The 144,179-nt window shown below is 45.2% G+C and overlaps 3 protein-coding genes across 5 annotated transcripts; 1 reads left to right on the top strand and 2 right to left on the bottom strand.

Annotated features, from left to right (window-relative positions):
- Window positions 1-4,064: 4,064 nt before the first annotated feature.
- Window positions 4,065-6,237, bottom strand: PTF1A (pancreas associated transcription factor 1a). Its single transcript, XM_048511498.1, has 2 exons — window positions 5,536-6,237; window positions 4,065-4,585 (listed from the first exon to the last, which is right to left on the bottom strand). Exons 1-2 carry the CDS (start codon window positions 6,152-6,154, stop codon window positions 4,383-4,385), a joined length of 822 nt encoding a protein of 273 aa, XP_048367455.1. The 5' UTR covers window positions 6,155-6,237; the 3' UTR covers window positions 4,065-4,382.
- A 26,985-nt stretch (window positions 6,238-33,222) lies between these two features.
- On the top strand, window positions 33,223-36,303 carry LOC125440682 (uncharacterized protein C17orf98-like). The gene is made up of 2 exons (XM_048510557.1): window positions 33,223-33,589; window positions 36,109-36,303. Exons 1-2 carry the CDS (start codon window positions 33,341-33,343, stop codon window positions 36,127-36,129), a joined length of 270 nt encoding a protein of 89 aa, XP_048366514.1. The 5' UTR covers window positions 33,223-33,340; the 3' UTR covers window positions 36,130-36,303.
- A 26,717-nt stretch (window positions 36,304-63,020) lies between these two features.
- ARMC3 (armadillo repeat containing 3) lies at window positions 63,021-136,923 on the bottom strand. 3 transcript variants are annotated; one of them, XM_048510297.1, is made up of 20 exons: window positions 136,824-136,923; window positions 127,616-127,664; window positions 112,614-112,731; window positions 112,006-112,131; window positions 109,396-109,464; window positions 108,952-109,127; window positions 106,787-106,981; window positions 105,550-105,733; window positions 97,766-97,918; window positions 97,527-97,632; window positions 81,723-81,972; window positions 80,478-80,614; window positions 77,916-78,084; window positions 76,273-76,373; window positions 74,377-74,397; window positions 73,509-73,598; window positions 69,489-69,566; window positions 65,670-65,885; window positions 64,975-65,137; window positions 63,021-63,454 (listed from the first exon to the last, which is right to left on the bottom strand). In XM_048510297.1, exons 2-20 carry the CDS (start codon window positions 127,661-127,663, stop codon window positions 63,245-63,247), a joined length of 2,610 nt encoding a protein of 869 aa, XP_048366254.1. In that variant the 5' UTR covers window position 127,664; window positions 136,824-136,923; the 3' UTR covers window positions 63,021-63,244. The 3 variants fall into 3 exon arrangements, with proteins under 3 accessions (XP_048366254.1, XP_048366255.1, XP_048366256.1); XM_048510298.1 differs by having other exon boundaries at window positions 108,958-109,127; XM_048510299.1 differs by lacking the exon at window positions 74,377-74,397.
- Window positions 136,924-144,179: the final 7,256 nt, after the last annotated feature.

The following is a 144,179-nucleotide window of genomic DNA, read 5'->3' as shown; positions in this document are numbered from 1 at the left end:
GCTCCCCGTCTGGGGGCTGCTTTGGACAGCCTTCAGGGACATGGCAGATCTGGGGGTTTGGGTCAAGGAGACTTCTGGTATTTGCTGAAGCCTGAATTCTTAGCTGGGCTGTTTTCGAAGAGGATGGCCGATGGCTTGAAAGAAAGTGACTTACTGACTTTCCACCAGACTGCCGGAGGGGTGGAGCGGAGGGATGCATAATTCATTTCAGGATAACCCACCAGCCTAAAGGGAGGGAGCCGATCTATGAATATTGTTATTGTTGTTCTGAAGGGGGGGGGAGAAGAGGGGGAAGACCGATTTCAAAGAGTTGAATAGCTGTCAATCATGCAAGCCCACACGCTGGTTCTTCCAGTGCCAAGCAAAATATTACCCACACACCCACATGGGGAAGCGCACACACACGCGCACACACACACACACACACACACACACAGAGAGAGAGAGAGAGAGAGAGAGAGAGAGAGAGAGAGAGAGCTCCCAAAAGTGCTGCTGCAAATTTGGGTGTTTTTTTTTTTCTCCTGTCGCTTTTCACAGCACCGGGGCTCGAAGCTTCCCTTGGACGGACGACCCCTGTTTGGAAGAACTCGAAAGCTCCGAGGTGCCTGTTTATTTCTCGGGGGCGGCGGGGGGGGGACTTCTGCAGCTCGGCTCCGGGGCTGGGGAGTCCCGGCCAAAGAGCCCGTCAGTCTCTTTGAAGGTTGCCTTTTAAAGGGACTTGCCAAGCCAAGACAGGAGAGTGACAAGATAGAGACCCCGGTGTTTCCCATGCCGAGCCCGGCTCTTCCGCTTGATCTGCACCATACTAAAGGACATGAGGAGGCATTGAATGACAAAAACACCCCGCACGCAGGCACGCACGCACGCACGCACACACACACACACACACAAGTGGCACGGCCGCAGAAAAGGTGCCCTCTTACAATGCGTGCAGTGTTTGGCTTGTGCAGTGGCACAGGAACACGTCCGACGGAGGCGGAGGGCTCCCCAGACCCCCCCCTTCAGCCCCCCCCTCAAGCAGAGGGGGACCCTCCCGGCCCCGACGGCCAGCCAGGGCGACCGGGCCGGCGACCATTTGACTTTCTAATGAGCGTAATGCGATTACATGCTGCCTCCCGGGAGCCGACTTTCTGTGTGTAATGAGGTCCTAATGCGGGATCAAATCGAATTAGACTCCGGTTCTTCTTCCCTTTCTCTCTCGCTCCCCCGACAGGAAAGTCTGCAGAGTGGCTGCGAATGGCTCCCATCCCAGTTTTTTTTCTTGCGCGCGGGGGGGGGGGGACTTTTTGAACTCACTCGAGGTTGGGAGGGGGCAACGGAGCCTGGGTAATTGCTACTGGAGGGGGGGGGTCCCCTCTAATTAGGTTAATGCAATTAGCCCGCGGGGGGGGGGCGAGCACCAGATTGCTCCCCGAAAGTACCCCGGGAGTGCGGCGGGCTAATGACCCCTCGGCTCCTGCGGGGGCCGCCCAGTTCCCAGCCGCTGGAGCCCCCCTGGACGGGCCGCTCGGACGGGCGCCGGATCAGAGAAGGCATATGGGCCGTCCTCTCGCCGGACCCGCCCGGTCCCTGGCGTCTGACAAGCGGCGGGTACCACGGGAAAATCCGCACCTGCGGCCTTGGACAGCCGCAGGAGCAGCAACCGCAGCGGCAGCCTCGGGGCAGGCTCTCGGCCACTCCCCCCACCCCCAATCCCCGGGGGGAGGGGTGTGAGTCGAGAAGCCAGCGCCCCCCCATCAGCAAGCCTGCGTTAACCCCTCCGTCGCCAGGGTTAGAAGTGCAAAAGGAAGCTGGTTTGCAGCGCAATCCTAAAGAGAGTGTCGCCCTCCTAAGCCCAAGGAGTTTTGCAGGGGATTTAGAGGGGTGTCCCTCTAGGATTGCACCGCAGATGGCCTCTCTCGTGTTGGCTCCCCAGCCCAAAGGGCACTTCTAATGTCGGCTGGACGGAGGGGTTGCCCCCCTCACTCCAAACAAAGGCCTGGTGGCCCCGCCAGGAAACGATCCATTTCCTCCCAATCATTCTTTTCGGCAGAGTCTCTTGATGTCTGTGTTTTGCCCCCACCCCGCTCCCCAAACCTCCACCCGTGCTTCTGAGAAAAAGAGACTGCTCTTTGTGCAGATGAGCTGGCCTCAGGAGCCACACAAGTCCCTACCAACCCCCCTGGACCCCTCATGTGGCAGCGCAGCTTAGACCAAGGAGAACTTCCCTGCTGTTGGCAGGATTTTGCTCTTGCTTATTTCTTCTGCTCTAGGTCCCCTTCTGCACATGCAGAATAATACACTTTCAATCCACTGTCACAATTGTTTGCAAGTGGATTTTGCTATTCTACACAGTAAAATCCCGCTGCAAAGTGGATTGAAAGTGCATTATTTTGCATGTGCGGAAGGGGCCTAGGACAGCGCAACCCCTCCTGCCATCCTCTCAGCCGCCTTCCAGCTGATTCCCATTTTACGGGTGGAAAACTAAGGCTGAAAGTGAATTGGCCAAATTGTCCTGTGAATCAAGGATTGGAGAGGGGGAATCCCAGGCCTAGTTCCCCCAGCAACCACACCAAGTCGTTTCAAGGTTGTGTGGGGCATGGATTATCATTTGCATTTCAGTACTCACTGTTAGCTATCCTGAAGGATATCTTAAAAGCTATTGTAATGGTCAGATTTTTTTAAATTCAGATTTGGGACTGCAAGGCTACTTTTTGTTACACTGAGCTGACATCAGAGCCAAAGTGACTTAAAAAATATCAACATCCATCACTATAGTAGCAGATTCGGGTTAAGAGGTCTCCCGAATTAAATTAAAGACCAGCATGGAGCCTCTGCATTGTCCATGAGGTCTGAATGTTTGCTTGTTTTGAGCCCCATAAATTCATTGGGGTGATCATGGATCCTCACAGCCATTGTGATTAGGTAGATAGGAATCCAGTAGCACCTTGTAGACCAGGAAGAGCTTCAGGGTATGAGCTTAGAAGGGTCAGCGTAGTGTAGTGGTTAAGAGCAGGTGGAGAACCAGGAGAACCAGGTTTGATTCCCCACTCCTTCACCTGAGTGACAGAGACTTATCTGGTGAACCAGATGCGTTTTCACACTCTTACAGGCCTGCTGGGTGACCTTGGGTTACTCACAGTTCTTTGGAACTCTCTCAGCCCCACCTACCTCACAAGGTGTCTGTTATGGGGAGAGGAAGGGAAAGAAGCTTGTAAGCCACCTTGAGTCTCCTTACAGGAGATAAAGGTGGGATATAAATGCAAACTCTTCTTCTTCTTCTTCTTCTTCTTCTTCTTCTTCTTCTTCTTCTTCTTCTTCTTCTTCTTCTTCTTCTTCTTCTTCAATGGTCAGATAGGAGGTACCAGCTGCATCCCTGAATATCTGGTTGGTCTCCAAGGTACTACTGGGCTTAGATCCAGCTGTTCCACTACAGACCAACACCACCCTTATCTTTTCCTGGAGGGAAGTTGTCTGACATTATGTCTGTTTGCTCTTGACTACCCACAGTACCACCCCACTTGGCCAAAACTGAACATGAAGATACTGAAACTGGTACTTTCAATGGCATCAATGAAATATACTAGTACAAACTCACTGCTATAACCAAGAAAGGAACCTGGATGAAAAGTCCCTTCCCTAATGAATCAAAGCCTGGGCTCAGGGGAAGGTAGTTCAAAGGGAGCAGAATAAAGGGGAAAATTCTGCTACCCGCCTCTCTTCAAACTCTTCTGGAAGGAGACCTTTGGTAGGTAGGGCTGTAATGCACAAAACCTATAAAATAGGGTCACCATTAAAAAAACAACAATGAGGTTCTGCTTGTTAAAAACAGTCACCCCCCCCCCCACCTTCCACCCCCCCACTCAAATGTAGCAGTGAGGCATTTTTTGACAGGAAAGGTAGCAGGCCTGTAAGGTAAAAAAAAATTGGTTGAGGATTTTGCATTTGAACCCTACTGTGAGTCAAGAAATGGTCTCTTAGAGTCTGCGGGCACATCCAGCATTTCCCATTTCTCCACACATGCACTTCTCTAAAGAAATCACTTTTGATGTAATCAGAATTTATTATAACAATATAATTGGCACATTCATCACATGTCAATAAATTATCTTCACAGTTTTTGAGAAAGAGTTCTCTTTTTCCAGCCAAAGATTTGTCCGAATAGTCCGGCAGGAGGAACTCTAATCATTGCATATTTTATAATTAAGATAAATTATATAAATTATACATTCAAAAGGACAGTTCTGTTTCAGAAAATCTAAGCAATAAATAGATAAATAAAACGTTGATTGCCATTAGGAGACCTTTTTGTATTGTAGAGTACCTTTAAAAATAGAAGTCTTTAGGTACAAATATACAGGTGTAAATATTGTTCTATTTACAGGAGAAACAGCATTTCTGTTTCAGGGTAGGAAGTCAAACGGGGGCTCGTTTTCTATGTTGTTAAGGGAAGGCTGTTTGTTTGACTTTCTGGGGTCTTCTGGAGTCCAAACTTTAGCAGTTCTTATAATGTTTTGTTCCTTGAGCTGTTTTTCGTCAGTCCAGGATAGGGAATGTCCAGCCAGAGGAGGAAGTCCGTAATCTGGGTCGTTTGGAGAAGGTGATCCTGAGGGGAAACAGACGGAAGAGAAAGGCAGGCGGTTAGTACGGTCGCCAGGCACAGACATGTTGCACCGCTCGACCCAACCCAACACACTCTTCTCTCTTGGCTGCATCGGCGCCTGCGCTAAGTGCCTGTTGCATGTAGTGTGGGACCCGGTAGCCCCCCTCCCTCTTAGCTATCGGTCTCTATCTAGATCTATCTGCCACCCCCCACCCCCCATCACCAGGGAACCTCATATTTCCAGGTGAGAATGGACGGCTGCACTATCCGGGGCTTGTTGAAAGAGGCTTCACATCCCCGGATAGGAAAGCGCATGCCTTTGGAAACTCTGGCTTTATAGACCGCAGGAGTCTCTCTGGAGCCAGCGCGCCAAACCATATCTATGGCACGACTGCCAGTCCAGTCGCCCAGGGACGCTCAGCAGTGGCAAGGAGCGGCGGAGGTGGAGTCCAGCCAGGCACCTGACCTGACTTCGGTCCCTGCTGCCTTCCTGCGAGCCTTGAGGACGCGCGCGCGCTGGGTTGCCTGGAGAGCCAGCCCCTGCCTTCCCCTCGCTCGCTCGCCAGAGGGGCAGAGTTCGTGCGGGTGTGGAGCAGGCCGGAGGACGCCGGCCGGACCCGAACCCTGCGGCCCTCAGGACTTCTGCAGTTCGATCCCCTGCCATGCTGGACTGGAGAGGTGCTGGGTCCCAGAGGACGCGCAGGGGCGGGAGCCTATTTGGACACCTCTTGATGCGCACAGGAGGAAGGGACGATGCGGGGGAGGGGGAAGCCTTCTCTGCTGTCCCACCCTTCCTGGGGGCCACTGCCACAGGTGGGGGCGCGCCTGGGCTTGGAAAGGCGAGGGTGGCTGGAGCCCGGGACTGGGGCGCTGGCACGGCGCCGAGTCGCCACAGGGCTGCCAGCCTCGCCTTGCCTGCCAAGCGGTGACCTGCGAGGGCTCGGCGCACTTACTGGTGCCGCGGTGGCAGATGATGACCTTCTTGGGCTGGCCGGGGCTGTGGCTGCCGGCGCTGCGCAGGGGCAGGTCGGAGCGGACGAGCTCGCTGAGGAAGTTGATGTAGCCGATGGCGAGGCGCAGCGTGTCCACCTTGGAGAGGCGCTTCTCGTAGGGCAGCGTGGGGATGTGCGAGCGCAGCCCCTCGAAGGCGTCGTTGATGGACTGCATGCGCCGCCGCTCGCGCACGTTGGCCGCCTGGCGCAGCTGCTGCAGCTCGGTCTCCGAGCGCACCCGGCGCCGCCGCCGCGCCGCGCTCAGCGCCTTCCCCGCCGCCCGCCCGCAGCACGGGGAGCCCAGGTCCGACGGCGAGGCGGGCGGCGACCCGAAGGCGCCGGCCGCGCAGCAGAAGGAGCCCTGCGCCGGACCCCCCTGGCCGGGCCCGGCAGCGCGGTAGCAGGCGTGGAAGGGCGCGTCCGGGAAGTCGCCCTCGTCGCCGTCCAGCAGGTCGTCGCCATCCAGCGGGTCGCGGGACGAGTGGTCGCCGAAGAAGTCCTCGTGGTCGAAGTAGGCCGCCGCCGCCGCCGAGAAGGAGTCCAGCCCGGCGGGGAAGTGCTCCAGCAGCACCGCCTCCATGCCGGCCCCGGCCTCGAACTCCTGCGGCGCCGGGACTCGGTCTGGCGGGCGGGCGGGCGGGCGCGCTCTGCACCCCCGGAGGGAGCCTGCGGACGCAGCGGAGCGGCCGACCGGCACGCGAGGGTTCTTATAGGGACAACCACAGGCGCGTGCCATTCACCCACCGCGCCAGCCAATCAGGGAGACCCGGGAGGGGGGTACAGGAGAGGGCGGGGGGGGGGGAACGAGACGGGCAAGGGGGAGGGAGACACACCTAGGCGGTTTCCAAAGGGGGCGGGACCGGAGCCTCCAGAAGCAGGCGGGGCCCCCTCCCTCCCTCCCTCCCCCGGGCTCTCCGCTCGCCTCTCACGGCCTGATTCCGTGGCTTGTCCACTAAGAGCCTTGTTGGCCAGCCACAGGTGCCCGGGCATCCTCGCACAGGGAGGGGAGGGGAGGTGTAGCGGGCTGGGCGTCGAGGGCCCCCGGGGCTCTCTCGGGCGCTATCAGCGATCCCGCTGGGCTAGAAAGTCGGGTCTCCAATGGTCGGGATCAGACCCCCAGGCAGTAGCGGCATCGAAGCCCCCCCCTCTGCTTCGCCGTTGAGGAATGCCTTCTGAGGATGGGCCGCACTCTGCGCTCTCTGCAACTGGGAAAGGGGGCCGCGCGCCTGGCATCCCCAAGGGCGAAAACGCCCCCAGCCCTCTCGGGATCATACATCCTGGTTATCTGAGTCGAATAAATTGCTCCGCATCAGTCGTCCTATCACTGTCACAGCCGGGGGTTGGGTCGGGGAGACCCTGGGGACATGGGTGCATTTGGGGAGGAAGTGGAGAATCCGATCCACTCGGGGGATGGCGATTAGGCGACCGGGCGCAGCAGTTGCGGTAATCTACACTATAGCCCTCGCCCCTCGGCGCAGCGGCGCCGGCGCACGGCTGAATTCCAGTTACCCCCCGCTCGGATCTGGGGTTGCTTTGCGCAGGACTGCGCTGTCCGCGGAGCAACATGAAGGCGCCTCCCTTTGAGCGGGAAGGGCCAGTCAAATCAATGGCGTGTAAGTCCAGAATGAAAGTGGCAGGCAGAGAGAAACCTGATTATGGGAGAAGAGCCTGAGAATGGGGGTTGATTCGATTGTTCTGAACGCAAGAAAGGTGTTCCAAGAAGAGAAGAAGAGCTTGGATTTATATCCCCCCTTTCTCTCCTGTAAGGAGACTCAAAGGGGATTACCATCTCCTTCCCCTCCTCCCCAGAACAAAAACCCTGTGAGGTGGGTGGGGCTGAGAGAGCTCCAAAAAGCTGTGACTAGGTCAAGGTCACCCAGCAGGAACATGGAAACACATCTGATTCACCAGATAAGCCTCCACAGCTCAAGTGGCAGAGCGGGGAATCAAACCGGTTAATTAGAGTGCACCTGCTCTTAACCACTACGCCACTGCAGCTCCTCCAAGACCTCTTGATGATGAACGAAAGGACTGGGCATTTCCCCCGGGGCAATTGCGGAGGGAAGGTTCAGCCCCTGCACCTGGTTTCCACCTTTCCTTCTGGTATTTCACAGGAAATAAGTTTCCTGTGCGTTTTAACTGGAAGAGAGATTTGGGAATTCCACCGTCTAGGTCAGGGGTAGGGAACCTGTGGCTCGAGAGCCGCATGCGGCTCTTCTGCCCTTGCACTGTGGCTCCAGGAGCCGAGCCTCCGGCCCCATCCTTGCCCACCCTGCAGGCAGCAGGGTGGGCGCACCAACTGCCCAAGGTCGGCTGGGCCGCGCTGCGGGCTTCCCCTCTCGCCCGCCCGAGCTGCCGGCTTCATCCTTGCCCGCCCGCACATCCATGCGCTTCAGAATGAGTGGAGTAAAAAGTAAAAAAAAACCCTATATATATAGTGTTATCTTTATTTTAAATGTCAAAAATTATTTGCAGCTCCAAGTGTTTTCTTTTCCCGCGGAAAACGGGTCCAAATGGCTCTTTGGATGTTAAAGGTTCCCTACCCCTGGTCTAGGTGGACAGTTTGGCTGATTCCGCATGGGCCAAAAACAGCAGTGTGAGAATGGTGTGATAATGGTGTAAAAGGGTTTAAAACGGTGTAAAAGGGTTTATACTGTTTTCACACCGTTTTCACACTGCTGTTTTTGGCCCATGCGGGATCAGCCTTTGTCTCCTTCCCTTTTCCTTCTCTCCAGCATCATGCTCAGAAAAGACTGGCCTTTGCACTCCTTGCTTGTTCTCCACGGACACCACAAGGATGTTTTCAACCGCGAGGTTAGCAGATCCCGAGCCCACTGGGCTGCTCTTCGTGGAGTGAAGGCCAAACAGCTCGGCCGACTCTGGGGCGCATCAGCGCTCTCCGGTCAACCCCACGCAGACCCCCGAAGGGTGGGGAAAACACACACCACCCTGGTAGAGAACATGTGAAAAGTTACTAATAGTGCAATGCTATGCAGAATTACTCCAGCCTAAACCCACTGATTTCCGTTGGCTTAGGCTGAAGTAACTCTGCACAGGACTGCACTGTAAGCAACCCGGAGCGCCCAGCATTTGCGTCTGCCTCACACACAGATCGCCACACACACACACACACACATTGCGTTCGCCACACACACAGATCTTTCGGGATCTGATGAGATCTTCTTTCCCCTGATACGTTCCCTGTTTGGTGCAGGGCATGCGTTAGCACTTCTCTGTGCAGTAATCTGCCAATAGGCTTAGGGCTGTCGAAAGCTTTCACGGCCGGAATCACTAGGGTGTTGTGGGTTTTCCGGGTTGTATGGAGGTCTTCTCTGAAGATGCAGGCGAAACGTCAGGAGAAAATGCTACTGGAACACGTCCGTACAACCCGGGAAACCCACAACACCCTAGGATTCTTACTCTGCAGAAGCTATACAGCCTCGCGGTGATTGTAACTGTTCCCTGACACCCACCCCCCAAACTATCTCCTTTAATGCAGACGAGCACTGCCACCCTCTGAAAATACCCCAAATGAGATGAGAGCCAGGGGGGCCTCGGGCGTTCCGAGTATCTTTCCCTCAGCCCATCTGAGCAAATTGTGCCGGCTTTTTGCGCCTGCGCGCCCAGTCAGTTTCCAGTATCTTGGACTGAAGCTTTGCCAGTCTCCCTTATCTTGGGCTGGTCACCTTTAAATCCAAACACAAGTTGCAGGGAGAACTTCGTAGCCGAAGGGAAAGGGTGTGAATTGGCACTGGGACCAACTGCATTGGCAGTCCTCTTAAGACTGGTTTTCCAGTCAAGATCCAGCCCACTGAATTGTCCCCTGCAAAGTGAGGGGAGGTTTTGGCTTTCTCCTGGGGATCTGGGAATTACATTTCAACCACCAAAAACAGAGTGACCCCTGGAAAGTATTTGTCCCCATCTTTCAGTTTCCCACCTGATTAACAATTACCTGCCTGGCAGGGCTGTTGTGAGGACAAAGGAGACAGGGGTACTAAATTGCTCTTTGTGGTCAAAGCGCCAGCTAAATCATTGATCACTCCACCTGAGTGTCAGAGGCTTATCTGGTGAACCAGCTATGTTCCCCACTCCTACATTCCTGCTGGGTGACCTTGGGCTAGTCACAGTTCTTCAGAACTCTCTCAGTCCCACTTACCTCGCAAGGTGTCTGTTGTGAGGAGAGGAAGGGAAAGGAGCTTATAGGCTACCTTGAGTCTCCTTACAGGAGAGAAAGGTGAGGTATAAATCCAAACTCCTCCTTCTTCTTAATTTTTTACACTCTTTATTAATCTTCCCGCAGGAAGCGTTTAAAATGCCAGGCTTGGACGGTGTGGGGCAAAACGTCACTTCTAAGTAACTGCAGCTAGGACTGGGAGCTCAGGGTCACAGTCGGAGGTGACCCCCGCCCCACCTCTTTAGTATGATCGATTATTGCTTTGGAGCCAGGCGCTGGACCGGAGGTGGGGGGAGGAAACAGCGCTTCTCTATCTTAATGCGAAGCAAGACTAGCGCCAGAAGGGTAATGAATGACCAGCCTTCAAAGTCCTTCAGGATCTGCAATGGTGATAACGTGGAAAAGAAGCAGAGTGCTGGTCAGCGAACAAAGGTTTGATTCTTGGGCCACCCTGGCTTGGGATCAAGCCACTCTAAAGGAGAGAGGGAATCAAAAACATGGGGAGGGCGAAAGCGAATGAATCGATTCCTCATTCATCACGGATTAGCCGCTTCCCCTGCAATTGGTGCTTCTTCTGTGTTCGGAGCATTTGGCAGACAATCCAAGAACATCTCCGGAAAGAGGCGATGCCTCAAGAGTATATTCAGCAAGTAAGGGATCGCCTTGTGACTTGTAGCCAGGCTTACTGCCCTGAGCTACCTGTTTTGAAAGAACGTTGCTTGGTTCGTGGAATGCAGCCAACTACATTATATGCATCATTAGTTGGTGTGTGTGTGTGTTAAAAGTTAGAATGTTTCTAGCTCAGTTTCTAGCTCAGTTTCCCATCTATACAAGTGGAGATACAGAGATTTGCCCTGAGGCAGTGAACAATACCAGAAAAATGGTTAGGAGCCCAATCCTAAGCAGTTCCACTCAGCAGTAACTCCCAAATGGAGTTAATTAAATGGGAGGAAAGTGGTTTTAGGATTGAAGAAACGAATAGAGGGGTTAGAAGATTAGGAGACGCTGGAAGATTCTTTGGTTTGTTCAAAATCCTCCACAAGAGTCACAATTTGAAATCAATTTCTCATAAAGGTATGTATAAAATGTGGTGGGAAAACTCGCTCCTGAGCTCTGCCTCATCAGCATCATTGGTGGCCCAAGGTGACTGGCATCATTGACTGCAGCAACCTCCATCTTCTCTCCCTGGCCACTTGACCAGCATGACCAATGGACAAACCAAGGGTAATGAACCAGCAGCTGATATTGTGCCTGGGCGGCATATCTGCCTTCTTGACTGTGAACAAGAACAGGAAAAAAGGTGAATTCCAGGTTATTCCAGGCTAAAATACTCACAATTTTACAGTGGCGTAGCACCAAGGGGACAGGGGGGTGCGAGACGCAGCGGGTGCACACTCCTGCAGGGGCATTCTTGGGTGCGGCCGGGGCGCACCTCGCTCTGCTCCTCGCTCTGCCCCTGCGATTTTAAAAAAATACCCAACTAAACTGGAGGAAAGAATCTGGCTTCATTGTGCTCTGACAACACTTGTAAAAGTGACCTGGACATTCCAGCCAGCTGTTGTGGGTTTTCCGGGCTGTGAGTTCGTAGTCTGGTAGTTTTTGCTCCAAACACATCTCTGGCTGACACCTCCAGGGGTATGTCATGGCGAGATGCATTTTTCCCTTTCTGCGCTGCACTCACCCTGGCTGCGTTTCGCCCGACAGACTCTGAGGCTTCTGCCTCTTGGATGCTCCGAGGAATCAAACACCTGCAAATCTAACTAAAAGTTTTGATTTGATACCCTGTTATGGAAATCTTCGGTTGGAGTTTTGCCAGCTTGGGAAAGGCCAACTGGGCAGAAAGGCTGTTGGGAGGAGCACAAAAGGCCTATTGGTTTTGAATTGACTCAGGTGGAGGAGAAGATCGTGCACTGCTTGACTCAGTTTCCCCTGCAGCTAAAAAATGATCATTCTAGCAACAATAGGATGGCCAAGGGCTGCTGAGAAATCTGTGGGGGCTTTGTCCTCAAAATACACAATATTTCATATTTCAAAAATGTTCCTTGACTGTGGCTGGGACGCACCCAAAACGAACTGATTTCTTCATGTCTGTCTGTCTGCATTTTTGTCTCAAGCTTCCTCTAAAGAAGTGTAGGTCGGTCAGTGTAGGTCGGTCTCCCTTCTCCACTTGACACCCACAATATCCCTGGGAGGCAGGTTAGACTGAGAGGGTTGGGCTGTTCCAAGGTGACCCTGCAGGTTTCATGGAGGAGCAGTGGGGATTTCAAATTTGGTCTCCCTGATAACGATCCAAAACTATAACCACTGTTGATGATTTCCTATTTTTATTTATTCCTACTTTTTAATTTTTTTAAAAAAATAACTCTGTCAGTGCTGCGGGTTCTCTGTAAGTCTCAGATCTCATGCTGCAGTGGTTTCAAGAGTAGAGATCATCCCCCACAGAACCACACTGACCAATAGTAATCCACTAGAAAATGTCCAAGTTGCAGAAATAAACCCCAACAGGAACAGTGTCCTAATAGTTTTTATTAGCATCAACTTGAATGACAGAGTAGACTTTCCAGTTCCACAGAATTCTTCCTCTGGTGTGGTGTTTAAAAGGGGGAGGAGGGAGAGGTCATTGTTGTGCAGGTCAGGGACCAAGCTCTATCTGCTAGGGCAGGGGTAGGGAACCTGTGGCTCGAGAGCCGCATGCGGCTCTTCTGCCCTTGCACTGTGGCTCCAGGAGCCGAGCCTCCGGCCCCATCCTTGCCCACCCTGCAGGCAGCAGGGTGGGCGCACCAACTGCCCACGGTGGGCTGGGCCGCGCTGCGGGCTTCCCCTCTCGCCCGCCCGAGCTGCCGGCTTCATCCTTGCCCGCCCGCACATCCATGCGCTTCAGAATGAGTGGAGTAAAAGGTAAAAAAACCCCTATATATATAGTGTTATCTTTATTTTAAATGTCAAAAAATATTTGCAGCTCCAAGTGTTTTCTTTTCCCGCGGAAAACGGGTCCAAATGGCTCTTTGGATGTTAAAGGTTCCCTACCCCTGTGCTAGGGCCTACCTGATGCAAAAGAAGCATGCTGAAGTTGGATGCTGGGGCACAGAAACAATGTCCATGCTCCATTTAAAAGTAAAACAGCCAGAAATTGTTGGAATTATGTCTGTACTAGAACTCTGGCAGACAGAAGGCAGAAGAAAATGTTTTATATTAGCAGATCTGGAGATACGATATTAGATACAGAAACTAAATGAATTGGATAATATTATCTAGTGATTGAAAGGCATGGTTTGCCCTTCCTCGTCTCATTTTCTGCACTAGAAGATTTCCTACCATGGTGGCTGCATTGGGCATTCTCTTAAGTAAACAAAAACCAAGGCAGACCTGCTTTTTCACTGGTAGCACATCAAAGCAAGAACAATGTAAAATACTGGTAGGATGACCAACAAAAATCACGAAAGCACTGAACCAGATTTCGGGATTCACAGAACTCTTCTTCATACTTGATGTTTAAGGTGGGGAAAGAGAGATTGTTGGTGCAGAGCCTGGTAGAAGCCCTAGGATGAGCCACTCTCCGATCTGCAAACTTTGACCCATGCACCAGCAAAGAACTCTGCACATGCCTTCCTCTACTCTTATTCCAGTGCTCCAGAGCCAGTTTGATGCCAGCGGGATTGGCACAAATGAAGTTTACTTCCATATAAACGATTATCTCAGGTATTATGTAAAGAAGTCCAGGAGGAAGCAAAGCTGTTTGGTGCTTTTGGCAGGCTATAAGGAAACTAGAAAGTCCCCATTAAGGCAGATACTTCCCGACACTGGATTCGAAATCCAAACGGGGAGGGGAACTTGATTGCCTAAAGATAACTGAAGACTGCTTAGAACATAATTTGGTTCAAGTTCAGAGCTGCTGTGCATTCACACAGCCTGTAGAATCTCCTAGAGAAATTTGTGTCATTTGATAAGCATCAAGGAGCAGGATACACACACGTTTAAATAGCAGACCAGGATTTTTTTTATTTCCTGGCCAGTGGCCACTTGTAGCATGTTGGTCTTATGTTAGGTTGGATGCCTTTAGCATTTAGCTCCTTCACAATCTGGGGTCATTTAGGGGTATGGCAGTTTCTCCCTCCTTTTCTGAAAATTTCAAGATGTATGCATAAAATTCAGAGCCAGGCTGCTACATAAAGAAGGTGCCGGTTGGGCTACTGCTGGGTTGTTGCTTACACAGGGTGGCACATTGGCCATGCTGGCAGGGGCTGATGGGTATTGTAGTCCATGAACATCTGGAGTGCCACAGGTTCACCACCACTGGACTAGAACAATGTAGAAAGTGGATGCTTTTTTCTGCCATTCCGACCATCTGCATTCCTCTCGAAGAGGAAGGGCTTTGACCTTTGACCCAATGAGGCCCTGGACCCAAGTTGTTCTTTATTGTTTGTGTATTTTGCATCTATGTGTTCCTCCTTCCATCCCTGAATGGAACATTCAGCTCTAAACATGAATTTTATTCTAAGGCTAACAGATGTCATAAGCCTACTGCAGGGCTTACAAAGCAAACCCAAACAAGTTCAGGGGCACTTACTCCCAAGTAAGCCTGCACAGGATTCCAGTCCCAGTTGATTAATGATTGCTTTCTCTAACATTAAAAGGGAATGCTTCTGCCAAAGACAAGTGCTCCAAACACATAAGGCATAACATAAAAAATGCATGCCCCCTTAAAATTACTGTCTTATTAATAGGTTAAAACTAATAGGATTAACCAACTAACATTTCTTTAGCAGGGAAGGGGGGTGTCATTCAAGCAATCAAGGCCAAAGGTGTGGAAAGGCTGCAGATTTTCAGGGAAGTTTGCATTCCAGGTTTGAAAGAATGACGAAACTACTGGTCATTATTTGGCTACTATAGGTAATCTATATGGAATGTTTCTTAAAAATTAGAAGCCAACAAGTTGAACATCTTTTGCCAACCAAGATATCAAGTGGCCAGTAGAAAAGCCTGTCCCCTCAACCATAGTCATTGTACTTGTGGATGTGCTCATAACTGCACATGGGTCTAGTCCCGTGGTGGCGAACCTTTGGCACTCCAGATGTTATGGACTACAATTCCCATCAGTCCCTGCCAGCATGGCCAATTGGGCTGGTGGGAATTGTAGTCCATAACATCTGGAGTGCCAAAGGTTCGCCACCACTGATCTAGTCCATACTTCTAAACACTTGCTGGCTACATGCCTCTAGAAAACAGAGACAAGTGGTGATGGGAGCTTTTTAGTTTGTCAGCATAGACAGGGCTGCAAAGAACAGGTAGGATTGGAGGACTTTTGATAGAAGAAGAAGAAGACGACGACAGTTTGGATTTATATTCCACCTTTCTCTCCTGTAAGGAGACTCAAGGTGGCTTACAAGCTCCTTTCCCTTCCTCTCAACAGACACCTTGTGAGGTAGGTGGGATATTAGTTCCAAAGAACTGTGAGTAACCCAAGGTTACCCAGCAGGAATGTAGCAGTACAGAAACACATTTGGTTCACCAGATAAGCCTCTGGCCAGTCAGGTGGAGGAGTGGAGAATCAAACCTCCAGCTTAGAATCCACCAGCTCTTAACCACTACACCACACTGGTTATACTTGCAGTGAGTTATAGTTAAAGGACTACAGTATAGTAGATCTGCTCAGGAAGTTGCTTCTATAATGGCCAGTATTACAAAATATTGCAACATTTATTGCCGGCATTACCCTCTTTTTACTGAAATTCAGGGTCTTTGTGACTCTGTCTTCAGTATAGTTATGTGAAACTTTAGGAAGTTTTGTGGCTTTATACAGTTCTTTGCGTACATTAGGGATCCCCAACATGGTACCCATCATGTTGTTTGAAGTGGGTGGGTCCAGGTCAGATAGGGCTTCTGACTGGTCACTGGATAGCCAATTTGTTGGGCAGAATAAAATATCCTTGTTTTACATTATTAGTTTTGTTTTTTCTCACTCTTTTCCAGCTCATTTTTGAAGTTTTGCCCTTTTCCCTGTGCTTAGGCTTCCTCTGAGTGTGTGCGGCTCTGCTTACCACGCTCCCTTTTGTGGTTGATTCCACCTCATGTGGCAGCCATTTTGTGGTTGCACCCACCACCCTGAGTCAGAATTCCAGTTGCCCATGGACTTGAAAAGCTTGGGGACCCCTGACCTACATTTTCTGTTTTGTTGCCTTAGACTATATTTTTGCTGTTGCTTGAATTGGTTCCCAATTCTTCCTCAATGTTTTGTTCATGACAGAGGTTTGCTCTTTGAACACTTTTTATCATATTTGTTAACCTGCCTTGTATCAGTGAGAAAGGTGGGCTATAAATGAAATTAACAACAATAGTGAAGGATAGAGTGTGACCACCACATACATAATGTACCCCCCCCCCTATTAAATCCAGCACCAGAGGTGATGAGCAAAGGACTGTTTTGTCATGGATTTCCTTCATGAATGGAAATTTCATCAGGATAAGGCTTGCTGAAGTATGTAAATTCAACAGCATCCCAAACACCTGTTGAAAAACATCTGACTTTCCACATTCATACACCACCCATGCACTATTGCCACATCATGTACCCATCTACCTGCAGCCTCCATGCCCACCCACCCCCCACATATGAAACAACTGTGTAGGAAATTTCAAGTATGAAATGACTCTGAGTGAAAGGGATAGAAGGGCTGGTGTCCCAGTGCACTTACAGGGTGTACTTCATGTCCTATACTGCCAGAATCACAACCACCTTGTGAAATAGGAGAAGCTGAAAGAGTGTGACTGTTGCAACCCAGCATGCTTCATGGCAGAGGGATTATTTGAACTTGGCTCTTCTATGTATTGTCGAACGACCAGATTAAATTGCTTGTGGTGGGTTTTCCGGGCTGTGTGGCCGTGATCTGGTGGATCTTGTTCCTAACGTTTCGCTTGCATCTGTGGCTGGCATCTTCAGAGGTGTATCACAGAGGAAAATCTGTTACACACTGTGTCCAGTGAGAAGGGAATGTTTAGTAGGGTATATATTGTCCATGTCCCCGGGGTGGGGAACCAATCAGTAAGTGTTTGGGTGGAATTTGCTAGGCAAAGATGTGGTTGATAGTTATGTATTGTGGATGGGGTTTTCTAGTCCAGGGAGTAATTCACATTTGCATGCCCTGCAGCAGCAGTAGTATTGATGAATGCAAATCCTGTGTTTGGGTGGAGTTTGTGAATTTAGAATGCCCTTGGGGCTTGCTTTTGGTGTTTTTAAGTACTGGTAGCCAAGTTTTGGTAGTGGTACTAGTATTTTGGGTCTTCTAGTCCCACAGCCTAATCACTCTGGAGACCAAATCATTCCTCAGTCCCGCTGGTTAGTCTACAGTGGAGAACTAAGCGCAGGCAGAGATGGTCCTGCGCCGCATGGGCCATATTTGAAGCGGCGGTCGTCGTAACCTAAGAGGCTAAGGGAAATCCCGTTCGAGCAGCTCAATGGCTCTCCACCGACGCTGCCTTCCTCCCGCTTTTGGGGGAACAGCGGGTGGGCAAGCGAGGCCCATCCATTACGCGTCCCCGGCGGCGCTGATGGGCCAACAAGCCAAGGCGGTCGCCAAGGGGGGCGGCGGGAGATACAAAGCAGGCCGCCTCAAAGGCCGCAGCGCCACAAAGGCGCCGAGGCCGCCACTTTGCCGGCGCACCTGCAGCCACGGGCCCGGCGCGGCGAGAAGCTGGTACCTGAGCGGCCCTCGGCTGGTAACGCGCCATAAAAAGCCTCTTTTCAAGGCCTTTCAGGCCGGGGTCTGGCACTCCCCGCCTCTCCCCCCAGCGCCAAGATGCAGAGCAGGCCGAGTCCATGGGAATCCCGCCACTTGTGCGCTCGGCGAGGGAGGGCCTTTCCCCCTCAGCCTTTCTCCGCCGAGCAGCGGGACAAATGAGCCGCCATCGATTCGGAGGCGTTGAGGCAAAGCAAATGGCGGGGAGAAGACGACGAAGACGGGGGAACCTGCGTGGGGTGGGAGGAATGGGGGCCAGCGCGCGCCATATTGCCCGCCCCCCGCCCCCGGGGTGAAGAGGCAGGCGGGCTGAGCCCTGCACGTCTGCGGCCTACTCAGCGCTTCAGCTTCTAGCCTGGGGCATTCTGAGCGGCAAACGGGGTTGTCCTCCGGCTAGACCGCCATTCTCAAGCGGATGGGAAGAAAGGTTGCCAGTCTTCAGGTGGTGCCTGGAGGCCTTCCAAAATGACCTATTTCGTTCCCTTGGAGAAAATGGTTGACATGCAATCCTCCCCAAACTCCACCCTCCTTCGGCTCCAGGAATTTCCCAAACCAGAGTTGGTAACCCCAATGGGGACACGCTGGAAGCTGGCTCCCGGCATGTCCGGTCGTCTTTCCCCTGAAGCAGCACCACTGAATCTGTCTACATTGGGGTTAAATTAGTGTCTTAAGATGGATCCAGGAAACCTCGACGGTGGATTCCCCACAGCAGATTATAATGATTGCAGTGGTTTTCCCTGGTGACGTTCTCACGCTACCACCGAAACTTGCTGTGTGTCCCGGGGCCATTTATGCTGTCTGCCTAACAGAGTTGTCCTTAGAAGGATAAAGGGGAGAACAAGCCGCCAGGAAAGCGGGGTATAAATAAGTAAGGAGAGCACAGGGTCCCGAAACTACCCAAGCCAGGAATGGTGGCAGGAGGGGGTGTTATTATCAGTCCCAATCCTCCACCTTTTTTAAGGGAGCTTACTTACTTCTACTGGTAGACATTGGGGGCAAGTCCAGGTTATCATGTGAGTCCGTGGTGGGGAATCAGCCTTTGAAACGGGCCTGAGGCCCCTTCCACACATGCAGACAGAATAATGCACTTTCAATCCACTTTCACAATTGTTTGCAAGTGGATTTTGATTTTGCCATTCTGCACAGCTGCCAAGCGGATTGAAAATTCATTATTCTGCATGTGTGGAAGGGGCTTGAGCGTCGGAGGGCGCTGCCTTCTGCAGCCCTGGATCGGGAACATCTCAGATTTGAAACGAAGGGGAAATTCGGCCTGCCTAAATGAATCCAGGAGGAAGCGGATAGTCCTGTTGAACTTTTAACGGCCGTGTCAGCTCCACGTTTTACAACTAAGAGTCTCGAATCGTCCCTCCTGCTTTAGCGCTCCTCTCGCCTGCATAGGCAAAGCGCCCGCTCTGCAGAGTGCTGGCAACAGATTGCCTTTAAGTCTCCGACTGGGAAACCAATTGAGAAACGCTGGGAGGAGAGAGGCCGGAGAGATTAACGAGCTCGTATGGGGGAAACCTTTCCTTTCCCCTTGATCCCTAAACTCTCCCAATGGATCCCCAGCCTTAGCGCTCCTCTCTCCTGCACAGAGGCGAAGGGCTCGTGCTACGCAGAGCGGGCAACAGGTTCCTTGACTGGAGAGACGCCGGCTGCACAGCGCAGCGCGCCCCCTGCCGGCGGCAGCGAGACGTTGTGCTCCTCACCTGAGAGCATCTCTCGGCCGAGGCTCCGTGGGAGCAGCCGGGCTAAGCAGCACCCCCCCGTTTGCCCCGAGGCTGATCTTTGTCGGGCAGCAAAGAGGCCCCCCCCGCCGCACTCCCGCCCGCACAAGTTCTTCAGAAATGCGACAGACAGCTCCGAGGGGAGGGGGTGCTTTTCAAAAGGCAGCACCTGCAAGGACGGCGGGTTGCGAGGGGCTGCCCGGGGAGGGGGCAAACTCCAGCGACCAAGCTCGTACCTGGGCGACCCTCTTGTGTCTCTCGCCCCCGCCCCCGAGCCCGCAGTCACGAACGCTCCCCGCCCCTCTTTTCTCCCCCGCCCCCCGCCTGGCGCGCTTGCTTGCTTGGGAAAGGAGGGCGGACGGGCGGGGCTGGCCAAGCTGCCAGGCGGGCCGGTCCATGGGAATCTGGCCACTTGTGCGCTCCGCAGCCGGGCGGGGGGCTGTGCGTCCTTTACAAAAAGAGACACAATTAAGCAAAATGCTCAATGCGCGTTATAAATGATGGGCAATAGCTTCGCAGATTGCCCAGCAAATCAAATTATATATGGTCGCTCACGGGTGATTGCCAAGCGCTTTGCAGCCCGAACAGGTATCTTTTTGTGCGTTTGTCCTGCTCTGTCCCGGCCTCTTCCCATGAGTCTCCAAACAGCCTTTTGCTCAGAAGACAAAATCACCCCTAGACGCGGCAGAGGGCTTGAAAAGGCTTTCAGCAGGCACGGCTCTTGCCTCCCCACCTTTGTTAGAGACTGGTTTTCACACTAGCGCAGGAGGTGCGGGGGGGGGGCACACTTTTACAGGGTCCTCTTGAAAGTTTGGCCACGGGCTGTCTTCACAAACCCGCAGGCACCTGCTGGCAAAGAGCGGAGGGGCCGCCCGCCTTTCCATGGGAGAGTGGTGCTAAATTTGAGGCCACAAGAAACGGGTTGGGGATACGAAAGGCGTCTTCCAAAGAGGCCACCAGGAAGAAGGCAGATCGGGACAAAAACAAGGCGACGGGGGTTGGGAGGAGGAGGGAGGAGGAGTGGGGTGGAACTAGCCAGGTAGCCCAGAAGGAAAAGAGAGACAAGGCTTCGGGGGTCTCTTTGCCTGGAATAGTTGGATCCACCTGTTTCCTCCCCCCACTCCCCCAGAAAGAAGCCTGTGCCTGGACTGTGAAGGTAAGGATGTGAGTGACAGGTTTTTTTTACCTTTTTGGATAAGAGGAAGAGGAGTCTGGTGGAAATAACTGGGAAATTGTCATAATTCAACAACTTTTCCACAGTCTTCCTTAGCTGCTTCAAAACAAAGGATGCACAACACACAATCAACCTGTGGAACTCATTGCTACAAGTTGCTGTTTTAGCCACAACCATAATTTTTGTTTAAAAAAGCATAAAAAGGAAGAGATTAAACTGCATATTTTCCAAAGGGGGGAAGATCTGTAGATAGCTATTGTATGACAACCCTACATTGTTAAAGAGGGCAGCAGCTTAAAATGTGATCCCCTGCTGCCTCTTTGGCTGTAGATCTTCCATTATTGAGTCCTCTCAATGACAGCTCAGCCGCTGGAGAAATCATCGACAGTTAAACTCACTGAATCTTCCCTAGGAAGAATCTAGACACACACACACACCCCACACACACTTTCCATACAAGTCTGATTAACTAGCAAACTTCCCTGCTCAGTTCAGAACAGAAGCTTGGTCCATGAGAATTGCAAATACAAACACTGGGGCACCATTTTCATGAGGTGTAAGAAACAGACATGTTAAGCACTAATCTATGCAACTCTCTTTAAAATTAAGTCCTCTGGTGGATTCCCTCAAACATTGCTTTCACATCCTGCATGTGAGCTCCCAAAGGCACCTGGTGGGCCACTGCGAGTAGCAGAGTGTTCTTATGTTCTTATTGAGAGTTTACTGGGTGGGTCACTAGAAATCCACAGGGGCCTGCCCAGAGGGATCACATTTTTACTCTGGGTCTGTGCAGTCCTGCAGAGGGGACATTCTGTTTAGGGTCAGAGCCAGAGGCGTTCCTCCCATTGGGCAAAGTGGGCAGTTGCCCTGGGCGCAGCCCTGTGGGGGGCGCAGGTTTGTTTGTGGGATTTTTTGTATTTTCAGTGTTTTTCCATTTTTGGCCTGCAGAGGGCGCGGTTTTTAGGCTAGTAGCACCAAAATTTCAGGGATATTTTGGAAGACTCTCCTGATGCTATCACCCAGTTTTGGTGCGGTTTGGTTCAGGGAATCCAAAGTTATGGACTCCCAAAGGGGGTGCCCCATCCCACATTGTTTCCAATGGGAGCTAATAGGAGATGAGGCTACACCTTTGAGGGTCGATAACTTTGGACCCCCTGAATCAAACTATCTACCAACACTTTCTGGCAGGTATCATCAGGAGAATCTTTTACTGATACCACCCAGGTTTTGTGAAGTTTGGTCCAGGGGGTCCAAAGCTATGGACTCCCAAAGGGGGTGCCCCATCATCCATTGTTTCCAATGGGAGTTAACAGAAGATGGGGCTACACTTTTGAGGGTCCATAACTTTGGACCCCTAGAACTCAACCACTCACCAAACCTGGAGTGGTATATCATTAGGGGAGTCTCCTAAAGATACCCTGAAAGTTTGGTGCTGCTAGCTTAACAACAATTGCACCCCCTGCCAGCAGGAACCTCCCAAATTTCCCTCAGATTTTCCTTTTTAAATCCCCCCGACTTTGACATGGATTTAAAGGGAGAATCTGAGGTCCCCAGTTTAAACATTGCAAGTGATGCTGTTTCAGGAGTGGGGGAGAACCAACCCCAAAAATAGCATCACTGGTCCAATGTTGTTTTAACTGGTAACCCCAGATTCTCCCTTTAAGGTGGATTTAAAAGGAGAATCTGGGCTCCCTCAAACACCATTGAAAAATGATGCTGCTTTGGGGGTGGATTCCAGCATCACTTGTTTAAACTAGGGAGCCCAGATTCTCCTTTGAAACATTGAAAGTGATGCTGTTTCCCCCAATTGGGGGTACTGGATACAATACCATAAAATGTTTTCATAGCAGTAATAAAACATTTTGAAAGCATTTTGAAAATGTTTTCAAAAATTATTTCTGCTGTGGCTTATTGCTGTGCTCAGATTTGTGAGTTGGGGCATGTTCTTTAATGTGATGGTGACTTTGAAACAACCTGGTGTGAAAATCATTGCTTGGTCACAGTGGGGGAGGGTGGCTGCCCATGGGGGGAGCCAAACTCCAGTTTACCTAGATACGCCACTGGGCGTAGCTACAAGGGGGAGGGTGCGCTTTGCATTGGGCATGTGCCTGGGGGGGCATCAAACTCAGGTTTTGCCCAGGGCTCCAGTTTGCCTAGTTACGCCACTGGTCAGAGCCCATTTCAGTCTGAGGCTCATGAACTGGCCCTAGGGCAAATCAAGCTGCCTCAGTTGCCCATCTGTGAAATGGGAGTGTTGAAACAGTGCCGGTTGTTACAGACTCCACACCTGAAAATTCCATTGCTGAATTCATCCAAAGGACTAGAGCTGATTTATGTGCAATTCATATTTGTACCCCACTTTTCCTATTAAAAAACAGAACAGAATGCAAAGGGTTTCCCACATTTTCTTCTATCCACTACTGTTCTAGCCTTGCTTAGATATTGCCTTATTTTAGGTGAATGCCCATGCCAATTAACCAATTCTCGAGTGTTCAGTTCCTGAGCAAGGAGATTGAATAGGTGGTGGGTGGGCCACTTCAAGCATTCCTAGATGAAATGGATTAGTTGTTTTTTTTCCATTCTGGCTTCAGGCCTGGTTATGGGGTTGAAAAAGCCTTGGCTGCCCCGGTGGTTGACCTGCAACAAGAGATGGACTGGCGGAGTGTATATTGATTCTCCTAGAGCTTTTAATAGCTTCTGATACCATTGATCATGGCATCTTTCTGGTCTGCCTTTCCAGACTGGGACTGGTCCTTGTTGCAGTGGACAATCCAGCCCTATATGGTGAGTAGGTTTCAGGAGGTTGGCCTTTGGCCTGTGGGGTCCCACAAGGTGAGTTCTCTAAGTTTTTCAGCAACTACATGAAACTTCTGGGCGAGGTCATCTGGAGAGTTGGCCTGGGTTGTGCCCAAAATGGGATGATAACTCTAATTCTTGCTTCTGGCTAGTCACAGAGAGGCCATAGAAACCCTGCCCAGTTCCAGGCCCAACGGCACAAGTCAAGGTAGTGATGTAGACCTTTAAAGTCCTAAACAGTTTGGAACCAATATTCCTGAAGGACTTCCTGCTCCCTTATCAACCTACCCAATCACATCTATCATCTTTGGATGCCTCTAACTCCTGACAGCAGATGGGTAGAAACATGGGGGAAGGCCTTCTCAGGCATGGCACCAAAACTCTGGAATTCTCTCCCCAGGGAGACTCACCCTGTCCTTTTCTGTTTCCATCTGCTACCAGTGTGTGTAAAAGCTTTTCTGTTTTGTTTGGCATTCTCTCAGTAATCTCTCCTTCCTGCCTTACATTTTAATTGTTGTGTTTGTCATTTTATATGCATATTTATATATGTATTCTGTTAGCCATCTTAGCGGCCCTGATGGGGGTTGAAAGTCAGGGTACAAATTCTGTACATGAATAAATGAAGATATTGCACTGCACACACAGGGTATCATGTTCCTTTATTGCAAATATCACACCCGCTGATTCTGTTTCACAGTGCAAGCTGTTTGTGGACACTCCCCCTAGTTCAAAAAGTTACGTGTGAAGCTGTGCATGCATTGGGGAAAGTAGGACAGAACAGGGCAGAGAGATAGGAAAGTTCCAATGTAGTATACACATAAAAAGAATTGCCAAACCATGGCTAACAGGATTAAACCAAGCATTTTAATCTATCTGTATAACTGCTTAGTTTCTTAGTTGGTGAGCTGCCACACGAAATCCACCAAATGTAACATGTTGAATGTTGGGCTGCTCTCGTAACGACAACTGCAGTGAAGCAGGCCGGTCATAGTCAGCAGCTAGCCAACGCATCTTGCCTACTTTAAAACTACACCATGGGCTACCATTATATTTCCAAGTGCCACTAACCTAAGCCCCATGTAGCTGGAGGAGCGTCGGTCCATATATGTTCCTATGTGCAACCTATTTGTTGTTCCTCTGCTTAAACTAGCCTACCTGACATCAAGCCAGTGTTTTTGATATAGCAGCTCCCACCCTGGGAGGGAAAATGGTCTAGTAAAGCCTGTTCTGGTCTGATTTGGGAAGCTAAGCAGGGTCAGAATTTGGATGGGAGACCACCTGGGAAGGCTTTGCAGAGGAAGGCAATGGCGAACCTGCTTCTCATTTGCCTTGAAAGCCCCTTGCTGGAGGCACCATGAACTGGTTGCAACTTAACAGCACTTGTAAATGTATGTAGTGTTCACTCTATGAAACAAGCTCCTTGAGAAGTCTGTATTTGCTAGGCCTTTTAAAAATGTCATAAACTGCAGGAATTTTCTTGGGAAGGAGGTTAATTAAAGTTATGTTGGTATACTTTAAAATTTAGGATTTAAAGTTTCCTTGAGCCACAAGGGACAAATAATAATAACAAATAGTAACAAATAATAATAGTAACTTTTTGCCCATTACATTTGGTATTCTCTGCTACAGTGGTCATCTTGTCATATAGCTAGTGCTGTCTTATATTAGTGTAGTATATTCTCTACCAACATGTGGAACACAAACTCCTATAGCTGGCAGAATTATTCTGTGCCACCTGTCTCTGATTAACAGGATGAGTGGCACAGCAGTAGGATTTAATACTTGTTTGTTCTCCTTTGTCCTCTAATGTTGTTGTTTGGGTGGGGTTGCACCTGTTCCAGGGGACAGTGTGGCATCGGGAGCAAGGGCAAGCCTTCTGAGCTGGCATATGAAGCTTTAGGGAACGGGTGTGAATCCAGTGCCCTCCTGGTATGGTGCCAATGTGCATCTCTGATTCTGTGCCGGTCTGTACAGCTTGTGTCCTAATTTATTGCCCTTCTGCTGGGTATTTCTCACACTGAATTTTCCTTTCCTTTTGGAACAATGCCACTGCTGCTTGGCACCATGAAGTCAGATGGCTGGCATGTTTCTCTCTGGTTCAGAGTGAGAAGCGGTCATTAGAGAAATCTCATGAACCCATCCTAGGCTGACGAACCACCAGGGCAGGGTTTGGCTGACTTTCAGACCCAAAATGTAGTGGAAATATTGAAAAGATTAACAAGTGAGAGTTTACAGTTGCTTCAGATGAAACATTTGGCTTCAGATGGAACATCTGACCCCAAACTGGAACTGTTCCAAGGTCTGGCACAGATCCATGTTTCTTTGTTTTTACGTGGGGATTAGGACAGACCGATAACATCCTGATCTAGTTTTTAAAGGGTCTGATGTGGAACAGTCACACATCACCAAAATATCAGCTCTACACAAGGCGGCTCTTCCTCTTCTTGGCTAAGCACTGGCAGGTAACAGGTGAAGTGGCAATGAGGCATCTTCACTATTTCATTGATGATTTGGATTTCAGATGTTGTCCACAGTAGGAGGTGCCCAGCTGCGTTGCACCTGGGAACTATCTAATCCAGGGGTGTCCAACTCTGGTATTTCAGATGTTCATGGACTATAATTCCCATCAGCCCTGCAGTTGGCCATGCCAGCAGGGACTGATGGGAATTGTAGTCCATGAACATCTGAAACACCAGAGTTGGACACCTCTGATCTAATCCAACATCCTATTTTTCACCGTTGCCCCAAAGGGCCAACAAACAGGGCATAAAAGCCTCCCACTGGTGTTTACTGCAACTGGGCATAGAGCCGTGGTGGCGAACCTTTGGCACTCCAGATGTTATGGACTACAATTCCCATCAGCCAATTGGCCATGCTGGCACTCCAGATGTTATGGACTACAATTCCAAACCATAGCCCAATTGACGAGGAGGGTGCTTCGGCAGGGAGCTGATAGGGAATTGTAGTCCACTAACTTTATCCTGGAAGTCTGAAAAAATTCACCACACCACTGGCATAGAGGTTCCCTTTAGTCATTATTGCTTTTCCAGGAATCGGTTTAATCTCCTTTTAAAGCAAATCAGTGCTCGTGGCCATCACAGTCCATTGGATCTACCTCACAGCATTGTTGTTGGGATAAAATGGCGGGGGTCATACCCTGAACTTCTTGAATGAAGGGTGGGAGTCAAGTAGATAAGACCAGCGGTATCTGTGAGAGACCTCCTTCTCCAATGAATATCACTGAAAGTAGTACCTTCTTTACACCCTGCAAATTGCTCTGTGAAGCACAGAAGCTTTTCTGTCAAGCTGCCAGTACAACAGAGGGTGTTATGTTGACCCAGCTTGTATTATTTTAAACATTCTGAAACCAGCATGCTTAGGACCATACTCTTTATTGTAACAAATGTTCTCGGAATGAAAATTAACGTCTCTGTGGGGCTAAACTGGTTCTTTGGTGCCATCTTGTGTGCTAACATGGAATTAATGTCACTGAAGGACAGGTGTGAGCATTAAATGTTTACGTTTTCACAGAGTAAACCAGTAAAGAGCTTTCCTTGATATGTCAGATTGAGCGGATCTGACACACCATTTATGATTTTCTGATGTTTGTCCACATCATGGGGGGGGGGGGGGGTTAGGTTTGCTCATGGAGCAGAAAGAAGTGACCAAATCCTGAGGTAAAAAAGCAGGCAATGCCACTTCAGGATGCAGGCAGGAGGAAGCAGGGACGTAGTTCAGTCCCAGTCATAAGCAGTATGGGAGGCAGCAGCCATGACCTCCTGGTGTGTGCTGCCACCAGAAAAGTCCAAGCCAAGCCTCTGTGAAAACATCACAAGAGTCTACCTTGGGCTTAGCCAATTGCAGAGTGGGCCCAGGAGGCAAAGGACGTACCATACTTGGGGATAACAAAAACCATTGATGGAGATTAGTTCTTCTATATCAGTGATGGCGAACCTATGGCACGGGTGCCAGAAGTGGCACTCGGAGCCCTCTCTGTGGGCACACGCACACAGAGTTCGTTATGTGGGGGCGGAAAATCACACACACACCCCACACACATATCTAGGCTGGCCTGGGCAACTGAGCACGACGTGCATGCACTGTGGTGAGCAGGGAGGACTTGGCTGGCCGGCCTGGTGCCTGTGCTCCGGGTGGTTGCTGCCTGAGGGGGTGGGTGGTGCAGAGGAGGCAGAGATGCTTGAGAGGCACAGAGCGGTGCACATGGGACTTGCTGGAGGCTAGAGCAGGCTGCCCTCTGCTCGAGCAGGTGGGGTGGAGGAAGAGGGAGCCAACTGTGGGGTGGAGGTGGAGGTGGGGTGGAGGAAGAGGGAGCCAACTGTTTTTTTTCTAAACTAAAACCTCAGCATTCAAGTTAAATTGCTGGGTTGGCACTTTGCGATAAATAAGTGGGGTTTGGCTTGCAATTTGGGCACTCGGTCTCAAAAAGGTTTGCCATCACTGTTCTATATGGAAGATTTTTTTAAAAAAGTGATCCCCTTACCTTTACCCTGAAGTAGTACAGTTCATTCTGCCATTCTGACCTTATTCCCGCCTAATTCTGTGTCCTGTTTAAACCAAGACATGATTTTGATATTTGTGAGTTTAGATAAACAATACATGTTTATACTGCAGCACATCTAAAAGGATGGCAATGCGGATAGGAAGAAAGTAGATTCCTTTGAAATGTAGGTGTCGGAGGACAGTTTTATGGATACTGTGGTGGACCACCAAAAAGACAAATCAGTGGGTTCTAGATCAAATCAAGCCTGAACTGCCCCGAGAAGCTAAAATGACTGAGGCTATCATGGTTTAGTCGCATTATGAGAAGACAAGACTCACTGGAAAAGACAATAATGCTAAGAAAAGTAGAAGGCGGTAGAAAAAGAGGAAGACCCAACATGAGATGAATTGACTCTATAAAGACAGCCACATCCCTTAGTTTGCAGGCAGTTAATGACAGGATGTTTTGGAGGACATATAGCCGTGGTGGTGAACTTTTGGCACTCCAGATGTTATGGACTACAACTCCCATCAGCCCCTGCCAGCATGGCCAATTGCTTGACCATTGAAATTTTACTGTTGATAAATATATGGTACTATGATGTGGATGAAGGGATCATTTTACAAATGCATTTTCTAATGTTGCTCTGAGACTGCTTGTCATTAGCCAAGTGGAAATTAATTGTGGAAGGGGGAGGCAGAACTGATAAATATTTTAAAGGTTTTGCACGTGTTTTTAAAATTCTCAAAATTTGTTCAGTTTGAGTCTGTTCAATTACAATTTTGTGGCAATACACTGTGTGTTGTTAACCTGGTTAGCTTTAAAAAGGGCTTGGACAGATTTATGGAGAAGAAGTCGATCTATGGCTACTAACCTTGATCCTCCTTGTTCTGAGATTGCAAAGGCCTTAGCAGACCAGGTGCTCAGGAGCAGCAGCAGCAGCATGCCACTGCTTTCCCATCCTGCACGTGAGCTCCCAAAGGCACCTGGTGGGCCACTGCGAGTAGCAGAGTGCTGGACTAGATGAACTCTGGTCTGATCCAGCAGGCTAGTTCTTATGTTCTTATGTGTTTTTATTTTGGGTGCTGTGTGGTTTCCGGGCTGTATGGCCGTGTTCTAGCAGCATTCTCTCCTGACGTTTCGCCTGCATCTGTGGCTGGCATCTTCAGAGGATCCTCTGAAGATGCAATACAAATCTGGCATACAGGCCGAAAATACTAAATTCTGTTCCTTCTTTCCAGCTCCTAAGTCTCCCTGACATTGAAGCCTTACGACAATACAATGTTTTTATTTTGTTAAAAGCCCATAATAAACTCTATACCATACCAACGTTGTATCTATACCATGAGTGAAGAAGGGGGAAGCAGTATATAAACTGTAGATGAAAAATTAGAACAAACCTTGTCTTGCTTGAGATCACTGTACAAATCTAAACCAGATTTTTTTTGTTTTTGTTTCTGGAACTCGGGCTTGCCATCTCCTAATGAAACTACAGTAGCATTTCCTTTCATTTGAATGCTGCTTCTCCAGGGTCCTGCTCTGGCATCTTGATACCTGGATCAGTGAAAGATTCATGGTGCCAGAGAATAGCCTCATCTGATCCTCTTGGAACACATGAGAGCATCAGATCATTATTCCTGGGGCTGAAGGGACAGAGAGAACTGGTTGAATGTATTCACTTTCTCTGTTGACCCTTCAATTGGTTGCTGGTTGCTTCTGGCATCATTCCAGGCTGAGTAGAGGATATGTCATATTGAGTTGGCACGATGCCTCTCTTAAAGCGACTGTTCTCTACTCAGAGTGGTACCAGTTAGCTAGGTCAGATCATGAATACCACATTTTACTATGAATGCTTTCCTGTGAATAAACCTCAAAGGGTCCTTACTTTAGAACCCTGGTTCCAAATAGTTCACCTGGCACTCAGACACTTCCTTATTAGGAATGAGGCACCTGTGCAAATCCCATCCCCTTTGCCGCCATCTCCGAAATCACATGGGTCGCCTTGGGTTCTGCATCACATGTAGCATGTAAATCAGAGGCCTAAAGCCCATCACTCCTTTGAACCCATCACTAATAGCATGGAGGATAATCAGGGTTGAGAGCCAGCTGTAGGCGAGTTCAGATGACAAACTAAGAGATTCGGATATAAGATTGATAGCAATTAGATGGCCACCTGCTACGTAGCTTTAATCTATATCCCCAAAAGTCCAATTGTTTGCAGAGGTTGTTGGCAAAGGAACAAACAGGGTCTGAATTAAAGTGCAGGCTATACGAGGATCTTATGCAAAGAACTGCTCTCGATAGCATTCATGCCAACCTTGTGATATGGCCCCTACAGTGTTCAGGGCTCTGTAAACTGATTCACTATTTATAATAATAACTTCTATGGCACCTTTTAATGTGTAAAGTGTTTCACCGCAGTGGTGAGATAGGATTACAGTTTTATAGATGGGGAACAGAGACTAAGATTTAGTGGCACGTAGAAGTGATACACAAAAGGACCAGACATTAAAAGAGCTCTCCTATTATCCAGGGGTAGGAGTCTGCTTGGAAGCCATATTGTGAGTACAGGTTGAATTTTCCATTTATTAGATCATGGTCAGCCCAGTTCCATTTTACTGCAAACAGGCTTCAAAGAAAACTGGATTAAAGATTGCAGATTCCCATTTCTAAATGACTGAAAAATGTGTACTCTTCATTAGATCAAAACCAAAAAATGAGGATGAAGTAGAGAACAGGAGCACGATGTCAGCCACTTCGCATTCCCACTGGGGAGAGTGGTAAGGCATAAAAGATAAATTGATGCTGGTTTGGAGGTGGCAAAGAGAGAAAGGGAAATATGAAAAATGGGTTGTTTAAAGAACGGCTTTTGTGGTGGTTGTTGATTCATAGCAGGTATTTGTGTTAATGAGAACGGAGAACAGTTATTTATAGGAAGGATGTGAGGTAGATGGCGGAGTGTGTGGGAATTAGTGAGGAAGGTTTGATATGACAGCTGAATGAAACGTTATGATGGTTGGTAAAGGAGATGTCGTCTTTGAGGACATAACGGAGGATGCACGGAGTTCAGCACTTGATCAAAAATTAAAACTGAAAACAGGGAGCTGAAAGTGCTGCAGAACTATATCTCATAATACGAGGAAGAAAGTAACCCTTTCCTCAGCATTTGGCTTGATGGATGCTAATCTCCTGGAGTTAGGACCCCCGAGCAGAGCTACAATGGCGCCATTTGTTTCAATGGAAATTATTCCAGCTTTTATACATTCATCATAAAAGGGGAAGGATGAAAGCCAGGGCAGAACTACTTTTTAAATAACCAGCTATGGAAGAAGATAAATTTTTGCAACATGAGGGAAGGACAAAGGGAAAACATTTACCCCCTGGTCTTAATCGAGGCCCATTCATTGTGACACAAGGTCATAGAAAGTTATATGGGCTCCATTTTTCTTTTCTTTCTTTTAAAGCCTTCTTGTTAGAATCTGATTTGAATATTGCCAAGTGGAATGGAGGGCCGTTCTCTCTCTCTCTTCTCTCTCTTCCTTTGGTGGGGAGGACCGCAAATGATGTGGTGTACATGCTGCTAGTTATATTGTACAAGGAAAAGGACTGAGACCATGACCTTTTGCTCATAATAGGACTCAAGCACAAACACCAAATGTATTCAAGAAGGCGTCCTTGATAATGATACAGTGTGAAACTTGAATCAGAAAGAAACCATTCTGCTTTGGATTGGACAAGGTCATGGCTGGGGCAAGGGACCTGTGAAGCATTCGCGATTCATCTGGCACACTGGCTAGCAGAAAAATGTTTCTTCCTGCTCCCTCATACCTCAGAAAGCACACTTCTGACTCTTTTTTTAAATTACAGAGACAAGGCCATCTATTTGGGGATGCAAACTCTTGTCCTGAAGTTCCTATTCCTAAAAAATGTATGTAATTCCAACCACAGGCCGCTATAAAGGACACAGCTCTGGTTCTCTGTAGACATCCGCTTTCTAACAGCTGCATGTAACAGCTGTGTGTTCAGCTGTATAACTGCAAGACTGGGACAGCCCTGAAAGTGGTGAGAGGGATGCTCATGAAGGTTGAGATTTTGGATCTGTGGTATCAGGCTGCTGGTCTGTCTTCCCTCACATTTCCTGCTGGCTCACTGGGTGACCTTGGTCAGTTACTCTCTCACACCAAAATCAATCCCCTAAGGTTGGCGTGAATATCAAAAGGGAGCAGGGCACCCAGGGTTGCCACCCGTGGAGGAAAGACAGGGTAAATAAATACCATTCTTGAAAACCAAATGCCAGAGACTGCAGCTGAAGTCTTCTCCAAAGCAGTCGCTCCAGGCATCTTAGACAGAGAGGTCGGACCTTGAACCTGCAGGTGGATAAAACTGTGTTCATGGGCTAGCACTTACCCAGACTGGTTCACCTTAAGAGAGAGCACCAGAGTTTTATGATGCTGAATATTTATGTTATTTACAGTTATATAGGTAATGCATACACCAAAGCAAGGAGGCACTCTTCCAGGGCAACAGGTCTGCTGCCCTATATAAAACTCAACAGGGGAGGGGAGAGAAAGAATCATCTCCCAAGATGCTTCAGCCAACTCCCAGCCAACTCTCAGGGAATCTGTCCTTTTCACAGCCTCTTCCATAATATAAGTGTCATGATATAAAAAAAGAGTAAAAGTTCACAAGAAGGTCATCTTCTGAGTTAGCAGGAGTTTGCAAAACCCAGAGGACGGAGACAGTCAGTCTGTGGGCAAAAGTAGCAAAGGTTGACCTTTAACATGATTGGTTAATTCAACTGTAATTCTAGACCAATGAGAGGCTGTTGCGTGGGTGGGGAAAAGTATCCCTGATGTATGCATTGTATATGCTGAGATTGAGATAGAGATAGAGTCTGAGTTGAGTGTTAAGTTGAACTTTGTTATAGCTGAAGAGTTCTGTATAGTATGATAGTCTTGTATAGAATAGACTTATGTAACCTTGCAACAGCTAAAGTAAAAGCCTTCCTATGGAAAGAACATCTTGCGTGGAGAGTATTCTTTTCCAAGTGTGGTAGAAGGTTGCAGTGAGTGCAAGAAGACCAAAGACCTTCTCATCTTACCAGAGTGACTCCGCTTTAAACTCTGCTGATAATAAGATTGTGCTGTCTTTTCATACATGATCACTGTCCCTATAATGGTTGCTTTTTAAAGCTAAAATCATGTGTTGGGAGATCTGACTGCAGATCCCTTGTGTCGCAAAGCCCTCAGTGGTTTTATGGCCTGACACCTGCCAATTCCAGCGAGGGTTAGAAGATGGGAAATGTCTTATTACCATCTGAATCAGGTGAGGTAAAACAAATAATTGAGAGCAGAGGAGAAAAACCACTTCTGTGAATGGATGGTGGCCATAGCAATCCATATAAATACGCTATTATACTGTTGGCTTGCACTTTCCAGACCGCAGGAGAGAACAGAAACTAGTAATCAGGGGAAGAATCAATAGACTATTGACTGCTTTTTCTGTGCTGGGAGCCATTTGGACATGCTCTGAAAGGTTTCCTTCATCTGCCACAGTCTGATGCTTTCCATCACACAGTCAGGGAATAATTCCAAGCAGGTACCCAACCTTTCTCCTTAAACGTTCCTGTGCTGAAGTACTTGTGGGAAATCTTGTGGGAAATCCATGGCAATGCCAAGGAAAGGCAAACGACTGAGTCACCTCCAACCGTCTCCTTCAAAATTCAAGCTACTCGAAAGGGAAGGCGGGTTCATTTTAGACTGTGTAGCTGTGGACAGGATAGCCCAAGATTACAGTCGTTCTTCACCCAAGCTGGGCTTTGTCATTCCTCCTTACGATGCTCGGCAGGACCCGCACCTGGCAGCCTATTTTGCAACAAAGCCTGTGTGTGCTTTATTCCGAAAAAAGGGACAGGTAAGTCCTGATGGAAGAAATGGGAGCCAGGGTGCTTCCACATCCTCGCCAAAGTGATGTTGTCAAAGCTGAATTGAATTGTATTGTATTGTTTACTAGTATTCATGCTTCTTTGCATCTGTTGCTGGATTTTATGCCTGAGGCCCCTTCCGCACATGCAGAATAATGCACATGCAGAATAATGCACTTTCAGTGTACTTTGCAGCTGGATTTTATTGTGCGGAATAGCAAAATCCACTTGCAAACTATTGTGAAAATGGATTGAAAGTGCATTATTCTGCATGTGTGGAAGGAGCCTCAAGAGAGGATTGCTGCTGTGGATACAGCGATCCAGTGATAGGAGCCAGGTATCTGACAGCAGGATGGGGGAAGGCGAGAAAGTCATTATCTGTGGGTGGAAATCCTTCTGCCCCTGGAAACCCTCTTCTTGATCCAACAGGAGCCATATGTTTCCTTGATGGTGTGTTCACGACAAGAGTAATCCAAACACATTACTTTAAAAATTCACAGGCAAACCGATGGCCATCGAGTTATGAAAAACTAGTGCAACGTTTTCAGAGCAGAGGAGAGGCGGTTCTTTATTTGCTGAACAGGAACAAAGCAGGAGCAGGTACTGGGCCAAAAACAGACTCTGAAGAGAAGGGCTTTGGACCTGTGGGGGTTAACTCCAGATGGCTAGTCATGCTAGCTAGTCTGTAGAAGCAGGATTAAAGGGGAGGCTAGGACCACCTTAGAAGAGTGACAACTTGTATTCGAGCAAAAGCTTTTTATGAGGCCTTTGATGAAGTGAGCTGTGACTCCCAGAGGCTTGTGCTGAAATACATTTGGTTACTTTTGAAGTACCCCTAGACTCCTGTTCCATTATACTTCAGTGTGATGCTGTCCGTCAGTTATCCCTCTTTCATCTTGCAAGCGCTGTGAGGTCTTGGTGCGGACTGAGACTCTGGTGTACGAGTGGACACCACTGCTTCCACACAAGGGTCCTTGGCCCTGCGAAACAATTCCTCTCTCACAATAAGCTGGGAATGGAATTACTGCCGGCATTCTATGCAACACTTAACATTGCATTATATCTCCACTACACCCCGCAGTCCCCGATTCTCATGTAGCACAACCCTCATTATGTTTACTTGGGAGCACATCTCCTTTGGCGTGACGGGATAATTTCTTCTTGCAAGCATCCTCGTCTTTCTCATGATCATCCCCCCTTCCCAAGCCCAGCCCTGCTGCTGCTGCTAAAAGGTGTTTTTAAATTATTTATTTTGTCTATAATATAACTTTAAAAAGAGAGAACTTTTCCTTCACAGGGGAGAGGGACACTAAAAGCGGGACTTTTAAGAACATAAGAACATAAGAAAGAGCCTGCTGAATCAGACCAGAGTCCATCTAGTCCAGCTCTCTGCTACTCGCAGTGGCCCACCAGGTGCCTTTGGGAGCTCACATGCAGGATGTGGAAGCAATGGCCTTCTGCGGCTGTTGCTCCCGAGCACCTGGTCTGCTAAGGCATTTGCAATCTCAGATCAAAGAGGATCAAGATTGGTAGCCATAAATCGACTTCTCCTCCATAGATCTGTCGAAGCCCCTTTTAAAGCTATCCAGGTTAGTGGCCATCACCACCTCCTGTGGCAGCATATTCCAAACACCAATCACACATTGCGTGAAGAAGTGTTTCATTTTATTAGTCCTAATTCTTCCCCCCAGCATTTTCATTGTGTGCCCCCTGGTTCTAGTATTGTGAGAAAGAGAGAAAAATTTCTCTCTGTCAACATTTTCTACCCCATGCATAATTTTATAGACTTGCCACTTCTCTACTAGGTGAATCAACAGCACTTTGCCAACCAACACTGGTGCTGCTGAGGTGGTCACCACACACACAAAAAAATCGCCACAAACCAACACTTAAAAAAAGACAGAAGGATATGAGGGAAAACGCTGAACTGAAAAGTTTTGTGACCTCACCTGGATTTGTTGTAATCAGATGAACGAATAATAGCAGTACTGGGAAAAAAGGATTAATATGGGAACAATTTGGTTCTAGCCAAATTGACTGCTTGGTCATATCCATCTACCTATTTGTGGTTTTAAAGAAAAAATAACAGGGCACAACGCTGCTCGTATTAAACACCTAGTGTGTGACTGGTGTGTACTTGTTCAGTTTCCATTCGAGTGAGGCCGGCAGAGCTTCCCTTGGGATTGTTCTTTAACCTTGGGGAATGATGTCTAAACCTCATTACTGGAAGCTGAAGTATTGATACATATTGTTAGTAATATTACATCTTTTCCTACCAATGAAAGGGAGATTTGTGTGAATGTGCAACCCTTTTTCATTTTGTGCAACAAGAATAGACACCTACCACTTAAAAAGTAGACATTGGTAAAATAACGCTAAACAAAACTTACACAACTGTGTCACATATGGGTTATCTAGACCACATTTGCATCAATGTATAAGGCACCATTTGCTCTTCCAAAAAATGGACTCACCTAAACCTTGGTCTCTATTGGTGTTTTTCTTGCAGGTCACTCTGCAGCACAGGTGAGGGGCCATCAGCTCTTTCTCAACTCGAATAAACCTGTGCTGGGCTACAATGGAGCCTGTGGCTACCGAAGGAACACACCGTCTCTGCGCAAGCAGCCCTCCGTGTTTGGGAGAGCCACCAACCTGTCCCTGTTTTAGCTCTTTCCCACCAGCCCCTCTCCGCCTTCCCTCTCCAGTCACCCACTTGAATACAAGCTGGATTTGTTCTGGCTGCATTGAGCATTCTAATCAGCGACTGCGACTGACAAATTGATGCTCTGGGATTTTTTTCATGTATGTATTACAGTGTCCTGACCTGGATGGCCCAGACTAGCCTGGTCCCATAAAATCTCAAAAGCTAATCAGGATCGGCCCTGGAGCCAGCGTGGTGTAGTGGTTAAGAGAAGGTGGATTCTAATCTGGGGAACCGGGTTTGATTCCCCACTCCTCCACCTGAGTGGTAGGCTTATTTGGTGAACTAGATGTGTTTCCACACTCCTACATTCCTGCTGGGTGACCTTGGGATAGTCACAGTTCTTCTGAACTCTCTCAGCCCCACCTACCTCACAAGGTGTCTGTTGTGGAGAGAGGAAGGGAAAGGAGCTTGTAAGCCACCTTGAGTCTCTTTACAGGAGAGAAAGGTGGGGTATACATCCAAACTGCTCTTCCTCCTCCTCCTTCTTCTATTTCTTCTTGTACTTAGACAGGAGACCACCAAGGAATGCCAGGGTCATTATGCAGAGGCAAACCATCTCTGTTAGTTTCTTGCCTTGAAAACTCCTCTAGGTTGCTGTAAATTGGCTACAACTTGACAACACTTTACACAGACATGTATTATGGTGTGGTTCTGTATGAGTTGATGGGGGTGGGAAGAATTCCGATTTTGGCAAGCACCTCCCACTAATGGAATGTCTGGACAAACTATCTGGCAGACTGATGGCAATTCACTGCATGTAACATAAGGGCTTCCATGTTTTCGAACCTGTGCTAGCTGTACAAACATGAAAAACAACCCATGTGCTTGGGTTATGCAGAACTTTAGGAAGAAATGCTAGTGAAAGCCAGGCATACAGTGCTGGGACCTCTGGTTGATTCAATGCCTTTGTTCCAATTTGTTTAAGCAGTTTTGGTTGAGCTGCAATGAAGATTTATGTTTGAAAGTTGCCAGGTGATCTCTAGGAAGGTGTCAGATCAGACAAAGGGGGTGTCCCTCTTAGTTTGGGCCAAATAAAGCACTTCAAGGGTCATGCAGACATCATAAACGTCTCTAGGTGACTTTGCCTTAGACCTTCCATTGAGCCTTCAAAGCTTGCAAACAGTAGGTTTAAAATATGCACACATCTTTTCTCCCATTAAAGGGCAGCCCTGAGATTGTAGAGTGTACCATTGTATAGGATACACAGTGTTATTGGCTTCCCCCCTGGCTTTTGTATTTCAGGGTGAAAACACCCCACTAGGTCAATTCAAAGTTAACATGCTTAAAGCCAGCACATTCTGTGGCTAATTTTGGCTAATTTTTTGCTTTCACTAATTTTTCTTTGGCTAATTTTGATTTGAATTTAAATTGTGACCTTTCTAGGAATAAAAATCGTGGGTATCTGAAGAGTCATGTGAGTGTCCCAAATGCACCGCAATCCACTAAGAGAGACCAGGGCATATTGCTCATGTGTGTCTGTACTCTTATCCATGGCCTTATGTTTACCCAGGCCCTACTGACCTAACTAGACGTACCTTTAGAGGAGAAGGGGCATTCACCGGGGGGCGTACCACCAGTGGTGGTATCCAAAAATTTTAATAACAGGTTCTGATGGTGGTGGGATTCAAACAGTGGCACCGCCGCACGCACACACCTCCAGTGCTTTAGTAACCCCTTCTCGGCACTCAGAAAAAATTAGTAACCACTTCTAGAGAAGTGGTGAGAACTGGTTGGATCCCACCTCTGCATACCACCCAGGAGGAAATATGGGGTCCAATGTCCCCAGGCTGAGGCTATTTAGTTATGTAGTGGGCAGAAAATCGCCTTCCACACCGCTCCCTGGTCCATACACTGACTTCAAGACCTGGTGCAAAAATATTTGTTTGGTCGTTGTGGGGGAGGGGGTGGGCAAGCGGGCGGAAAACTCGGATTTTGCACTGGGCTACATTTTCTCTAGATACGCAGGTGCATTCTAAGCTGGAGAACTGGGTTTGATTCCCTGCTCTGTCACTTGAGCTGTGGAGGCTTATCTGGTGAATCAGGTTAGCTTGTGTACTCCAACACAAGCCAACTGGGTGACCTTGGGCTAGTCACAGTTCTTCAGAGCTCTCTCAGCCCCACCCACCTCATAGGGTGTTTGTTGTGGGAGGGGGAGGAAAAGGAGATTGTAAGCCCCATTGAGAAGACAGGAGAGAAAAGGGGGATATAAATCCAAACTCTTCTTTTTCTTCTCTTCTTACACCTCTGGAAATCCACCAGATCCAGCCTGTTATTTGCACACACTTGAGTCTTGTGATTAGCACAAAGTAGACAATCAGGTAAAAATAATCTTAATTGACTGACTAATGCAAAGCATGCATTCTTGTGTCTGTGTGAATCTGCCGTTTGTCCTGGATTTAATGGAATAGCTCATATGCACAAAGTCTCTGTGTGCAAGTAAAGAAGAACACAACTCACACTCTGTATCAGGGCAACTGCATCAAAGGATCATGTGCCGTCATAGAATACACACAGTACTTCTCATAGCAATGACTTGGCACCCAATACAAGCAGGCTAATTATTTTTAACTGCATGTACATGAAATAAACTTATTTGCTACAGCCAGCTGGCTCCTAATAAATTTACTAGGTGGCTCTCTATGGTGAACAAGATCTGAGCATTAAAGCAGTAATGACGCACAGGTTGTAAAGTTGCACGCCTCAGCGGCTTGAGCCCGGTTTAAATGTTAATGAAATGCCGTTGATGCAGAACCTCTGCCCAGATGGCTCGGGCCCATCACTCAACACGTGGCCCAGATGAGCATCACGCTACAAAAAGACAGACTTGATTGCAGGGCCAGCTTTTCTAAACGGAAGCACATCTACATACAATAAACAAAGACTGGTTTCATTGGTATAGGGGCCAATTGCCTCTGCAACTGCCAGGTAATGATGACTTCTCATATTTAATGCCAGTTTCTGCCCCTTTTAGACACTATGTTTTAGGTACATGTTTTGGATTCTGCAGGGCTGGCAAGATGGAGATGTTCAGCCAGGTTTTTTGGTTGATGCCACTCGTGTGTCCCAGCCTCCTTATCGAATGCATTGTCTTCTACTTCATCCCCCCTGATTTAGCCTGTGCTTGGGAGGCTCTGAGCCAGGCAAGATTTTTTTTTCTTTTAAATCACTTTAAATAATGTTATAACCTCTACAACAAAACTACAACATGGGAGGGAAAAAACCCCGGTGATCCAGTCACCCTAACAAAACAAGGGTTCATAATACATAAACTACAAAGAGTATGTATAACTAAATGATTTCTCACCCACACCCTTCTGTTGATCCTGTCTATTACATTTCTTCACCTTTGTGAACAGGGACGGGGGTAGGCAGCTGCGCGTGCAGCCGCAGGAGCACACTGCCTTCTGGGGTGCTGCCGTTTCCCACCCTGTGACAGGGCGGGAAACGGCAAGCCCCAGAAGGCCGTGCTCCTGAGGCCGTGCGCGCGGGAGGCTGCCACACTGCCTTTCGGGGCGCAAGGCAGTGCGGCAGCCTCCCACGCGCTCGCAGCCTCAGGAGCACGGCCCCGGAAGGCAGTGTGGCAGCCTCCCAAAAAGCGGGACAATTGAAATAACCCACGGGATGCGGGACAAATTGTTTGAAGGCGGGACTGTCCCGCCAAAAGCGGGACGTCTGGTCAGTCTGCTTAAAGCCCAACAGACTCCTCTTTTTAAAATACACACACCTTTTCTAATTTATCAACTTCAAAATTGAGGCAATTTATAACAAATAAAACAAAAACATCTTAGCCTCCTAACCTAGTTTCCCCTAATCAAAAGGTCCCCCCTTTTAAACATAAACATAAGTTCCCCCATCCCCTCCTTTATCCCCTTAAAACAGAATTTACCCTTCTAGCTTTATGAATCATTTGTCTCTAAGGCCCCTTCTGCACACGCAGAATACTGTGTTTTCAAACCACTTTCACAACTGTTTGCAAGTGGATTTTGCTATTCCACACAGTGTCAAAGAGCATTGTAAGCAGTTTGAAAGTGCATTATTCTGCATGTGTGGAAGGAGCCTAAGATACCCATTTATTGGATCTTTAATTGATCTTGCAAAACATTTTCATTTAAATTTTAAAATTTTCTTACAGATCTCTTTGACATTCATTATTGAAGTAATTCTTTGCTGTTGTCCCTTGTAAGTAATGCAAATCTTATCTGGTTCTTTCTTTGTAGGACTCTTAAGGGACTCTCCCTAACCACAATGATGTCCCTGTCTTCTATCTTGATTGCTGATTTCCTATGTGCTTCCAGAATATGCTCTACCATTTCTTCAGAGTGGAATAGAGGCTGGAAATGAGAATATTTGGAACTGTTCTGGAGATTCATACGTGACTAAGGCCCCTTCCACACATGCAGAATACTGCCCTTTCACAATTGTTTGCAAGTGGATTTTGTTATTTCGTACAGTAAAATCCAGCTGCAAAGTGCATTGAAAGTAGACTGAAAATGCATTATCCTGCATGTGCAGAAGGGGCCTAAATGTTGCTGAAAAGAAGCTGAGGATTGCAGTTTTTTTCTCTCTTGCACAGGATTTTGCAGCAATGGACCCCAAATAGCTGCTCTGTAGAGCCACCTTGTGGTGGAATGAAAATGCAAAAAGCCCCACACTTAAAGGGTGCACCCCCCTTCTTAAATGGTGCAAGAACAGCCACTGCTCCTTTTGCCAGAGGAACACGAAGGAGAAGGGGTCCCTGTCCACTATACCGCTACACTGTCCAAACAGCTCAAGGGACTGAAGATGGATCTGCCCCCCTCTCATGTCCTTTTTAATTATTGTAACAATTCTGAAAGACGGCAGCGAGGCTGAAAAACCAAGTTATCAGTAGTGTGATTTGTGGCTGAGGAGAGAAAAATGTTTCCTTTTGACCATTTTAAAGGATTATACAAAGATTCATATAAAGCATTCAATGCCTATAACATAGGATACATACATTGAACATGAGTGATTAACATATTCTTTAAGTTTCATTATTAGCTACAATATAACAAAACATTTAGATATAGAAACATAATTATAAACCATTGTGTTACCTATTCCCCACTAAACTCTTGACTCCTGTTTCTTCTATCAGAGCAGGTGTTCCTTACAGGTCATCATAACCCCTCTTGCGTCTGCTATCCCAATTAATTCCAACCAACTTCAAATGATAAGCAACAGATTCATCTCCAATTAACTTTCCTTAGTCTTGGAACTAAGCCATTCCACATACTTTTTCTTAACATCTTATAAAAGTATATTAGGAATATAAAAGTATATTTTAAAATCTTCTAATATTAAGTGTAAAGACTATATATGAACTTTATAAAACTAGATCAACAATTCTATGAAAGCTATATTCTTTGTGACTTCTAAATTCTATATTTGTGCACTAAAATATGTTTATGTGTGAAAATCTTACATCTTATAAAAACACTTAATGATATAAGGCAATCATTGTCATTATCCCTTGCATAAGTAACACCTCTGGTATATGTAAAAGCAACATCTTGCCACCTCTCACAACAGTGACATCATTCTCTCTTCTTCCACTTTATTCTCACAACAACCCTGCAAGGTAGATTAAAGTAAGAGAGAATGATTGGCCCAAGATTGCCTAGCGAGCTGCCACAGCAGAGTGAGGAAATGAACTTGGATGTCCCAGATTTTAGCCCATTACTCTTACACAAAACTGGCTCTGTATGACCTCGCCTCATACAATAGCACGCATACCCTGTTCATACTGCAATGCAGAACAATCTGCATTGATCAACTGTTAGTGACAGGACAAAGTCTCCTCCTCATACAATGAGAGAACTAACAGTGCTGATTCTGTGTTAGGCAGGTAAGAACCACAGAATCCTCATGCAAATCACTGGGGACAGCCTACTATAGCAAAAGAACATCTCTGGGTTGAGACCAGTGCAATTATGTTGTATTTTAGAACCAACATAGAGCGTTTCTCATTCTCTGAATCTTCCAGTCCATGTTTATCTACTGGAGAAACCTCTTGGCAATGTTGGATCCGATTAAAAGAGCTTTCAACCGCAACTGTCTATTCCGCTTATTAATAGGAAGATTGCTTAGATGTTCTGCTAGAAACCTCTCAGGAGCCACAAGAAGACTGCTGTCCAAAATGCTATTGGTCCTTTGAAGTATTTCGCCAGAGCATTTATGGATAAGTGGACATTCCCCCAACATCTGCTTTAGATTAATCCACAATACGCCATTCCTCCATCATCGATCACGTGCTTTGATCTCCATTTTAACTGTCCTGAATCAAGTCAAAGATAATTTTATAAATATGACCCTTGGCTGTAATTTTATGACTGGACTGAGGTTTAACTTTCCATTAAAGTTCTGTAATTTGTTATCTAGAATAGTGGAAGCTGGTGTTCCATGTCGTCCTAATCCTCTGCAAGTATTTTCTAGCAATTTACCATCATAAGACAGCTTGCAAGGTACACAGGAAGGGCCGTTATAGCAGTGGCTACTAGCCATGCTAACTAAAGCCTTGGGTGTGGATACAGTTTAATAAAAGTAAAGTCTGGGCCCCTTCTCCTTGATAATACTAATGAGTACAAAAAGGAGTCTACAGCTCTCTGGAGATTATCTATATCACAGACAGGCAGGTCATAACCTGGAGGCCATATCTGGCCCACAAGAGCTTTTCGTCTGGTTCTCAAGCTGCTTAACAGTTACCTGGAGCACTAACTCACCAGACTAAGGCATCACCTGGTGGGTTCGTGAGCCTGAAAAGTAGTCAGACAGGTCAATAATGCACAGCCGTGCACAAGACAGACTCTGCCTACCTTTGAGGGATGTCAGATCTTCCTGTTTCCTGTACCATCAACACTGGGAACAGGAAAGACCAGCAGACAACTCCGAGCCACCAAAGGTAGGTGGAGACCTAGATGTGGCCCTCAGACCAAAAATATTCCCCATTCCTCATCAATACCATGTGGCTGTCTAGAGAAAGTGCAGCTTTTTTTCTTCCTCCACTGAGCAAGTCACTACGATCCCCACATTAAAGCAACAGGTGATGACATGCCAAAGTCTTCCCTCAGTAACTTTTATCCTTGTTTTCTTGGGGATAAGATAACTTGATTTATGAAACTCGTGAGAACGATTCCTCTATTACAATACACGACTGTCTGAAAACAAAACCATATGGGGAAAATTTGTATTGTTGGACTTTGTCCTCCTTAGAGAATGGGAAACAGCATGCCAAGTTTGCTGTACTAAATCAGAAGATGTGTCTGTTAATATAGCACCCCATTTCTGTCATCAGCCACAGAATGACAAGTTTAGCATATGAAATCGCTACGAGAGAGACTGCACATATGTTCAAATAAAAATCTAGGAAAAGCTACATTCTGCAACTTGCATGTTTTGTGAACATTAAAGGTAATACAAATGTGTTTGTTTTCAGAAGCAGGTTGTGCAAAACAACAAGTCTTGCAAATAAGTTACCAACTTTTAAATGTAATTTGTTTGTTCGTATTGGATGTGATACCAGACCCTGAAAAATAATACTTCAACCCTTGAGGTGGAAACTTAAAACACCAAAGGGTCATGACTGATTGAGTTTACCCACTGCCTGGAACTTTACCCTGCTTCAAGTCACAGTACATCAAGAGGCCATTTTCTCCATCTGTGGGGCAATTTCAGAAATAGTTCTGATTCATGCTGCACAAGAATGAGTCAGTAAAATGGACAGCTCCATTTCAGGTGGAAGGAAGAGGATCAGGGAGGTGCATAACTGGAATCCTTCCCACTCCTAGTTAAAAATGCAAATAGAAAACAAGTGCAGGGAACAAAAAGAGAAGGCAGAACTGCTTCCCCTTGCTGTGTTAAGTTTTCTAGCTGCACTGAATGTTTCTTATGCAAAGGACGTGCCAGAGATGGAATCTACTTCTTGCAGTCCAAAGAGGTCCACTCTACCATTTCATAGCTCTGCCAGATGAATCAACCAGGCCTGAGTCCAACTGTGCGAAGAACAGCTATTGGGAGAGACTGCGGAGGGAAAAGTGGGTGGGAAGAGTTCGCAATCTTCATCTATGTGTCTTTTTAACTCATCTATATTTCTATTTCTCAAGTGTGGGCAAGTCTGCAGATACCTAAATCCACAGCTTGGGCCCACAAAGCAGGTATTTCTCCAAACTTGAAAAAAAACACCCAAGTTTACCAAAAAATCTAAAAGCATAAAAATCTGTCTCCTCCCCCCAAATGTTCTCTGAGCAAGCTAAGAGCACTTACCCAAAGGGGGCCCTGAGGTCAGTGTGGCTGCTCCCAGGAGCTCTGCCACTTCCATGGCTCCCAGAGACCATGCTAGTGCTGTAGCCCCCAGGAAGCCTGTTGGTTGTCTGGGATCCTGCCACCAGACTAGGGGGAAGCAGGGGCGGAGCAAAGGGGAACTGCGCCCGGGGCATGTGTGCACCCCGCGCCCCTGCCATGCCCCTGCCCGCCCGGGAACGCCCATGGAATGCCCTCACAGGGGCGTGCACCCCCCCTGCTTCCTCAATGCTATGCTACTGGGGGGAAGGGGGGAAGTGGACAGGTGGAGGAAGGAAGAAGTAGATGGCCACTGCCACTGCTGGGCGGGGGTGGGGTGGGAGAGAAATGAGTAGGTGGTGACCACTGGTATATGAGTGGAAAAAGAGGTTCTTTCTCATCCCTCCCATAACTCTGTAGCTGCCAGCTTTGCTGCCCTTTTAAAAACTTTTCTCTGATTTCTCAGTAGTCAGACTTCAGCGAGAAGAGGTGGTGGAGGCAATTGGAAGGAGGGCTTGAGGAGGATTCTTTGTCTCCCCCCATAAACACACACACACAGCTCCACATTCCTTCTCTCTGCAGTTTGAGTAATTAGAAAACGGGAGAAAGTTTTAAAAGGGCAGCTGAGCTGGCAGCTGCAGACAGGTGGGTATGAGAAGGAGCCTCCACATTTTTGCATGCCCAAATAGTAGTAGAAGAAAAGTCAGCTTCCTGTAAGGAGGGAAAAGACAGCTTATAAACTCCTTTCCTTTCCTCTCCCCAAAACAGGCACCTTGTGGGGATGAGAGAGTTACTAGCCCAAGCTCACCCACTAGGAATGTAGGAAGGAGGAAACAAATCTGGTTCACCAGATAAAACTTCACTGCTCATGTAGAGGTGTGGGAAATCAAACCCGGTTCTCCAGGTTAGAGTCCACCTGCTCTTAACCACTACCAGTAGATTCTACTTAAAACTCCCCTCACCTCCTGATTTCTAATCAGTCAGACTTCAACTGCAGTTGAAGAGGTCAATGTACGGTGAGGCGCGGAGAAAGTAAAATGAGAAGAATATTGACAGAGAAGGATAAGGGGAAAGAGAGGGCAAATTATCAAAGAAGGGGAGGAGAGAAAAATTAAAGGGGGATATTGATAGCAAAGCGGGGAGAAAGAGAGGGGGGGTAGGATTGCCAGGGAAAGGGAGAGGGAGAAAGAGGAGGTGGAATATTATTTGAGAAGGGGAGAGAGAGAAGAGAGCAAGGATGGGGTGGGTAATGGGATGCCACCTCCCCGCAAGTTTCTTGTGGGTCCCCATTTGTTAAATTATATTTCCCAAAGCCCACCTTTACATATTTAATGGTGTGAGCTCGCCACAGTCATACGACATGTTTCTATATTATCCTATATTATACACATATACTGCTCCTTTGAAAAAAAATTACATCTCTTTGGTTTATTAGTTCAGTTCCTTTTTTCTTTGTGGCACAGATGGCTCAGGAGTCAGTCTCTTTTGCCAGCCAATGGTTCCTCATACCTGGTCAGAGAGCCTGTGTCTTTATCTGGAGACGGGGGAGTGAGAGGCACATTTGAAAGTACAGAAATGCCATTCACAGATATGTGGCCCACGGTACACTGAACAGGTGTTCATGCACCAGATTGGAGGATATACAACGTGCCAGAAGTAAAACTATTATTATTGCAATTGGAGCCAGAGAGAGGCGACGTAGCTGCAGGCATCCCTGCATCTGGCAGTGTGCAAAAAGATCAGGCACTTGGAACAGCTGCTGAGAAATGGGCTTCCGACTACAGCAGCCAAATTCACTACTAGGAAATTGTCAAAGGCTCGTTTTCATGCTGATGTTTAACAGGGCCTTGAGTGCAGTAGAAAGGGATTGTGCACAGTTATTAAAAAATACCACAAAGGAAATGGCTTTTAAAAGACACCCTCTTGTTCTTCGCCTCCTCAGTCCTAGCACTGCTTTCAAGAGACAGCATGGAACCAGACCAGCTTCTCATCTCTTCCTTGTGCTCAAAAATACTCTTGCAGAGCCAAGCCATTAGCACTGTCTGTGCTGGGTTCAGCCAATTAATGCAACTGGCTTATGCCAAATCTGATGGTTGGCCCATCTAGACCAAAGGCCTGGAAGCAAAACCAGCGTGGCCATAACAGACAGCAACTTGCTCACATACAAACAAACCAAAGGGGGTGGGGGAGAGGCAAAGCAGGAGTCTTTTTTCTTGGAAGACAAATTGTGCCATACAAGCTCTTCAGTGTGCACCAATCCCACTGTTCTGCAATATACAGAAGCTAAAATTGTTAGCATCTTTAGCCTAAAGGAGACGAGATCCCAAAATTATATTTGCTCAGCATTGTTCAATTTCTCCATACTGATGCACCATTTTGGGAACAGCGTTATTCCATAATGTTTGGGGTGTAAAGAAAAAAAGTTAATCATAAATTTAAAGATATCAGGCTTTTTTCAGTGGTTGGGGGTATGGGACGCGAGTAACCTCCCTCACTACTGCAACTATTTTCCCCCTTTTGCTTCTCCCCTTTCTCCCTCTTTCCCCCTTTCTCTCTGGTTGGAGAATATACTACTGATTAGTAGTGTGTGAGAACATCATCTTGGGGTATGGGCAGTGGTGTACTGCCAATGGGGCGGGGGGGACATAACGCCTCAGGGGGATGTGACACCCCAGGTGAAGTGGCGGGGCCATGGCCGGGTTGTGGCGGGGGCAGTGGTGGGATCCAAAAATTTTAGTAACAGGTTCCCTCACCAGCCCCCCTCAGCAAAGGGGGCAGAGGCGTACCTAGGCAAACCTGAGTTCTGGGCAAAACTTGAGTTGGATGCCCTCCCATGGGCAGCCACCCCACCACGACCCCCCAATTTTTTTTTTTGCATCAGGTCATTTCTAAATCATCATCACATTATAGAAAATGCCCCAACTCACAAATCTGAACACAGCAATGGTGAAACACACAGGTTCTTTGATAGAGACTGGTGAGATAAAAGGTACGAAAGGCTGAGAATCAATGAATTGCAGTACCTGAAAGGGATTAACCCAGTTCAGGGAGTTACATTATTAGTCACAATTGCTATATGGAACTTTCACATTCAAAGGCAGTATGCCTCTCGGGGAGGCGAGGGCATGGAGATGGAAAAGCGGACCCAATTAGTAACCCCCTCTCGGCACACACAAATAATTAGTAACCCACTCTTGGGAACTGGTGAGAACCTGCTGGATCCCACCTCTGGGCGGGGGCGTTACCGGAAGGGGTTGGCGGTGCCATGGCAGGGGTGCAGGGCACACATGTGACCTGGGCGCAGTTTCCCCTCACACTGCCCCTGGGTGTGGGTGAACAGTAAGTTAAACATGAGCAGTCAGTGTGATGCAGGAACAAAAAAAGAGAGGCTAATATGATCTTAGGGTGTATCAATAGGGGAAAAACACCCAGCTCTCACGAGGTGGGGGCACCATTTGCGAGCTGGGCCCAGGCACCATTTTTTCTAGATATGTCCTGGATATGGGTGTCATGACAGAGCTACAGCCTTTCTCCACAGGCTATAAACTGGTTTCATTTTCCAAAAACTTTTCATACCACAGTTACTGATTCAGCATTCAAGTTGCCAGAGAGCAACCATGTCGCATCCCCAAGGGGGATTTTATTGTTCAGATTTAAACTTTTTATTGATGTCTATTCTAGTTTACTTATCTGCACAACAACAGGATAACACAACAAGGAAGAGAGAGGTGAAGAAGAAGAAGAATGTATTGAGTGTACAGTGTGTTTTACATCTGAATAAAATGTTGTCCAGGTCTAAAAAAATTAGGACTATTATTCAAGCTATAGTGACATCTCAGTATATTTCAGGTGCTTGATTTTATATATTTTTTTAAAATTTCAATAAGTATTGAAAAAAGAAATGAATGGGATCCATACATTAGGTGTCCATATTTGCTTGGAATTTTGTTAATCTGGTTGATGAGTTGATTGTTCTAATAAAACTATTCGCCAAAGATGTGCACACTATGTGCTAATTGTCATTTTTTTAGTCATAGATTTCTTGAGTTATGATGGATCTTGTTAGTGACAGAAGAAAGTTTTGGTAATGATGTGAACACCAGGCCTCACAAATGGCTTTGTTTTATGCATCAAATAGATGTTTAGAGGCATCACAGCAGGAAAAATGATTCTTTAAGCTAAACCTTATATGAAAATGTAGTATCAATTTTGCCAGTTCCATTTCCTAGCAGGTTGCCGATGAACATTGCTAAGTACTTAACATTTTTAATAAAAAGGATAACTGTAGACATATTTTATTTGAGAAGTGAATTATGAAGATAGCCATTGTCCTGAACAAATCTGCATCTTCCTTTGAAATGTCTTAACACATTTTTTTTAAAAAAATTATTGCTATTTGGTTAGTTGCACTCGACATAAATCTCTTGTGCCCAAAGAACAGGTGCTGCTAGGTTCAGAAGAAGGTGAAGACACACTCAGCAGATCACATTATTAAGCCCATCAATTGCTGTCTAATCTTGAGTCAAAGATCATGGAAACGATGCAGTCGAAGAAGCCCAGCACTAAAGTTTAATTAATGATTAAATCCAATCACTTCAGCAAGCAGTGGATTGTGCAGTTAATTATGGGCATAATGCTTATATATATATATTTTAGCAGGAAGGAATAAATCCATAATGTATTACCTACAGCTTCCGGAGAGACTGTGATTGTCTAAAACATAAAGCATGAACATATGTGGTAAAGAAGATACTATCTCTGTGTGTGTGTGCGCGCACACACACACACACTGGCAGCTACGTGAGCTAGCAATGATGTCCACAAAATAAGAACAAGAAACTTAGCTCTGACCCTTTTTTCCCATTGAAGTGGGAACTGTCCAGTAAAACTCGATTTATACAGGATATTTTCCCCATCAAGTTGCAGCCAACTTACAGTTACCCTTCATGGGGTTTTTCCAAGGCAAGAGACATTCCGGCATAGTTTGCCATTGCCTGGCTCTGCATAGTGACCCTAGGGTGGTCTTCCTTGGTGGTCTCCCATCCAAATACTAACCAGAGTCAACTCTGCTTAGCTTCCAAGATATGCGTAGATATACTTAGATATTGCTTGACACACTTCTGGTTTGCTAACATGAATTCTTGCTGTGTAATACATAATACAAGTCACCCCATGTATTTTCATGTCACCTGGAAAGTAGATGTTCCCTACAGCAGCAGTTCATGCTCCCTGCAGCAGCTGCTGTTAACATTGAGCATCCCCATGTGGCACTGTAGTAGCGAATGGCTCTGCACATTATAACAGTGGCAGAATTAAGTCAACACCTGGAAGCCATTTCAAGCCATCTCCACATGATAATTAATATGCAGATTCGCCCTTATGAAGAAGAGGAAGAAGAAGCGTTTGGATTTATATCCCCCCTTTCTCTCCTGCAGGAGACTCAAAGGGGCTTATAAACTCCTCCCCCCCCACACACACACACAACAAACACCCCCTGTAGAGGTGGAGTGATTGGGGGGCCTGGGGGGGGCTCAGGCAGCAGAGCTGGGAATCAGAGCCCGGGTTCCTCTTGGGTTAAGATACGGAAGGCTCTTAACCTCTAAAGCGTGTACATTAACTGTTAGGTTTGGAACTAGCTGGTCTTCCATCATTACATAGTGCCCGGGTGCACTCCATGTCAACATTATTATTTTTCTGTGTACAAAATGGATTTCAAGTCTTAAGTGGCAGAGTTGGGCTGAAGAACAGCAATATCCTTAAAAAGTTAGCTGACCAATTTCTGTCACTTAGTTTTCCACATCCCACCCAATATTATTCAACAGAATTCACTGGTCCAGAACATGTGACTGGTCACAGACATAAGCTGATGCGTGACTATGTCAATAATGGGATCACTATTGTAATCCCCCAGTTTGAATATCAGCCTTGTTAGTTGTATTTCCCACCCTGAAAGACTGTAAGCCTAGGTGAGGTTCTGGGAGATTCGTAAACTGATGGGGTCAGCATTTTAATGAAAAGCTAATGGCAAATCGGGGGCATGGAGGATGCTTCAATGCAAAAGGGCAGTGCTTGAAGAAAGGGGGGGATTACTTTTGCTGCCCCCGTGGCTTTACCACTTGAAACTGGCCTGTACCTCCACACTGTTACTTGCCCTGGAGGGGGGAAAAGACAGACCTGCTCTCTTTGCCTGAGTTGCCTTCTGAGGGTGAGAACCACCTGGGGTGGATCCTTTCCCAATAACCACACCACACTCTTTGCTGGGATAAACATTTTGGCCGTAGCCATTTTATTGACCAAACAAAAACAGTAGCGTGAGGCGTAGCATGGGTCTTGATCTGGCCTATCTGCTTCCTAGCAAAGCTCCCGCGGGCGAATGCCCAGTGTTGAGGTTTGCTCAGCTATGAGCTCTGCCGGGCGGACGCTCCTGGCCAGAGGTGTTCCCTGTTTGCTGGTTCAGCAGGGCAGTTGCCTCTTGCCGCCGTCGGCACTTCCAGATCAATATCCATGCGCCACCGCCAAAGGGCTATGACAAGTAACAAGCGTCACCATAATAAAACAGGGAGCGGTGGGTGGGCAACTCGTCGGCTGGCCGGAGCACATGGCCAGCACAAAGGAGGGCTGTCCCCTTTAAAGGTTCTCTCAGCCCTCCCCTATGTGTGACGTCAGCCCTAGCCCAACATGGCCAGGGCTTCACCTCTGCCCACAGTTGGGCGGAGGATCCACCCCACCTCCACCCCCCAGAGGCAACCACAGCCGGTGGATGATTCACAGCTGTCTCTAACAGCACAGTGTAGATGGGCTAGTTTGGAATGATGTAATTATATTAGAAAGTGTAAATCTCCTCCCTACCACCGTGTCAAAACCTTAATCCAAACCCCTCTCCCCATCTGATCCAACCCCTTTAACAAACTATGGATCAAACGTGATCAACAAGTTCAAAAGTGTAGACAAGAATAACAGATTCTACAGTAACAGCCTGCAATTCATTTCACAACATTTGCAGGTCTATAGTCATTATCAGCAGGGGCATTCAAATAATACCTTCCCAAATAAAGATTTTGTTTTCTTAGGAAGCAGAGGGAGAAAGGGGGTGGTGGGGCTTGGTTGGTAGGGAGCTCTGGAAAGTCAGCCTGACTACTAATATAGAAGTGTCTGGTTTTGTTGTCAAATAAGTAATTTGTTTATTATGCGCTGTATAAATATAGCTAACTAGCTAGATTGTATTGAAAATGTGTTCTCCGGGAAAGTCTTTCAGTGGTACAGTTCGAATCCAGAGAAGAACCATACCTGTCAACTATGAAATGGGGAGGGGAGGGGAGAAAGAAACCAATGGTTGGATTTTCCAGGATTTTTACTTCTGGGCTGCAGCAGCAGGAGTAACAGCCTGTATGTGGGTGGGTGTATGAAAGAGTAGGTGGTCGATGGATATGACAATCGTCTCCAATTGGCAATCCCTTTCCCCCTGATCTCACTGTATCTCAGCACAGCCTGCCTGGCAGGTTTGAAGGGCAAGCAGGTCATCACACAGATTTATGTCGGCAGATGCTGAGCCAAATAATTTAGCCCGACAGGTGAGCCATGTGGAAACAGGAATAATGCTTTACAAACAAAGCTGTCAGCAGTTTATGGACAGAGATTCTGGATTCTGTACTCTTTTGTGAACTAACTTGTATGCCATTAACAACTGCAGCTTTACCGGTTGTGCTTGGCACAGTCTTGTAGATGGCCAACAACCTGCATTAGGCAAGGTCAAAAAACTCTTTGAGGACCAGGAGAAGTTTGAAGGGGTTACTCGGCCCACCTAAAATTCCAACTCCAGTTTCTCAGCTGATCTTGCATTACTTGGGAGAGAGACAGGGATGGTGGATTCAGGGTAACAAAAGAGAGATAGCAGCATGCTGTTGATTTGGTGAATAATGCAGTTCTCTTAAGTAGGTGACTTATTTTTTTCAGTAAAGTTGTATCTCACTGGTGACCTGAAGTGACTACATTGTTCTCCTCTTTTCCATTTGATCCTCACAAAACAATAATCCTGTGAGGTAGGTTGAAGCTGAGAAAGAGGAACCATCTTGAGGATTCTCTTGTGAGATTCTGTGGGAGAGAAGAAGACTCCAACCTGGGTCTCTAAGATCCTAATCTACTTCATGACCACCCTGGCAGAACCCTATTATGTGGATCATTTTCCACATCCATTCCACAATGGATAAACCTTTTCATGAATGACTGGATCTTCCTTTAAAGTGCATCACGTACGCAAAGTACCAAACTTTGCCATAAAATTGTAATCTGTGGAAAAAGCTGTAAGTTTTTATAACTCCATATTCCACACCCCCATTGGTATGTTTCCGTCGAACTCAAAATCTTAGACAGTCCTTGATTAGGGCGAATATTAGAAAAAGAAAACAGACTAGACTTATCACAACTGGACACTTTAAATGTGGCAGCTGCAGCCTGTGTTGTATGTCCTTCAATACCAAGGAAATAAGGGACCCAATGTACTGGAATCGTGTTTGGAAAATATAACACTTTTCCACTTGTAATACCAAACAATGTGTCTATCTTTTAATATGCCCCTGTCAGAAACCTTATGTGGGGATGACCACACGATGCTTGAAACAAAAACTCTATGAGCATATTAGTGCATTGTGTACCAAAAAGGAAGATGCTCCCTTGACAAAACATTTTATTGAGCAAAATCATTCGGACAGGGATTTTAAATTTTTGGTACTGTATGTTTATAAGGGTAGATCTAATGAAATGGTAAATATTAAAAGAATTTTATTACAGCAGGAAGCCAGATGGATCCATTTAGTCAACAGTCATCGTGTAGGACTTAATAGGGAATTACATTTCAGCTGCTATTTATAAATGGTTATACCTGTGACCTAAACTGCGTTGTTTGAGAAGATACTAGCTCAGAGCTATAGCATGACTTGCTCTCTTGAGATTGGGTATAACCAGAGGTGGGATCCAACCAGTTCTCACCACTTCTCTAGAAGTGGTTACTAATTTTTTCTGAGTGCCGAGAAGGGGTTACTAAAGCAACCTCCCTGCCCAATAGGGACTGGAGGTGCGTGTGTGCAGCGGCACCACTGTTTGAATCTCACCACCATCGGAACCTGTTGGCCAAAATTTTTGGATCCCACCACTGGGTATAACCCTGATGTAAGTTTTAGATAAAATATTTTACACACACACACACACACACACACACACACACACACACACACACACATCACCGTCGCCTGGGGAAGGGCCGCGATACCGAAGTCCGCTGGATCGGCGCATCCAGGGACCACCGTTTCGGTATCGCCTGTCCTCTGGATCGGCGCATCCAGAGACACGCGTCCTAGGACACTCTCTCGTCCGACGGAACACCGGTGAGTATGGGAGCTTGCAAAAGCAGGGCTTATGACAAGCACGTTGACGAACTGAAAGCGTTAACGAAATGCGGCAGGGTCCCCGTAAAGAGAAGGGAGCTGCGCAAATTGGTTGAGGAGATTGAAGCTCAGTGTCCATGGTACCCAGAGGGGGGGACATTGAATCTTAAGGACTGGGAAAACATCGGGCGCACTCTTCGCACAGAGCCTCGCGCGCCGATGTCGCTGCTACTGACGTGGAGACAATGTTTTGTCGCCATCAGCCTGCAGACCTATGGCTCCCTTGCTGTAGGCCGCCCTCCTTTCGATCTTTCACCTTCAATTCAACCCCGGAATTTTCTCTATCCACTAAATTGGACGCCTGTCCTCCTTCTGCCCCCCTCGCTCCTTCACCCATTTCAAACTCTCCCGCGGTTCAGCCGCCCCCTCCCCTTGCTCCGCCTTCATTTTCCGAAGCCACTGCACCTCCGTCAGCGCCACGTAATGGCGCGGGCTTCAAAACTCTCGCAGAACGTATTAGTCACGATCTGCAGAAGAAAGAAACCCTGACGGAAGACGATGCCGAGATTCTTGCATTGTGCCCCGTCCACTTCACAGATACTGAGGGGGAGGGTGGCGTCATCCGGCGGGTTGTCGAGTACCGCCCCCTAAACTATAACATCCTTACCGAGCTCCGCAAAGCAATGCGGGACGTAGGAGTCACTAGCCCCTACGTGAGAGGCATGCTGGAGGCCATCGCAAGGAACCACCTAATGGTTCCAGACGACTGGAAGACCACCTTTCGCATGCTCCTGAGCCCTGCACAATTTGTGGTCTGGGAAAGTGAGTTCCGCCAGCAGTGCTTCAACAGAGCAGCCACCTCTGGCGGCGCCTACACCGCCGCACAGCTTTATGGCTTCGATGCTTTCGCCAACCCTAACGATCAGATTGTCCTGCCTGAGGCCACCCTTACGGTCGCCTCTGAGTGCGCCTATAAGGCATTTGTTAAGGTCCCCAACGCCGGCCAGCCAACCCAGAGTTTCTCCTCCATCCGGCAAAAGCCCCAAGAGCCCTATGCCGATTTTGTGAACAGGCTCCAGGAAGCGCTCAAGAGGCAGGTAGATAGCGAGGAAGCCCAAAACGAGCTCCTCATGCGCCTCGCAAAGGAGAACGCCTCCACGGAGTGCCGCAGGGCAAAAATCCTGAACTGGCCGACATGCTTAAGGCTTGCCAGGACATCGGATCCTCCGCCCACCAAGCTGGCCTCCTCGCCGCAGCACTCTCCTCCGGCGGGAGGCAGCCCCAGGATGACTGCTTTAACTGCGGCAGACCCGGACACTTCCGAAGGGAGTGTAGGCAGCCCGGCGGGGGGGCCTACAACCCCGATGGAGGAGGGTCCTCCCCCAGGAGGAGAAGGCCACCAAAAACCCGGTGCCCACGTTGCCAGAAAGGCTTCCACTGGAGAAACGACTGCCCGTCGGGAAACTCCCGCCCGGGCGCCTCCCCAGCCCAGGACCAAGGAGGAGAGTACTAGAGCAGACTCAAACGCCTAGGCCCCTGCCAAAACCACCCCCCTCTCGTGGCATCTCGCTCGCATGCACCCAGCCCATCTCCTTTAAGTTCCCCCACGAGGTTCTTGTCGCCCCAACCCAGTATGACGAGCCCATCCCTACCGGGACAATTGGGCTAGTGCTGCCAAAGGCCTCTGCCGCTGAACAGGGACTGTTCATCGTCCCCGGAGTGATCGACTCCACGCACCAAGGACCCATCCACCTCCAGGTCTGGACAAACATCCCACAGGAGCTGCCCGCCGGAGCCAGCTGCGCTCAGCTGATTCTCTTGCCCCATGCGCTGCCCGCTGCCGACCCAATAAAGGCTACGAGCCCCAGCAGCCAACATGGCGCAGCCTACACCACCGTCGCAGCGGTGGAGACGCCTATCGGGAGCTCCCGTCCATATCTGGAGCTCGCCATAGAAGGATGTAAGTTCAAGGGCCTGGTGGACACTGGCGCTGATGTTACCGTCATCAGAGCAGCCGAGTGGCCCGACCAGTGGCCGACCGAGGCCTGCCCGCACATCTGGGGGGTGGGGGGAAGACAAACCGCGAGACGGAGCATCCGCCCGCTCACGGTCAACAGCCCAGGACTCGAGATGGCAGCTCACAGTCCGCCCCATCGTTTTGAAGACATCCATGTCAATCCCTGGGGAAGAGACCTCATGAGTCAGGCTAAAACGACTCTGGTCTGGGATGGGTAAAGCTTCGCCACGGATCATTGATTCCAATCAAAAGCCTTCCGGAAATTGCCTCCTAACTTCCGTAAGAAAACTGTTTCCCTCTCCCCTCCTCTTCTCCTTCTGTTTTTTCGACCAGTAGAGGCGGGAGGGCCAATTGGCTGACTAGCCCTCCCTGGATTAAAAAAATCTGGGCTCCGCCCTGATACAGAGGCACTGCCAGGACAGGCCCTAGTTTAAAAAAGGGGCTGCCGCCATTATGCTCTAATACTCAAAACCCGCTTTGGGTTATGATCGCCCAGCTCTGGCAACTTCATCAATATCACATTAAAGCGTCAGGAGCGCCATCAAAACCGCCTCTCTTAAGGAGCGGTCTCGGCGGGCGGCAATTCTCAAGATAATCTGATCACAAAATTTTAGCACCATCCAGCTTCCTAGCCAGCTACCAAGGTCACGGTAAGCGCAACTCCCTTGCAAAGAAACCCCCCCTCTTTTTTCCTCTGTAAAAGCGCAGGAATTTGCCTCTAATTCGTCTTCGGGATTGCTTCATTCCTCGGATGCACCCATCCCCCCAAAAGGTGCTTCCAAAGCCCCCTTTGTGTTGCTGATTAAGCATGCATACCCACAATCCTCCTTGTGACCCTCGCCTGTTCCCTCCCCCCTCGAGGGTTCGACCCTGGCCTCTGACGCTAATTCCCTGATGACGCTCTGAAGCCAATTTCACCAGGGTCGCCTTTACCTCCTGCCCTCCCTATCAAAACAACTAAAGAAAGAGGAGTAGGCGGCCCCCTGGTGAGGATTGCATTGACAGCAACCTTCACAGGCTGCAAAACAAGCCTTCTTCCTCCTTATAATAAATTCAAAAAACTTCTCCCGCCAGTCTCGCTCCTAGAACTGAGCTCTGGCGGGACTCCGGCCCCCCCTGCAACTCCGGGAAAAGGGGGTGTGTTTCAGTCCCTCTTCCTACAGGTCCCTGTGGACCTCGGACTCACCATGACAGGCCAACCCATGGAATGGCTACGCCAGGAAGAAACCAACCCTATCCCGGAGATGGAGCACATATCTCTAAAGGATCCCGCCCAGCTGTCTCACCAGAGGAACGCCACGCTAACGCCTCAAGACCTCAATGACCTGGGGAGACGCCAAGGCGTAATTTCACCAGCTAAGCTCTAGAGCTGCTGCGCCAGCAGGACTTCACCCGGTGACACCCGAGAACCTCTTGTGCCGCTCTTTTATGACATCATCACCACCAACTCGGGCGGCCACCATCCTTTTTTTTGCCTGGGTTTGCTGCCTCCTGCCGATGGCTTATCGGCCACCTTCTGACGGTGAAGCTTTCACTCAGACCAACATCTGGGAGCAGCTTGCTGCCGCTGCCAACGCCTCATCTTTCTGCCTGGGCCAGTACCTAGGAGTCGGGAGCCTGCTAAGCTCCTGCCTGCTCCTCGTCTGCAAAGCGCCTCGAGACTTCCTAGCGGAATCCTGGCTAAGCCCCTTCATGAATGCCTTCAATCCATCAGGGTAATTTCTATGAGCTTTCATCGGGGACCTTAAGGCCCAAACCTCCCGGCTGGCGCTCTCTCCCTTGTCACCAAGACTGTCGCTAACCACGCATCTAACACCTGCGCCTCGCATCACCGGGCGCAGCTAAACGGGTAACCGGTTCGGGCCCATTTGTCGGCTCGGCCAATTGGAACTGCACACACACGGAGGAGATTCACTTCTTGTTCGGAAACATCCTGCTCCCCAGGGGCTGGTTATTCCCTGGACCTGCGGGGAGAGGATCGCTAATTACATTCCTGCCCGACTCTCTGCCGGAACTCTTTGTTGCCTCAGCGTCGCCTCACTATCGCGCCTCTGCCCCAGGCTCCACCCCGGGAGCCTCCGGATGCCGCCGCCGCCCGGCTCCGCTCTGCCTTTCGACCCCTCCTGCTCGGAGCGACGCTGTCGCCCTCTCCGGGCGGAGTGCCCGGCCTCGCAACTTCCCTAGTGGGAGTACCCGGACTCGCCTCTTACAATGCTAAGACTATTGGCCGGCTGGCCTGTGCCCTCATGCGAAGTCCACATCAACCTTGCCTCCACCGCTCTGGACTCTTCTTGGCCTCCGAGCAGCAGGAACTTCGCCAAGTTTATCTAGACAATCGTGTCGCTATTGATTACTTGTTGCTGTTACATCACCAAGGCCAGAGAATGTACATAATATGTGCTGTTTCAATCCTTCTGATAACTTCCCAGCTGATTCACATGAAAGTGCGTGAGCTGCAAGAAGTTGTATCTAATCTGAAGTATGCATGTTTTGTTCCCCATTGGTGGTCAGCCCTCTGGAGCTGGCTGCCGGGAGTGATGGTTGGAGTGCCATTGTACAGCTCTGCACAGTTTAATTGTGTGCCTCGCTATCGGATCTTGCTTCGCTCAATGGCATCTACTGGTTGCCTGTAACGCGGTGTAAGAAGCCCCTCGACTTCCCCTTACCCCCCGCAGCCAAGTTCTAATCTTACACAAGCACCTCGGTCAGCTTGACCAGACGGCGGACGAGACAAGCGTCCCTTTAAACCTTCCCCTTAGCATTTCTCGTCCCCTTTTTTCTAAAATGTAAAAAAGGAGGAGATGTAGTGATACAATTGCTGACCCAGTAGCAGCACCGTGGTAGAACGTTGGGACGCCAATGGACCTACGGCCTTGTTGGTCGATCAAGACTCCCCACCTCTTCTCATCCCCACAATGAGTCACGGGTCATGAACTGCCTGGCTCAGTCACCGGGCGCAGGGACAATGGTGTTGCCCCCACGTGAGGATTAGGCTCAGAGGCTTACATCCTCTCCAAGACGTAGCCTGATGAGATCATGTATCACATGATGATCTCCCGACTCTCCCCGGCTCTCCCGGAACTCCCCCCGGTCCTCCCTCCTACACTACACTGAGCAGAGTAACAATAAAAGGTGCCAGGAACCGGCATGCGGGAGATTCGCTAGGAACACGGACCTCCGGTCTCCCGCTGCTGGCGATCTCCACCAGATGTTATCTCCGCGTCTCGTCTCGTTCTTACGCTGACCACGTGGGTCGACTACAGGTAGATCTAATGAAATGGTAAATATTAAAAGAATTTTATTACAGCAGGAAGCCAGATGGATCCATTTAGTCAACAGTCATCATGTAGGACTTAATAGGGAATTACATTTCAGCTGCTATTTATAAATGGTTATACCTGTGACCTAAACTGCGTTGTTTGAGAAGATACTAGCTCAGAGCTATAGCATGACTTGCTCTCTTGAGATTGGGTATAACCAGAGGTGGGATCCAACCAGTTCTCACCACTTCTCTAGAAGTGGTTACTAATTTTTTCTGAGTGCCGAGAAGGGGTTACTAAAGCAACCTCCCTGCCCAATAGGGACTGGAGGTGCGTGTGTGCAGCGGCACCACTGTTTGAATCTCACCACCATCGGAACCTGTTATTAAAATTTTTGGATCCCACCACTGGGTATAACCCTGATGTAAGTTTTAGATAAAATATTTTACACACACACACACACACACACACACACACACACACACACACACACACACACACACACACACACACACACACACACACACACACACACACACACACACACACTCTATATACATGTATGTATGTGTGTGTGTGTGTGTGCGTATGTTTATAAAATATTTTTATATATAAACTTTATATATAAAGTTAATGGTGCATGTATTTGGAACAATTGTTTATAAATATTATAAATACTAAAATATATTAAAATAAACTATTTATTAAAATTATAAGCTAAACTGTATGAGCTAAACTGTATCTTTGTCACTCCTAGAGTTTAACACAGCTACTATATTTCCATCACTTTACAAGGCCTCCCCAAAGCCTCTGGCACCCTCCTTGCCTGTTCCAAGAGGGCTTGAGGGCTTCATGCCGGGAAGGACAAATCTTGAACAAAGCATTGGGCAAATCGCAGTTTGCCTGCAGCAGCTTCCTGGAGGTTATTTTAATGGATTTATTGCACCAAACTAAATCCAGGCCATCTGTTACATCTTCTAATTACAAATGCAGAAAGAGCTAATTCACAACTGCATCATAAAAAAGTAAAGTAGGGATGATTTAAGTGCAGGCGTGTGTCACGTTTCGTGCGCCAATCGGAGGCAAATGGCCCTTCTGGCCGACAGGCCGAATTCTTTGATAACAGAAAGTATCTAGTTTTTTGAGCAGGGAATTCAGCCTGAATTACCCACCGCAGCAAGTTATGTGCCATTTTTAGCTGTGTTTGCTATGAATGGGTGGGAATGAAATGTTGCTGTGCGGTTAATTTTTTTTCTTTTCTCTTCTCCTTTAGCAGGAATTGAAGAAAATGGAGAATGACTTTAACAAAAAATCAAGATCTTCCTCATTAGAAGTGAGGTGGCAGTTGGGCAGACAGAACTCCTGCTTATCCCAAACCCGCCAAGTCTTCTGGGGCTTCATCCATCTTGTAATTAACAAAAATGACACATCTGACTAATTAAAACATACACAAGATTATGTTGCGGCTGATTTATTAGCAGAGGTCGAGCTCTTTCATTAACACTATGCTTTTTCCGTTTCTCCTCTTTGGGTGTTTTCCCTGGGGGTTGAAATGGGGAGGCTGGGGAGGGGAAGTATTTATAACCGAAACCTACAATGATATTCCAAGGCTCCATTTCCGAATCACTTTGAAGTGACAATATTTGATCAAATAGAAGCTGCGGAATCTCAGTAATGATTTTAGATTCCCATTTGCATTTTATATTTTTCCTCATGGCTGAGAGTGGATTAAACTTCATATGAATATTTAATCCAGCTGTTTGTCCTGGGCCTCTCCTGAGATTCCCTAATTTAAAACACTGATGCAGCTGAAGGGGTTCAGTCTTAAAGTACAAATACTAATATCATAAAGGGTGAATTTGGCTGCCTGTACTTTTTTTTCTAGATTAGGTCCTTCCATCTCAGGCGTCACTCATTGTTTGTACGGAGCATTTTAATAAAAATCGCTCCACCAACAGAGGGGAATGAAATGCCAACCGATCAGGGCCGGGCAAGGTCCTCTACTGACCAAAGGAAGTTGCTGTAAGCAATTTCCTGGGACTGTGGTTGCACTAAGGAAGACTAGGGGTGTCTCCTCCTCTTGAATGACATCAGAAGCTCCAATCTGGGATTACTTTCTTCTGGAGATTTGTCCAAGCTCCAAACCCTAGGAGTTGTCCTGAAATGTAAAAGCTTTTTCTAATATCAGGAGGTTCTAAGGTGATCCACTTTCCAGCTTCTCAAGAGTCCAGTTTTTTAGAGAAAAGTGGCAAACATTTTAATTCATTCAATTCCCAGCACCTTGAGAAGACATAAAATTAACGCTTCTTTGGGTCTCTGTCATAAGAGTTCATATTGGTGAGGAAATAGAACAAGGCTTGCTTGGCCACAGTGTTGGTCTCACTGCCCAAAAATACATGATTCAGCCCTTCCCTGCAAATTCTTAAGGGGGACACTGTACATTGCTTTATAGTTTCAGAAAAACATTTACTTTTACATTGTGTAGCTATGTAACTTATCTGGCTGGTGGGAAGGATGTAAGTGCTGGAAATATGGTATAAATTGCAGCTGTGTATGAGGAAAAATATTGCCGCTTCCCATGCCTAAGGTGACATATGAGATACTCCTACACTATAGATACCTCCATTGTCAGCTGGGAGTGGGAGGGGGCAGTTCCATACCCTTTTGCAGCATACAAACTCTGCAGGAAGTTTGGCTGCAGGAAGAATTCTCCTGCACATACATAATCTCCTCTGTCTACCCACAGTGTGTAGAAAGTCACATGTGACCCAAATGTATGCTTGTACATCTTTTGCGATGATTGTAGCACATCATATGTGACATTCATGCACTGTGTGTATAGGCAGAAGGGGGGGAATAAATATCCCTCAGATTTATCCCCATGCTTTTCTGTGAATGGATCTTAAATGTCCTCATCTGCTGAAATTCCCATACATGCTGCTTGAAGAATGAAATGTAGAAACACACATATCCATACATATATCTGGTTCATGAATGCACTCAGATGCTGATAACCATCACAGCTACCCTCATTGCTTCATGTATTCTGTGGGAATTTCGAAGTGAGAGTGGATTTTATTGTGGCAGTACAGGTGAATTACAATAGCTGCCAACAAGACACCTAATTTTGCTTCAGACCGCTGGAATTTTCAAGCCTTGAGCAAAGCAAAGAATCTTTTTCACTATGAAATTTGAGCACTACCACACACGTTGCCCTGACCAGAATCACCCATATTAGCAACTGTGCACAAACATTATGCAACCTGTGGGCAACAGCCTTGACATTTCTAATCTTCTGGGGAGGCCAAATCAAACCACTTCCTTCCCCTGGATTCTTGGATTTAGTCTGCTCTTCTCAAATCTGTGTTGTCAAGCTAACAGCATCAAGCCAATCATTAGGCAGCCTGCTGGCTGTTCCCAGTTGAGTGCTGCATGCAGATTTGACTGAGGGATGCTGAGATGCAAGCTCTTGCAACACTGCGCACAGCAGCCTTTTGTGTGCATGGTTGCCGTTCCTCCTATGGAGTTGCTTAAGACAGCTTATCTATTTCTTGTAGTTCGTTTCCATGTCGTCTTCATTAATGGTAAATGGAAATGGTGTGTCCATAATAAAGTAAGAGGGAAATGGAGTTTTCAAAAGAGAAAACTTGAGCACTTCTTCTGTTCAAGCCTTATTGAAAATGAATATAGGTTACTGAAAATGAATACATTTGTGACCAATGTGGTTGTCCTATGAAAGCTGAAATTTTAAAAGCATAAGTTATATACATTTCTGATATTTGAATTTTATTCCAAATGCATCAGAATCCTGAACCTGGTCAAACATTCTTAAGTCCCCACCGCACCTAAACAAACAACAAATCTAAATGCCCATTTAGACACTTCAGACCACAACTAAGGGATTCACTTTAGCAACCCCTTGAACAGAAATTAATAAAACTAACAAAACTAATTGACAAGCGGTTTCTGGAATAGCTCTGGAAAGAGAGTTAAATCCGTCTGTAGCGATCCGCCTCTGCAGTTCCTTCCTTCATCAGGTAGCCCGGCTGGTACATGAGATCCACAATAAACACTTGAGGAGGAATCAGAACGGCAGGTATTCCTGGCGGAGCCTCCTCAACCAATTTCACTTCATTCCAAGCTCTGTTGTACTCTCCACGGACTAAGGTGCAACCAATGCCGATTCTTTCTGCTAAAACCTACGGAAGCAAGGAACCAGACAGCCACACTTGTTAGCTTTTGTTCCAAGGGCTGATTGATACATACAGGGCAGGCACAGTACAGCTTCCTATACCTGCCCACTTCAGAATGGCAGGTGGCTGACCAGAGCTCCTCCCATTGGCAACTTCTTTTGTGGTACAATATGCTCAAAGTGGAATGATAGCTGTGCTCTGAGATTACATTTACATTAATACTCCATTGCCACACAGCTCTGCTTCCCAAGAGGAAATGAAACCTGGAAGTGATCGATTTAAATTTCCTAGGAGGAAAATATGTGATTTTAACCACAAAAGAGTAGGTGTAAAGATCTCTCTCAGGCCCTTTCTGCATACGTGCGGAAACAGACCTCCACCGGCACAAATTATGCCAGTGGAGGCTTGGGGGCTGTTCACACCGTTGCATGCGAGCAGCCCCAATTTCCTCCCCAGCAGGAGAGGTGGCTCCACACGGAGCCATCTCTCCTTCGGTCCCCTCCACACACCTCTTCTGGCAGCGTCGCTCTGAAGGGCTGGAGGGTAGCGTGGGCGTGTCCCTCCAGGGGTCGGAGGGTAGCATGGGCGTGTCCTTCCCGCCCTCCAAAGCGACGCTGCCAGAAGAGGTGAGTGGAGGGAACGGGGAAAACAGCGTCTTCCCGCCAGTGCTGTTCGCACCGCACCAGCAGGAAGACGCTGTTGTTCAAAAACCTCGCCTCCTGTGCAAACAGCATCCCAGGGATGGCATTTTTTCTGTCCCTAGGATGCGGTTATTTGGCCGTGCGGAAACGGCCTCAGTGTCTTTGTCATTATCAGGGCTTTGGATTGAGGTTGAACGGAGATGGTTTGTTAGGGCAATCCAGTGAAAATGTGAATAGGGGACTTTCCAGCTTGCAGCTTAAAGCCAAATTAGACATTAAAAGGAGCCACGGACTCCACCCATGGCCGCTGCCACCATTTTAGGGAAGAATTTGACAAAGATATTGCAAGGGGCCAGGCCCATGCAACAATTTTTAAATGGTCAAATTCTTCTCTAAAATGTCAGTGGTTCAGTCTAGTTTGGCAGTAATCATTCAGCTGTAGCTCTTTGGCCTGCACATGCAGAATAACTCACTTTCAATCCATTTTCATAATTGTTTGCAAGTGGATTTTGTTATTCCACACAGTAAAATCCAGCTGCAAAGTGCATTGAAAGTGGATTGAAAGTGCATTATGCTGCATGTGCGGAAGGGGCCAAAGAGCTACATTTACTCTTATTTTACCTTCCACTGAGTGTCATGCAAGTATCCCTCCTCTCCTTAACAGGATGTTCAACAGTACTTATGGCTAGAATACCTAAAGATGAACACTGCAGTTTTTTTGTGTGAAAGGAAACTGATACTCAGTGAACTCAAAATAATTCAAATATTTCAACCATTAGTGCTCCAACATATGCAACCTGTTTCACTAGAGAAAACAATCCCAAAACTTGTACAAAGGCAACACCATTTTTTCATTCAGAAAACTAGCTGACTAATCACACGTACCTTGAAAAGCAAAGCCCGGTGGTAGAAAGTCCCTTTGCTAATCTTCCCAATAGGCACAACGTTACATTTAAGGTCAAATTTAATTTCAGTTATGTGAAGCTCCCAGCTGAATTCATGCAGCTTGTCTCTTTCAATTGGGCCGCCCATCTTGTCGGCAACGAACCTATTTTGAAGTCCGAGGAGAATTTAAAACCATTTTCATAACAAGTCAGGCATATGTAGTTAAAAAAAATATCTGTATAGCTTATGATGGATCGGTGTCATGATCCTAGCTGGTATAGAAGAAGAAGACTAACTAAGACTTGGAAGCCTTGACAGTTATAGCTGGTCACTGAGCGAACAAACTGAATCCAAACAAGATGGAAGTGACGGTGGTTGGGAAGGAAACACTGCTGAGGATTTTGGTCATTGCATTTTTAATACCGAATACAGTCTCTAAGGCTGTCAACCAGGTTAGGGGCCTGGAGATTTCCCGAATTACAACTGATTTCCAGGCTACAGAGAGACTGGTTCCCTGATAAAATGGCTGCTTTGGACACTATGGCTTTCTTAGGTCCCTCCCCAAATCATGCCTTACCAGGTTCTACACACTCCTAACCCTAACCCCACCCCAATCTCCAGGAATATCTCAATATGGAGTCGGTGACCTTATTAACTCTCATATATATTTACCACAATAGTATTCTGGTACTCACTCTGCAAGTGCTACAACCTGTTGGTTGGTGGATGCTAGTGGCAGAATTGTCCTGGAAGCCTCAGTGATGTAATCCATTAAGAGGGGGTCAAGAGGGGGTAGCCATACAGCCTTTTCAGGAACGTCTTCTGCTGCTTTTTGTGCAGACTCCACTTCTTCTTCTTTTGGCTTCTCTTCTTCTTTTGGCTTCTCTTCTTCTTTTTTTCCTCTCCCTTTTCTTTTATTAGGAAAAATGACAAATATCTATGAGGGATCCTTGCATTTCCAAAGCACCGGTTCTAGCTGTAAAGTGATCACTGACGGGCCTGCTGGCTGGCTTCTGGAAGGGAGTACATTTTTTTTCTCATCATGGGGGCACTTCAACCTCCTTCAGAACTTCCTGCAGCGCCACAATAACATTGCACAAGCTTTGTGGTGCCAGGTCAAGGCCAATGTTTTTGTGCTCCTAGAAATACCACCCTCTACTTTCTAGTGCCAGGATACCAGCTCGAAACAGAAAACCCAAATGGAGCTCAGATCCTGTTGGAGATTTGCAAGTTTATTCACAGGAACAAATAAATATAGATCTGTATTGTTGAAGGCTTTCACAGCCAGAATCACTGGTGTGTTGTGTGGTTTCTGGGCTGTATGGCCGTGTTCTAATAGCAGTCTCTGAAGATGCCAGCCACAGATGCAAGTGAAACATCAGGAGAAAATGCCACTAGAACACAGCCATACAGCCCAGAAACCCCACAACCCCCAAATATACATCTATCCGATTATCTCCCCTTAGAAGAAGAAGAGTTGGATTATATCCCCCCTTTCTCTCCTATAGGAGACTCAAAGGGGCTTACAAACTCTTTCCCTCCTCCCCTCACAGCAAACACCCTGTGAGGTAGGTGGGGCTGAGAGTGGCTCAGAAGAACTGTAACTAGCCCAAGGCCACCCAGCTGGCGTGTGCTGGAGTGCACAAGCTAATCTGAATTCCTCCACAGCTCAGGCGGCAGAGCAGGGAATCAAACCCGGTTCCTCCAGATTAGAGTACACCTGCTCTTAACAACTACGCCACTGCTGCTCCTTACAAGTGAATAATCCCAAATCATCTTTGAAACATACTAATGAGGCAAAACGGCAGTATGAACTGGGCCAAACATGAACAGAGCCAGCAGGCGTTCCAATGATTGAATCAACTAGAGCAATTATAACCAATGCTGCAAACTGTGCTGTCTCTCTGATCTCTCTACAATAAGAGTCACATGTCTACATCTGATGCTGAGCACACATATGGCCTAGGATGGCTTAGATCAGTTTACATGTAAGGGGAAACACGGGATGAACCAGCTCTATGATAGCCACATCTTTCAGTTTAAAAATTGTTAGTAAATATTGCATCGACAATGTTAAAAAGTTTTTTTTTTAAGAGGCCCAAATATGTTCCTCCGGACTCTTGTGGGGATACTCTTCTTATGTATCTCAGTACAACATTTTTTTTTCATGGAAGTTAAGAAAGAAAACATGGTGGGTGTTCTCCAGAGGGTCTTGGGGGCCCTGAACTATGAGAGAAAGCCAGTAATAATTAGATTAAAATCAGGGGGGACAGTTAGATCAGACCTCCGCTCAGTCATGAAACTTACAATGTGTTCAAGGGACATTCACTTGCCTAACCTATCCCACAAGATTGCTGAGAAGATAATTTGGCAAGGAAAGAACCATATAGATGAATTAAACTCTCTGGGGTGAAGATTGGAATAAAAACGTATACACAGAAATGTGCAGATTGATTTAATTATCCATAATTCTTGAGATGTCTGCTGAGTTAACTCTGACATTATTCTCACAGGTACGAGTAATCTGCATTACCATAACTCTCAAGAAATGCTAGCACTCATGAAACCCCATAATGTGATTTGTATTGTATTGACAGAACAAGCTGTAGAAACAGGAACTGTATCTGCTCTGTCATTTAAGAACAAAAAAGGTCCCATGAACACAAAGGTTCCCCATTTAAAAGCAAGCAATGTAAAATGTAAAATAAAGCAAAAAACCACAAAGAATTTTTAAAAACCACACAGCTACGCAGCGGGGTCAATGCAAAACAAGCCGTTCCTGTCACTAACCATTGTACTGTAAACCCCACTGACATTCCAAATTAATTTTTTAAAAGATTATGGATGTTTCACTGCAAAGTTTGAATTCTCCATTTTTCCAGTTTAAGTTCTATATTATACTGGCCAACTAGATAGTGGACATGTATCAGGGCAGTGAAATATTGGAAGGTGGTTGCTAAAATGATTTCAAAAGGAGTTACATATAATACTGAAATGATCCCAGAATTATCCTTATTGAATATGTATTATTCCTAAGACATGCAGAACAGTCGTTTTTTATATGCCATCACAGCTGCTAGACTTGATGCTGGCAAAAACGTGCAAACTAAAGAAAATTCAGACAAGATATTTCTTAGATAAAATTAAGGAATACTGTGTACTTGTCAGGGCGACAGCGTTGCAGAAAGAGGGAGATGCACAGGACTTAGATTTAGCTTGGAATTATATTGTGTTATAAATGGAACAGGTTATGTAATTTTTCTTTCTTTTTCAGATAAAAATATATGAAAATTGTAGACATTGTACACATTGCCCATCTATTCTGTTGTAATGAGTACACTTCAGAACAACAGAAAGATGGCTGGATTTCCACGTGCTAGGAGAAAGGGACAGAGGGCTAAGTATTGGGTTAACCACATAGTCAGAGGTTAGCATCAACAACTACTTCATCTGATATATGGGCCTCACTGTAAGCTTTTAAGCAGCTCTTCCGTGTCTCTAGGTGATCTGAATCCATCAAAATACGTGGAACGTGAACCAGATTTAATATCATTCTGCCATATTTATTGAATACAAAGATGCCATCACTGGGGGAAAAATACTGATGTACTAAAAGCCCTGAAATGAGCTCCAGCCTGATTAGCAAAACGGGCTCTTGCACACAAGACAGCTATTTTTTTAAAAAAAAAACCTGGGTTCACAAAGAACATATAAAAATTTCAGTTAATAAAGAGTTTTGCACTCAGTTCAACCAAGACAGGGAGGTGGTTTCCTGTAATTAATACAGTTATCCAAGGATAATGCTGATGCACGCTCACATACAGTAAGGTTGTGACATCAGTCAAGCAAGGGCTCTCTGCCTAGATTTATATTGATACTTTGGAGTTAATTTTTACATTTTAATTCACTGAGTATGTCATAATGTTCAGAAACATTCTGGTCCTTCTGGAGCACAAACGTATGTTTGCAGGCTCTTTGCTGCTCTGATTCCATGAAGGCTGAATTACATGGGGCTTTAGTTGATCAAAAGTATGCCAGGTAGAACTCTAAGAGCCGCCCCATTCAAAGGGGGGGAGGAGGCGAATCCACCTCTGGGAATGGAGCTTGGCTGCACCAGCAGATGTGCGCCACCAGAGGCATAGTTCCAAGGGTGTGGGCGGGGTGTGTGTGCACGATGCACCTGGCGCATGCCCCTGTGGGGGTGTGGCGAGGGTGTTCCGGAGTGGGATGGGGGGTGGAGGATGCACCAGTGCACCAGGTGCTTTCCCCCCTTGCTACGCCTCTTTCTCCACTCAGGGCACTTGCCCTGGTGGAAAGTCGACTGCACTGGGTGTACGGTCACTGCAGCCTCCCCCGACACTTGGACATGGCACCAGATGTGGTGCACCATCCCAGTGCCCCTGCTGCCAGTGTAGCACACATCCATGATTTAGAAATAGCTGCATTTATTAAACTGTTAACTTTTTGCTCTCCGGCTGTAAATAAGAATAGTTAGAGCATTCAAGTTACAGTACCTTGATCCTTTCTCTCTACTGCTTCCTTTGGTGATTGAAGAAGGACGTCCTGGAGACTCTGGTTTGTCATCTACTGAGCTACAAAAATGACACAGTAATTCCCCATTTTTCCTTGATTTCATTAAAATTCTTAAGGGTTTGTGCACACATTATGCAGAGGTCATGGTACTGTGAACCAGTAGTACCTTCCCAGAAAAATCAATGGCCAAATAAAGTCAGTCATAAGGTGGGTCTCACTAACCTACAGACAGACACAATCCCACATTTTCATCAAATATCATCATAATTACCAGCCAAAAAACATGACATTAAAATACAGTGTTTGCATTTCAGCTGACATTATCACAGGATAAACTGTTTCACATAGGAATCTACCTCATCAAATGAACAATGTCACAAACAATCTTGGCCCCACTCACTGGTGCTCTGACGGAACCAACATCACACTTGACTCTGTCGCAAATGTGTCAGTGGATTCCCCAGAGTAAATTGGGCATGTTTTAAACACAGTGGTGTACTTTGGATTCACCCAGGGAGATGGTCGTGACTCAGAGCCCAGCACACTATTCGGCACAGAATGTCCCAAGGTTCATCTCTGGCATCTCCCATCAAAGGATTTCAAGCAAGCAGTCAATTCTGGGAAAGACCTCTTTCTGTGACTCTGGGGAGTGGTTGCCAGTCAGAGTAAGGCCAAGTCTCCGATATGATTTAAGGCAGATGCATGTTTCATCAGATACAATCAGGTCCACTGGTGTATCTGCAATGGGGGGGGGGGATGACTTCAGGCTCAACTATGGGGGGGAGTGGTGTAAAATCGCCCCCACCCTTCTCCTCCCCCATGTCGACCTGGCTCAGAAGCAGGCTGGCACCTGCAATACCCTGCCCCCCCAGCCTCCCTGCAGGCTGCCTCCTGCCCTCCCCAGGCCCTCGGACGGGCGCATGGGGAGGGCAGGAGGTGACCTGCAGGGAGGCTGGGGTGGTGGCTCTGATGGGCGCTGTGGCAGCAGGACAGCCCAGGAGCCAGCCTGCCGCTGTGGTGCCCGTCTGAGCTGCCCCTGAGCCCCACCCCATAGCTTATGGGGGCGCGGGGTGGTGGGGACGGGTGCCCAGGGCAGGTGTTGTCCCCGGGCACCATTTCCCCTGATATGCCTCTGGTTAGGTCCCTCTCTCTTTTTAACACCAATATTAAGGAAAAAGATGTCACATTTGGTTATCTTTTCTTGATTCCCTAAAAAAACCACTGAGGTTCCATTCCGTGCAATGCACAATAAAGAGCAGTCAGGAAGAATCCCTCTGCTTAGGGAACATTTCTGCTCATCCTTTACCATTATATAATGGACAAAACATGTAAGGTAAGCTATAGAGGATAAGAAATGTGTTCAAGGTTGCCAACACTAATAATTTTACATGTTGACAACTAGATCTTGGATGCAATCCAAACACAGCTAACCAAATGTGCACAAGAACAATAATTTGTTTTAAGGACTGTATTACTGAAAGGTCTGCTAACTGTATAATAAAGATGATGATGAGGATAATGGCAATGAACCTCCTCATCAGTAAAAGTTTTCTTCCATGCACTTAGCATTATTCCCATTTTTCTGTACTGCCAGCCAAATAAAGGAAGGGTTAAAAGCAGCAGCTGATGGAGAGGAATACATTATTTCTTACTATTTATTTCCTGGGAAATTACCTTCCCCCCACCTATCATAATAGCTGGCTTTATACAACAGAAGAACATCAGTCAGCAAGAATAAATGATAAGAGTGGCCAGTTCAAGGCATGTTGAGCTGCAATGCAGACGGGCAACCGAGAAAAATGTAGAAATAAAGGGTTGTTCACAACATTATTATCTCACAACTTTCATCCCAATGTTCATTTTTGCATTTATCCTTCCTATTTTATATATACTATATTTTGGAGATGCCAAGGAATGACACAAGAGCCTAGCCCGCTTGCCTGCCCAGGCCCAGCCTCATAAAGGAAAAAGGCGAGGAGGGAAAATCCGTCAGGTCTCCATCTTGACCAAATTGGCTGGTCACTGGGGTTGCCGTCCTCCAGATGGTACCAGGAGAGCTCCCACAATTACGATTGATTTCCAGATGACCAAGAGTAGTTCCCTTGTAAAAAAAAATGGCTGCTTTGGAGGATGGACTCTGTGGGATTTATATCCCAGTGAGGACTGTGACGAATGCACTTATCCTGCATTCAGTTTACAGGGTGGAGTCTGCCCTGAAAGAGTTAAGCTCTGGCCAGCCCTGATTGGCCAGAGAAAAAAATGCAGGTACTATAAATAGAGTCAGCGAGAGTGCTGAGGCTTCTTTTTGGTCTTTTTGGCTTTGTGGCTCTGTCTGTGAGCTTTTGTGCCTTTGGGTACGTTTTGTGGCAGAGTGAGGAGATTCCGCCAAGATCTCTCACTGCTGTTGTTTGATAATAGCTGAGGAAGCTATTAAGACATCTGAAACCCTGAGTCTGGAGGAGAGTGACCGCCACTCAGGTGTTTTGAGGGAAAACCTCTGACAAGTCTAAAAGTCTGTCCTCCACAGTTAACACCAGTCTTGGGAGGCCCAGTCCTGTGGCAGAGAGGCCAAATTTGGGATTGTGGGAGAGGGAGGCTGTTATGCCAGAACCCAACTGGGCGTAGACTGGGTTTTTTGTTTAGTGGTTAGGTACAGTGGACTAGAGTCTGTCAACAGAGAGTGTAAAACCTCTAAAGAAACATCTTTTCTGAAACATCTTTTTCTGAAGAAAAGTCTTACTAAAGAGACACCTGCGAGTGTTTAGTAATGTTTTAAAACTTAAGTGAAGTGCCATTAACATCTCTGCAACCGCTAAGCTCTGAAATCATTAAATTCTGAAACCAACAAGCGTAAATCCTCTCAAGAAGCCTCTTTGAAGCCAGAAATAAACGTTTTAAGTTTTTGTTCAGTTAAATCCGTTCCAGTCTCTATTTTTGTCTGTGTTCCCAAAAAGAGTGGTGACCGTTTCATCAGTTTTGGTGGCAGCGAAGAAAATCAAGCTTATTATTAGGAAGGTTCCTAAAACACCTGACAGGAATCCTTCCTATAGAGCAGAATATAAACCCCTTACGTTTACAAGGTCCCTCCCCAAATCCCACCTTCCTCAGGCTCCACCCCCAAATCTCCAGGTATTTTCGAACCCAGAGTTGGCAACCCTTCTGGGAGCCTCCGGCAGCTCTTCCAGGCCTCAGAACAGCCAACTGCAAGAAGTGCCCAGCTTGCCCTTGTGCTGGACCGGTGCCAAAAGTGGGAGAGGGGCTACTGGCCCACCACAGGGACATTCCACAGTGGTTATAATGGCTTTAATGGCCGTGAGTGAATCTAGACTGAAGTGACACACCCCGTGAAGTCAGGGCTATCTCAAAAAATATTTACTGTTAGGCTGCTGTCTGGCTTTGTCAGGTGAATGGACTGAAAGGGTCCGCAGATGCTTCCTGAATGGTGCTAATTGTTAGGATGCAGTCTACTGACAGCTGGGCCCTTGGAGGAGGTGAAATCTACCAGCTGAGGGGAGTATATAGCAGTGGTGTGTGCACGCGTGTGTGTCTGTGAAGGAAATAACAATTTTGGTGTCTGAAACGGAGATGGAAAGCAGGCAGATAGTGTGTGCTGCCTTAAGCTGAAGCCTCTAGAAAAAAAATCAGTGGAAAATCAGTCTCTCTCCCTGAGGATATAAGAACTCTTGTAAGGAATAAAGCAAATATTTCAGTGATGCCACAAGTATCCAGAACGCTCCCCTTCACAGGGACTAAACCAAGTCCAAATCCAAACCAAAACTAAACCAAAACCAAATCATTACCTTGGAACATCACCACTCAGGATGGTAGGGAGAAGGTAACAATAGTTTCCTAAATTTCATTTCACACTCTAGTTTCAACCACTACTCTTATGATCTCCTGGAAGGTTTCAACAAGATATTTTTTTCCCCATTGAATTCTGAATAACTGTTCTTCACATGGAGAATCTGACACAGCTGGAGAGGCAGAGTCATTGTGCATACCTGGTTTTTTCTTTACTAGCTTTTCGGAAGGTACCAACGCTTCGGGCAGGAAGATCAGGTGACTTTTCCTCAGTTGCGGGAGGGGGCTCACTGAAATGAATTAGAACACATGGCTGTTGCACAATACAGCATCAGACAAATGGACAGCTTGTTTACATAACAAAACAAATGCATTTGAACAAATATATAATGGGGGGGGAGTCACATGCTTGAGCTAACAGGGACGGAAAAAAGGCTTGGTCCCAGGCATATGTAAGAGCAGTCTCTGGCTTATTGTACAAGAAGAAGAAGAAGAGTTTGGATTTATATCCCCCCTTTCTCTCCTGCAGGAGACTCAAAGGGACTTACAATCTCCTTGCCCTTCCCCCCTCACAACAAACACCCTGTGAGGTAGGTGGGGCTGAGAGAGCTCCGAGAAGCTGTGACTAGCCCAAGGTCACCCAGCTGGCGTGTGTGGGAGTGTACAGGCTAATCTGAATTCCCCAGATAAGCCTCCACAGATCAGGCGGCAGAGCTGGGAATCAAACCCGGTTCCTCCAGATTAGATACATGAACTCTTAACCTCCTACGCCACTGCTGCTCCTCCCAGAGAAATGGACTGAATACTTATTGAACTTTGAGGTCTGTTAGTGTGCAGCCTTTGAAAAGAGATGCACCATGAGATGCATTCTTTTAGTGTCGTGCATTGTAGATACTGCTTCTGCCTTTCCTCCAACTTTTCTTTTTGGATGTGTTTTTTCTTCTTTGCTTCCATTTCTATCCATTTCTCTGTCTGAGCTTGTGCAGGTCTTGCATGGCTTCTTTAGTTTTCATAATAGGAATGTGATGCTGCTATACAGGCTGGCTATGAAATGGATGCTCAACTTACTTCACAGGACCATGAGACACTCTGCGGAAGGACAGAATATTTAAACTAATTAGATAACTAAATAAAATAACTTATTGGTGGAATATATAATTTGTATGTAGAAGATCCTTGGTTTAACCCCAGCATGTTTGGTTTAAAAGGAGCAGGGTTATCAGATTCCAAACCGTGAGTTTTATAGGAGCAGGACTACGTCATATGACAGTGATTAGAATACTAATGGCAGTACCGTTATTTCTATACACTGCTAGAAAGTGTACTGTACATGTATCTATGTCAGTGATGGCAAACCTTTTCGAGACCGAGTGCCCAAACTGCAACCCAAAACCCACTTATTTATCGCAAAGTGCCAACATGGCAATTTAACCTGAATACTGAGATTTTAGTGTAGGAAAAACAGTTGGTTCCGAGGCACGTGTTACTCGTGAGTAAGCTTGGTAGTAGTCAGTGGCTTTGCTTTGAAGCAACTGTGCAACGCTTCGAATGGGTGAATCACGACCCTAGGAGGGTTTACTCAGAAGCAAGCCCCATTGCCAGCAACCGAGCTTACTCCCAGGTAAAGGATCACGCTTTAGTTCTTTTCATGAAAATCAGTAGGGTTTAACAGCGCTTAACAGGGTTACCTACACTGCTTCCCCAAAACCAGGTCTTAGTGCTAATAATCTCCCTGAAATAATTGCACTATTATCACATGATGAGCTCTGTGCACACGTGCCCACAGAGAGGGCTCTGAGTGCCACCTCTGGCACCCGTGCCATAGGTTCGCCACCACTGATCTATGTAGTCACAACCATGTGGCTTTGAAGAGAAGTATTGTTTACCACAGCGGATAAATAACTATAAAATGGAAATGAACTACACGGCAAATGTAAAATGCAACTGAGGTCTTAGTGCGAGATTCTTGCCTCCAATCTCGTTTGTGCGTGCTTGTATAGGTGCGTTTTTAGTAGTTACACCAGCACACATGTACAGAAGTATTGAAAGAAGCCCTTTAACTTGACACCCTGTGAATGAGTCCCAAAACCTAACACTGGCCAAAGACCTCTGCCTAAGACCCCAAAGAGCTGCTTTTATTCATACAGACATTGCTGGGCTTTACTCTGCCCAGTTGGAGGCTTTTTCCACAGATACCACTTATGCCATGTTGAAGACGTTTTCGTTCCCAACAGTTATGACAAAGTTTGTCAGCAGTCCCCTTCTCAAAATGTTGTTTCCTGGCTGCCAGTTTTCCCCCCAAACATATGCTATAGTGATGATTCATAGCATCATTGATTTGTTGATACCAAAAATGGGGGGAGGAGAGGGGGAAGAGAAAAACACCAGGAATAATAATTTTTTAAAAAATTGGGGCAAAGCTGTGAGGCAGAGGCAGAGCAAGGGGGAATTGCGCCCAGAGCACGTGTGCGCCCTGCGCCCCAGCTGCGGCGCCATCTGCCCCCACCCTGCCCTGGAACGCCCCTGCCCTGTCATGGCCTGGCCACACCCCCTCCGCTGCTCCGCCCGGGGCGTTGCGTCCCACCCAGCCTCGTTGGCACTACATCACTGCTGTGATGTGAGAGACCAAAAAAATGACAGAGCAAGTGCTGAAATTGAGGTCTGGCAACCGCACAAGGCGAAGAGAAAATGGCCTGTCATTTTGGTGGGAAAAATAAAATGTTTCAGTATGATCACACGGTGAGGGGAGCCAGCTCAGAAATGTAAGAAAAAGTGTTTTGGAAATGTTTCCAAAACCAAAGGGGGAAAAATAGTGTGAAACTCCACTGGAGGAAATGTTTTATTTCCTGCCTGAAAACATTGTTAAGTGGCATATGTGAAAAAGGCCTAAAGCAGTTCGTTGCATATCTTAAAGAATCTGCAGCCGCGTGTCACATGCAGTTCCAGAGTGCTGAGCAGACTCACGCTTCGGGTGCTTTAGTATTCACTAAGATGATAGCACGGCGGTCATTGAGTTCCTGAGCACTGAGTTCTTCCAGAGGCAATAGCTTTATACCCCGTTTAACCTGTAAAGAGATTAGAATGAAGCACATCGTATTTTAAGTTCCAATTCCACCTGAGCTGTTGAAAACGTTTGCATCAATTCAGAAGAAAAGCAAAATGTTAACAGAAACTGCAAAGTGTTTTTGTACAACAAAGTAAACTTTTAAATGATGGTATTTTGGTTTTATACAACCACTTCTTCCTTCAATTCATATTAAATTGCATTAATGGAAAAGATAGTTTTAAAAAATGCTTTCATAGTGCTAAGTTTGTTGTTCATCTTCTGAAAAAAGACATACAAAATTGGTGGGTCTCTGTCCAAAACACAATAAAAGAGAAGAGAGTCGTTTGAAAAATGAATTTGTATGCATTTAAACATAAAGAAAACCATCAGTTATGCATGTAACATGTATAGCAGATATACGAATACTGAATATATTCAATATCGTATATTGAATTGTGTGTCAAAGGAGCAGCAGTGGCGTAGGAGGTTAAGAGCTCGTATATCTAATCTGGAGGAACCGGGTTTGATTCCCAGCTCTGCCACCTGAGCTGTGGAGGCTGATCTGGGGAATTCAGATTAGCCTGTGCACTCCCACGCACGCCAGCTGGGTGACCTTGGGCTAGTCACAGCTTCTTGGAGCTCTCTCAGCCCCACCCACCTCACAGGGTGTTTGTTGTGAGGGGGGAAGGGCAAGGAGATTGTGAGCCCCTTTGAGTCTCCTGCAGGAGAGAAAGGGGGGATATTAATCCAAACTCTTCTTTTTCTTCTTCTTCAATCCGGGAAAACAAAGCAAAAATAAATGTTTCCTAAAAATGCAAATCCCTGTTTATAACCCAGGCTCACCTGGATTCACAATATATATTAAGAAGAGGCTCACAGTGCTGTGAGATACTTTCTTTCCCAGCAGCACCAGGAGGTGGTGACTGAGATAAGGTGAGAATGGTCAGGCTCTGCAAGAGAGCATCCCACAGCCAAATTCCTGTGACCAAGGCAGCACAGACTCTTTTCCACTGAGCAACTGTCTATCAGGAAGTCCGTCATCATCCAACAGAAGGAAGAAGAGGAAGAGTTTGGATTTATATCCCCCCTTTATCTCTTGTAAGGTGACTCAAAGGGGCTTACAATCTCCTTTCCTTCCTCCCCCCCAACAAACACCCTGTGGGATGGGTGGGGCTGACAGAGCTCTGAAGAACTGTGACTATCCAAGGTCACCCAGCTGATATGTGCTGGAGTGCACAAGCTAATCTAGTTCACCAGATAAGCCTCCACAGCTCAAGAATAATAAATAAATAAGTGACAGAGTGGTGAATCAGACCCGGTTCTCCAGATTAGAGTGCACCTGCTCTTAACCACTACTGGTAGTGATGGACACCAACTGGTTCCAGTAGGGTTAAGCTGGAGCAGCTCCGCTAGAAGAATAACAAGTAATGTCTTGGGAAGTCTGATAAGGAATAGGCTGTTTCCTGGATGGGAAATGTGGCCTTGATACAAGTTCTCTGAGCTTTCCTGATGTAATTTCTCATCTGAGCAAAGAAGAAACAGTTAATTTAAAGGGTTTTACCTTTCCATAATCATAAAATCCATCCAAAATTATATTACTGGATGCTAAATATCCCATTTGACTATATTTCTGGGGAAGGTTGTGGTCAAGTATTTTTTCCAAAGCCACTTCACTGAAGTTATTTTTTCGCCCAATGGATAAGTTAATTTCTTCAAGAATGTCTAAAGCACTGTTAGAAAGGGAAATAAAGATTATTCAATATGCTATATCCCATTCACTACAAGGAACTGATATACCAAATAAAATACCATATATGCATGCATGTACAGTCAAGTTGCAACCAACTTATGACAACCCCAGCAAGTGAGAAGCAGAGGTGGTTTCACCATTGCTTTCCTCAGCAGTCTTCCTTGATGGACTCCAGGTACTGACCCTGCTTAGCTTCCAAGATCTGACAAGATCAATCTATATCATGCCACTTTCCTTCTCCATAATACCACAAAGAAGAAGAAGAAGAAGAAGAAGAAGAAGAAGAAGAAGAAGTAGTAGTAGTAGTAGTAGTAGTATTAGTTTGGATTTATACCCCTCCTTTCTCTCCTGCAAGGAGACTCAAGGTGGCTTACAAGCTCCTTTCCCTTCCTCTCCCCACAACTGACACCTTGTGAGGTGGGTGGGGCTGAGAGAGTTCCAAAGAACTGTGACTAGCCCAAAGTTGCCCAGCAGGAATGTAGCAGTGCAGAAACGAAACTGGTTCACCAGATGAGCCTCTGCCACTCAGGTGCAGGAGTGGGGAATCAAACCCAGTTCTCCAGATTAGAATCCACTCACACTTAACCACTATACCACGCTGGCAGTAGGGAGACTGTTATGGAGAATAGTGTCCCTATATGGTATTGTATTCAGTTAATACAAATTACATGGATTTCTAACTCAGACTCAGGCTTTTGTCATTTAAACAAACATATTTTGTGATAAAGAAAAAACAAACAAAGATAAGTTTCTTGCAACTGCAGCAACCTGGAGATCCAAACAGACCAGAATACTGCAACCTCCTGTTCAGTGCAAGGTGCTGGCTACCTATACAGTCCTTATTGTCTGGGACATAAATATCTACTGGAGACAACTCTCCCAATATGCTCCACTAAGGTTGCTCTGCTCAGCTGATTGATGATTACTAAAACTCAATTTTGCTGACAAATTATACCTGTAACTTAGAAAGAGCCTCTTCTGTGGTGGCCCCTAGGTGGTAGAATAGCTTGCCTGAAGCTGTTGGAAAGGCTCCTACCCTGATGATTTTTCAGAAGCAAAGTAAAGCTGAATTATCTCAACCAGCATTTTGCTAATGAGCTTGGTAGGAGCCTGGGCCAGGAGGGCTTCTAAGAACTCTGGGCTTGCCATGATGTTGGAATTTGAGTTGTACAGTTAGCTGTTCATACTTGTTGCGCGCACCCCTTATCTTTACTTAGGGGCTAAACAGGTCTAGAATGAATAAATAATCAATTTTCTGATATGATCACAAAACCGACCAGTGATCCACAGCAAGAACCCAGCGAGTAGACATGCACTTTATGCAGAACTACACACCCAATTACAAAATGGAACCAACAGTTTTGCAGCTGCCAAGACACTAAAAGCTTAAAAGGAAATAGATCTAGAAAGGAAGGCTTAATGCAGGGCCACAAGTAACAATCTATTCATATTAGACAGTAGGGTACACCAGATGCATATCGGGGGGAAATGGCGCCGGGAGACAACCCCTTCTCTGGGCACCCCCCATGCCCTCCACTCCTGCACCCCCCATGCTTGGAGGTGGGAGTTGGGAGCGGGGCTGCCTGCCACCAAGTCCCTACCCCTGGCCTCCTCGCAGGCCGGCAGGGACTGGGGAGAGCAAAAGCCGGCCGGCACAGAGGCCGGGGGCAGGGCTTAGCACCAGCGAGCAGCCCAGGAAGGTCCTGCAGCTGCCCACCGCCGAGGAGCCGGCCTGCATGGGGGGACTCAGTGACATGCAATTGGGAGCACACCTTTTGGTCATGTGGGGAGGGGGCAGCATTCCGCCCCACATGACCAAAAGGTGTGTGCCTGGGGACAAGGGTGAACCCATTTCCCTATATGCCGTGCGCCTCTGAGGTACACCTGAATCTCTATGGTAACCATTTTCACGAAACAAGGCAGTTGGATATGATAATATTTGACTCAGGACTGAATGCCAGGAAATGGATCAAGGCTCTTTCTTCTCCATCATTTGGAAGCACTACTTGAAGTCAGTCATGCAACCAGGATGTTGAGCGCTTGCCCAGATTGCAACACTGCAGTCAAATGAGTGGCTTCCAACACATGGCAACACCAACCATTGTATAAGTTCCTGCAATTACTTCTGCTGGAAAAGAATACTGCCTGTTCTACGTATATTAAGATTACTGCATCACTACACTGTGCAAAAATCTGGCAAAATGAAACAGGGATTCTTTTCTAATTTCTTCAACCTAGAAACCATTTCTGTTAAACTCTATTTACAGACATCTTAAATAAAGTGAAAATTCTCCGGCACAGACATTCATAAATGTAAACGACGCCACTTCAACCATCCACTCCCACTCGCCGTTTCCGCCACATTCTACTCACCCGAGCCTGGTCATTTCAGCCGCTGTTGGTTCATCATTGGCACAAACCATAACAGCCCAACAAGCATTTCTTCTAACTTCGTCATGCCTTGAATGGAGGAGCTTAACAAGAGGCTCGAGCCCGCCCGCGTTCCGTAACTACGAAGACAAACAAACAAAAACCTGCTTACCTTCATCCAGGTGGGAAGATTGTGTACAAAGCACTTGGCAACTATCATGGCTGAGCTAGAAAACCTGTGTCTGCACCAGAGCTTCCACACATACTTCTGTCCTGCATCAGGACAGTGCACCTGCCTCTCTTTATCCCTTTGCCCAGAACAAAACTGGGGCTAAACTGTGTTCCTGCGTTGCAGGGGGTTGGACTTGATGGCCCTTCAGATTTCTTCCAACTCTATGGTTCCATGATTCCATGATACATGCAAGTGCCCTGCCCTAGCATGCCAGGAGCAGATCGGGATGCTTTCATGGGCTAAGGCTACCAGAGAGGAAAAGCTACCAGAGAGGAAAAGCTTCATCTGGTTAACCTCTATGCACTGGTTAACCTCTATGCACTGTTTCCATTGCCAAAGTTGGGTCATTTATTCATGAACCAACTGTCTTGTGAGGTGGTATATCTGCATGCAGTGGGCCTTCACCTACTGTTAACCTTTTCTAGCCCACCACAGGGCTGGGGGGTACGTGGTTGTGTGCCACATTCTTTCCTTTGTCATCTGTCCATTTTTTGATGGGATAACATTATTGTCTTTTTTGTTCTAATGCATCATTCCCCAGTCCTCAATGGCGTAGGGGGAGAAAACGGTGGCCAGGGCAAAATGGCGCCAAGTCCCACCCCCTATGCCCACCCCCCAGCTGGTCACATATATCTTTTAGCAGCATTTGATGTGTGGTGTTAGCAGTTACAATGAGGTAGGGATGCATCTCAACCACCTAGATACAACCCCCCTGACATACACAAGAAGAATATTTGGATCCTTATTTGGATCCAGTATACTAGTTCACATTGCATTAAAATAGCCCATGTGGCTTAAACCTTCCACCTTCCCCAAAAGTGGTGGACAGGCAAGAGTATATCTTTGCTTTTCCCTGTGCTTACTACAAATTGACATTTTACAAAAAGCCATAGGTAAACAGATCTTTCCCCGAGAGACGTGATAAAATGCATTCATTCAAGACAGACTCAAAATGCAAAATAAATCAGGGTTTTGTGATTTTTTTAAAAAAAGACAATGTTTTGTATATACTTCACCTCAGTTCTTGCGTCGGCATCACAACCAACTGCAGCTACCGTGAGCGCGGCTGTGCTTTGCACAAGGCTGTTGGAGGAATGCAGCGGCTCGACAATCGCGCTCATGACGCTGTGGCTCTGGATGATGACACGCAGCGGCTCCTGGGTGGCCAGGTTTGTGAGAACGGTGGCAGCACTAGCAACAGCCCCGTCTCTCTTGGAGCTGAGAACACTGATCAAGGGTTCAACGCCGTCAGCTTCAGCAACAGCGCTAGAAATGTAGATTAAAAACATAATCTGTTGGTTTGAATCCCCAGGAAAGCACCCCGGAAGGGATTTGTTTATTGTCAGGTCTTGAGACTAAAGTCAATAAGTGGACTCTGGTTGCTGGATCAGACATCTTTATTGATAACAGCTAGTACCTGGCTTTCAGAATACCAAAATACAGTTGCCTTTATTCCCTTGGAGTTCCCGTCATAAATTTCCCCTCCCAGTTTCCCACGGAATGTGAGAATAATGCAGCAGCAGAAGAAAGATGTTTGGGAGTTGAGTGTCTCAAGGCCAGTGCAATGATAGTTCTCAGCCACCTGCCACCCCCTCCCGTGGGAAGGCGCTACGGTTGCTCCTAGTTATCTACAGTTGCAAGCATCAAAAGAAAACTAAAAGGAAAGGGGAAAGGTCCATTAACATAACAGGGGGGTGCGAGCCGCCCCTTCCCCTCAGCCAGGTGTGAGACCCTATACCCATCCCCTGCCTTTTGATGGCAGGAGGGAAGACATCCTGACATTTATAAATCAGATCAGAGGCTGCACCTTTTTCAAACAAGACAAAGGAAATGGTTGAATAACTTTTCATTCAATGTTCACTGAGGTTGCTGGGCTTAAAGGGGTTAATTTGTTTTATTTATTTATTTTATTGGACTCCTATATGCTCCTCCCCTTTTGGGTTTGGGGCGGCTCACAATACAACACTGCTTAGAATTGTATTTGGGAAGCCCAGTCCTGAGGGCCGCCACAGCGGAGTGTTCAGCTGCCTTGTGCAATAGAGATGCGGCTGGTCTGCACCCTGTGGGCATTCTGCAGTAGGAAACAACAGCACGTACCCCTCCACAAAGCACAGGCAGCACAACAAGTGCACTGGAGTCCACAACAACCCCAGCAGCATCCACCAATGAGATAACAGCCCTGAGTGACAGGTGCAGGTGCAGCCAATCACTGCCCCCTAACCTAGCCACTGGCTCGTGATGTATCTCTTCTTTTCCTCTCCCCGCCCCCCACATAAAGAGTCAGCAGACAGGGAGAAAAGACCCTACAACTGCTGCTGCAGTCGGTGTCTTGTGTTGAATGTTGGGCTTGTGAACAGGAACATACCTGTGAGGGGCCATTTTGCCCATTGTATGGACCCCTATGGGTTACATTATGGTTTTTGAAGGCATAGTTTTCCAATGGTCCTGTGGGTGTTCCTAGCCCAAGATGCCTTAGGGCAGTGGTGGCGAACCTCTGGCACGGGTGCCAGAGGTAGCACTCAGAGCCCTCTTTGTGGGCACGTGAGCTGTCGCCCCAGTTTGGGGACTCGTCAGTGGCATAGTGCCAAGGGGGCGAGGGGTGCGCGACATACTGGGTGCGGCAAGGGTGTTCCGGGGGTGGGGAGGGGGTGTTTCAGGACATTCTGGGGACATTCCAGGGCAGGGCGGGGGCATGGAAGGGGCACAGGGCGCACGTGTGCCCCAGGTGCAGATATCCCTCGCTCCACCCCCGGCACTCAGTTTCTAAAAGGCTCGCCATCGCTGCCTTAGGGGCCTCCGGGTCCACCCGTTTCCCCACTGGTGCAGCAATTTGTGCCAACAGTGTTCTGAAACACTGCCACACTGGCAACTAGCTGGGGTGCATCTCAGAAAAACACCTGCACGTCTATGAGATAAACCCTGTGTGTGTTTCCCTTCAAGTACTGCACTGCCAATAATTGTTTCCTTGTAGAAGAATGTACTATTTCATCAAATATAAAGCCACAGCACATTTTATATACAGGCTTTCAGTTATTTAGATATTTTTTTGGAGGGGGGGAACCTGCTTGAGATGACTTACAAAACAAACAATAAAGCGAAACATTGAAAGTTATTAATTAAAATCCAACATTCCAGACAGCTATATTTGAATCCAGCAGCACCTTGGAGATGAACAAGATTTTGGGGAGGGTAAGAGCTTATATCCCGAAAATCTTGTTGGTTTCTAAGACGCTACTGGACTCAGATCTACCGTGTTTCCCCGAAAATAAGCCCTACCCCGAAAATAAGCCCTATCGTGATTTTTCAGGATTTTTGGAGGAGGCTTAAAATATAAGCGCTACTCCAAAAATAAGCCCTACCAGTCGTTACAGATCAGGATGGTGTGATCCATCAGAATGGTGTGACCCTGCCAATGAGGATGCAGCTTGTATCACACGTGACGAGGAAGCAATGGGGTTGCCAAGAGCCCGCCTTAATGAATTGTGGAGTTACCGAATTTTCCCCTAAAATGAGCCCTGCCCCCAAAATAAACCCTAATAAATCTTTTGGTGCAAAAATTAATATAAGATCCTGTCTTATTTTCGGGGAAACACGGTAGTTGATCTGCTGCAGACTGCCACAGCTACCCTTTGAAACATTATCAACATTGCACAGATTTCTAGTCTGCCGCATCTCCAATTTGGACTGTTCTAATAGCTGCATTTACCAGTAAACCCACCTCTTTCCAGTAGAGCTCTTCTATATGCCTTCATAATATTATTCTTGTAAGCAACATAAGGCATATGCCCAACCGACTAGCATTTCATAGAGATTTTATACTAGGCTCATCTGTTTGTTAAACACAACCTGGCAGAGCTGTTAGCACAGGAAACATACAGATGGAAATCTCAGTTACCCATGTGCTTTATTATTTATAACTGTGCCACAGAGTATTTTTGTCTTCATCCCTAAATGGAGCAGGGAACCCTGGTTACTGCTATTTCCAAGTTTTAAATAACAGTTCAAAACAGGTGTCATGTGTTTTCATTTACTTCTTACAAGTCCCCTCACTTCCCAGGTAGTCTCTCACTGAGCTTACGGAGCCCAGCTTGCTTATATTTTCCACTGCATCAGATAAGTCCACGGACAATCAAGAATCAGGGCCAAATCCGAGTACCTCATGCACAAGAGACACTGTGTGCCTACTTGGAAGAGGGACTGTGACTCACTGGTACAGCACATGTGGGGCATGAACAAGGTCCTGACCTCCACCCCTAATTAAAGGGTTTCAAGTAGCAGGTGCTAATAATGGTGCCTCATCTATCAGAGATTCTGGACAACTACCACAGACACAGTAGAACACAGGTGTCAAACTCGTGGCCCTCCAGATATTATGGACTACAGCTTCCATCATCCCCTGCCAGCATGATGGGAACTGTAGTCCATAACATCTGGAGGGCCGCGAGTTTGATACCTATGCAGTAGAAGATACTGAGCTTGACGACCTACAGTCCCATCCTAAGCAGATTGCTGATTTCAATGAAGAAGAAGAAGAGTTGGATTTATATCCCCCCTTTCCTGCAAGGAGACTCAAAGAGGCTAACAAACTCCTTCCTGCCCCCCCTCCCCCGCGCACAACAAACACCCTATGAGGTAGGTGGGGCTGAGAGAGCTCTGAAGAACTGTGACTAGCCCAAGGTCACCCAACATCCACCCAGATACAGAGATAAGAAAAACCTGAAAGTCTGCACATTTTTATGTTATTTTGGTTAATCCTTGTAAAAGATGTTGCACAGCTTTCGTTTCATGACACAGATATTCATAGTCCGTACAACGGAATTCACATTTAAATGCTAAATCTCTGTATATAATTGTTTGAAAACGATAGCTTATGTTTTAAAAATATGTTTAAGGTGAGTATAAAACTGGCTCTTTTTTTGTGAAATGTGGGACTGCTCATAAATAGGCCAGTATACAGGAATCTTCTGGTAGCTCTTTCCTCTTACAAGTAATAACAGTTTAAAAGGGCTCAATCTTTTGAGCACAGTCCTACACAAGTAGAGGAGAAGAACATCCTTTGCATCCAAGGAAGGGATAAGAATCACCCACTTGGACCTAGATTTGTGGGCAGTGGTTGGTTTGTACTAAGGTCTGATAATACCACAGTCCTACACTCTGGGGAAAGTTCCACAAGCTGTCACTAGGGGCCAGTGTTAAGTCACATTGCCACAACAAAGGCTGGCTAGGTTATGCCAGGAGAATTAGTTAAACCCAGCAAACCTACGAAAAACATTTGCATAATTATAAATGAGTTCTAATCTTATTTCAGTAAATTCAGTAGAACATTTACAATGTATGCGCACATTCATTAAACGTGTTAGTAATTTACGTTTTTGAACACAAATACGTATGAGCTGATCTGGAAATAATATTATTTGTGATTATACACCGTTCCCCACCTCGTATGCAAGCAAGATGCCACTTGTGGTCTTGCTTATGGGAGAAGACCTGAATTTGCTCTTTCATTCCTATACTTGGGTAATGATACTCATACAACATTTCTTGAAATCTCTGACAGTGTTCCAGGTGGTCTGATAAATTATGTCTTCGGAACCAACGTAATTCTTGGAACGGCTATAGAATTTTCAAGCCAGCTACCTTTTCACATACACATTTTGGCATTTGAACTGAAGCATTATGATATAACAGAAGGAGAAGGGAGTTTACCCTGTTCCACTATATCTAATTATTTTGAAGAAACCTCAGTTTCAAATGGTTTTTGAAGGTTTATGTCATCTTCGTTCTTGGAGAAATATAGAATTATAAACAATTCTCTGTCCATTGCTATCAGTGGACGGCTCCAAAAATTATGGCAGTTTCTACTGTATTTGCATTTGCAGTAAGATGTTCTGCTGGTCTGTACTATAATGGACAGAAAGGGAGAAGTTTAAAACATGAAAAAACAAGGTTTGTACCTGGTAGATACACTGAAAATTGTGCATAGTTCAGAGGTGTGCTAGCGGTTGGTCAGAACAATTCCAACATGCAAATACAAATTGAGTATAAGACAAAAAGTCAGTTTAAACACCTCTGATCGATGCTGTATACAGTACATAGTAAAATATTGTTCCTGTGGTCTCTTGCTTTTTTAGGAGAGAAGTACATCTACAGCATGGGTGTCAAACTCGCAGCCCTCCAGATGTTATGAACTACAGCTCCCATCATCCCCTGCCAGCATGATGCTAGCAGGGGATGATGGGAACTGTAGTCCATAACATCTGGAGGGGTGCGAGTTTGACACCCCGATCTACAGTACTCCTGATGTGTCCAGTCCAAGACAAGAGGCTCCTTCATTTCTACCATTCCCAGCAACTCTATTCAGAGTCATGCCCTTCTCACTCCACAGGCTTCAATGGATTTAGAAGTTTAGTACTGCACCGTGTTTCTGTTAGATGAGTACAAGCATTCTCTCTTGCTGCTCTTTCTGCACAAATCTCATTCCCGAAAACAATTCTACCTCACTCTTTCCCTTTATATTCCTTTGTCAAGTCCTGTCTTTTCTGAGAAGCCTTTGGCTTAACTTCCTAGCCCCTGTTCCAGGTGTTCTAGGTTAAAATGAAGCCTAAGTATGTTTAACTGCATTTGCGCACATTCATCTTTTGCCTTGGCTGCTTCCGCATGTGGTGTTTTCTCTACATGGAAAGCATGTAAGAAGCCCTGTAGCAAAGAGGAGACAGCCCAGACACCATCACGTCCAATCTTTGCATGACTTTTCTGACTCCCATTTTTTTCTCACTCACTCCACTTAAATTTTTCTGACATAGACTGCAAAGAGGCTATAGGTGGAAAATCCCTAGCAGATGCTACGGGGAAGATTGCAGAGCTAAACGCTTGCCTTCAGAAGTACAGAGAAAAGTTCTGCAGACGCACCCTGCCTTTCATGCCTTTAAAGGGCTTTTTCGTTCTCCCTCCCACGGCATATTATAGTGCTATTATAGTGCTGGGAGTGTAGAAGTGAGGATAAAACCAGGGTTCTTGGGCTATGGAAGGGGATCCCAGTATAATCACTGCTATATCTGTATTTCTGCATGCATGTGATCGAAAAAGGGGAATGAATAGGGTGGAGGATAGTGACAGAAGGGAGCAGTTAGGAAACAAGGGTGTGTGGACACCACTCTTGTTTTACTTGATGTTACCATGGTGGTGGTGGGGGGGGCACATTTGGAGCCGATCTTCCTCCTCTCCTCTTTCTGTTGTTTTTCTTAGGCCCTTTCTGCATGGGCCAAAAACAACACCCTAGGGACGGTAAAAACACCGTCCCTGCAACACCGTGCTCTCCCACCCCAAACGGTGGGAAAACACTCCTTTCCTGACTCACTCAATGAGTGAGTTATTTGGAAAGCGGCATCTTCCCGCCGGGGCCGTGTGAAGGGGGTGCCGCGTGAGGGGGCTGCTTTTAGGCGCTGCCTGTTTGTGTTGTTTGCTTACCCCGGGGGTCAGAGGGCAGCATGGGTGTGTCCCTCCCTCCCTCCGGAGATTTGGAGGGAAGAAAAGATAAGCAAACAACACAGACCGGAGGCGGCTCCATTCAGAGCCACCTCTGCGGCCCGTGGGCCGCCTGCACAGTCCCGTGCAAACAGTCCTGTGGCTCCACCGGCATGAATAAATAATAATAATTGAATAAATAATAATAATGAATTATGTTGGTGGCCAGCCGCTTCTGCTGCCAATGCAGAAGCGGTCTTACAGTCAGAATGTATATCATAAACTCTGCAAGCAAAAACTTTAATTTCTTTGTTTTAATTTAATTGATTAAAATATTTCTATCCTGTCTTTCCTTTTGATTCAGGGGGACTCTGGCCCCTTCCGCACATGAAGAATAATGCACATTCAATCCACTTTCATGATGGTTTGAAAGGGGATTTTGCTATTCCGCACAGGAAAATCCAGCTTCAAAGTGAATTGAAAGCGGATTGAAAGTGCATTATTCTGCCTGTGCGGAAGGGGTCTCTTTCTGCCTATGGAACATTGTAAAACGTTATGTTTCAACATAAAGCATACAGGTTGCACTTCTAACTGGCCTTTATTAGGGTCATGGCAGCAGAAAAACATCACCTACAACAAGTAAAAGTCTCTACATTCACGGGGAAAGAAGTCAAAAGAAAAAAGACATTCAACAATAGCCTGATGAGGACCGATAGCCTGATAGACTGATAGAAAAAAGACATTCAACAATAGCCTGATGAGCACTGTTGACCACAAGAGTCTGATAAAGCAGGAGGGGGTGGCGTTAATCTGTTTCAGCCCCTGAGCGTTTAGAGAATGTTGGAGGGGAACTTTTTCCAAGCTGCTTTCCTTTGCCCTCCCCTCCCAGCTTATGAACAATATATTTTTTTAAACACCCAAGTTCAGGTCAACCTTAAAAAACTAAATGATGGCTATTCTCCTAAAACATTATGTTAGATAATTTTTAATTTTTATGGAAAAAAAACAACACAAGCAAACGAACAAGCAAATATTCTGGCAAGATCAGTGTAGTTAAGAATAAGCAATGGTAACTTGTTACCAGAAATAATTAATAATGATGGTGGTAATTCAAACCCTGTGTAATATTACTCTAATCTTCATCTCATAGTAACTGTTTCTGCTGGCAAAGTTTTTGAAGCCCGTTAAAATACAAACAGTGCCAACGATGCCACTGCTTTCCTTGTTTTACATTTAATTGCTTGAGCAATACTGTCATATATTCTGTGTTCATAAAAAGTAACACCTGAACTCCCCCCGCCCTCTCCAAATAAAAGGGCACAACAGCAGGGAAAAGCAGAACAATGGCCAATAGATGGCAGTGCTGCTGTAAGTTAATACCAGCCAGGCACACATAATGGCCTGCCTGGTAAACCAGTAACCTGAAACGTACATTGAATGCCAGGTATAGCTTTCATTATTTGGTAATTGAATTGATGACCAACGCAAAGTTGAGACTGCTAAAGACACATGTACAGATGTATTGTCGAAGGCTTTCACAGAAGGATTCAACTGGTTGTGGTGGGTTTTCCGGGCTGTTTGGCCATGGTCTGGTGGATCTTGTTCCTAACGTTTCGCCTGCATCTGTGGCTGGCATCTTCAGAGGTGTATCACAGAGGGAAGTCTGTTATACACTGTGTCATACAGACTTCCCTCTGTGATACACCTCTGAAGATGCCAGCCACAGATGCAGGCGAAACGTTAGGAACAAGATCCACCAGACCACGGCCACACAGCCCGGAAAACCCACCACAACCAGACATGTACAGGCTTTTCAGGAGCGAGAGGGTATCCTTAGAGACCGATTTTCAGTCAAGCTTGGAATGTGCCACTGGGGCCTGCTGCAGTATGCATGCTATTCCCCTACTTCAGTGGTGGCGAACCTATGGCACAGGTGCCAGAGGTGGCACTCAGAGCCCTCTCTGTGAGCATGCATGCACAGAGTTCATCATTTGGGGGGGGGGGGGCACACATCTAGGTTGGCCTGGTCCGTTGGGCATGACATGTAGGTAACCCTGTTAAGTGCTGTTAAACCCCACTGATTTTCATGGAAAGAACTGAAGCACAATCCTTTACCTGGGAGTAAGCTCAGTTGCTGGCAATGGGGCTTGCTTCTAAACCCTCCTAGGGTCGTGATTCACCCATTCGAAGTGTTGCACGATTGCTTCAAAACAAAGCCACCGACTACCACCAAGCTTACTCCCAAGTAATGCGCACCTTGGAGCCAATCGTTTTTTCTAAACAAAAACCTCGGTATTCAGGTTAAATTGCCGTGTTGGCACTTTGTGATTAATAAGTGGGTTTTGGGTTGCAGTTTGGGCACTTGGTCTCGAAGAGGATCACCATCACTGCCCTACTTTATCTGAAAAAAAAATCTCTCTTTATTTTGTGGGTTGGAAGCCTGGTCCAACATTCTTTGAAGAAATCTGGTTCTGACTGTCCCCTCATACACTTTACTTTGCCTGTGCAGAGCAACTTTGTTTATTGCATTATAGTTCTACCCAGGATTCCCCCCCCCCTAGATCTCAAAGTAGAGCATTTTACACAGAACTCATGGGTCTCCCATCTACACAATGAAAAGACCCAGGGCTATTTTGCTTCAGCAGAAGCCCTGTTCAAGCAATGATTTTGGCAGTACACCTGTGTGTAAGGGGAGATCATGCTAGGCATGATCCTATCAATGCACAGTTGCCATTTTGTGTGAGTAGGATAGCAACTGTATTTTCCAGCTTCAGTGCATGCATGGGAGTATCCTCAAAAGTACAGGTTTCTGATCACCCACACCAAAGCTTATTATGTGCCATTATATTATAAATTGATACTTCATATCACCGCCCTGAGCCCTTTGGGGGAGGGCGGTTTATAAATACAATTAATAATAATAATAATAATAATAATAATAATAATAATAATAATAATAATAATAATAATAATAATAATAATAATAATAATAATAATAATAAAAGATTGTTCCAAGGAAGGATCTGCTCAATTCACTGAAGATTGTTCCAAGGAAGGATCTGCTCAATTCACTGAAGGATGCAAACAAGGTCATTGCTGGAATCCAAACAATGTCACTGCATGAAACAAACCAGCTTATGTACAGCACTGCAGTAGTGATTACTAAAGAGCTAGGGGTAAAGATTCATCACCCAGAAAGAAGGCCGAAAATAGGTACTCCAAAGTGGAAAATCAGACTGGGAAGAAAAATCAGCAAACTACGATCGGATGCCAGCAAACTGAAAAGCATGAAGGAGAAGAAGCTGAAAAATGACAAAATCAAAGCAGACCTAGTTAAGAGGTACCACCTGGACAAGAGGAAACTCAATGAGGCAATAGAGGTGGTCAAACAACAGATGGTGGCAGTTTCAAAGAAGATTGCAAGATTCGAAGCAAGGGTTGCTCAATTCAAGCAGAATCAACTTTTCTACTCCAACCAGAAACGATTCTACCAGAATGTAAGTGGAGATGTGAAACGAAACACAGGAGAGCCAGACAGAGAACAAACGATTGAGTTCTGGAGAAACATTTGGGACAGCCCAAAGAACTACAACCAAAATGCAAGTTGGGCCAAAGCTGTGGAGGCTGAACTGAGCAGCAACAACATGGACAACCTGGTAATAACAACTAAAATGGTTGGAAAACGAGCAAAAAAAGGTGAAGAACTGGACTGCCCCAGGCAGTGATGAACTACATGGATTCTGGCTGAAGAAACTGACCAACTTGCATGAAAGAATTGCCCAACAGTTGAATCAGGTGCTGCAAACAGGCCAAATTGAAGAATGGATGACAACAGGGAAAACGTTTCTGATAATGAAAGACCAAGAAAAGGGAGCAATCCCGAGCAATTACAGGCCAATCACTTGCCTACCAACAACCTTTAAGCTTTTTATCTGGCATATTAGTGTTTGAGATGCAATACAAGACCACCTGGAAGGAAAGAACTTTGCTGCCCGCAGAACAAAAAAAGGAAACAAACCGTGAAACAGTAGGGGAACAAAAAAGATCAACTGCTCATAGATAAAATGATCCTTGAGAATTGCAAAAGAAGGAAACCAACTTTGCATGCTTAGCTTGGATTGATTACAGGAAAGCATTCGGGATCTCACATCGCCACACAAAGTTGGATACTTCATTGCCTGGAGATAATTGAGTCAGTGAAAACATCAAAAGAAATTGGTCAAGAATGCAATGCAACACTTGGAAAACAGAATTAATAATAATCAATGGAGCAGGAATAGGGGAAATCAACATCCTAAGGGGAATATTCCCAAGGAGACTCCCTGTCCCCACTACTCTTCATCATTAAGCTATGATTCCGCTCTCTATACATTCTGAAGAAAAACAGGTCAAGGCGATATTTCAGACAGCAAGAAACTCACCAAAAATTTTCCACAACCTTCTATACATGGATAACCTAAAGCTCTATGGAAAAATCAAAAGCAGAGATTGAAGGTCAAACTACTGAACACAGTGAGAGTCTTCTTTAGCACTGATTATCATTACACAATGGATTTTGGACTTGACAAGTGTGCAACTTTGGAACTCAGTAAAGGTAAAATCCTTGCAACATGCTGAAAGGTGTGAATATGCCAAATGACAACATAGAAATAAAAGAGCTTTCACCAGTGAATGAAAGCTACAACATACTTGGGGATACTGCAAGCAGAGAAACATCAAGCATGCAGAAGTCAAAGTACGCCAATTTAGGGAAGGAAATATCTTTAGAAGGGTAAGAAAAATTTTGAAATCAAAGTTAAATGGAGGACATACAATAAAGGCAATTATTAATACTTAAGCAGGTGCCTGTGGTAACGCCTACACTGCTGGCATAATTAACTGGACACAAGTTTCGGAATTGGACATCCTGGACAGAAAACAAAGGGAAAATTATGACCATCAATCGAGCACTCGCATCCAAAGAAGTGATGTAGACAGACTTCTCACCTAGCAAGGTCAGAAGGAGGAAGAGGACTGCTCCATACATCACAGCAATCAGTAAGAGGAGAGAAGGAAAAGAGGCCTGGAAAAGAATACATCCAAGAAAGTCAAGAGCCAGCATTGAAAAGAAGTCCACAAGGCTGAGATGCTGAAAGCCAAAGAATCAAAAAGAGTATAGAGTCCAACAGTTTAAAACACGAAAGGAGCAGTGGCTAAACAGAAATAGCTTCACTCCATGGGCAGTACTTTAAGAACATTGGAAGGGAAGGTTGACAGCAAGAAAACATGGGGAGTGGGCTCAGAAGGGGAACTCTAAAGAAAGGAAACTGAGAGGCCTGATTTCTTGCTGCCCAGGAGCAAGCATTACAGGACAAAATGCAATAAAGACCACGAATCAAAAAAGTCTTACAATGACCCAAAGTGCTAAAAGATCTCTGCAAAGAGGGTGATGAAACCGCGGGAGCACATCATCTGCTGTTGTAAGAAAGTAACAGCCCAAACTGACTTATCTTGAACGTCACAATAGGCTAGCAGTTAAATGGTGCACTGGAACCTTTGCAAAAGTACTGGCCTGCTCCTGTAGCAAGACCTGGTACGAGCAATAATGCCGACCAGAGAAGAACCACAGAAAATGAAAGAAGCAAAAAATACTCTGGGACTCTTTAGGAATACAAACAGAACCAGACACCTGGCAACAACAACACCCCAGAACATAACAATATGATAGAGAAAAAGAAACATGTTTGGATCATAGATGTTGCTGTGCCAGTTGACAGCAGGGAGTAAGAAGGACAAAAGAGCTGGAAAAGACGTCACAAAAATACAAAGGACCTACAAATTGGAAGTTGAAATCGATTGTGGCAAAAAAAGAATCAACAGTAATCCCCCAACTGAAGTAGTCGGGTGCTCTAGGGAGGAATCCCAAGAAATCTTGAAAAACATCTGGAAAGCTCTAAACTTGGACAGGAACATCAGTCCACACATGCTGCAGAAAGCAGCACTTCTAGGAACTGCACACATTCTACGCAAATACCTCTAATATCCTAGGTCCTTGGGAAGGACTCGATATTCAGAGATGAATTCCAGACACTTGTGCTGTGTTGTTATGTGTATAATAATAATAATAATAATAATAATAATAATAATAATAATAATAATAATAATAATAATAATAATAATAATAATAATATACAATGCAAGTTAAAACTTGTGGTCCCAGAGCATAACATAAAGACACATGATGCAGCAACTCCAACCCTGTCCAATTGTTAACAATTTTGGTGAACCAAACACTTGAAAGGGGAGATTGTGCTATGCACAATGCAGGCAACTATCAATTTATGTTAATAAGACAAGTTGCATATTCTCCAAGCCTAACATAACTGTTTTCCACAGCTGAGTGGACAAGTCACTCATTTTAACCATCTTTAGCCTATATGGTAGAATAGGGAGTCAGATATTTGGGGATATTCAAATTGTGATTGCTATGGAGATAAAACAGCTTAATTTTAATGTGGACAGACCCTGGGCCTTTCCCCACTTACCTTAAGCCCCGCGCTACTCTCCTCAAGTAGCGCGGGGTCCCGGGGCACTCCCCATGACAGGGGCGGCGACAGTGCAGCCGCCCCGACGCTGCTGCTGTCGCGCCCCCTCAGCACGCGGCATCCCTGGCACTCTTGTAAACGGCGCCTTTTGATGACCCCGCGACAGAAGCTGGGTCATGGGGAAACGCGCCAGATCAGGGGATGCCGTGCCGTCTTGTACTATGGGGAAGGGGGTGAGTGGGGAAACGCCCCCTGAAGCACACATTATTACTTTTGCCAGCTACCTAATATCTGGATCCCTGGAATAGACGCTATCAGGTGTTACAAAGGCACCCCAGTCTCCTGGACACAGCACGATCCTTTCGCAGTTTTTGCCACCATCTAAGATTTTCAATATGTGAACTGGCTGCTCTAAGCCAGCCCACAACTCTCCTCTTGAAAACGGTCTGAGTGCACGAATGAGACAGGAAAAAGGCTCTCAACCCCACATCCCTTTTCTGCCTTAGTCGGCAGACTGCGCTCGAGAAGACGGCTTGTGGGAGAAAATAATCCTGACAGTCTCTCAGACTCAAAGAATCAATGGAAACAAACATTCATATCCCACACATACACGGACAAGCAAATGGGGAAATGCCCAATGGGCTATTTCCCCAGGAACACAGATTTCTTTGTACACAGTATCTATAGTTCAGGGTGCAGAGGCAGCAGGGAGACTGCAGAAAGGCTTAACACAATGACTCAGGTCAGAGGAAATTCTTCACTGACGCCCCACCCCCCTTTTGTAACTGTGACAAATGACCAGGTATGACACCTTCATACTGAATTCCTTCAATATCCCCCACCCCAGCTCTGTTCAGCTAAAAATTCCACACAAGACTTGGCTGGGTTCCCCCCACCCCCCAAAGCACAGGGGGGAACCATAAAAATGATAACTTTCTACAATACAGGCACTCAAGACCTCAAGACTCAGGATAACACTCAAGCATCACTGGAACCCAGGACCGAATTCACCACCTTCCTCCAACCTGACTTATGAAAGGGGCTCTGGAGAGCAACTGCATCCTCTTGAGAATTAGCTTGTATGGGAAAAGCCTAAAAGGGCCCCACAAATTAATTGTACAATTGCTTTTGACCTTGACTGCAGAGCAGAGTGTAGCAAAGCAATTCCAGGAGGGCTGGGCCCCAGAGGCCAACAGCTGGGCTTTTATATGTGATCCTAGCTACAACTGACATTAGCTGAACAGCCACAAGAAAGGCGTATCAGAGCCAATCTCCACTGCATTCTTTCAACGGAAAGAATAGCTGGCAGAACCATGTCTACATATGATAAATGGTGTTTCATCTGGTAATGTTAAATTAATGTCAGTGGCTATTAGAGCCGAGTGAATAATTTTGTGACAGAAAATGAATCTGATGAATTACATCTCATTCTCCTCATGGAATATCTGTGAGCCAGGCTTCTTTAGGGTCTTCTGTTTTATTTATTATTTGGGACGCTCCGCAACAGTTGTTGCAAATGTCGCCGCTTTTATGTCCTTTAATATTTGAACCACCTCACTCGTTCATTGATGTAAATTACATGTGGTTTTACTTCTGAAGGAGTGAGCTCAGCTCTTATAACTTGGATGCCAGTGGAAAGAACAGGGAGAATAAAGAAAGAAACATAGGTATGTTTAACAACATGTCTCTACGAACTTTCATGCTTAATCACACAAAAGCTCAACACTGATAAGGCTAAACAAGTTGTTGCTATTTATGCTACCTCCTTATTTTTATGCAGCTTTTAATGTGTAGTTAACAGTACAATGCTAAGCAGGGTTACAAGTCCGTGGAAGTCAGGGGCTCAGAAGTTTGTTTAGGACTCCCAGGTGAGAATGGAAACGACATATTTTTAAAACACCCTCTTACTGAAACTGCTATTAAAATATTGACTGGATTATTTGTCTTTTCCACTGCTTTGACTTTTTTTTATATCTCACGGATTTGTTAATCAGGTTTTGGGGAGGGTTGAAATGATTAGTTAACAATATTTAGACTTTTAGATTAGATTGTAAGCTGCCATGTGCACCTCGGGCTAAAAATGCGGAATAAAAATCCTTAAAATAAACAAACATTGAATACTGAAACCCTGATCTATTAATTGGTCCACAGAAGCAGTTGCAATCAGGTCCCCAGATAAAATCAACCATGTTCTAGTCAAAAATTCAATTTTGTGTCAACTAGTCCAGAAATCGATGGCTCTGACTGGTTCTGCTGTCCCTTATGAGTGTTTTACTGGCTTCACATGTTCATAGTAAAGGAAATGATGAGGTAAAACTTTAACAACGGTTGGTTAATTTGGCTGGATCCAAACACCATTTTTGACCAGCAGAAGACACCCTTATCAGCAGAACGTAACGTTCTTGCTTTCTCCCCCTCTGGTTGCAGCCCACTGAGTTCCCCCAAATTTGTTTGGAGAGGGCACACATAGAGAAGGTGGGAATCAGCAAAAATCAGCCCTCCTTTTTCATTAGTGGGAAATGATGTTGAAATGCGGTTCACTGAGTGAGATCTAAAGCAAAGAGAAGCAACAGTGTAATGAGCCAGGACACCTAGAAATTGCGCAGAAGTGAAAAGATGTTCAACAAGCCTCATAACAACACATGAAGAGCCCTGCTGGATCACACCAGAGGTCCACATAGTCCAGCGCTGTTTCTCATTCAGTGGCCAACCAGTTCCTCTGAAAGGCCAACAACAGGGAATAGAGGCCAAGCCCATTCTCTGATGATGCCTCCTGGCTCTGGGATTCAGAGCTTTACTGCCTCTGAAACCATCCATCCATCTTGCACTCACCTTGCATTGCCAAAATGGGATGTTGTCAGATTAACTAGAGCTGTTGCAGCAGCTTCTTTTACCTCTTCATTGTCGCTGCTTAGCAACTGAACTAGCTGAGGAATTCCTTTGGGGGAGAAGAAAATAAATAAAGTGTACAGATGCACCTTCAAATTAGCTAGAGTAATACCGCCAGCTGGTAAACAGAATGCAACACCGCTAACAGATCGTGGTTCTATCTTCCTCCATAACTGACTCACCAAGAGCTCCAGTGGTATGTTTGCTAGCTAAATTCTCACACATAGCAGAGATTGCTTGAGCAGCCGCTATTTTAGTTCCGTCGTTATCGGTTCCCAAAAGAGCAATAAGACATTTTTCGACTTCTTCTTCGTGTAGGTTTTTTCTGTTTTCAGCTGCGTGTAAAAAGAACAACAACCGCGATAAATTATGGCAAACAGGTTAAAGAGAAAATAATATGTCAAGTTTCCATACAGATGACAGTGCTAGCCATTTTTTTTTTTGCTTTCGTCCCATGCAAGATAAAAAGACATAATGCACGCTAACACTGTATGTAAAATCTGAATCAACCTTGATGAAATTTGCAGAAATATACAAGTCTTTGGAGCAGGTCAAAGGAAGCATTCCAATTACCGGCTTCATGCAAAAGTGAGCTAACAATATTACAGATTATGTCTCCCTTTAAAAAAAAGCCTTTAATGCATGTAGAATCAGGGATGCATATGCCTCCTCCTTTCTTCCTCAATCTGCCCTCACTAGGACATAATGCCTTTCCTCAATTAATGCTAATAGGAGCCGTGTACATGAAAATTAAAAGGTCACTTTTTCAGCGAAGATGCCATGCACTTGACAGTTGCTGTACAAATCAAATTAATGCTCAGACTAGTTACGGTGAGTGGCAGGTTAAAAATGTGCTCAAATGCCTTTTTAATGCGGGCGTTCGGATGAAAACAAAGGAGGAAGCTGCACAGGCCCTATTTCATCACCTCAGGCAGCACCATCAAGAGCCACCACGGACCCTTTGGGACTGACCCGCTCCCACACCTCTGAGACCCAAATAAAATATAATACAAAAACAAACTACATTACCTTCTGTTAGCAGGGACAGACTAAGAATAAGGCACATTACATTTTTTACACTACATTCCTTACTTTTATATTCTACCCCAAGGAGCTCAGTATTTCCAGGGTCAGGTAGTGGATAGAGTGTTGGAATAGGATCTGGGAGCCAAGTTCAAATCCTCACTCTGCCACAGGAGACTGCTGTGCGACCTTGGGCCTGTCATACACTCCCAGATTAGCCTCCCTTACAAGGTTGTTGTGAGGATACAATGGAGGAGAGGCTAATGATGTAAGCCGCAGCAAGTCCCCAGAGAAAGACAAAGTATAAATGACGTAAATTGGGGTGGCCAACCTATGGTGCTCCAGATGTTTATGGACTTTATTGTAGCGATATTGAACGTTTAGGACATTAATAGCAAACTTTTATTTCAACTAAAGCTCGATATCAGACTGTCTAGACTCTAGCTGTTTTACTTTCCAAGATGTCTTTTCTAAGTTGTTTCCAACACAAGTCAAATGGCTCTGCGAGAATGTTAAGAAAACACAGAAATGAATTTTGCCGCATCAACGGTATGTAACTCCAAACACTCTAGAGATGGCATTAACTGGGATTACCAATTGGTTTGACACATAATGGATTATTGCCTCTGGCTTGATGCTGGCCAAACACGCCAGTAATCCGAGTAATGGTCTCTAGAGGGTCTTCATTCCTCAGCAATTTGTTTCTGATACTATGTTGTTTATTCCTTAGCATCGAGAATAAAAAATGTCCCCTTTTTCTTGTAAACTGCAGCTATGATAGATTATATTTTTAAATTGCAAGGACGGGTTGTATAGCAAGAAGACCAACATTCGATTTCACTGTTGAAATTAAAAAAAATGAGAGACACGAGAAAGCCTAGTTAAATGCATTTTGTTTTCTAGCAAAAACAATGATCAAAAAACTGTCCAAGTGATCATATTGCGGGAATAAAGACTGGCTCCCGCAGAGCTCATGTTAATTATTTATTTGTTTGTTTGTTTATGCTGTCAAGTCACATTTGACTTATGGCGACTCCTGGTGAGGTTTTCGAAGGCCAAAGATATTCAAAGGTGATTTGCCATTACTTGTTTCCATGGAATTTCTTGGAGGTTTCCCATTCAAATACTTGTCAGCTTAACTTCTAAGACCTGACAAGATCAGCCTAGCTTGGGCTATCCAAGTCAGGGCATGTTGAATTAACTACTGAGTAAATATGTATAGGAACGGGCTGTATATCTCTCAATACTGGAATCACATTAGAAGGTTTGATATCAGAAGGCTATTGTGTGTTTTCCAGGCTTTGTGGTTGTGGTTTGGTAGTTTTTCCTCATTAGGTTTCACCCACATCTGTGGCTGGCATCTTTAGAGGTATGTCATGGTGAGATGCACATGCAGAATAATGCACTTTCAAACAGCTTTCAGTGCTCTTTGAAGCTGTGCGGAATAGCAAAATCCACTTGCAAACAGTTGTGAAAGTGGTTTGAAAACGCATTATTTTGCATGTGCGGAAGGGGCCTCTGACACAGTGTTGTTACCCACGATGGAGACAGAGTCTCTCAATAATGTGGGGAAAATTAGTTCAGAGCAGACTGTGTATTAATATTGCAAGAGGCTGGGTAGGGAATCTTTAATACCAATGTATACAAAGATCAGCTCTTTGAAGAAAATCCACAGAGAGGAATACAATGCAAATTTGACAATCTTTATTGTAGGGATAAAAGGTTCACAAGCACTTGATTCAATGCAATAAACACACAAACACACACAGAGAGAGTTCCTAAGATATAACAGAACAAACGGCTAGGGTCTGGTTCCAGGGGGTAATGCGCTGGGCACAGTGACAAAGACAGAAAGGTGTCAATAACACTGGGCAATTGGCCCTTTGGAGGATAAGATATTCATAGGATGAACAATCAACTCTGTGGGGTGTCAGGACGACTTTTGGTAGGTGCTAGGACAACCTCTGGGAGGTATCCGGAAGGATTGTTTGAGAAATAATAGAGTGCATCGTAGTGAGGAGCAGTGGAGTAGCTGCCATAGGGTAGGGGGGGCACCATGCCCTGGGTGCATGTCATTAGGGTCACATGGGGCGGAAAATTACCCCCACACCCTCCCCCTTCCCCCACCCAGCCCAGCAGAAGCCCGGAGCAGCCTGGAGTTCAGCCGGCTGCAAACTAAGGTAAGTGGGGATGAGGGTAGGGCCCCACGGGAGGTCCATGGGGGGTAGGGCCCAGCGGGGGTCAACCCAGAGCAGCCTGGAGTTTAGCTGGCTGCAAAGAGCAGCCAGCTGAACTAAGGTAAGTGGGGGTGGGAGGTGTGGGAGGGGTCACCCTGCGGGGGGCGGTGCCTGGTCACCATTTTGCCTTGGGCACCATTTCCCCCCACTCCCTACGCCACTGGTTAGGAGACGTTAGTTACAGAAGAAGTATCTGGGTTAAGTTAATTAGGGGAGGCAATGTCGTCAGGGATCCTCTTGTGGCTGGAAATGAGTATCCATTCAGCAGGGCTACTGTATCGTGTTGAAAATACATTCTTCTTTGGCTGCGGAGCTGAAAATATGCTACTATGGCAAGCAAGCTGAGAGCGTGAGAGCAGAAAGCAAAATAACAGAAAATTCCTGGAAGTTCTTCATAGGCTACTGTCAGAGAATGGGCTCCCCATCTCTGCAATGCCAGCATCACCCTTTAGGTTGGCATGTGGGCAGGGAATGAGCACTCTCTCCTGCTATGCCAGGGCAGTATGGCAACAATGGGGGAAGATTGTAGGGTGTATACAGAGGTGGGATCCAACCAGTTCTCACCACTTCTCTAGAAGTGGTTACTAATTTTTTCTGAGTGCCGAGAAGGGGTTACTAAGGCAACCTCCCTGCCCAATAGGGACTGGAGGTGTGTGTGTGCAGTGGCGCCACTGTTTGAATCCCACCACCATCAGAACCTGTTATTAACATTTTTGGATCCCACCACTGGGTGTACATATATTTTCCACCTCCAAGCGGGATGAGGCACACTTGCATATGCCACAGAGAGAAACTCATCTCACCGTGACATACCTTTTAAGATACCAGTCATAGATGCAAACAAAACGTTAGGAGCAAAAACTACCAGACCACGGCCACACCGCCTGTAAAACCCTCAACAGCCAGTTGATTCTGGCCTTCGACAATACTCTGATATTAGAACATTCTCTAGGAAACCAATGACACCAACATGGGAATTTCCAACAAGATCTGCCTACCCAATATTTGAATATTACAGGAGTGGGGTGAGAGCTAGTCATGAAAAAAGCAGGAGCCACGCTGTTATCAAAATGACTGAACGATGCATTTTCTGGAGAGGCGAAATATATTTTAAAATTTGCTAATATGACTGAAAAGATAAATTCTGCAGCAGTTGCTGAGCAAGTAATTAAAAAAATCTAATCCCACTGGGTGGACGGCTGTTACAATAATACAGCAGACACATCATTTTCATTTCAATGTCACAGAAAAATTAACTAGCATCATTTACCAGTTCTGCAACAAAAATGCTCAAAACAGTGTTTGCTAAAACTAGAAGGGACATAGAAATTTGAATTACAATAAATCAGCACTGTAATTCATAGCCTGATCCCAACATGTTTTGTTGGAAGTAACACCCATCAATATTTATTGTACTTATTTTCACATACGTAAGCTTTCAACAGGGCAACCCTAAGGAGAATTGCTTCAGTCTAATCTGATCTATATGTTGTTGCTCTCCCCGAAGGAAGCCCTTATACATAAAAAGATGAATATACCACCTTTCTTCTTGACAGTTAATGTTGATTAAGTGGAAAGTCAGCAGTGGGAAAAATATGATATGAAGTTTAATTGGTTCTCTACATGCAGTATATAGAACTGACTTGTGGGAGTTTTTAAAAAATCCACGGTAGTCCATTGTTGTTAAAGCATCGGTCAGGCAGTGCAATCCTGTACAGTGTTTATTCCAATTTAAGCCCATTGAAATGAATGGGCTTAAATTGGAATAAACACTGTACAGGATTGCACTGCCTGACCGATGCTTTAGAACAATAATGGACTACCGTGGATTTTTAAAAAACTCCCACAAGTCAGTTCTATATACTGCATGTAGAGAACCAATTAAACTTCATATCATATTTTTCCCACTGCTGACTTTCCACTTAATCAACATTAACTGTCAAGAAGAAAGGTGGTATATTCATCTTTTTATGTATAAGGGCTTCCTTCGGGGAGAGCAACAACATATAGATCAGATTAGATAACCTTTATTAGGCATAAACAAAGTCAAGAAATTTAATTTTACTGAGCGTGAGACCAAACACAAACAGTCAACCAAAGTTTTTCCAGCACACGTAACAGAAAGTTTGCGACCAATACAATCTCACTGTTGTTGAGCAAAAACTACAAGGGAGACACGGAACACAAATTTGAAAACAATGAAGAAAATTTGGGCCTACCACCACTAAATTTCAGGCATATAAACAAAATATGCTCAATCGAATCTTCGTGGATTAAACAAAATGAGCACAGTTGTTGGGGTTTTGGAATGTTGGCAAATTGTTCGTGCAGAAGGGATCAGGGAAGTGAGTTGCATCTTGCCCTTGTGAAAGTCCATCTATGATTATGGTCCGGGAGTTGTGGTGTAAATAGCTAGCTAAGGATAGCTTCTTGGGCATAAATAATCCCAAAATATAAAGGGGAACAGGAACTTTGAGCTTTCTTGATCAAAAATTGGAATTGGAAAAATTGGAACTCGAACAATCTGCTTTTCAATGTATTGTCGAAGGCATTCACAGCCGGATTCAACTGTTTGTGGTGGGTTTTCTGGGCTGTGTGGCCGTGGTCTGGTAGATCTTGATCCTAAAGTTTCGCCTGCATCTGTGGCTGGCATCTTCAGAGGTGTATCTCAGAAAGAAGTCTGTCATACACTGTGTATATAACAGACACAGTGTATGACAGACTTCTCTCTGTGACACACCTCGGAAGATGCCAGCCACAGACTCTGCAAGCTGAAACGCTGAGGGAAGTCAAGATCTTACTGCAGAACGCCACGCAATTGCTTCCAGAAAAGTTCACAACTAACTTTAATCTGCTTTTCAGTTTGTGAAATGTTTCTGATACGGAAATGTAAATAAAATACTGAAAAAATGAGATACAGCAAGAAATAAGAAACTGTTCAGCCTTAGAAGCTGATTATGAATATTCATAAATTGAAGAAATAATTCTAGAGATGTTAGAAATATCTAATAAACTATAGATGCTAGAAACAAGGAAATTCAAGATTTATGCCATAGCTTATGTCACCAAAAGCCCTTGAGGGATTTAAGATCCTATTATGAACAACAAGAAATACATTATTCTTTATACTATTGCATTTTGTCAAATGTTACTGCTGTTGTTGACTCCATAAATAAGGCTGGGATTTTGAGACATATTTAAACAATGTTGCCTTGCTGATTGCAAACTATGGGGATCCAGCCAGTGTACTTCAGAATTACACAGTAAAACTGATACAAAATCAGTCCGTTCATATAAACAATTATAGAATGCGTAAATATATAAAAATGAAGCCGTTAATCCACTGCAGATAGTAATGTAAATAGTCTTTTATAAAGCCAATTTTGTTACTCTGGAAGAACAAAATACTGAATCCCAGCAGCCTGAGATCTACATGGCAAATTCTAAGCCCTGAAGAGTCGATCCCATTTTTGTTTTTTGAATGAATCACTGGGAATGAAAATACTGGAAAAACCTTTCGATCATATAGGTTCAATTAAAAGAAAAACACACAGGATAAAGGTTGGAGACGTGAACAACTTAGGCGAGATTTTTCTTACTTACAAGCTGCGTTTACCAATGGATTTAGGGGCAACATTTTAGCAAACACCTAACTGCAGGCAGTTCTGTCAAGACTGGGGAGAGGGGAACTGGGTGCATAAAATGTTCAAGAGTCTGGGTTGTCCTGGGGCTCGAGAAGGCAGGCAGCAATCATAATATTCCTGCAGCAAAAGATCATTTGGTATGTTTTGTGGTTCAGCAAAAAAACTGGAGAAAATTTAAATTCTAGAGGGGCTTTTTCCTGATAGTTCCTCGTGCATTAATTAATTAATTAATAGAGGAAGAGTGAATTAATTAATTAATTAATTCACTCTTCCTCTTTTTCTCCTTCTCTCATTCCCTCCCCCTTCTCATTCCTTCATTTTCTTTGTTTCTCTCTCTTTCTCTCCCTCTCTCATTCCCTCACCCGTCTCTCCCTAAATTCCATCTTCCCTCTCTTCTTCTCTCATTCATTCATTCTTGCCCTCACCCCCGGCCTCTTTCCCCTCCTCTCTCATTTGTATGAAATCCTGCTGAGTTCGAAGTTACTTATTTCATTTTTCTCATGGTTTGCATGCTCATTTCCCTAGCGAGCCCAGGGGGAAATATTTGACTGGGGGGTCTGAGGTGGATCTCAGCAGCCCTGACCAAAGGGGTTCCATTTCAATCTATTACAACAGTTTCTGAGAAGGACAGTGGAAAGATCTGGTCAAGGAATGTATTCAAAGTTAAGGCTGCTATCCAGTGCCTACTTAAGCCCCACATCAACTTATTTCTAAAGTAACATTCATTACATCAGAATGTGTATACTACCAAAAAAAACCTACGGGGTACCTCAAGTGTATTTATGGTGGTTACTCTTATATATTTCTTAATAACCAGAGATACTCTTGCGGAATCATCACAGATGTCTGAAATGCAGTAGAGAGGATGCTAGTCTACCAGCCTAAATTCCTAAGTGCCACTCCTGCCCCGATCTTTAACCTAATTACAAAAATTTGCACCTCAGAATCACCAATTGCATTCAGGCACCACAGACGGACAATAAAATGAACTTATCAGTTGCTACAAACAAGCCTTAAAGACTTTTCTTTCAAAATATGATATGAATGTTAGAAGTGACCTACAATCGCAAGCCGATTTAGCAATCGCTTTTGCTGCGTTCTTCTGGAAATCAGTCAGTGTGGAAACTTCAGTGAAAGAAAGTAGCTTTCTGAGACATCCTGTCTCCTGAATCAGCTGTACCGTATCTGGATCCTCCAGACAGTTTGCCACTACTCCAAGGGCTTCCACATGTAGATCGTTAAAGTCCTGAAACAATCATGAAGTTAAAGGGCTTTCAAAGTGCAAAACAGCTGCCGTCGTTTTGAAATGCATTACCAATTTTCCAAAAAAGATGAAAATAAACACAATTGTGAACATAAGAAAGGAATATAGTCTCACACATAAAGTTAAACAAACATAAGTATTAAATTACTGCTGACAACTCATGCCCAGTACATTAAGTTTGTAACTACTTGACTGCACATTATGATACAAAACATGCCGTTCACTGGGCCTCTCTTTAAAAAGTTAGGTCCATGGCTTCCATATGGCCATATGAACATTCTGTTAGCATACACAAAGTGTGTTATTGTTCTCTTTGAAACAATTAAAAACAGAAAGTATTCCACTGACTCTAATAAGATGCAGAATACCAAACCTGTAAAATGTGGCATCTTAAAAATTTCTAACAGATTTAAAGTTAATTTTGCTTCACAAATTCACTTTGAGACAAATAAGCAAGATTCATATTTTATAAAACTGTCTAATAGAGACAGAAGGCTCATTTCATTCCAATTACAGTTTGGTATGCTTTGGCTTTAAACTAAAGCTTAGATCATTCTCCTCCATATTACGGTTTTGATGGCTGGTGATTGCACCAAGCATCCCGATGACTGAAAAAAGCACACATTGCAAGGTATTTGCCAGGATCCATTCTCCTGTGTTGGATCTCAAAAGCTTACATATAGCACCTTGAGTTGTAACCATGGTTGCTTGTCCGGGACTATGAATGCAATTGAACAGATGGTTAGTGCTGTTTACTGTGACAACATTTAGTGTTGATCACCTGAGGTTTTTGTGGGGGAGGGAGAGATAGACTGATCCAAATCATATCTTTCCCAGCAACTGGTAAATAACACTGTCCATCTGTTCAATGGGAACATCATATTTGGCTTGGACCATTAAACCTCAATATTTAACAAAGCCAGAAGGAAAAAACCAAGGGTATTGGCAAACGCTTTGCAAGAACGTAAGAATGGCTATATGTACAGCAAACATTTTAACATACAGGTTCCCGTCAATCTTCCAATTAAATGGTACCTTGGTTTCTAGTATCCTGAAAAGGTGATCCAGTCCTTGGTGTTCTCGTAGCCTCTCTCTGGTTTCTCTGTCTATGGTAATTACACCTAACGTTTTGAGAGCTAACAACTGAATAATTGGATAGTCAGACTTCAGAAGTTCCAACAAAGGAGGAATCACATTTAGTTCACGAACTGCGGCACGGCTCTGAAAATCCTGTAGTTAAACAACAGACAAACTGATGGAAAGAAGTTTTGCAAAATGGGCACGCATAAACTCAAATACAGAAGCGCGATTAAATTAGTTATTATTTTGACAGTGGTGGCTGTTACGCTCCTAATAATACTCAGCTATGTACAATTTAATACATATTTTCAATGAGTAATACTCATGTCACATTTTAAAATACTACTTCTCAGGAGGAAACTCGCCTTAAAAATTGACACAACACTTCTATTTCTCAGAGATGGTTCAATTGATGAAATTTGGATGAATTTAGCCAAGTATGAGGATGAAATGTACAAACTTTACTACACTTTCCCTGCCCAGTTTTGTTTTGTTTTTCTACTTTTAAAAGTAATTGATTATGGTTAAAACTGTGTTTCTGACTCTTTCAGCTTTTTATAATATAGAGCTCCCCACAATAGAATGGCAGCTATGCAGTATTAAAATGGTAAAAAAATTTAAAAACCCTTATGTTAAAATTGTATTTTGCACATGTTGCTGTTCAGTTTCCTTTATCGTTCTGAGCAAGCACCAGGTGCAGTTGTCCAGATACCTTACAACAAAGGCAGCTAGCTAGCAAAAGAAGGGAAAAAGCAAAATGTGATTCAGAATAAAGACATGCTCTAATGCCCTAGAAAAGATTGAACTGTGAATTGAATTCATTACTGAGCTGATTCACTTACAGCCCAATCCACAATGCAGTAAACTGGAGTATTTGGATTTAAGCCAATTTGGGTCCATTGAAGTAAATGTAGCTAAATCAACTTAAATCCTAGTATTTCCTCTTAACTGGATTGCAGATCAGGCTGTTACTATGTATAGGAAAGGACTCCTATACATAGGCACTGGTCTGTCGCTAACCAGCATATGGTAACATTAACACTGATTGTGAAAGCAGCCAATAACAATAACCCTCCTTCTCCCATGAAAAAGAGCTGTCAGAAGCATTCTCCTTAGAGTTACAAAGATGTGCAACATCATGGTGTGTTATGCAAAAAAGAAGGCAGAAAACAATTTCTGGCCTTACCACAGACGCATTTTATAGCCCCCTTTTATAAGTATTGAAACATTTTTCCACACAACAGAGAGATGATTGATTTTATGCATTTGAGTCTTGAAGATTATTGTTTTCATATGCATGCAAATGCGGATTGTTACATCCCAGACAACATATTTAATTGGAACTAAATTCTAATGGAATCTGTGGGATTTACCTCTAAGTAAACTGTCTCAACCAAGTGCAAAAGATACACAAACTCCAAGCCCTCCATAAGCATGAAACAATATTATACAACAGTCTTAATATTATTTTAGGCAGTGCTAGGAGAGGTGTCGTACTCCTTTCCTTCGTGATGAGCATATCTGTGATCACAGATGAAGAAGAAGAGTTGGGTTTATATCCCCCCTTTTTCTCCTATAGGAGACTCAAAGGGGCTTACAAACTCCTTTCACTTGCCCCTCACAACAAACACCCTGTGAGGTAGGTGGGCTGAGAGAGTTCTGAAGAACTGTGACTAGCCCAAGGTCACCCAGCTGGCATGTGTTGGAGTGCACAGACTAATTTGAATTCCCCAGATAAACCTCCACAGCTCAGGCAGCAGAGCAGGGAATCAAACCTGGTTCCTCCAGATTAGAGTACACCTGCTCTTAATCTCTATGCCATTACTGCTTCTGACCATGCTAACCACCTGTAAGGTGGACAGGAATAAGAAGAAGAGGGGGGGGGGACAGCTTTCTTCAGCATGTTGAATCCCAAGGCAGAGTGTGTGTGTTATTATTATTATTATTGTGTGGAGATGTGGAAGGGTGGTGGAAGTGTAGGGGTGCCAGGGGGGAAAAACTGATGTAAATGAAATCAGAACCATGCTCCAACCAATAACAACTTCTGAATTACAAAATGAACACTAATTGGCAAGAAGAGGTACTTTTTTTGTGATCAGTAGTGGAAAAAAACCCATCACCTGTACCATGCTATAGATGCATTCCACAGAATTCTTCTTAACGTCAGGATCAGGACTGTTTAGCAGTTTGATAAGCGGTTCTAGTCCACCTTGCTCAAATATTTGCACTTTGATGTTGTATTCCACTGCCATATGTGCAAGACAAAGGCTGGCAAACTCATGGATGACTACATCTTCTACAGAATAAAAAATTAAGTCGCATTGTTAGAATGTAAACTGCACAGGAAATTCTCACTTATCAGAATGTGGTTTGAAACTGAATAAACAGTCACTGCTAAGCTTATTTTATTGAGACATACTCGTGGAACAAGCAAACCACAGCACAAATAAATAGATTTATTTTTTAAAAAATCAATTTCAATAAGGCGCAATCAATATTTTTAAAAAGCATTCTCAAATGGCAAAACAAACTAAAGTTTCCCATAAACAAGCACTGCAACTTACCTTCTGGTGCCAAGCGAGCGATGAATGCATGGGTGACGTCTAGCTGTCTTAATGATTTTTTCACCTCGTCTGCAATGAAGGAAATATAGATATGAAACTATGTATTTAGTTAATTGAAGAAATACACCCTATAATCAGAACCGCTGAGGCATAGTTAATGCCATTGTTTAATCCTACTAGGGTGAAAGAGATCTCTGATTAGGCTAAGAGCAACAACCATGTTGGAGTACACTTCTCTGAAAGCTGATGAGGAAAATATTATGCAAATGAGAGACATTAAAAAGCAAGTAACTGCCAAACACTTCAGCAGACCTTCAGTGCAATCCTGTGCAGCCGCTCCAGGCCAAGCCCATTGCTCTCAATGGGCTTAGATTAACTCTGCATAGGGCGGCACTGTTTGCTTGCCAAACAATATCAAACGTACAACAATATTCCATCAAAGACTGAAGAAAAATGTTGAATTAACTCTTTTACTGTACTATTTTGGAAACTCTTCTGCAAAAGCTTTCAGGATGAAGGATATCTGAAAATGAGTTTTGTATGAATTACGGATTTGTTTTCATTTTTAAAAATAGTCATCTTTTACAAAGTAGATTCATGTCTGGTTATGGATGTTATACTGAAATGGAGTGCTGTCATTTCAGTGATCTTTCCAAAATGTGTTAGCATAATGATTCTTCACCAAATATTTAGCCCATTTTAGATGATATTCTTCCTGCTTTCTTCCTATTTTATAGGTTGAATGATAGTTTTTTTTTAAAGAGCTAGATGTCCACGGAAGGGTCTGGCTATTAGAAGAAAAAGAAGAAGACTTTGGATTTATATCCCCCTTTCTCTCCTGTAAGGAGACTCCAAGGGGATTACAATCTCCTTTCCACCCCCCACCCCCCAGCAAACACCCTGTGAGCTGCGTGGGGCTGAAAGAGCTCCAAAGAACTGTGACTAGTCCAACACCCAGTTGGCATGTGTTGGAGTGCACAAGCTAATCTGGTTCACCAGATAAGCTTCCACAGCTCAAGTGGCAGAGTGGGGAATCAAACTCAGTTCTCCAGATTAGAGTGCACCTGCTCTTATCCACTACACCATGCTGGCTCTCTTAGAGTAGATCATGTGATTTGATCTTCTGCATTTACATGCTGTCCAAGCATTATGCCCATACATGGATATCCAGGAGTATTGGAGGTGGTGCAAGCATGATCTCACTGCTCCATCACACAATCACCTGTATACACATCTCCTGATTTGCTAGGTGTGACAGCATCTGCTTTCTTGTAATGTCCTCCTCCTCTCTAGTTTACATTTGTGGATTGCTACCACACTGTGACAATCCCAGTTGCACAGTCATTGTCACAGCGAACAAAGAAGCATTCACAGTGGCAACGGAGCATCCACGTGGGAGGATTTATGTATTTCCTTGGTGGTCCTTGTGGCGGGTGGCTGGGCCAAGAGGAAACAACCTAGGAGGAGCTGGCCTGTGTGCCAGAGCACTACCAGACTATAAAGGCCAACTGGGAGGAGACAACTAGGGGGTGGAGCAGCATCAAAGGGGAAGAGAGCTGAACAAAGAGGAGGGAACAGGAAGAGGTGAATATAGTGGAAAAAGGAGGGAGAAGGAGGACCGGAAGGAACAGTAAAAAAACGGGTCAGAAGCAAGAGGGAGGAGCACAAGTAAGGGATGGAATGAGGGAGTGAAGCAGGCTAGGTACAATACAGCAGGGGAGCCCAGGAAGACTGGAATAGTGGCTGGGTGAAGGAAACTGTGGGCACCTGAATGTGATGTGTCACAATAAAGGAGTTTTCCTGGACTCTTCTGGCTGGCAGTGAATTTGTGCTGACCTGGAAGGAGCCTTCAATGCGCCCCTTCCCCCAGGAGGGGTGACATACAGTTAGACAGATGCTGTACTTCAAAGCTAGATACTCTTAAGGTATTTTTCATGTGAATCGTCTGTGAAGGGGAAGAAAAGAACATATAGAAACCCCAGTTTGTGTGCACTTGTCAAGGTCTTCCAAACAGGAATCTAAAAGAAAACGCTGTTTCTTCTGGATTTATTCCTAATTCTTAGAAAGGATATTGTAACAAATGCAACCCAAATCTGGTTTACAAATTGGAGTACAGTGGAACAATGGCAACACACATGTAACCACTGCTAGCCTGAGGTAGACCTGTGCCATCTGTGAGATATTAGCCTACCAGCCATGGATTGTACCTGGCTAGGTGTTCTGGCAGACAACAAAAACAGATGCTTCATTCGAGCTCCTGGCAACCTGCCAAACATGTCTGGTAAGCTGCATTTGGCTTGGTGGGTGTAGGCCGAACCAGGGCTGAATTGCCACCCATAAGCTCTAGGCTACCTTTGTCTGTATGGCCCCCTCACTTCCATCTTTTCTCTAGAAGAGACACTGTGGATGGGGCAGAGCAGTTACCTCTACTTTAGCTATTGGAATTACTCCAACTCCACAATGCTAAAGCAGCCCCAAGAATTCAGACAAACTGTTCTACAGTCATTCCACCAGAATTTGAGATACTGTCATCTCACCCCACTGCATCAGTATAATATCGCTGTCAGACGTAACTGCAAGAAACCAAGTATATAAAAGGAAGATTCTTACTATGAGAAGCCATGATCCCAAGTGCCATGGTGGCATTCCTGCGCACAATAGGGTCGTCATGTGTGACCAATCTAAATAAAGGTTCCACAGCTCCAAGCTCAAGCAGAGTCATCTTGTTTTCATCACCTAAACATGTGGATATATTAACATATCTTCTAATTTCAGCTACAAAATGGAGAACCCTATCAATTAATATATACCCTCCAGGGAGGCCACAAGAGACTGCCGTCTCCAGCCTCAGGGAACTGCTTTTATAAGCACTGAGGCCGGGGGCGGGGCTTGGGGAGGCATGGCCACACCCCCAGGGCCCCCTGAGCCCTGCCCCCCAGCCTCAGTGCTTATAAAAGCAGTTCTCCCAGGCCGGGGACTGAAGTCTCTTCTCACCAGAGGAAAGGGCAGAAGGGACTGCCTGTTGGAATCCCAGCCGGTTGGGGGGGGGGCAAGGGAGGGGGCGGAGCCTTGGACATGAAATGGGGGGGGGGTTGAACCCGGGAAAAAAACCCTTACCTACGTCCATATAAATAGATGATAGAAGTTTTGCATTAACCAAAATTATTAAAGACGAGAGATATAAAAATGTGGTGAGAGTTTACCCTTCGAAGACAAACCTTTTGCTGCGAATTTATAGAGAGATTCACATGCTTTAGACACAACTTCCTCTTCTGGGGAACTGAGCATTAGCACCACTGTTGCAGCCTTCTTGCTTTCAACTGATAAAGGATCAAACTAGACACAAAACGATTGACAAGTTTACAAAAAAAGGCGAATTGCAGCAATCCTTGCTGTTTATTTTAGCAGCTCATAATGGGTGACAGAGAAGTAAGATATTGACAATCAATATTCAATAAACAATTCAATAAATAACTGGGAAATGCACATTCCAGTGCTGGAGAGTGGGGGGTTTCTGAGAAAGAACAGAGAAATAAATTAATATATTTAAATTTAATTCATATGCCATCCTTCCCAACCAAGGCCAGGCTCAGGGCAGTGTACAGACATGTTAAAAACACATAACAATATCAATATCATAAAACCAACAATTAATAGCTTTTTCTAAAATCACAAAGATGGCAAAAAAATTATGAAATCCTATGAAATCCCTCCCATCCCATCTCGACATAGACTAGGTGTAGTGTAGAGCCAGCGTGGTGTAGTGGTTAAGAGCAGGTGCACTCTAATCTGGAGAACTGGGTTTGATTCCCTGCTCTGCCACTTGAGCTGTAGAGGCTTCTCTGGTAAATTAAATTAGCTTGTGCACTCCAGCACATGCCAGCTGGATGACCTTGGGCTAGTCACAGTTCTTTGGAGCTCTCTCAGTCCCACCTATCTCATAGGATGTTTGTTGTGGAAAAGAGTTTGTAAGCTCCTTACAGGAGAGAAAGAGGGGGATATTAATCCAACTCTTCTTCTTCTAGACCCCCTTATTAGAGGACTGTCCAAGCCTGGGGAAAAGCCAAAGAAGGGAAACAGGGCAGATTGTACTGTGTGTGTTGACGGTTAATGATTAATAATTCATTTGGTTGGTTGAGAGGCTGGCAAATAGATTTGGACAGAGGTGAATAAATGGATGGCTCAGCCAAAGGCCCGGTGGAACGTCCTGTCTTGCAGGCCCTGCAGAACTGTTTAAGTTCCCATAGGGCCCTGGTGTCAGCTGACAGAAAGTTCAACCAGGCAGGAGCCAGGGCAGAGAAAACCCTGGCTCTGGTTGAGGCCAATCTCACGTCCTTGGGGCCAGCAACAACCAGTAGATTTATACTGGAGGACCGAAGTGTCCTCCATGGGCTATATGGAGTGATGCGGTTCCGCAGATACAAGGGTCTCAGACAACTCAGGGCCTTAAAGGTTAAAACCAACACCTTAAATCTGATTCAGAATTCCACTGGTAACCAGTGCAGCTGCTGTAGCACTGGTGTTTTGTGCGCACTCACTGATACTCGGCGAGGAGTCCGGCAGCTGCATTCTGAATTAGTGGTGTCAGAAAGACAGAAACTGCTTGGTGAATTGCTTCACTCCTCTCACCTTTCCAGAGCCAGTTCCCAAACTTCTGATTCTCTATTACTCTCTGATACTACAATACTGGAGTTGGAGAAAAGACACCCAATATTAGCAATTTGTTGTAACACACATAAATGAGTGGTTTGGAAAGAGTTCACAGTAAATTGTCCTGTGGGATGTTTTTGGCTCCAGACCCACACAGAAGTTTATGATTTTCCCTGAGAGATACCAACATTTAGTTTGGTTGTTGTGGGTTTTCCAGGCTGTGTGGCTGTGGTCTGGTAGATCTTGTTCCTAATGTTTCGCCCGCATCTGTGGCTGGCATCCTCAGAGATGTATCACAGAGAGAAGACGTTTTTAGGCCGTGCAGAAGCTATGTGATTGAGTTGCATTTCTAACTCAATGTAACTGCTTAAAACAAATTAATGCTGCTAAAAGATATATGTAACTAGGCTGCTATATGTTACCACTGCCACCTGGAGCATTCCTTCCTTGATCTTTACTTTATGGCTTCACACACTTTGTAGATAACTAGGCTTCTTCTCCTGACACCCAAGTCCCATGGGAAACAGAGTTGCATCTGTTATCTCATGGGGGCATGAAGCCAGTGGCTTTCTGTTACTATCCGCCTTGGGGTGCCGTGGCTCCAGGGACTGTTTTTCACAACTTCTTGGGAAAGCGGGTGGGGGAACCTGCAATGGGATAATGAGGATGGCAAAAGTCAGGTTTGTCAGAACTGGCTTTGCCAAACTTTGGTGCTTTGATGCCTCAATTAATAAATGCTATTGATCAATACCTCAGAGTCTGTTTATTGGTTTAAGGTTCGAGACCTAATACTGAGCAAGGTCCAATTAAACCACAATCCCCCTGGACTCTTGCAGTTACTGTTAATATTACCACTGCTAGAACAATGGTCTATAACAGGGGTAGGGAACCTGCGGCTCTCCAGATGTTCAGGAACTACAATTCCCATCAGCCCCTACCAGCATGGCCAATTGGCCATGCTGACAGAGGCTGATGGGAAGATGCTCGTAGTTCCTGGAATTATCTGGAAAAGCCATTAATCCCTACCCTGGTCTATATAACAAGATAAAGACATTTTGGGTGATCCCACTAGTGTTTTAGTTCAGCCAAATGAGGTATAACTGAACAAGGAAAACACTGAAATAGCTCTGGCACTATTGTGAAAGCAGCAGAGTATAAACTGAACCCTACCAGATAGCTGATTGATATATTTCCTATTAATCTTGCCTGTTCTTACATCCTTGAGACTATGCATGCCTTTAATTATTACACAGAACTTTGGATCACCTTTTTCTTACTACAAACCCTCCAATGGCTTGCAGCTAACATCTAAGCCGCAATGAAACCACATTTGAATTTACCCTGTTATTCCTCTTGTTTCTTGGTCTTCTGGCTAAAATCAGGAATCTAGTTATTCCTCCGTCGTATGATGGACCTGGTGGCTGCTAACCTCAAACACCATTTCCACATGGTCTGCCAATTCACACCTTTCTATGAGCTGCGGCGGCTGACTGTAACTTGGTACATTCAACAGGGTTTTTTGCTCAGCTATCGACACTGTTGCCTTGAAATGAGTAGAAATTATATGGTGTAAGTGCTCAGTGGTTTGCATTCATGATGTCGAATAGGGACTAAAAAGGTTCTCCATACATTATGAATAAACCTGGGAAAGTGTTGCAAGTCCCTTGTGGATCCAAAGCATTCTTCAGCCAACAGGAATGACTTAATTGTTGGAGGCTAGGCAAGGCTCCAAGAATTTTTTGGCAACCCTGTGTGTTATTCTGATCGCTGAAAAGCCAGCAAAGCATTCTCTCTAGAAAATAATACCAGCAAAGCAAGGCAGCCAGCCTGGTCAAGGATGGTAGCAGAATTTGGCTGTATATGTGACATTTTGCATTGCGACAGCAGATTTTAAAAACAGAATGGCCCTTATTGTGCTATCTTCAGATCTCAAACACCAGCTCTTCATGAGGCTGAGCTGGTCAAAGTACTGTCATGACATGATTCCTGTTCAGCCAGCTGGAAGCGAGGCAAATATTCATTCCCATTTCTGACCTTTCTCAAATAGAGAACGTGGTGCTATGAAATCCAGCTGCTCTGACCCTATTTAAGATACTGTTTGAAACTGACATAGCTTGAGAAAGGGCAAAACCTTGTCAAAGGCTTTTGTTCTTTATTTAGAATCAAATGTTTGAATGTGAAACTTTCCCAAAATAAGTACAAAATTACGTACTTTTATTCTGCTCACTTACAAAGCATTGTGGCTATATCTGCAGGCACTGGGAATTAACATGCTACATGTCGCTATTGATTTCTGTCTCATTATGCCTTGTTCTACAACACACTGAAGCTATTTAAGATGCATATGAAGCATTTATAATCATACATTATTGATCACATACTATTATAGTTAGTAACTCTCTGTCATCTACACTGCAATGCTAAACAGAGTAACTTTGCTCTGGTAGTTAATGCTAAAATGCTGCTCAATTTGCTCCCGTGTAAAGGGGTAGCTTTTGCTATCTGTCCACAGAAGGAAGTCAGTGGGTGAGGGCATGCCCAAGTCAGCAAATATACAGCATGGGGGAGGGCACAGGCTATAAAAGGCACCACTGTACCATCCCCCACATCTTTGAGCTGGCTCTGGACACCACAATGCACATACATAAGCTTCTGCATCCCATCAGTTATCCCCAAACTAACTAAGGCCCCTCCCGCATGGGCCAATAAACCCAGGCTGGGGACAGGGATAAAACCTATTTCAGGGGGAACTTCACATGGCTCCTGCCCCTAAAGTGAGTCTGCCCCATGTCCCCCCCTCCCCAAAACAGGTTATTTGAGAATCGCGCTATCCCTGATTCACTTGTTTTAATGTGGACTGCAGCCGCTCGTGAGCGAATGGCAAAGCGCCGTGAGAGCAATGCGACACAAGTGATACGCAGCATGGGAGGTGAGGTTTTTTTTAAAAAGACTTACCTCCATGTGAAGGCGCAACGGCAGCCCACATTGCTTCTGAGGGCTCCATTTGCGGCCTGCACAGAGGCATACGAATGGGACAGCAGGAGAGTAGGTTACTTTATCCCGTCTGCAACCTGTTCTCCTGGTGCTTGCAGAAGAGGCCTAAGAATGGGGTGAGTTTTGCCCTCAGTTGCTTCAATTTCCTCACCTTGTTGATAAAGCAGCGTCAGCCCTTGATCATCCCAGCTAACAGTACTGGTTCCTCTTATTCCATGTCCATCTGCAATGAAACTCGTACAGATGACACACATATCCTTGTGTAGGATTTTCTTCATTGAGGCTGCCGGGCTGTGTATTACTAAAAACATGGCACAGTATTTTAAGTGCTTGGGTTTGTTTCCTCTTCCTTGATTTCTTTTCTCCTAATTTTTTATGTTTAGCAATACCAAGAATAAGTTTTAAATAGCAAATGCTGTGAATTTTTACAAAATCGTTTATATGTTGGTGCTTTTAAGGGATTTTTTAAAAATGTGAAACTAACTTGATATCTGTGATGGCACATTATGATGTAGTTGGATGCAGTTTGTGCTCTTAATTTTTACTATAAAGTATCACACTGGGAGGGATTGTTTTCCCAATATTTTTTTCCTTTTACAGAGATAACTCTCAAATGCATACAACACCATCTCTTCTAAAAAGAAAAGAAAAATCCATTTTAATTTTCAAAAATGTGCCCAGAAGATGTGGAAAATTTAAATGATGAGGTATAAGGGCTTGTTTCAGTCTTCCGCCCAACCTCTTGTGGCCATAAACAAAAAAGGAAGTAACAACAAAAGGCATGAAGTGATATGTAGCATTAACATCTTTATTCCATGGTATTTATTCCATGGTAATTCCTCAGCATTGGTATATTTTACCAAGCTTTTAAGAACTGAACAAATCGCCCCACATTTCCATATGGTAAGCAAGTCATCTGTAATCAAGGTAAAGGTAGTTCCATGTGGGAAACGTTGGGTCATTAATGGCCCATGGGGTGATGTCATATCACAACATTCACTAGGCAGATCATGTTTACAGGGTTGCCATTGCCTTCCCCAATCATCTACACCAGTGATGGCGAACCTTTTTGAGACCGAGAGCCCAAATTGCAACCCAAACCCCACTTATTTATCTCAAAGTGCCAACCTGGCAATTTAGCCTGAATGCTGAGGTTTTAGAATAGAATAGAATCTTTATTGGCCAAGTGTGATTGGACACACAAGGAATTTGTCTCCGGTGCATATGCTCTCAGTGTACATAAAAGAAAAATACATTTGTCAAGAATCATAAGGTACAGCACTAGTAGTGAATTGTCATATAGGTCTATTGGGCAATCAGGGAAACCAATCATTAGTAATGAGAAACATATAAATGCAAAATCATAAAATAAAAATAAAATAAAATAAAATGTCAGCACAGGCTATAGATCATACAGTCATAAGTGGGAGGAGATGCGTTAATAGAGGAATGATGAAAAAAAGTAGTGCAGTAATTATATAATAAGTATATAATAAATGGTTTAACATTATCGAGGGAATTCATTTGTTTAACAGGAGTGATGGCATTGAGGGGAAAAAACTGTTCTTATGTCTAGTTGTCTTGGTGTGCGGTACTCAGCTGTAGCGGCGTTTAGAAGGTAGAAGTTAAAACGGAACATGTCCAGGATACGAGGGGTCAGTAAATATTTTTTCCACAACCCTTTTGACCGTGCAGTATACTGGAGTCCTCAATGGAGAGCAGGTTAGCAGCAATTGTTTTTTTTTTTTCTGGGCAGTTCTGATTATTCTCTGAGGGATCTGTGTCGATCTTGTTTGGGTTGCAGGGCAAACCACACAGTTATAGGAGTGCAGATGACGGGCTAAATGATTCCTCTGTAGAACTGTATCAGCAGCTCCTTTGGCAGTTTAGGCTTCCTGAGTTGGCGCTTAGAAAGAACATTCTTTGTTATTAACTTTTTTGGTAGGCATTTTTTGATATTAGGTGACCATTTTAGGTCATGAGATATGATGGAGCCTAGAAATTTAAAGGTCTCTACTATTGATACTCGTGTTGTCTGAGGCTATTGTGAGAGAGGAGGTAGGATGGGATGGGTTCTCCTGAGAATCTACCACCATTTCTACGGTTTTAAGTGTGTTCAGTTCTAGATTGTTCCAGTGGCACCACACGAGGCCCCTGGTTGTTTAAACCTCCCGTCTGTATCGCGGTTTCATCGTTGTCTCGAATGAGACCAATCACTATTGTATCATCTGCCATTTCAGTGTATTTTAACAGATGGATCATTTGAGATGCAGTCATTGGTATACAGAGAGAAGAGAAGTGGTGGAAAGTACACAGCCTTGAGGGGCCCCTGTGCTCATTTTACAGGTGTCTGATGTAATTTTTCCCTGGCTTCACCTGCTGTTTCCTATCTGTTAGGAGGCTTGTGATCCACTTACAAATATGCTCCAGGTACTGCTAGCTGGATTTAGTTTAGTTAGAAGCAAGAATGTCGGTCTGATAGTATTGAATGCTGAACTAAAAAAGTCAATAAAGAGGAACCCCTCTTTGCATAGGTCTCTTGGCGATTCAAGATGCTGTAGGATATAGTGCAAAGCCATATTAACAGCAGCATAGATCTGTCGATCTAATTTACTTTCGGTATGCAAATTGCAAGGGTCCAACAATTAGATCCGCGTGATGGTTTTCAAATGGTACATCACTCAGCCTTTCAAAAGGTTTTCATAACTACAGATGTTAAGAGCAACTGGTCTTGTAGTGGATTTCAGTTCCTTGATGGAAAGGCTTCTTCGCCCGGCTTTTCGGACGATAGTGGGAGTGTTTAGAAGCGCAGGGGAAAGAACATAGCACATCTCTAGTGATTTGTTGAAGATTTGGGTGAAAATGGGGGGCCAATTGGACAGCAACAGACTTTTAGCAAGAAGGGTAAGTTATCTTGTCTGGGCCTGGTGCTTTTCAGGCTTCTGTCTGTGAAATAGATCTTGCACTTCCTTTTCTGAGAGATCACCAGGGTTATGAAGCCAATGATAAGGTTTAGTTATGGTAAGGATTGGCTATTGTTGGTGAGTCTGACAGATAGAGGTTGTGGAGAAAGGGTGACTGTAGATTGTTTTCAAACCACCACGGTAGAACACATTCAGATAGTCTGCCAATTGCTGATTTCCTTCCAGCTTGGGAAGGTGGTTTGCTGTAACCGGTGATATTTTTTGAGAGTTTTCCACATGTTTGCTGTTGTTTCGTTTGGTGAAAAGCCCAGTTTTTTAGCTTTTCAGGAGTAGTTTTCTTTTGCTGCTCTGATCTCCTTTGTTAATACATTTCTGGCCTGATTATGCAACATCTCTATCCACCCTTTCTGTAGGCCTCTTCTTTTAGGAGCGGCACGTAACTGCTTAAAGTTTAGCTGTGAACCAAGGTTTGTTGTTACCTATATGTCATGAAGTTCCTGGATTTGACATACAAAGATCTTCTGCCAGAAGCTGACATATGATGTTACAGTATACTTGTGAGTTCATCCAAATCTGCAGAGGAATTAATAATTTTAAAATATTCCAGTCCTGCTTGCGAGTCAAAGACGAAGCCTGCAGCTTTTAACTTGGCCTCTTCAGTCCAAGTTCTCACTGAGTTTAGTTATTAGGTTTGTGGCTTTAAATCTTTGTTTTGTCAAAGGCAGGTGCAAAGATTGAATCATGCAATGATCCAGAATATTCTGGCCTACAGCTGCAAGTGGTAGAAGACCGATAAAGCATTCCTTTCGGTGTTGTATAGCAGTGGTCTAAGATATTCTTGCCTCTGGTGGGACGAGTTGACATGCTGAAAGTTATTTTGGTAAGTCTTCCCTTAAGTTTGCTTTGTTTAAATCTCAAGTAATAACCAGTGAATCAAAGGGTGTTGACACCGGCCTCCATAATCCTGATAGGCTAGAGTTCTTAATGCCTTTACAGGCGGCTTGTGTGGAGTGAGCGTAAAACCAAAAAAGAACAAGGTCCAACTGAATTTATCTCTCGAGGGGGGAACAAATAAAAGGTTTGCAATTAATAAGTAAAAGGATTCCAAAGAAGTTTTTTCATCCACCAGAATTTTTTGAATTATTGTTACATGTCCTGACACCAGCTTTTGTTGATCAATATACATAATCCTCCTCCCTTTTTCTTCCTATTGATAATTCTGCAATCCTGTCTGAACAGTAAATATCTGAAACCCGGTATGCACATGCTATTATCATCAATGCTCTCCTATTTAGCCGGAGTTTCCTAGTAAAGGCATAGAACGAATCGCGTTGTAAAATCAGAATTGCATCTGTTTAAAAGAAGTATTTCATCTATTCATTAAGTTGGCAAAAGTGGTAGCATAGAATTGGTAAGAAAAGATTAGCAGAAGGGGAGGCCGGGGTTTTAATTCCCTTATTCCTTTTAGTTTAGAAAAAACCGGTTGGCTCCCTCTTCCACCACCCCACCCGCTCAAGCAGGGGTCAGCCTGTTCTAGCCCCCAGCAAGTCCCACGCACACTGCTTTGTGCCTCTCTAGCATCTCTGCCTCCTCTGCACCCCCCCTTGGGCAGCAGCCACCTGGAGCACAGGAACCAGGCCCGCCAGCCAAGTCCTCCCTGCTTACCGCGGTGCACACATGTCGTGCTCAGCGACCCAGGCCAGCCTAGATGTGTGTGGGGTGTGTGTGTGATTTTCTGCCCCCCCCACATGACAAACTCTGTGTGTGCGTGCCCAGAGAGAAGGCTCCGCGTGCCACCTCTGGCACCCGTGCCATAGGTTCACCATCACTGAACTACACCTTACCCCCAAGAAGTTGCACATTCATTTTATCAAACTTGGAAGAATGGAATGCTGAGTCAACTTTGAGCTGTCTACCTGAAACCACCTTCTGTAAGATGGAACTTACGTCACAAGCAGAGCTTCAACTGCAGTACCGCAGCTTACAACTCTGTGCCACAGGGATCTTGTACTCAACCCCACTGCAAAGAGATGGATGTTAATCTGTTATACTGATTATTGATATTAAGTAAGATAGCATGTTTTGATGCCTTTTCAAATTTACGGGTGTATGGGGATGCTGAGGTTGCCAAACAACACCAAACCATGAATTCTACATGATTTATGCATAGAAGAAGAAGAACAGAAGAGTTTGGATTTATACCCCGCCTTTCTCTCCTGTAAGGTGAGAGATTCAAGGTGGCTTACAAGCTCCTTTCCCTTCTTCTCCCCACAACAGACACCTTGTGAGGTAGTTGAGTCTGAGAGAGTTCCAAAGAATTGTGACTAGTCCAAGGTCACCCAGCAGAAATGACCAGTCACCCTGGATTGATTGATTGATTGATTGATTATCATCTATCTATCTATCTATCTATCTATCTATCTATCTATCTATCTATCTATCTATCTATCTATCTATCTATCTATCTATCTATCTATCTATCTATCTATCTATCTATCTATCTATCATCTATCTATCTATCTATCTATCTATCTATCTATCTATCTATCTATCTATCTATCTATCTATCTATCTATCTATCTATCTATCTATCTATCTATCTATCTATCTATCTATCTATCTATCTATCTATTTCATCACATTTCTGTACCGTTCTCCCCCGAAGGGCTCAGGGCGGTGTCCAACATAAGCCATAAAACAGTTACAATTAAAACAAGTAATAACAACTAAAATCCAATTAATAGAACCACATACAACTTTCAGATGGCTGCAGCTCCCCCGTCCCCCTTTACTTGTACCCACGGGAGGCCAGATGTTAATCATATGGCAAGAAGTCGATGTTACCCCGGCTGGCCAAATGCCTGGCAGAACAGGTCCGTTTAGTGAGGCATGTGTAATGTTCCTCATGATGTTCTTCTGATCAGCAAGTTGAAGGGCTGTAGATTAAATTTTAGGATGGATAGGGGTACGCACAATTGGTTGGATAATTACATCCAAAGAGTGATAGTTAATGCCCCCCTGGTATAATTGGAGGGCAGTAGCTAATGAGGAGCAGAGGGCTCGGTTTTGGGCCCAGTGCTTTGTAATATCAACAACCTAGATGAGGATGTGAAGGGACTACTTCATAAATGTATATAAGCCTCCGCCATTCAGGTGGAAGAGTGGGGAATCAAACCCGGTCCTCCAGATTAGAATCCACCTGCTCTTAATCACTATACCACGCTGAGGAATGCAGGAGATTCCTGAAGGGCCACTGCTTGGACGCAAGGCAGCAGCTGTGATGACAGGCAAAGGCTCTGCCACTCCCATCATCAAGCACTGGGGAAGTATAGGAGAAAGTGACAGCTCAGCCCCTGAACAGAGTCTGCTTGATTCAGGCCAGGTCAGTGACAGTAGGAGGGGAGATGATAGGCATGCCTGCACCCATCATCTCTGCTGTCTAGACATGAAGCTAAATGCACCTGCTGACCCAAACAGGTAAAGAACACAGGCCAAGACTGGATGACCAGATCAACTGACAGGGATAGCATAGTCATCGATACCATATAAGTACTGGCTTCAGGAGGGTTCTCTAGTAAGATTTTTGAGCACATAAGCATACTTGCTGGCTTGAGGAGGTAAGAGGACATAACTGGCTGAATGCAAAAACTTTTGTACAACAACTGTATTTCTTAATGCACCAAGTCATCAGAGCAATGAGCAAGGCAGTGAAGGAAAAATGATGTTCAAATGATAGCCAACTCTGTTGTGTGCGCAAGGAACTACACAGATGATTTAATATAATAACAAACCAAGAACAGAATGCAAACATCTACAGGCAATGAGGCAACACAAAGTGCCATATGCATTTCAGTAAAGCAATGTTCATCAATGGCTTACATGATGGCTGTTTGATGAAGCAAGTAAGGTACTCTCTTTATATTGTATTTGCCCATTTGTCTATATTATATTTGTATATTGCATAGTTTTTCCTCAACGTTTTGGTTTCCTTCTTTTTTAAATACAAAACATGAATAGGGTACCGTTTGGCAGTTTTATTTATTGAGGTTTGTAGACAGGGGAAACGGTGGCTTAGTTTTGCAGTTTCATTGTTTATAGACTGACTATACATTCCTGGGGGTAACTTCAATGAAGACAAACTTTTAAAAATATTCATAAAAGACAAAAATTTGGTTGTAACAAATTATATTTCACTGTTAGACAGTAAAGTATCAGGGGTTGCAAACTATGAGCTTAAGCCTCAAGATCTTTGAGGTGAATTTTTCCCCCCTATGCTAGCTATCTTGAGAGATCCTGGAAGCAGTCAAACTTGTTCACTTTTCATATTTCCGGCTAATACCCTTTTAAGTTCTTTCTAGTTCTCCAGGGAAACTTCCTGTTCAGTCAGGAACTTTATAGAAATGTCCTACCCCTGAGAAACATACAACCTTTAAGAGAGCCACACCCCATAAGCCAGAAGTTTGTTCCTTTCCTCTGCCAAATTTGCATGATATGCTTGTTATGCTACACTACTGACTGTTTTGTTGGATACCAACCATCGATCAGCCTGACCAGCCACGTAGATTGTTTTGTCCTTGAAACTTAGATCTAGATGCAACTCAGCTTGGATTAATTAAAAAAAAACCCGAGATGTTGCCAGTTGGCTAGGCTTTGGAGAGAAAAAATTGAAAGTTAAATCCTCAAGCATGGAAAATATTTGCCTGCGAAGTACAAATGGAAGATAGCCATGTTTAGATATTAGAAGGGATGTCATGTTGGTGAGAGAGCAAATTTGTTTTCTGCTGCTCCAGAGACTAGGACCAGGAGTAATGGGTTCAAGGTACAAGAAAAGAGATTCCACCTAAACATCAGGAAAAACTTCCTGACAGAAAAGGCTGTTCAGCAGTGGAATGCACTACCTCAGTGTGGTGGGGTCTCCTTCTTTGGAAGTTTTAAAAGAGAGGCTGGATGCCATCTGTCAGGAGTGCTTTGATTGTGTGTTCCTGCATTGTAGGAGGTTGGGCTTGATGGCCCTTGGGGTCACTTCCAACTCTATGATTCTTTGATAGTGCCAACTTCTCAGAAAAAGTCATGTTCAAGCACAGGAGCAGATCTTTGGCTAGCAGAGTCCGGAACAAAATCTCAGCAAACTTCAACCTCAGCTCTTCAGAGTAAGTAGGAAACCAGACCTCAACCGTCCTGTCCATGAACGCTAACTAGAGGTGCCTTGTATATAAGGCTGTTAGTCAAGTTGATAGAAAAAGAATGAACAGTTGAGATTTATGATGCTGACAGAGAACTGGGACTAAACCCAACTTTTCACTGAATCTTAGTAGTTTAGCCAGGTGGTCTGTACCAGACACACAGAATTATAAAGTATGGAGCTAAGTAACCAGCACAGGTTTTACAGAGTATGCTGCCAAGCCTATAAAGAACAAGTATTCATGGGACCTAATGGATCAGCAGGTAGTTATAGAGCAATAAAACAGTCAGTCTTGACAAAGAAGGAGCAAACAGTATTTGTCGGAGTAGCTGACATGTTCAAGCATTGCACTAGGACTTCTTTAATATAAATTTGTGGTACATACAAAAGGGTGGCTATATCTGCAGGTCATAAAATAATGTATACCTGCTATAGCTACGGAAGACTGAAAGGAGCAATAAAATGGCAAATACCAAATACTGATGGCTGGCCGGTAAAAATGCTATGAAATTCAGTTCTGATAAAGTCAAAATTCTGTGAATGAAAGGAAGCCTCGTGATGCAGATTTCACGTGATGCAGATTTCAACCTTTTAAGGCGGAACAGATTAGTCCCAGAACTTCACCAGCCTCTTTAACCTCTTGACCGTACACATCAGTGAATGAGTCTTCCCCCTCCCCCCCCCCCCCCCCCGCTGCTGCGCAGATGAAGGCAGCACTATGATAATTAAGAGACACACAGTCAAATTCCTTAAACAGGTTTGGTCCTTCGTTAAACACCAAATACTGTTTATGAATTGTTCCGTTAACATTGCAAGACCAACAGAATAATAATCAGTCTTTGGTTATTAAAAACATGTTCTCCACTATCTAAAAGATACCTCTTGGCTAGGAAGCAATTTTAGAAACACTAATCACAGTTGATATGTAACTGTTCACTTTCTTTCAGTTAGATTTGCTGAACAAGTAATCAAATATTTAAAAATATGAGCAGAATACCCAAATCAACAGTTTTCACAAAAGGTAAAAGAGGGATTTTGGAAATGAACATACTTCTCTATTTCTATTTTGGAAATGAACATACTTTTCTATTTAACTGTGGCACCACAGTTGAAATGGAAAGCAACAGTGTTCTCCTTTGCATATACAAGATTGTAGGTTTTATGTTAGGACTGATAGGTCAATCTGTTCCTTCACCAGATTGCTTCCTTCTTCTGCTTCTACAGTGGTGAGAAACCTAACAGTTTCACAATGTACAGAACAAGTACTACAGGAAAGGTTGGCACAAGGGAAGGGGACATCACCACATTATTCATTGGTGTGTGGCATTTGGGGGGGGGGGGTGACCTTCTCCCCAATGTTGTTAACATATATGTGCACCTTCCTGCCCAATTGGTCCAGAGTTTTGGCCTGTGTTGTCACCAGTATGCTGATGACACCCAATTGTATCTGTTGATGGATGAATGGCTAGATGCTATGCCAGATATTTTGGCCAGCTGTCTGGAAGTTATGGTAAAAAGGTTGGAACAGAGCCAGCTGAAATTAAATCCATTGAAGACGGAGGTCCTGTGGCTGGGTTGGGAGGACTCAAGGAGAGTTGGCTACCTTCCAACTCTTGACAGGGTATAGTCAACATTTATGCCAGCCGTCAAGAGTTTGGGTGTGATGTTTGATGCCTCCTTATCTATGGAAACACAGGTTGAAAATGTGGCTAAGCTGGTGTTTCACCACCTTTGGTAGGCCTCCTTGTCCCATCCCAACCTTGCTACAGTGATCCATGTCACAGTCACCACCAGACTGGACTACTGTAACTCTCTCGATGCAGAGACTGATCCAGAAACTCCAGCTGGTTCAAAATGCAGCTGCCAGGTCCTTACAGTGCTCTGTTGGCTGCACTGGTTTCCAGTAGAGTGCTCAATCAGGTTCAAGGTTCTGATATTAATGTTTGAAGCTCTAAACTATCTGTGGTTTTCACATATGCAGGACTCACTCTCCAAATATACCCGGCCTGGTGCCTGGCCTGAAAAAAATATACGGCTGTCCTCAGCTGGAAGGGTGCAGGGGCTGATGGGAATTGTAGTCCATGAACATCTGGAGAGCCGCAGGTTGCAGACCCCATAAGCCTACTAAATTATGCTTCACAAATAGGCATAGTCTCCACAGATTTAAACCAGAGATTGTATCTTGCTTTCCTTTCTTTTACCTTTTAGAACTGAAACATCTTTGTTCCCAGATTGTTTTATACATTTGTAAAGTGGAGAGAGAGACAAGGCCTGCAGGCAAGATTCTCGACTGTGACTGGTCACTCTGTTTACCCACACAGTACGAACAAAACGAAAAAGAAACTATCTTTGCAACACATATTTAAGGAGGCAAGGTTGGGCAAACTGGAGTAAAAAATTGAAAGAGGACAGCAAACTATAATTGCAGAACTACTGCATTCTCAACACAGGCTATATTTTATAAACTTACCACATCCTTAGGAGGCGGCTCCACTTCCTTTTTTATTTTCTTACCCATTCTAAAAACAAACAAAAGAGAAGGGGATGAACACGCTGGACTTTTTAGGCGCTCTGTGTAAACAGAAAACCAGGACTGAGGAAGCAGGTTGGGCTAAACATTTTCTCCCAATAAAGTAGTTTTCTTTTATTTGCGTGGATTATATACATCTCAATAAACAAAAAATATAAAATGGAATATTTTATACTAGAGAGCATTCGGAAATAGCATCTCCTTGGTTTGAAGGGTAGACTCCCTGGCCTCATACATACCCTGCTGAAGTCCTTCCCCTCCCCGAAACCTGCCTTTCCCTGGCTATCCAGATTTCCAGAAATTTCCCAACTTGATACTGGCAACACTACACGTTATATGTATTGTAGAAGGCTTTCACGGCCGGAATCATTAGGGTGTTGTGGGTTTTCTGGGTTGTATGACTGGGTTCCAGTAGCATTTTCTCCTGACGTTTTTGCCTGCATCTGTGGCTGGCATCGAAAGATCAGGAGAAAACGTTACTGGAACACGCCCACACAACCCGGAAAACACACAACACCCTACTACACGTTATATGTTTCATATGGTTCTCTTTTCCATATTTTTAGGCAATGCACATGTGCACCAGTATCAGTACCAGAGGGATTTGCAAGGTCCAAGAAACAGTCTTCTGTGAGTACAGAATGTATTATCAACTATCTTGTTATTGTAACTTTTTCAGATCAATTATCTTTCAAATCTCAGGAAACCAAGTTGTCAAGGAATGAAATCACCTGAGCAATGCACTTTCATCCATATGCAACTAAACTCAACTGCACTCCCCGTGACATGCACAGTAACTGTATTACGAAATATGTTTGAACACACACACACATCATTCTTTATTAGAAACTAGACTGTGGGCAGGCAGACATTGTGAATGACATATGGACCTCCCAGCCAGTGTTTGCAAAGAATCAAGAGGAGGGAAGAGGATGTTTAACGTTCTTGAGTCTGATTCTCCCCTGCTACAGATCTTGCTAAAATACTTAGACAAAAATGTTCAAGCTCTCCACATAAAAAGTGATTTACAATATTGATCTGTCTGTGATTCTAGGCACCGAACTCGACAATACGTGCTCCTTGAACCTGCCATCATACACTTATCACATAAATTGAGTAACTAGTCATTGTTTTGCCTCTGGGAGGGGGAAAAAAAGAGATCCCATAAGCTGCAAGAACAGGAAAAAAGTGAACCATTATGTATGGAGTACTTGTTTAAAAATAATGGAATTGATTCCGCGGGCGTGTTAACACTGTCATAAATGAAAGGCCAAGGTTAAGTGAGTATCTAGCCTCACCATCTTGAACCGATCAGACGTTTTGCTCCCTGCTAGTTGTGACTCCGTAAGCTTTGGAGTACTGGAAGATCAAATTTTCACCTCGGGATTCACTTAAAATGTTTTTGAAGCATGTACCTTTCAAATGTGCTGCTTTTGTAAATTAAAAATGCACTTTGAATTCAATAACAACAATTAAGAGCACTAACATGGGGAACAAGCATTAATATGAAGCAATTATGAGGTTATTGGGCTGGCAGCCTTTTGGCCTCACTTCAGAAATGTAATTATTTCCTTCATTGTGACACCTACAAAGAGGATTTAAAAAGTCGACCTTTCCCAAGCACAGCTAGTTCGATGCTTCATTCTCAAAGCAGAACAAAATAAAAGAAGTGGATTTTTTTTTGTATATTAGTAACCTAAACAGCAGACAAATTATACTATCGAAGGGGATGTCGCTCTTCTGGATGGGTTAGGCTAGTCCCATCTTGTCCAATCTCAGAACGAAGCAGGCTCAGCTTTGGTTTGCATTTGGGTGGGAGGGGCATACTGCCCAGGGGGACATATGGGGTCAAATGTTCCCAGGCTGTGTCACGTGGGGGGGAATCACCCCCCACATCCTTCCTCCTTCCCCCTGGGTCCATACACTGGCTTCAAGATCTAGTGCAAAAAAAAATTGTTTAGTCATGGTACGGGAGGGCAGCTGTTCATACGGAGGGGGAGGCATGGAAAACTCAGATTTTGCACCAGGCTACATTTCCCCTTGATACGCCTCTGCCATTAAGGAAGCCCAGGTCACTACACAGAGGCAGGCAATGGCAAAACACCTCTGAATGTGTTTTTGATTGAACTCCCAACAAGACCGTCAAAAGTCGGCTGCAACTTGATGGCACTTTCCACCCCCAATCACAAAAATGTACCTAGATGCTGAGCAATTATGAACAAGTGCTCTTTTCATCTCAGTTATGCAAATGCCTGGTTGATTAGCCTGCACAACAGCGACAGAGTGATACGACTGTGATCCAACACTTTCCTGCTTTTATTAGTAAAAGCCACATTCTTTCCAGCTGTGTTCACATGAACAGAGTAAACCATATTAAATATACTGAAACAGATTATTTAGTACTCATTTCGGTACTCATAAGCCAGGGGTCTGCAACCTGCGGCTCTCCAGATGTTCATGGACTACAAATCCCATCAGCCCCTGCCAGCATGGAGAGCCGCAGGTTGCAGACCCCTGTCTTAAGCGGACACACATGAAGTGGCTGACATACTCCTCTGTCAAAATGCGGCTGAACTTCACAGTATTTCCACTTAACTGGGTGAAGAGGAGAGGAAAAATGAGCTGCAGTTTTTAGCCTGCAGAATCATATTATTTGTATCCTAACTGTTTTAAAACTCTTTTAATGGTTGTTTATACAAGGTATGCTTGGAAGGGGGTATTGTAATGGTTTTATAACGTACTTTTATCTTGTATGTTTTAAATGGTTAGCTGCCTTGGCAGCCCTTGTAAGGGCAGAGAGGTGGCATGTAAATGTTAGTAATTAATTAATTAGGGGTGGCTGAAATACGAGGAGCAGTCCTGTATCTACCGCATCTGCCTATAAAGCAGGTTGCCCATGAACGAGGCAAACTGAATCCCACCTCCCACCTCACTGTGCTCCATTAGTGCAGGTGTTTTTCTCCTCACCTGACTCCACAGGTGAGTCAGGAGGGGGAGAAAAGTGTTTGAAACAACAGCATGGTGAATTAAAGCAGCAGAGGGTTCAGTTCCTATCACCTGTACACACCTTTAGTAGTAAAAAATTAGACTCCCCCCTCCCCCCACTTCCATCATGAATGGAGAAGCAATGACGTGAGTAAACACAGGGCTTCCCCACCATGCAAAGTTTCTGAGATATCCTCCCTTCTCCTGATTGTACCATCTACATTATTCCAATAAAGATAAAAGATAAAAAATGCTCTTTTTTGGTCCAAAATCATTGCTCATATTTCTGAAGGCTACTATATACCGGATATGCTACTGAATTTTTTGTCGAAGAATTACAGGTCAGTTTTGTGGGAAATTGCCTCCTATAGAGAACAGGCAGCAAAGGGGAGGATGTAAGGTGAACTACAGAGCAGTGATGAATACTTGATCCGTGTACAGAACCAACATTATCTTTCTCTAGGAGAGACCGCTGTTGAGTCGCTACTGTCTTGAAAATCCTCTTCAGCAGCTACAAGAAATGGATAGGCAACTAATTTCACTTGGAGTTTTTAGCAGTTTTTAGCCTGAACTGTGAAGAGGCCGCTTTTTTCAGTCTGAAAAAATACTAGAAAAAGAAAAGGAACTAAAATAAATGTGGGAAGGGGGGCGCGGGGGGCGCAGGGTGCCACGGGGGGCGGAAAAAACACACTGCACACCGGCGGCAGTTGGCCCAGCTACGCCTCTGGATTAGGGTAACAGTGTGTGACTGTCCCAAGGTCACCCAATGAGTTTCCATGGGATTTGAAACTGGGTCTTCCGGATACTAGTCCAACACTCCTAGCTACAACATCACACTGGCTCCCGGACCATCATTCCACGCAACCAAAGTGATGCTCAAAATTTTACAATGAATACTTTTGCTATGCATGGAACAAAAAAATGTCAGCTGTTCAAACTAAATTCAGAAAAGGAAGAGACACTGGAGACCATATTATAAATTTATTCAATCATGTTATTATTACACGGACACAGCCTGTATTCATACGGAATATCCTTCAAACGGCCAGACAACATTTCCAATTCAAACACATTTAATCTCGCTCTGTAAACAGATTCTCGCTCTGGAGAATAAGTTTCTATAACAAGATATAGTTAAGTTGTTCAGATAATTAGCTACATTTAATGGTGGGTAAAAGTCCATATTGTAAATTTATGATGGTTACTGAATGCCAGAGAATATCAGAAGAAAATAAGTTTGTGCTTTATAAATTGCAGCAAAACTTTCAACTTGCCCAGAACTTCAGATCAACTCAGTCCAGTATTTTTTAACCAAAAGACTGCCTGCAAGATCAACTTTCAGCTGAAACTCTGGACACCAAACCCTGGGCATACTGTCAAATCATTCTGAAAAGGGAACATATTTCCCTGTGTTTTGTACAATTCTCAGTGCAGTCAATAATCACTTGTTTGTGTAATCAAAGCAGACAATTAACAAAATGTGATAAAGTCGATTCCATCTCTGCAATTAGAGGGTTCTAAGGCAAAAACCAGATTTCTAGATGTAGCTACCCCTAGCAGCCCTTGGAGGCGACACAAGCTGTGACAAACAATCTGAATGGGAAAGTCTTCTAAAAATGATGTGTGAAATTCCAACTGTCTTGCTGAGATGCACAGTAAAATCCTTCCTCCCAAGAGGGAGACTACAGGAAAAAGCATTTTAATATGAGCCTAAAAGAAATGGGACATGGCAGCTCCTCAGCCAGTTCTTTTAAATGAACAGCGGGGCATTTTTATCAAGAAAATTAGGAGACCCTGCCTCAAAAGCTAATCGTATAAAAGGGGTTATACATTAAAGCGCTTCTTAAGGAAATGTCAGTATAATTAGATTAAGGTCTTTTTTCCATTTCTAACCTCAAAAATGCTATGCATTTGGAGTGTGCTTGTTAGTTCATGTTTGCTAGATCACAAGCAGGCAACACCTGATAAAGCAGAGCCTGAAAGGCTTTCAGGCTGTTAAATCAATTCATACATACAAATTTATTTACCAATCGCTATCCTCACAGCAGCCCTAAATGGCTGATTAGGTTCAGAGAGACTGATTGGCCCAAGATCATCCAGAGAACTTCATACTTTAGCGGGAGATTTGAACCAGGCTGTTTTCAATATGACACTCTAACAATAACACTACATCACAGTCGCTGTTTCCACTCATTCTCACTATGCAGAACCATGCCAATTCATTATTCTAAGATGGCAATCCCCAGAGTGGTATGAAAAGGTGCCATGATGGTACCCACCAACTGATTTCCTGCCTCCCACTTCCTTCTTCCTTCCTTGGATCCCCAGAAACCTTGAGCCCCTGAAGATGACATCATGAAATTCTCCACTGATTTGTTAGGAACTGGAAATGCATGGACTCCAGAAAGGCATCGCTTTCCAAAACCCCTGAAATCCTTCCACACAAGTCAGTATCTTCCCTCCTTCTTTCCCACATAGTACTTGCTAAATTGTTTACACCAAGACTCATTATGCTGCTGTAGGAGAGACAGTCCCTGAGAGACAGAACTCTTAGCCATCCCTAGCTGTACTGTTGGCAAGAAGAATATTCATTTTTGGATCTAAACAAGGAAATTTATTGACGTAAATAAAGACCAAAGCAACAAGAGCACAAATTGTTCAGCTGTGACACAGTGAAACCAAGGGGGGGGGGGGGGGGAACGAGCCAAAGTATGAACAAAACTAAAGTTCACTTGGCCAGTCAAAACTCATTCTTATCTAGGGATAGGCACAGCGAATTCCAAAGAAAAAGGATCAGGATCATATAAAACATGAAGATATGAGATGTGGATCGCCCCACCCCAGTACAATCCTCTGAACTCTGTTGAAGGAGGATGGGAAACAAATGTGAAAAGGAACATGGGCCTGTGGCATGATTTTACCCCTACAAAATAGTGAATCAAAGATTCTTTGCAAGTAAGTAGCTACAGCTCTGCATCCTATTCAATCAAAATAGATGCTTTGGGAGCAGCAGTGGCATAGTGGTTACGAGCAGATGTACTCTAATCTGGAGGAACTGGGTTTGATTCCTCGCTCTGCCACTTGAGCTGTGGAGGCTTATCAGGGGAATTCAGATTAGCCTGTGCACTCCCACATATGCCAGCTGGGTGACCTTGGGCTAGTCACAGCTTTTCAGAGCTTTCACAGCCCCATCCACCTCACAGGGTGTTTGTTGTGAGGGAGGAAGGGCAAGGAGATTGTAAACTCCTTTGAGTCTCCTACAGGAGAGAAAGGGAGGATATAAATCCAAACTCTTCTTCTTCGTTTGGTGAGGTCTTTTCTGACCAGTGTGCTCTATAATCTGCCCTTGGCTTCTTCAACCTCAAACCTATTCCCACACACTCAACATCCTATGCACATATACCAATATGGACTGGTTCAGAATGCCCAAACAGCACTGAGGTTAAAATGTCACGTTAGGTTCTCAGAGACCCTGACTTAGATCCCCACATGACCATGAAGCTCTCTTTATGACTTTAGGCTGGTCACAACCTATACTTGTTGTAAGAATGAAATGTGGAGGTTAGAAACATGTGTGCTACCTTGAGCTCCTTGGAAAATGGGTGGAATGAAATGTACTAGGCTCATATTCGACAAGGGAATACCCTACCTGCTCCAGTGCCTGACGCAGGCTCCAGTTAGAACACTTGAGGGAAGGGGACATTATGTCAACTTGTAGATGTGGCTCATTAGTTCCCCATTAAATTTTCCTTCCTCTTAAGGCACCTTTTGCTAGAGTTCCAAGAAGGAAATTGGAATGGAACTGAAAAAGGAGGTCAATCATGCTGAGTCTAGAAGCAGTTAAGTGTATGGATATCAGCAATGGTAGAAGAGGCAGAAGAGATTGAGATTGCAGCCCTGCGCAGTGTACTGAAAAGTAGAACATGGGCTGATTATGGGCCACAGAATTACTGATTTCAATGCAATGGACATCTTTGTTCAGAACAGGAGGAGCTTGGATGTATACCCTGCCTTTCTCTCTTGTAAGGAGATTCAAGGCAGCTTACAAACTCCTCTCCCAACAACAGACACCTTGTCAGGAAGGTGGGACTGAGAGACTTCTGAATAAACTGTGACTAGCCCAAGGGCACCCAGCAGGAATGTAGGAATAGGGAAACAAATCTGGTTCACCAGATAAAGGTCCACTCTTAACCACTACACTACACTGACTCTTATACTTGTTCAATAGTTAGGAATGGAACACATTTACAGGCTTTCTCAAACTTCCTGCACCCTTCCGCCCAACATAAACCTTAAATGATAACAGTCCTTGAAAAGCTGTTTCCAGAGTGCTTTTCTGTTAAATCAATCCTGATAAGGAACAGTACTTCTCCCTCCTACCAACATTTCCCACCATTAATTCTTTTGTAATTCTAGTTCAATAACATGACCCAGCATTATTCTTCACCTTTCCATAAAGCACCCACTTCTTTAATAACGTTATCGATACCCCTTTTGCTCATCTCAAATTAATTACTGTGCTGCTTTGTTTCATCTCAGACTACTAAAGGGTTGCTGGGTCTACCCAACCACCAGTGGGGGGTGGGGGAGAGAGTTGCCAGATCCAGGTTGGGAAACTTTTGAAGATTTGGGGATGGAGCCCAGGGATGACAGAGAGCTCAGGGGGATATGATGCCATAGAGGCCACCCTTCGAAGCACCCATTTTCTCCAGGGGAGCTGATCTCTGCAGTCTGGAGATCAGTTGTAATTCCAGGGGATTCCCACGTCTCACATTCCCAGACTGGCATTCCTAGACCACTGCCCCAAATTCAGGCTGATATAGAAGGCGTGGCACAGAAAGATTTCCTGAAGTTTGAACCATCTTAGGGCAATCTGCCTAACATTTTGAGGTACAAGTAGGATGAAGTTTTTATCGCACCTCTGTAGCTAGGCCATATGGATGCATCGCATGTTAGAACATCCGTGGAAATAAAAAAAAAACAACTTGGTTAGTGAAGACTAAAAGCACAGCGTTGCACAGTATTAAAAGAGGAAAATAACTAAGAACTATGTGCATTTTTAGAAATTAAGATGCATAATTTCAGGTATTTCCTGAGGTGGCAAACCAGGGGAGAAGATTCAGCTCCTGCCAACTGAGTCCCCCTTTTATATTCAAATTAATTAAACATTCTCCATCTCCCACTTTGTATATGCAAACACATGAAGAATAAGCTGGTAAGCTATATCTACTTTTGGCCCTTACTTCTGGGTAAACATATTGATCATTGAACTATAGAGATATACTAATATTATAGTTGATTGGCACCAGAGCACAGTTAATCGCAAAGGAAAGAACGTTGGGAAAGGAGTTTATATTACAGGTTTACTGGCAATGGGGAAGGAGAACATGCACTTGGAAACAGCACTCTACAAGTAGAAGGACACCATACTGCATAATTTAATTTACAGGCCTGCCTCAAATCTGTGTTCAGATTATATACCTTGGTCCCTAGCACACTGCTATGAACCAGCACGACCATTCCAGCAGCAAAACTCTTAATGATTATACGTTTTGCTTTATAACAATGAGAGTTAGCTTGTGGCACTGCATTTGCCCACATCATTCATTCCTTCATTCCTTCATTCTTTCATTCCTTCATTCATGCTCCTTCACTATCTGCTTTAGACTATAAGTTCCTAGGGTGCAAGAACCTGTTTTTGCCCCTGAAAATTGTGAAGGTGACATGGATATTGAATAATCACAAACAGTCCAAAAGTGAAGCAGGAGCAAATGATCAGCCCTGGCACAATTCTTGTGCACCCAGTGCACAAATGGTCCCCATCCACTCCAGTTAGGAGTGTACTGATTATTTATTTGGGAGGGGATCTGCTTAGGCTGCTGCCCAGAGCACAAACATCCAACCTCGAGGCCTACAGAATAGATGGAAGGCAGCCAACTTGGGTTGCCAACTCCAGATTGGGAAATCCCTGGAGATGTTGGGAACTGGAGGGACTTCACTAGTGTTTAATATCATAAAATCCACCCTCCATCAGCGAGAGGGACCAGGAAGCAGGACCCCTTCCCAGGTCCCTTCTGGCCTCCCAGTCCGCCCCTGAGGAACAGCCCTTCCCACCCTCAGGGCCAGCTTCACAGCCCTGCTTTGCTCACAAAACGTCACTCACTCTGACGTATCTATTTACACGTGTAGCCACGCTTTGAAGCCCTCGCAGCTCCTCGTTCGGTTCAGCTTTGATGGTTGCTAGGTTACGCCACCAGCGGCGAAGTCCCAGGGCGCATGCGCCGGGAAAGCATGCTAGGCTTGGAGAACTCGAGGCGGAGCTTTTTGAGTCATGCGCGGTTGACCCAGGATTTGGGGTTTTTTTCAACCCACGCGCGGCTGACTCTGGATTTGGAGTTCTTTTTTTTTTCAACCTGTGCGAGGTTGACCCTGAGTTTGGGGTTTTTTTTCAACCCTTTACGACGTAGCCGTTGTTGTTCTTGTCTTATTTATTTTTCCTCTCCTTTCTTGGAAACCTACTTCTTTGCTTCACGGCCACGCTGCAGTATTATAGGGGTGCCGTAAATCAGAAATGCGATCCAGTATTGAGCCTTCACACCCACGTCCCTTCTGGTGTTGAAAGGAAGGGATTGCGTTATTGCATTATTTTTGCAGGACGCCAGCTAGTTGCCGGACTGCTGCTTGGATCCACAGTTACTGTGCGGGGACACTGGGTTTGGGTGCCGCAGGTAGCCGGCATTTTGACTGGCATCTTGCATAATACGCACGCCCCCCCCCCTCCTCTTCCCCCCGGCTTGTTGCAGTCTTCTCAGGATGAATTAATTTATAATACAGTCCACTTTTTTTGCTTTACAGCTACTAGCATGTATGTATCAGAATTTTGCTTCGCTCAAGATCAATCGGACATGCAGAAATCCGCCTGTTTGCAGCCCTTTGTCTTCTTTTCCTAACCCGAGCACAAAGCTGAGAAGAGAAATGCTGAGGCATTTCTTTGTGTCCCTAGTAAGATGCCAGGATGTTCGTGAATATTCAGCATTCAGTAAGAATATTTGCACGCATTCTCCCTTGTAAGCTTTTTTTCACAGTTTCTTCCCTCTTCCCCTATCGATTGTGTTTGCTAACTTACTCTATTTAAAGAGGTCATTGGAGAGACTGTTTGAATGAATTGTCTCAATGCAGAAGATAAAAACAGTGGCCCTTTCTGCACAGCGCAAATAAAGCGCCCTGAGGATGGGGGTGGGCGTGGGGGGAAGCGTCCTGGGTAGGAAGGCAAAACAGCTCCTCCCCCCCTCCCCCCAGGTGTCTTCAGGATGTTTATTGCTGCTCAACCTGGGTTTTTGTGAAAATGCTAAACTGGCAATTCTTTTTTGCCAAGTCGGCTTGCTGTGCAGAGTTCAGGAGACAACTTATTTCTCCCACCCAATCAAAAAAGCTATCCGTTTTGTTTTCTCCCACTGGCCATTTTCTGCTGCTTGAAACCTCTGTTGTGCCCACCATTTGCTACAGTTGCCTGGGACATTTTCTCTGCATGCATGGCGCATGCTTCTTTTTAGCTCAAAAAGTTCATGGTTCAACTCAGCTCTTCCTGCCAATTTTGACAATATATAGTTTTCCCTTTTTTAGTTTTTGATGAGCTGTCTTCAAAGACACAAACAAACAATATGCGAATCAGTTCCGATATCTTCAAAGACAGCTCATCTATTTTTTTAATGATGAGATAGTTTTTTAAAAACATCATCAGGACATCTTATTTTGGTTGTGCGAAAAGGGTCAGTGTTTTGCAGGGGTTATTGTAGCTCTCCTAAACGTGGGTTCAAATCCATTCCCCCATTCCACACTTACTGGCTGGAAGCTGACTACAAAACTTTAGACCATTAATGTCCCGAATGTATCCCACAATTATTATGAGGGTGCAATCAAATACCTTGGTGAAAGAGTAGGGTTTTTTTTAACATGATACAATATGAACAAAAGCTCACTGCATTTTTGTCAACACTGAGTAACCTATTCATAATCCATTCACTTGTATCTGGGACAAGATGTCCCAGTCACATAGTGTTCCATAAACGTCTAAGGTTAGAGAATGTCTTCACCGTTTTATGATGATTTCAAACTACAGAATTCTGTCCAGCTACATAGGTTTCTTCCCATATGCCTTTCTTGCTTAAAGAAGAGTTATAGAGAACTCAAAAGCTTGCATCAACTACCTAAAGATGTATTATGTACATAAGTATTATCAAGTCACGCATGATTTATTGCGAATCCAGCAAGGGGCTTTTAAGGTAAGTGAGAAGCAGAGGTAGTTTGCCATTGTCTTCATCTGCAGAGCCTTCCTTAGTGTTCTATCATCTAAGCACCAACCCTGATTAGATTACAAGATCTGACAAGATCAGGCTATACTACATCATCTCCCATCCCACGGTGGATAAACTGGGCCTAACAAAAATATTGCCTTATTTTTTTTTCTAACGGACATAGCTACTTGCATTGTTGGTCTGATGTTGCAAAATTCCCATAGCAATACCTTTTCCCCAGCTAGAACAATAAACATATTGAAACAATCTTGGGGCAGATTATCCTGCCAGTGGATTCCATGGCAATACACAGTTTTGTCCCTAAAACATGTCCTCCCCACACACCATCCCCAAATCTGCAGGAATTTTCCATAGCAGAGTTGGAAAACCGATGGTTGCCTTGCATGTGCACAAACTTGCCTGTTCTACCTCCTTCCTTGCTGCCTTTACCACCTCTGTGAACTGCACACGTTGCTTGTTCTCTTATCCAACAGCTGTTCCTCTCTCATCCTCTTCACCCCCACTTCTTCATCCCAACTGCCTGGTATGCCCATGCCGTTTCCTTTTTCGACATCTGCCTGCCTCGCACACCTAGTAGTGGTGCCTCATCTTTTCTTGCATTATCTGTTTATGGACTTGCCCAGCAACCCGCAAAATGGGGGCTTGGATCTTATGACATCATGTAAATTCTCCTGTAAATTGAGGTTTGGGGGGAATTGTTAAAAGTCCCCCGTTTAATTTGTGGATTTTCTACAAAACTAGGGGGTGGTGGGGAGGGGGGGGTGCCACTCTCTAATACATGGCTTCTCTGTGTTGATTTTTTTTATCCACATTATGGGGCCAAATTCAGAATTATATAGTGAGCTTATTATTCCTTTCTGTGTTTCATTTTTACATTTTACATTTTATATTAGTATGAGACAGTATTTGGAGGAGACCGGACAATCCGAAGAACTGTCCAACTCCCATATGAATCCTCCTGCTTGATAATGAATATCTTTCTTGGAGGCCCATCTTTGAGCGAGCCCATTTTCAAGAGACCTGGGTTGCTACCAAAAATTGACTTTTTAGATGATAGCGGCGATACCTTGCATGTTGGATCCCTTGTTTCTATTCAACTTGCACTTTCAGTTATAACTTTCAAGTATCAGATAAAGACAGTTTTTCTAGGTTTTTAGTAGTTTTAAGCTGCTGCAGGGATTTTAACATATTAACATGATATTTTAATGGGACAGCTTATATGTTTCGTTTTATGGGTTGTTTTATTTTTCCCTGGTTTATTTTTAGAGTATTGTAAAGTACTTTAAAAGGCCAGCTATAAATATTTTAAATGAATTAAAACACACACACACACACACACACACCGAAACCTTGCAGCTTCCTTTTAGAATTCCTTGAAAATCTTGGCTGTCTTTTCCTTTTAAAGGGTGGCGGGGAACACAATGTTTTGTGAAACCGCCGGCCTGTTCCTTCTGCCCAATCACCTATTAAGTAGATCCGGAGAAGAAAACATCCTGGTTCTCATCCCATTCACCTGAAGAGACTGTTCAGAATTTGTGTTTGACCTGATGCTGTTGACAAATGAGTAGACTGAGTCAACTTGGTATTAGGCAAAAGGATTCATTGCATTTTATCAGAACAGAATCATAGTTCTTTGTGTGCCAACAGAGGAAAACAACACATGATTTAGTACGACTGGTTTTTGTTGTATATGCTGCGCATAAACTAGCACAAGACTGTAAGGCACAAAGAGTAAGGAGCCTGTGTCTTATGTAAAATCTAGTCGAGAATCACTGGATAACTGATAGCTTCCCCCTGACTTAGCAGGAAATAGGTAAGGTTAAGTTGGCAACAAATCTGCCAACTCCTGCTAGAGCAAGCTACTTTGGTAGGAACATAAGAACGTTGTTGGATCAGGCTAGTGGTGCATCTAGTGCCTCAGAGCAGCAGTGGCACAGTGGTTAAGAGCAGGTGCATTCTAATCTGGAGGAACCGGGTTTGATTCCTCACTCTGCCCCTTGAGCTGTGGAGGCTTATCTGGGGAATTCAGATTAGCCTGTGAACTCCAACACATGCCAGCTGGGTGACCTTGGGCTAGTCACAGCTTTTCAGAGCTCTCTCAGCCCCACTCACCTCACAGGGTGTTTGTTGTGAGCGGGGAAGGGCAAGGAGATTGTAAGCCCCTTTGAGTCTCCTACAGGAGAGAAAGGTGGGGATATAAATCCAAACTACTCTTCTCCTCCTCCTCCTCCTCACACAGTGGCCAACTTTTGTACAGCTGCTATTGCAAGGGAAAACCTTGGCTTATGTGGATAGAAGAATCTTTCCATGATACTGGGCGGGGGTGTGTGGCTGGTAACTACCTCCCCCTACATAACATTTTGCTAATGCAAATTGTACCTCAGGAACAATTAGTCTCATGGGGGTGAGGGGAATAGAGCTATGGTACTCTGAAGTTTTCCTCTATGGAACAATAGAAGCATGAGGGAGAGGAACTGAGATTGAGAAAATGGCACAGATGTTTATCCCTTCTCCCTTGCTCTGCTTTTTACATCTGCTTCAAACATTAAAAAACTCAAAACTCAAAAAAACTCATAACTAGGAATCTCCAGGTTTTTGTTTTTTAACCATGATGGTAAGAGGGACAGATGATGGATGACACAATCATTCATCTTAGATGGTGAAATTCAAGGAGGGGCATATGAGTTCTTGCTTACCTGTTGCTGTGGCTGGAAGTCAAATTTGTCATGCTTATTGGCCGTTTCCTGAAGAGTTCTTTAGCTTCAGTCACTTTTTAGGACTGTGCGGCACATCACATGGAGTTTCATACGCAGGGGAGCAGTTTCCCAGTTATCCCTCAGCCACAGTTTTGACATTTTTATTTATCTATTTATTTTGCAACATGGAAATGCTGGGATAAGGCCTTATTCAACAAGTCCCCTGCTGGGAAAAGTACTGTCAGATTCAGTTCTTCAGATAGGTCATTCATCTGACAACTACAGAAACCCAAATCAATACCCAAGAGCATTAGGAGAACACACACAGAGCCCAAAACAGATGTTGAAGCTATGAGCGCTGCTTTCCCTCCTAACATATTTCATTATTTTCCTCCACTGAATACAAGGTAATGAATTCCACACAGCACAGATATAACGTCTTTAGGACATTATAAATGGGATTTTGGGGAAGAACTTCGTACAGCTCTCTTCCCCACAACAAGTTCAGCCAAATATATTCCTGTCAACCTAGATTTTTTAAAAATTGCTGAACTAGTGATTTTTTCCTGTGAACCCGGGCTGGGGATGATTTCTGCCTGCTGAACAAACAGCAGCAGGCAGGAAACACTGGGCCCTTCCCCACTCACCTTATACCGCTGGCTTATCCGCACTGGAAGTACCGGCGAGTCCTACGGGCGCTTCCCCAATTACTTCATGACGACTCACGCCAGCAGCTTGCCCCGACGCAGCTCGCCTTCGCTCCCTGGCGCTACGACATTTTCTGCCCCTCTTCCGAACTGAGTTTTGAAGAACTCGCCGCGAAGCGCTGGGTTATCAAGGAGCCTGGGTGGTCACTCTAATATCGCGGACTTCCCACCACTTCGGAGTGACGTGGACCCTCTATCCAATCTCAGGCTTAGGCGCGGCGTTAAGGCGTATGCATCGGTTTCCTCTTCCCCATTTCTTTCCCATTTTCTTTGACGGTGAGCTGGCGCTTCGCTCACGTACGAAGTTCGAAAAAAAGTAACGCCACCATTTGCATCGCTTGTATACGCCGTTACTTTCGCTTTCTTCCCTTTATTCATCGAGGGTTTTATCTACCGGGCATCATAACTTCGCTTTCTTCAGCTTTATTCCACGGGCTCGAGTAACGCTGCCATTTGAATCGCTACTTTCGCTTTCTTCCTTTGTTCATGGGTTTGAGTGCACGCTGGCCATTTTGCATAGTTTATATGTGTCTTCATTTATTCAGGGAGACCGGCCCAGGCCACCCTGTACAATCAAACGAAGTGGACCCCCCCCCGCGACGTGATCCAGCCAAGAAGGTTGCACTTTCACTCGCTTCTCAGTTCTCGGTTGCTCTGGAGGGCGCTTTGGCCATCCTTTCGGCTCGACGGCGGTTTCTGCAGCCTCGCCCAACTTCCTCCATGGCAGAGAGCTGAGAGTTCTAGCTCTGCCATGGCAGGAAAAGAGGCTGCAGAAGCTGTCAGCCAGTTCCTCGGAAGGGCCAAACGCCCCAGAGCAGCCGGGACAGGGCAGGGAGACCAGCTGCCCCAGGTCACCCCTCCTCTCCGCCCAGGTCGCCCTCCCCAGCCATGAATGATACCGCGAGCCATGAAGGCTGCTTTAGTTGCCTTACCAGCCCTGGCTGGTCTAAAGCCATTGGCTATTCTGCTCGGGACGGGCGGCGGGCGGCTTCTGCAGCCTCTTTCCACCACCATGGTATTGGAGGAAGGCGGGCTGCAGCCGCCGCCGAGCAAGGCCAAACGCCTCTCAGAGCAGCCGGATGGACAGGCAGGTGGAGACCGTTTGCATGAGCCACCCCTCCCTTTCCCCAAACGACAGACTTAGACACCCGCTGGCGTCAGCTTCTTTGGCAAAAGCCAAGTAGAAGCTGCATTAGTAGTTACAAACAGTTACAAATGTGCATTGTGACATCACCTTGTACGCTTCCCGGCCCGCTGAAACGAGCTGTTCAACCCCTCCAAACCAACATGACCAATCGGAGATCAGGACCCGTCCTGTTCCATCAGCGTGACAGCTGGATTCATTAATCAAATTGGAGATCCGCCCTGACAGCCGCCTTCTGACCATCGACAGTCGGTAGGAAATGTAAACATCCTGACGATAAAAGCATCTGTGGTGCGCCTTTCAGAGAGTGAGCCGGCAATGAGCCTCTGAAGTGGGGAACCACGACTTTGGCGGCTACCAAAAACTCCAGCGTTTTTCGGATTCGGTGCGCCTGCACGTTATTCTATAAAGTGGGGAAGGGCCCACTATTTTTCCCGTCTTTCTCTCTTATTTCTCTCTTACTTTCATTTCTGCCTTTCGTTCCCGCCATTTTGTGTGCTGCATCAGATTTTTCATGGGGATTCCCCACAGAGGTTACCTCTGCTTGCAGCTCATCCATTTGCTGTAAAAAGTAGATGAAAAAATTGTTTAGCCTAGTGATCCTGTTGTTTTTCCTTTTCCCTTTTTGTTTTGAGGGGGCTGTCTGTACACCTACGG

This window comes from Sphaerodactylus townsendi, linkage group LG11, assembly GCF_021028975.2.
Source record: "Sphaerodactylus townsendi isolate TG3544 linkage group LG11, MPM_Stown_v2.3, whole genome shotgun sequence".
Classification (NCBI taxonomy): domain Eukaryota; kingdom Metazoa; phylum Chordata; class Lepidosauria; order Squamata; family Sphaerodactylidae; genus Sphaerodactylus; species Sphaerodactylus townsendi.
The sequence above is the reverse complement of the archived record's forward strand: the minus strand, read 5'-3'. Positions and strand labels throughout refer to the sequence as shown.

Excerpts from the sequence above, each read along its gene's own strand:
- PTF1A (XM_048511498.1), bottom strand. The coding sequence starts at position 6,154 with ATGGAGGCGGTGCTGCTGGAGCACTTCCCCGCCGGGCTGGACTCCTTC. Across the intron at positions 4,586-5,535 it reads CATCTGCCACCGCGGCACCA|GATCACCTTCTCCAAACGAC; the intron begins GTAAGTGCGCCG and ends GTTTCCCCTCAG.
- LOC125440682 (XM_048510557.1), top strand. The coding sequence starts at position 33,341 with ATGGCAATGCCAAGGAAAGGCAAACGACTGAGTCACCTCCAACCGTCT. Across the intron at positions 33,590-36,108 it reads TATTCCGAAAAAAGGGACAG|GTCACTCTGCAGCACAGGTG; the intron begins GTAAGTCCTGAT and ends TTTTTCTTGCAG.
- ARMC3 (XM_048510297.1), bottom strand. The coding sequence starts at position 127,663 with ATGGGTAAGAAAATAAAAAAGGAAGTGGAGCCGCCTCCTAAGGATGTG. Across the intron at positions 109,465-112,005 it reads TGGGATCATGGCTTCTCATA|ACGAGGTGAAAAAATCATTA; the intron begins GTAAGAATCTTC and ends CCTTCATTGCAG. Across the intron at positions 109,128-109,395 it reads CGCTCGCTTGGCACCAGAAG|AAGATGTAGTCATCCATGAG; the intron begins GTAAGTTGCAGT and ends TTTATTCTGTAG.